Raw genomic sequence first — 143,301 nt, forward strand, 5'->3', positions numbered from 1 at the left:
GACACCTTGGACACATTTTCACTATTCTGTAACATTGTTAGACAAAACAATTAATGAATTAAAAGAGAAAATAATAAGCAGATTAATCGAAAAAAAGAGAATAAAAAGTCCTTACGTGAAGCCCTAGTTGGGGCTTTTGAGAGAAAAAAATTCCATACCGTAGATATGCAATTATCCATGTTCATCAATTTCTATGCCTTTTATATATGTATTGCTGCAACCTTATGATCAACAGTGAAAAAAGTGCATCACAAGTTCTGAAAGCTCAAGCTGACATCATCAAATGTCTCGCTTCATTTTTATATAGAAAGAGGAACAGCAAATCCTGTTTGAGAAGCTTGCACCTTAAATAATTTCTCCTTAATAAAAAACTTAAACGATTATTTGATGATCACAATTGTTGATTATTAGATTGATATTTTTTTCTGCATTAGACTCTTCCAAGAGGATTCATTTTTATTCACAGGTGCTGAAACATGGTCAAGGCTTTCACTATAAATCCACCTGACCTGGACTAACCTGCACATCATCAAGCTGCACTTTCCACACAACAAGTGGCATAAAAACACTCAACATGAAAGAGAGAATACACACCTTTATCTGTGTATGTGTCAATGAGAATAAATCCCCTCAGTATGTGCGAGAGCATAGTTCAGTCGTCATAATCCCAGTGGCTGTGTATTCCTCGATGTGTCTGCTGTGACTGAGTGACAGTAGAGAGAAACAAGCTGATTCCCTCACAAAACCACCCCCCACCCCTCTACAACACACCCACAGCCCCTCCTCCCCTCCTCCCACATCCCTCCCCTGACCCCCCTCACTCCCCTCTCTCTGTGGGATTAAAACAACCTTTTGTCTCTCTACAATAGAGGTTAAACATTTCCTGGTGTCACATGAACAGCTACCAGAATCTACAAAGTTACTGGGTGGGTTTAAAAAAAAAAAAAAAAAAAAAAAAAAAAACACATTTGTATGCATTCAAATATTCAACAAGTTATTTGTTTTTTATCAAACACAACTGTCAGCAGGATGTGGAGATGACAGAGCATAACATCCTGCCATGTGAATTTGGCAGAGCATAAAAGCAACATTGACATTATAATTGCATGTTAAATCAAATGGCAGCCAGTGTACACTAGGATGTCTGTCAGCTGCACTGATTGTGCTCGAGTCACCGCAGCTTTCTGGATGTTCAATAGAGGGTGGAGGTGCAGAAAAACCCGCAAGACTACATGAATAAAAGCAAGAAGCCTAAAGGCACATCCTGAGGACTTCCTTTCCCATACAGTGGGAGAAAGTGCTCACCTCCACTCAACAGATGTCCCATGCAATCTAATCTAGTTGACTCGGTGAGGGGAAGCTTATTTATTGCCGACTCCTCACCGGTATTATTGCAACCCATTTTAAAAGAATAGACGTGAAAGAAGGTCTTTTGACGTCCGTTAGCTATGGTTGCAGAGGGCAACAATGGTGGGAGCTATCCCTTTGAAAGAGTCACTATTCTTTGGGCCCGGCCCTAAATAACGCTCCTCTCATTACAAAAGCACACAAAATGTAACATTATCTGCCTCAAAGCACATTGTCCATCAGAATGAACAATGATTTCGACGCCAGTATCTTAAAAACAGTTTTTCTCTCTCAATACAGTGCTGGGATGTAACAAAGTACATTTACTCAAATACTGTACTGAAGTACAATTCTGAAGTACTTTTCAGGGAAATTATGTACATTTCACTTCACTACATTAGGCATTTTTGGACTGGAGGAACTTTTTTCATAGTTTTAAGTACCCATATTTTTATTCTGTCCACACCACAAGAAATAGGATTGTAGTTCTTAGGGCGCTTTCCCAACCCAAGTTCGTTGGTCAGTCCAAATCAGAGTGAAATTGATACTTTTGGTAATGTTTGTATTTGGTCTGGTTTGCTTCACAGTGCATAAATGTAAGTAGATAAAAAAAACAGGTTTGTGGAGGGGCGTGCAGGGAGGTGGAGAGCTGGAAATATACTCACAGTAATACTTCTTATTGGTTGTAAAGTTGGCAGTGGAAAATGTAAACACAAAAACAAACAACACAATGCAATGGGCCGAATGCACCATGAGATGTTACGGTCAAAGTTTTTTACCTTGACTCTGCACTGATCTAAAGTGCGCACAAATCCTATCTCCTCCAGTTGATCTCAAATGTTTTGATACATTTCATTGTTTCTGTGGACTATATTCAGCATTTCTGCATATGTTCTTCGGCCCAGATGTAAAAAAAAAAAAAAAAGACATGTTTGACATCGGACTTCAGTAGAAGTCCAAGTCAGTCCTCTCCCAGTAATGTTGCATCTGTCGCTCTGTGTACATATCACAAAAAGCCACACAAGGTAGCCTACAATCCACTGCGTTGTGGTTAATTTCCTGTAATTGGGTTGGATTACATTCACACAGCAATCGAACTGCACTAGGGTTCGTTTGGAAGACCCCCTCCTGCAAATGGCCTCAGACCAGTTGTTTTGGTCCGAGTCAGAGTACGATTGGAGCGTTAACAAGCATCCAAACAGACAGTAACAAGGATTTAACCGCACCAGAGTTCCATTGAAATGGATGAAACTTTGGGTTGTGAAAGCACCCTTAGAACTTCATTTTGTGATAAAAGGCAAACCACTCCCCGAAACTAGGTAGATGTTATTGCCCAAAGTACTGTCATTGTTTAGAATTAAAGGTGCTACACAATTTCCGCCGATGGTTTGACATATTTCCCACTGATCTACAGATGCTGGTAACAAGCCAAGATACGCAGAAATGCATAGGCAGCTGCAAAGGCAGGAAAGAAGACGAGTGCAAGCAAGTATCAGGAATGTGCTGGATTTTACAAATGTTTTATGAGAAAGGAAATGCTCTCATGCAACTGTTCCAGCTCAAGGATACAACCATTGCAGTTTGTTGCTTCACACTGAATGTAAAATATAATTTTTATTTGTTTACAAGAAAAGCCCACAGGGTACATCTTCAGCCACTCATCTATTGTTTCCATTGGTGTAATGGAGGTTTGGGAATAGCCACTTAATAATCCTACAAAGGCATATGAATTCTGTCTGCACCAGTGGGACGTGCTCAATGGCTTCACAACATGGGCATTGTTGCATGCTACTGTGAGTATATAATTTCCACCCACTTACCATGATGAACCATCAGCCTACAGACCGTCAGAGCTTCATTGGTGGTCGGAGACCTGAAACCTCTGCTCTGAAATTCCACCTTAATTCACTAATGAACAGCCGCTTTTCTACATAAACATAACTCATCACGTTCAGCTTTCTCAGCATCTAACGTCACTGCATGAGAAGCCATTCATTTTTAAATATGTATCATAAATAAAAGCATTCACAGTGGCAGGCATCTTTCAGAGGGATGATGGATAGCGGCGAGGTGTATGCATTATGGTATGAAATGAGTGAAAGGGCCATATTTCATTGAGGCGAGGGGCGTGATTGACCAAGTCTAATGGGCATTATTTCTGCACACTGACTCTGTTGAGCTGAGACACTGGGCAAACCCCGCCGACCCATTCCTCCTTCAGACTCACACTGAGACAGGAGCGGCGCCCTCCCTGCTCTTTGTCACGACACCAATAGAATAACAATATTTCAATGGCAACTGCATATTTCAATGGCAACTTTTAGCAGAACAAAGTTCACGCTGCGGTCTAGACCGAGCCCTCCTAACTAGAGCTGCACGCTGTCTGCATGTGTGTGTGTGTGTGTGTGTGTGTGTGTGTGTCAGTGGGTGTTCGTGGCAAGGACTTCTTTCGAATTTCCTATTCAGAAGAGTGAATGGGAGTGAAATATGATTGGCTCAGGGAGAGAATGAGGGGCTGGGTTCACAAGGCTATCAAGGAGGGGTGGGGGGGCACTTGTGAAATACTTCAGACAAGTATAGATGATTTAGCCCTTTTAAGTTTGCTCCTAATGGATTCCTGCTCCTTCAAGTGATTTTCAACGCTTGTTTGTTTGAGTAATCCAAACACGTTTTTTTTGGGACCAAATCAAATCAGTAATTGTTTAAACGTGATTCTCTATCAAGTCATAAAGCGTGACAATAACCCTGATAACACAGAGCAGGACTGTCCTCTGGCAATCACTTCGTTTTGTCCTCGTCCATGTCTGTATCAATTTGAGCCTTGTTAACTCTGGCTGAACTCATTACAGCACAATAAGGCTGAGGAGTCTGGTATCAGAGGTATCACATACATAGCAATACTATCAGGATAACTTCAGGTATCTGGTTAACAAGGAGCAAGATGAAGGAGTTTCACACTAAAGATGAGACGCTACAGACAAAAACATTGGGGTTTTTTCATATTTGATCTATTTAGGCCTGTAGATTCCTCCTAAATTCACTAAAAGTAAGCATTCTATTGCAACCTGTAGTATCGCGAATATAGTCAAAACCTAGTCATCACAGGTATCAGTAGAAATCTCCCACTCTCCTGCACAATACTATGTGTTTTAGATGTTTTTTATCGTTGTTGCTGAGAATGACATTTAATATTTTAGTAATTTCCATTAAGAATGAATGAAATCTTTAATGGCTGTTTTCTTAAAATGAGTTTTTCCTCATGCTCTGAGCCATAAATCTCAACTTCAGCTCCACTTACATTCACCAATCTTACCAGTTTTATTCCTAGGTATATTCTGAAGGTTTTTACAGAGCGGTTTGTCTATGAATCATTCATACCCTGATTTATATTACATATTTATATAACATTTTGGTCCTAAAAACATGATAAAAAAATGTTTAGGCTCCTGACAGTATTTTCTGATTTATAAAACGAAAAAGGAGATAACCTTTTTGCCATTTGTAAAAAATGTTGAATTTTATATATCAACAAAATAAAATAATACCTTTGAAATTTGCTTCATCTAATGTACTGGAAATGTAATGCAAATTAGCACATGTTTAATGTGTTCACGCCTCATTTTCATATCTAAACATAGAATTTCAGATAACTTGCAAAATGCATTCTTGTAAATAACCAACTGGGGAAGTTTCATGGTGATACCTATAAGTTAAAGAAATTACTCTATTCACCTGTAGTGTCTCCCCTTAAGACCGAAAACAAGAATTTGCGTCAATCATTCATTGATGACACAGGCATCTGATCTGACAGTGAGGAAAACAAAGTGGCCGGGGTCTTAAGGGAATTTACATGAATTACAGCAAGAGGACCATAGGAACGGCCACGACCTCTCCTCAGCTTTTTGAAACTCAACAAGACCCTGATCCCACCCATCAACACACACACACACACACACACACACACACGCTGGTAGAGAATGGTGCGACTGGTTTCCATGGAGCTATGAGGCTCACTGGAAGGGCTGGAGTGTTAACATGCTCACAGACAACAGAGAGGATGATGGAGAGAAAAAGAAAAGGACAGAGGGAGAGAGAGAAGCAGAGAGAGCGCAGTAAAAAAAACAAAGAAAGTGTAGAATAGGAGAGATTTACCACACACAGGCAGCAGGCCGTCCCTGAGGTTAAGGACCTGTTGTGTCGTGTATCGTATTTCTTTTTAACTGAAAGACCCTCACTGACACAAACACACAATAGTTCAACTTAACAGATAAGGAGTGCCACTGGTCTCTTTTTTTCTTTCTCCTAACTGTTTAAAGCATCAATTCTCTTTCTGGTTTGAAACATTGGTTCATAGCTGATCATCAGACTAAACTGCCATTTTCAATGGAGCTGACTTGAATGGAGCAGTGGTTGAAGAAGTAGTTCCATCCCTTATTTAAGTCAAAGTACTAATACCACACTGTTAAATCACTCCACAACAAGTAAAAGTCCTGCATTCAAAACTTTACTTAAGTAAAAATACAAAAATATCATCATCAAAATGTTTTTAAAGTATCAAAAATAAAGTACTTGTTATACAGAATTTCCAAAATGTACAATAACTGCCTCTTAAATGTAGTAAAGTTGAACTATAAAGTCACTCAAGTAAATATACTTAGTTACATTCCACCACTGGTTGGGAGGAAAGTTATTTCACCAACCAGTAGCAATAGACGACCCCGGTGATGTCCCTTTTAAGTTAATGCCTTTGTTGCTGCAGTAATCATTAACTTAAGGTTTTTCAACAAAATGGCAATTCAAGAGTTTTTATCTGTCATTTTTCTGTTGTTTTTTTCTGAATGGATACAGATAGGGAGAGAGCTGGCTATGAAGGAAGATTACGTCAACAATTTTATCCAATACCATCTGTTGAGTTCTGATTGGCCGGTCATTTCTCCAGCACCAAATCTTGTCAAATTGCTCAGCAAATCTGAGATATCTGAAACCATTTAGAGGTCTGATAATCCCTCATTGCACCAGTGCCATGGATGGATAATATGAACTGGACCCAAAACATGGGGCCTACAACGGGTCCCCAAGTTCCTGTTCAGCTCATAGCTTTTACATTGTGTTGGTATCACAGATTTGAAATCACTATTATTGGCTTGCGGAATGATTTACAAACATATATTAAATATACATTAATATATATATACATATATCAACGATTAGTAATAGAAAGATTTATAATTGACAATTTGAGTTGTCCTGGGAACAGTTGTACAGACATCTTCTTTTATAATAGCGGTCTATGGGTCGTGAGAGGATTTTTAGTGTTGCAATACCATAAGTGGCCACTAGGAGGGAAAAAAACTAGTTACAAGGCCAAGTGGCATCAAGTTCTATCCAGTATATCCAGTTCTATAATAGATCCATGACCAGGATGCACACACAGCTCAGTAAGTAGAGAAGCTCAATGTTAAACCAGGAAAATAATTGAGATGGATATTTACAATAAACAGTTTGGGATATATCTCTACTGTTCCCCTTAGTTATTTCTTTCAAAGGACTTACTGGGGATTTGTTTTATGAACGCTCGTGTTTGTTTTCCCATGTTTGTCTTCCTTCTTTCCTGAATCTCAGTAATGACTTTTGTGAGTACAACGGTACCATAGCCGATAAAAACTAATGACCAGAGTTACAAGTTAAAATAAACCATAGTTTTCCTTCAACGCTTGGTAATCCCACTCAACAGACATCATAAGCTTTGTTTCTCAGAAGAACTAAAAAGAAAATGCACTTGTTATCTACACTGTTTTGTTTGACTGTGCTTTTCCCGGAGGTCTTTTTAGGTTTGTTTGTATCCACTATTGCCCTCTTGTTTGTTATGGTGTAACACAGAAACATCACTGATATTTCCAGTGCCCGTTTTAGGTGATTAAGATTGGCTTGATTACAACCTGTCTGATCATCAATGCCATTGTTTTCCAAAATTTTAACAATTAACTTGATAAGACAATCATCTCATGCCTATATTATAAAAACTAATGCCAAATCAAATCAGATTTGGCATTATTTTAATTTAGCTTTAAATATAGAGCATCTTTACTGCTTTGAAGCCAAAAGAGGAACCCCTCCTTCTCTGGCTATTGTTAGCTGACCATGTTTGAGCCAACGACTTTGAGTGACTTGCCCACAATAGCCATACAGTATATGGCAATATGGCAACCATTCATGTGGTAATGAAGCAGGAGAGGAAGCTCTACAGCCCGGTTTGTTACAGTGTGTGTGTGGGGCTTGCCTCCAACTGCACAGAGCACCAGCTGAGAACGTGAGGGGCGGTGGAAGAGATCCAGAGCTTTCTGCAGCAAACAGAGAGAAAGGCCCACTGAGCAGGTCTCCTCCTCTATATGCTCCATACTGTCACCAATAAGAAGATCATCCTCGGTCCAGTGAGCACCCGTCAATAAACACACACTACCCCCCCACACACACACTCTCTCTCTCAGTGTGTGCATGTGTGCTGATCCCTGCATCCATATGTGTCTACAGAAGGTGCAGGCATGTGTGCGCCGCCTTTGCCTCCCCACCAGGACCAATTTCCATCCACCGTCTGTGTGAGGGAGCGCGATCGATGCTGCACGGGGCGCGTCATCCAGGCTGTTCATTACTGTTGGCAACACTGCAGCCATAAGCACAAACAACCTGCCCCACAGACGCATTACACACCAGCCACGGCCGGATGAATGGACGTCAGTTTCATTTAATGTTGTGTTAAAGCCTTAACCCATTACTGCAGAAAAAACAGAAATAGGGCTGGGCAATATTACCATATATAGCACCAAAACATAAAAAAAATGTCTATCGTATATACATATTCCTATATTGTTTCTTCAGCAAATTGTGTTACAGCAATATTTCATCATTTGGACATTTTGCATTCTTATCTTTACACATGGGAGTTAAGCTGGAGTGATTTGCCAACATGAAGTATGAGGTATACAAAAATAGGCATCACCATGTGATTATTTCATTAAAAAACATGCTATATCATGATATATCTCATTATTGAGATATGAAATGACCTATCATTGAATAGAAGATTTTGTCAATGTTGCCCAACCCTAAATACAACTTGAGCTTTCATTACTTTCATTAGTGAACCACAACAACAGCTGAGGAGGCCTGGTGTCATCTTTGAAGTGCATGTCTGTGGCAGCAGGAGGGGAATGAGATTCTACTTCATCTGTTCTTCTTCTCCTTCTTCTTCATCCCCACCCACGCTGTGTTCAGCTCTCACACCACCTGTCTCCTCAGCACAACCTGAGACTCCCATGACCATACGAACACATATAGTATTCACATAAACACAAACACAGCCTTCACAGAAGTGACACAGTAGTGCTGTCAGATATTCGGTGCAAAACAAGACTGTAAAGAGTCTGAAGTTGTACAAGAACTTCTGCGTCTGAAAAATGAAGCCAACACAAAAGTGCCAAAACTGCCACTACCCCGAAAAAACACTGTGTGGGGCCCTTTTGAGCAACTATATGATATGGTTAGTTAGTTAGGACTGTCCGCAGCTACCTGTAAGTGTCATACATACAACTGTCTTCTTTTCCTTGGCCCCCCACAGTCTAAGATTGCCACTGTCACAACTTCATAAGATTAATTCTTTGGAAAGAATGAATGTCTTCAAAAACAACCTGGAAACTAAGCATCTCAGCAAGAGTACCTACTACAAGACAATAAATCCTTGTGTAGACAAATGTGTATGTACAGTACATCTATCATGTTAATAAATGTGCATCCGTATACTAACCTGCAGTGCACTGAATGAGCAGAAAAAGGTGATAAAGACTTTATTTTCTTCAAGCTTCACCTCAGACACACAGCTACAAGAGATAGAACTACTGAGATAAAACAGATGGCAAAGCAAAAGCAAGGACAAACACCTTGAAGCACTTGCATCACAGCAAATGCTTCATGTTTTGCACTTTTTGCTTTTTTTATACAAGCACAGAGACAAACTGATTTGCTTTTTAGTTCGTCCAAAAACTGACAATCTGATCTTTTGCCTCCTACTCCTGCTCTGATGTGAAATCCATATTGCGCTCAATGAGTCAACAGCACAAAAAAAGACACTGAGTAAAAATATCAACTTCTGCTCACTCCTTCGTTACACATAGAGTTGACAAATATTCCTATAAAAATGAAGAACTTAGATCGACGTGGAACAAACCGCAGACGGCTGGCGGGGTGGAGGTGTCAGTGACGTGGCATTATGTTGAGGTGTGCTGAGCCACTGGAGAAGGAGACAGCGCTGAAGGGTTTAATCAGCCTGTCTATGGCAGACTGATGCTCACACACACACACAGACACACACATTATGTTGCTGCAGGTGCTGAGATAAAAATGCAGAGGCAGGAAGACAGAGAAATATAGGAGAGAAAGGAAGGTATGCCAAAGGCAGGAACAAATGAGAGGAGCAGAAGTGAAGGCCAGTGGATATGTCGGCTAGTTAGCTGCTGTGTGTGCATGGACTGAACTATACAGTATATAAAAAAAAAATATATATTAATATATATGAGAGTGTTGGTGTAGAACAGGGAGAAGGGTGTGTACATTCCTGCAACATGAATCCACAAATGATTGTGTTTGTATGTCCGCAAGTGTGAGGTTGTGTGTCTGTTTGGCATACAAGTACATCACTGAAACATGAATCCCCTGTGTGTGTGTGTGTGTGTGTGTGTGTGTGTGTGTGTGTGTGTGTGTGTACTGTAAATTCTCAAATAACAGCCGGATGAACGGGCCGGGACAAACAAATAAAGGCTTGGTACAAAACATTGACCCAACCTGTTTAATTAGAAATACAGGCCTGTCTTTATGTGTTTCAGATTAAAGTAAACACAGGCCCTGACCCTGGTGTAACGGCAGTGATTACTGCTTGGCCTCTACAGTTGTTTGCCCCAAAAGGCCATGTCTTTGCAGCTTCTATCTGGCCCAGTGGAGGAGCACCACATAGTCCTCCATCCCTCCCAAGACTCCTCATCCCCTGCCTCTTTTCTCCCCTTCTCCTTCCACCTCTCTTTTCCTCCCCTCTTCTTCCCAGACTGCATGCTCTCTGGTGCAGGTGACAGCACAGGGACAATTGGATGATATCACTGGTCGGCTTCTAGCAGCTTGTCTGCATGCTGCACAAAAACAGACTGCTGCAGCTCAAGTGTGGCACATTGTGAAGTTTGTGAGAGCGAGGAAAGAGTACAAAGAGTGGGAGAGAGAGAGAGAGACAGAGGGTGAGAGAGGGAGGAGTGACAAACTGTAATGCACAACAGAGGCTAAAGGGAGTGAAGAACGAGGAGGAGAGATAGTTTTCTTTGTGTATTTGTGCAGTGGTCATGTGTGTATGCTAACTGCACTGAGCCTATAGCCTGGGTGCCTATAGCTGAATCTGTGTGGGCAGGACTGCAGACTGTGCTGCCTTTTAATTACAGCACTGCTCCTTCCTCCTCTTTGACACACACACACACACACACACACACACACACAAGCAGCAAACAACACACGGCGCACCTGCCATGAGGCAGATTGGATTTACACTGCATCAATAATTCACCCCCACATATATCCCCAAACACACACTCACACACAAAAACACACACTTGACGCAGGTTGTCTTTGAGTAACTGATAGCATTTAGAGGAGGCAGTGGTCATAAACACAAGATGATGCCGAGAGAAGCGGAGACTAACCGTTGTTAGAGGCTAAGCACGTGTCCCACTGACTGATCCTGCATCATTACGGCACAAATTACCTCAGATATTAAGCCAATTATGAGCCGTGTAAACACAGACAGTGAGGGGACTTTTTTGGACTCAAGCTGTCCTATTCTTAGAATCACCTGAATAAAAACAACATCCCTGGGCTTCCTATTCTCCAGATCCGTCATTACATTTCATCTGAGACAGGCTGAGTACCAGACACGCTGCTGGAGACGAGCTTTCATCTCCTCCACCGTGTTGTGCATTAGGCAGAGTTTCAGCTGCCCTTGTTTTTAGCAGCTGAGTACAGGATGCAAATGGGCTTCTGCTACTGTTGTTTTGGTCTGTTGTTGTTTTTTGGCCCAATACCTTGTTATATCTCAACTGTGCGGTTAGCTGTGGACAGGTGTCCTTACTGAAGCATCTGTTCTGCATTTGGATGATTTTGATATTTTCTCTTTGGATACTAAAATAACTATTTAAACAATCAATTAAAAAAAATCTGTCAAGTATCTGGCATTTCAAAATCATAATTTCTCAGTAAAGGCAGTAGCTCATGTTTTAAAATTGCTTCTTGCCAGTCCATAAAACATATAAAAGCAGGACAGTCTACCATTTGAGGAGCCCGTACCTGCCGATATTTCACATTTTTGCTTGATTAATAACTTGAACCAAAATAATTGGCAATTAACTTTCAGCTGATCAAATAATTGACTACTCAACTAAAAGTTTCAGGAATTCAGTTTATAAAGGACAAATAAGTTGGGATACATAGGATGGGAAGTTCAGGAGAAGACATGTGTTGCTCAGTTACTGAATCAACTATATGGTGAAGAAAACATGCTAACTAATTTAATCAGGGAAAAAAAACATTTGTCAGTGATTGTGGTGTAAATACAACAACAACAACAACAACAACAACAACAACAGTGCTTGAACAAGAGTGAAGATTGTCTTTTTGGGATTTGAATCCAAATTATCTTTAACAGTTAGAGTGAGCTGTTCCAGCAAATGACTATGATGAATCATCACAAGATCTCCTCTTGGAAAACACCTATAATAGCACCATCACAGCTGTCAGTATGTCATTATTTACCTCCAGGACCCTAAAGTGTGCAGGTAGGATTGTAGCTGACCCCTCCCAACCTGCACACAGACTTTCTGAGTCAGTCCCCTCCTCATCAACAAGGCCAGCGACCCACGCTGACTCTCCCCCTCCACCCTCTACCCGTTATATTAACGTAATGCACAACCACCTGTCTTTATCTTGCACATTGCAAATATTAAAACGACTTGCACACTCCTGTTTGCACAGCTCCTTCCCTCATTTAAGTAATTCCATATTTTTCTTACTTCTTCTACTCTATACCTTCTATTTAAACTACGGTCTTTTGACTGAAGTACTTGCCTAAATCTATATGTATGCTTTAGTAATTTGTTGGTTGTTTTTTTTATGCACAAATACACCACAGCAAATCCCTTCTATGTGGAAACCTACTTGGCAATAAACAAATTATTCTGATTTATTCTTGTACAGTGATAGTCTGAAGTGTGAAGTGAGAATTTTAATTTTTTTCTGTTATTTGGCACACTGTTTCTTTTGACACTTTACTTGAAATTAGATAGATGTAAGTAGATGTTTTTATTTTGGTTTTATGTACAGTATGTGTTACTGGAAAATCTAATTTTTGATGTTTTACATACAGCAATGCCATTTATTTCCATGCAGGATGGGCCAAACTATCTATAAGGCTATATGGAATTTTAACTGAATGATATTTCTTGTTGAGAACATGATACAAGCTCAAAATACACCATCCATAAACATCATATTGCAGCTCAAATGGATCAAATGGACTCCTGGATTCAAGTGAACACTTAATGGATTCTAATGCTCTCCTTTAAATGTGTTCACCAACTTTGGTATTTACAGTGGAAAAAGCTTGTGTATTGATCTAACGAACCATTAGCACTTTGAACCAGGTCTTTATTGGAAACACTTTAGAGTGGATTCCTTTAAAATGTTTTGAGAAAATGGATCCCCTGCACTACAGGCGATGGGATAATGCACTCATTGTGGATACATGGATTCCATTAGGCTGAGGACTATGTGCAAATGATCGGCAATGCAAACATAAACAACAATAGCTGACCTTGGACGGCGCAATCTAAATATTCTTACACAAAAAATGCAATGCACTGGTTCAAAGTGGATTCTTAAGAGGGGAGTTTGAACATTTTCTTGAGTCTGGTAATTTATTCGCTTGGATGTTAAGCACAGGAGGGGGCAGGAATTTTGAGGAGTGTGTAACAATTGGGCTTTTCTTTCCCCAAATCTGCATAATTATTGAGGTTAATTCAACGCAGAGCTTGTGCACCATTGTCTTTGAATGTGGCTGCCACTGCTTAAATGAATAAATTAGTAACAAAACGAAGCTGACAGACAAGCTTTGCCTGAATGCACCATGTCAGAGAAACTGGCTCCAAAGATAAGAAGGAGCAGCAAAAAAATTCCCTCACTTGATTTGCTGGAGACAACAGCCTTGTCATTTACAGGCCGAGTTTTCTCAGTGATATGATTTCTCTGGTATCTGTGCTGCATGCTCAGTTATTCACAACTACAACGAATTTCACACAGCTTCCACTGTATGTGTGTGAGTCTCTGTGGCCCGTGTTCCCTCTGCTTCATTCTTGATAAGCAAAACTAACATTGCTGTTGTGACAAGACACCTTGTACTCTTCAGGGAAATGATACAATAAAATGGGACAGATGCTCTCAGCTGAAATAACTAAGATGACAGCATAGACAGCTGCATAATAAGAAAAGTAATGGGATGTTTTTTTGGGTGAACAGATCAACAATTTTTTAATTCAAAATTGGCTGGCGGGGATTCGTTGTGAGCTGAATGTATTGACAGCGTACTTTAAAAGTGTTTTTTTCCACTTATTTATCAACACCAGATGTCCTTTATGGAAAGATTTGGCAGCAAAAATCGCAATTGGGTATGCAGGAAACTGCTCTCAAAGATGTTGTGCAGCATATAGAAGGGAATAGGATGCACTGCAACCAAGTGCTTGACTCAAATTGCCCTCTTACAGCTTTGAAAACTGAATACATAAAAGGCATGAATAACAAGTTATCAACTTAGTTAGATTCCTCTTGTCAGAAAGTCAATTGAAAATTGAAAAACTGAGAAGGAGTATACTGACATGCTAATGTTTCTGTGAGGCTGTGCATAGCAATACTAAATACTAACATCCAGTGTTGGACTGAGAGCTGTCTGAGGGGCAGTTGTAAAAAAAAAGGGCAAAAAAATTTCTTGATCTAGGGCAGTGCATCACGTTTTCTCAAGTCATGGCACTTCTTCACGTTTTCTCCATTTAAAAAGGCACAAATTAGAACATTGCATCTTATTTTCTTTACTGTAAGCACCCTAGAGGCACCTGATCAGGTTTTATCTACCATAGGGGCATCCAAGGGGGAACTTTTACTGTTTCGAACTTGGGGACAACAAGGGGCATGTGCTCACAATGATAATGCTAACATGGTAATGTTTAGCAGGTATAATGTTGGCTATGTACATCATCTTAACTGTTGGTGTTAGTATGCTGATATTTGCTACTACTGAAGCAAAAACACAACGTAAAGCTGAGATAATGGGATGGAAATGTCATTAGTTTTACAGGTATTTTGTCTTAAAAATAAAGAATGGCTCTCGGTCAAGAAAAAAAATCTAAAATTGCATCCCTGCCTGGTGTCAATCCAGCGAATAGTTGTTAAGATATTACAGTCTGGGCCAAAATGGCCAACAAACCAATCAACAAGTAGACATTGCCATTCTGAAAAAAGTGTGATAGATAATTACTGAAATAAACCGATACAAAGCTCTGCTCAAGCATTTTGAACTATACAGCCTGCAACACTTTCTCAGTGAGTTGAGCTGCACATTCATCCAGCTGCTGTGCTATCAACCCGCCTCACAGGAAGAAATCTAATAACACAATTGGTTTATACACCCAGAGTTACTTCCTTATTTCCCACAGTGACATCCTTCCTGAAGTAGGGAGAGGGTTGGGTTAATGTACTTAAAGGTGTCCCCGCCTGGGCTTTTATGTGTGCGGTGCTGCTTTTATTTCTCCAAGCTCTCGACATGATAGATGTGTGTCCTTGACATGACTGATGGCCGGTTGAGGGCCGGAGACCTCGGAGAGCTCTTGTCGAGGAGGATAAGCCCTCTGAGATGTGCTGGGGGGGGGGGACTGAGCTTCAGGAGGAGGCCTGAGTGCTGCCTGTCTCCAGTGGATCCTTTGAGGGCCTGAAATCATGTCTGGGGTGGGGAGCAGTCTGACTGACCGACCAGGTACCTTGATCAGGCCTTTCAAGGTCCCTCTCTGCTTGAGTGCTCAATTAGTGACTAAGAGCCTTACTGGTAGCTGACAGGCTACCAGTAAGGGCTGGTTTAACACTGTTTTTTTTACAAGAGGGACTACGTCCTACAACAAGGCCTGAAGGCAGACAACTTGGAACAAGGGGAGTCTCTTCCACTCACAGACAACAAACAGCCAGACAAGAGTAGACAGGTACTAGTCACACAAAGGAAGCTAATCATTTAACTGCAGGGCTTTTCTGTTCCGCTGGTTAAGCCTCTGTAGTCAAGCTGATTTCACTTCACTTCTTAGTTCTTGATTTGTTGACTTTCGGTGAAAGAGGTCTTAAAAGATCAGTGTCCTCATCCAGAGGCCACCTGCTGCAGCTGCATCCAGCTCCAGGAAGAGAAATCCTCTAAAATTATCTTTTTAGCACTAAATAATTTGGAGGATAATCTTTTCTTTTTTTTTTTTTTCGGTGGACAAGCACTTAAACTGCAAGTTTCCTGCCTATTTATCTGTTGGGTGGGTGTAACTGCTGACAAGCTCATTTGATGTCACAGTAATCTCTGTATTCTAGTAAGTATAAAAAGTCCCGGCCTTGGAAGAATAGCCTGGATCAGCACTTTATACTGCATTTCCTCTCTCTATGCAGTGATCACAATGCCAGCTAAAGCTGCCTTCTCCTTTTTCCCTTCCAGTGTGTACTCATTATAGAGTGGCAAGTCAAAAAGCCCCACACAGTGGTAGGCATCCTGATCCCGGTGTGCCTTTCACATGGTAAACAGTTTCAGATGGGGCCAGTATTGTGCTGCTTTAATACAGCATCTGCTTTATGGCATGGAAAAAATGCATTGTCACCGAGCGGCAGTGAAAGAGCCATTGAAGGACAGCCAGGGCTTCTGCCCATCGCCTAGGCAGTGACCGTGACACAGGCTTGTGGGTGGTGGTCAAGTGACCTGCACACTACCCAGACATTGAGGTTGTGAAGGAAACGAAATGTAGGTGCACAAGAGTCAAGTGTCAGAAGAACTTTATAGTCTTGCCAAGTTGGACAACAGAAGCCTGTGCTGCAAACTCTCGTCAATATACCGCGTAACTTCAGTGGAGCTAAAAAGTCTCCTATGAGGCTTTGTATCCGGTCTCAATGCAGCAGCATAGTGGGTCAGAATGCTGCAGTGAGCACTGGAGCCTGGCCAGGTGGGAATGAGACACTATGCAGACGGAGACTGAGAGACAGAAGATGCCCCTTATTCCTTAACTCTCCATTAAACATTTAGAGCTGCGCTCGGCGCAGCTGAGAGCTGCGACTGTGTGAGTCTATGTGTGAAAACATCTCAGTGTCACACAAGTGTTCATTTATGCCACATCTTCCAACACTATCATAAATCATCCAGCACAATGCGCTATTCTGTGGGATGTTTTGCTGCATTTTTCTGTTTGTTTTTCTCTAATAAAAGCTTAGTTCTGAGTAGGAGACGAGGTGCAGGAAGCAGAGGAGAAACTGCATGACAGAAGCTGTTTAAATTAGCCCATGGGGATGGATAAGATGCTATCTCGTGTTATATTTAATCCTCATACTGCCACATGTGTGGTTAGAATGGCTGGGATGATCCATGTTTAAGGCTGAGCAAATGTCCCACTTTAAATGATCTGATCAGCTCAGTGAGACCAGAGCCAAGACAAAGATGGAACAAAGCGACTCGACAATCGGCCAAAATTAAACTTGACTGTTGATGGAATTTGTGTGCTCTCTGAGAGCCAAAGACTATTTGCCTCCACTGTAAAAACACCTTACAACTGCAAGTGTTTCCTCAGTTACAACAAATCCAACAGAGTGACGGGTATAAAACCTCTCCTGGCACAACCCCAATCCCCTCCCCTCCCTTATAACACAACTATAAATGAGATCTGCTCTTTATATAGGATTTACATCCCTCAATACATATTATAATCTTTAATCCTATGTATTTTGTATAGTACACTCTTCTCTACTATTTTCCTACCCCTTTTTTCATATCCATTTCATAAAGAGAATATTTATGTACTTTGTATCTTGTTTATGGCATGTTATGTAAATGCATGCATTCTGGATCTACTTACATTAATCGTATCTCATTATCTCATGGAAACAGATATGTATTTTTAAATCTAATATTGCGTAGAATTATGGTTGATTGCTTAATGTTGTTGACTCTTTGAGGCGTATTGTGGATTGATTATCCGCTGAGCAGTACCTGAATATTTAAAGATGCACCTGATGGCAGTGAAGCACAATCTGATGAGGCAATGTGTGAAGCCCCCATTCATTTTAAATGTTATTTATTAATAAAATAGTGTCTATTCGAGAATCCTGGAGTGCACTTTGATTATTTGATGTACAGCGATACGTCTTCTCCCAAGCGGATTGTGTCACGTCAGTTTCAGGAGTCGCATTCTTCTTCTCCTTTTCATTCTAGTCATTCTCTGTAAAACTTTTATTCATATCATGAAAAAGAAGCTGCGGTATTTGGATCAAGTAGCTCATGAAAAACGACAGATTACCAAGGCTCCAGTACAGAAACATATTTCTTCAACATTCAGGTAAATAATAGTATCAGATAGGACTCTGTATCATGGGATAAAAAATATTTTAGGCCAAATTAACTTGATCGGGACTTTCCTGATTTTTGCATCAAAGTGATTCATTTTTCTGGTTGGTTACATCATTGTCCCTGTATGATTATATTTATAGTGATCCAAATGAGATAAAAAGCTAATGTTTTTATGTACTGTCCTTTTGCCAAATCTTAAATTAGACATTAGAAATTACAAATGAAGCAAGTGACATTTAAAATCACAACAGTGGAAAGTAGAAGAAACATGAAGCAGATAAACAGAGTAAAAAGCTGTATGCTGTACAGGACATGCAAAATGCAAGAAATTAATACAAAATAACATTTTAAGATGAAAATCAACATATGATCACATAACATTACAAAGGACATATGTAAACAATTGAGGACAGAAGTATGTAAAGGACAAGAGACACAATCTGACAAACAGACACCAAGAAAAAGAGAACTGAAAAAGAAAGCATGGTACAAAATGGTATAGTGGTATAGTCTTAAAGCAAGCTAAACTTAAGATGAGAGTAAGAGGTGAGAGTTAGATTATATGCAAAAGAACAATTATATCGTCTGATTTTCCAGAAAAATAAAATGTACTGATATAAAACTACACTTATATCCATATCTCCCATTCACATATCCCATATTAAATTTCCAACCAGAAAACCACAACACCACCAACACAAACAGATTTGTAGTCTAATTAAAGAAGCCAATTCTGGCGAAATATCCATGGTAAAATGGAAAACCAACACTCAAACACAACACAGTTTTCCGGCCCTATTACCATATCAAGCACATGCCTCAGATTCTGCTAATTTTAGCATTACAAAACACAGATATGTTGAGGTTGCTCCAGTTTGTATTCACAGAGGCCCAGTGGTGAATGAAGGAGGTTAGGCATGCAATTGTCCAATGTTATGTAAAAGAGCCACTTTTATACCGTTTTACCATGTCTGATGTGAAAAGAGAAGTGCTGTGTCAATCAAACTGGAGTGCTATGACGAGCTGTCCCGGGTGCTTTCTCCGTGTACACCTACTCCATTATGCTTCAACTCCACACAATATGAGTCACAGGGATAAAAAGGGATAGTTTCACAAGACATTATGGGTAAAAATGGACCTCCATCATAGCGGTGCATTAGATCAGTAGTAGGTTTTATTCAAACCGCCTCTTTTCATTCTTTAAAGCAGCCATTTGGAAGGAATTAATTCAACAGGGCTGTCAAGGACATGGCCCTGCCACTGCTGCCAACGCTCCGCTTCTACTCGTAATTCATATCCAAAATCCCATTTCAGTTGAATCACAGCTTGGATAAACAGAGCGACTGAAACAAATTCCGGGAGTTTTGTTTTGAGGACGAAATGGCATATTCAGCTCTCGCTTTGGCTGCATTTTGATGCTAGACGGTGAAAAACAACTCGCAAACAATCGAATCCCACGAGAGGGCAAGGAGAGGTGACAAGCTTTTCAACTTTTGTGGTGTTTTTGTCCAAGTAAAGTCATTGATACAGAGATAATAGAAAAGTAAAAACCTTTATTCACATGGGTCCAGGTCCAGTGGTACCTTGGAGACATGAGAAAGGACACACGGGGAGAGGACATATCCTCAGGCCTCCAGCAGGTGCATTGTTTCCAGGATCAAAAGGAAAGAGCCATATTTCAGACTTGGCTACATCCTGGTGTGAGGGAGAGCACATCCTGGTCACTGGCTCTTCCCTGTCTCTCACCCCGTCCTGACCTACTCACCCTCCTCACCTCTTCCTCCCTTCATCCCTCTTTCCTTTAGGCGAACACTTAATCAATAGTGGCCTCCTGTTGTGAGTCATTTCGCCTCACAAACTGACTTTTCAAGGCCTCTTAAAAAGCAATGACCACAGTAAACATGTACTTTCACTCAACGGACACTAAAACTAAAGAGTGAGTGAAAGCAAACCCTAAAATTCAAAGCGTACATCCAACCCACATCCTAAAGTTGGGACAAAAGGAAAGATACTTTGCTGGGTTTTATTTTGTCTCAAAAGCCAGATTTGAGGGGGTGGATGAGAGGGGGGGGGTTAAATGTTCTTTCAAAGCTTGTTTTCTGTTCTCTAATCTGTCTGTCGTTTCCACCCATACAGACACACTTCTAATTTGACTTCAAAGCATGGGGGATTGTGAGCTATACGGATAAAACTCTGCATGAAATCAGTTTTTCTATCATTATCTCCCCCAAACACACTGATGTTACTGTAGCTATATACACTACTTCCTGCTGTGGTGCTGAACATTAACACAGACTTCACTTTCTCAAACTGTGATGTTTGATTTGAACTAAATTCACCTGATATGTTTCACTGCTTCTAGGATGACGTGACCGACATATTACTGAATCTAAGGTGGTGATGACAGCCATTGGTAGGTTTGCAACGATTTCATCATTAACCCCCACCACTCTACTCAGCTCTCGCTTCAGATTATGGGAGTCTAGTTATCACTCTCTCCCAGGGTTGGGTTTTGGGTGCAGGGCCAGGGTAATCCTGAGGAGTTTGACTCAGGACGCCGAAGGCTTAATTAGATTTTTTTCACCGCGTATGACCGTGGAGAATCCAATCAGTCCGACCTCCATGTAGTTCTTCTACTCTGGTCTGATTAGGCACTATATCAGTGAACAACGCCTACATTTAAAGGCAATGTTGGAAACGGGGAAACCTATAAATTCATAAAATATGCATGGATGTAATGCATGCTACCAGTTTGCCTCAGGCTTTAACCCAGAATGAGACAGTGTAAACAACCCAGATCCCAGAATAATAATAAAATAAAGTCAACCCTGATGATTGTATTTAATATGGAAATCTTTGAGATAACAACATGAAATCAGAATGTGTTTTTGGGTAATTGACAGTGAATTATATGGTTAAATGTCTCTTTAACCCCTTGAAGGCGGGCTGTCAGATTTTTCAATCTATTTCTATTTTTTGCGGATTCAGTTTTGAGTCAGACAGAAAGAGAGCTTGCAAATAAGAACTTAAAAAGCAAGCATGGTGCAACTAGATATGGTGGTGAGTTTGGTTGCTTTTAGCTAAAATTAAGATAAGAGTAAGATTTGAGAGTAGGATCATTTGCAAAAGAATGATAACAATGTGAAGTGCATTGATTTGATTGATTGATCACTGAAATGACCAAAATCAGTATATTAACAATGGATTTCTTTTATCGATCATGTACCTTTAAGCTCAATTATATAATTACATTTTTCAGAAATGACCATGTACTGATGTAAAACTACACGTATAGCAATATCTCCTATTCACATATCATATTAAAATGTCCAACCAGACCAACACCAACACCAACAGATTTGTAGTCTAATTTATAATTCCGGCAAAATATCCATGGGAAAATGGAAAACCAACAATCAAACACAACAGTTTTCCACCCCTATTACCATATCAAGCACATGCCTCAGATTTGGCTAATTTTAGCATTACAAAACACAGATATGTTGAGGTTGCTCCAGTTTGTATTTCAAAGTGGCCTTGTGACCTCTGACCTCAAGATATCTGAATGAAAATGGGCTCTATGGGTACCCACAAGTCTCCTCTTCACAAACCTGCCTGCTTTATGCTGATAACAAGTAGTTTAAGACACTTAATCAAAACAGGTTGTACCACACATACAGTACTACACTGTAAAAAAAAAAACCTGTTGTTTTTACGGAAAAAAAACGGCAGCTGTGGTTGCCAGAACTTTACCGTAATAAATACGGTACAACTTTTTCTAATATTATGGTAAAAAGATATTGGCCCCGTTGATTTCCCGTTTAAGATTGCCATTTTATTCCATATTTTACTGTATAAAATAAAAGTTTTTCCTTCAAAAGAAACACTGTTCTGCCATATAATTGACAAGAAAATACTTTATAAATGCCGCATGAATTAATGATTTTACCATTAAATATTACAGTATATTCTGTTAGATGGTGGTTATATGGTGTTTAGTACATTTAACAGTTAAAAAAAGTATTTTTACAAAAAATAAATGCAAAAATTATGGCTTGTATATATATTACAGTATATTTTTGCTACAAACACAGTGCCAGTGTATTTTACAGTGGAGTAATGTTTTTAAAATTTCAAAAAACGATTGTTTTGGCTGATATATACATTTACGGTGTTTCATTGTAACTGAAACTGAATTAATCCATTTATCATTTTACGGTCTTGTACTGTCATAGTTCAGCAGTTTTTCACTGTAAAATCTATAGACATTTTTTACAGTGTAGTTCTAACGACATAAACAATTCAAATAGCCACCGTACAATGTCTATGGAAAGCTGCGGTGGCTACTCAGAGCCAATTGATTTTGCAGAGTCCAAACCGAAAGCGGTGGTTGATTTAAATTTTGGTGGCAAACTATGGACAAGGAATACCTGCAGCCAATCAGTAAACAGACCTGTAAAGTGACGTCCAACTCATTCTGAAGTGCATGAATACTGTTTCTCCACACATAGATATATAAATAAACTCTGTCATACTTAAATTTAAAAGGAACTGACAGTTATATTTAATCATTTTTTGCTCTCCTTAAACTGCAGTTTCTGGAAGACAAGCTACTACTTTTGATGCTTCACTGTAGAGCTGCAATGATACACAATTAGTCGATCGACAGAAAAATAATTGCCGGCTGAGAACAGATTAATCCTCAAAGAAATATGTCATGCCTCTCAAATATCCAGATTTGACTGAATGTCTTTGGGTTTAGAACTGACAAAACAAGACATTTAAAAACATCATCTTGGACTTTAAAGAACTGGGATGGACATTTTTCAGTATTTCCTGACACTTTATTGACCAAACAATAATCGTTTAATCAAGAACAACCATTAGTTGTTGCCCTACTATGCTGATTACTCTTTTTCTTTCAGATGGGCGAAACCTATTTACTATGGCTTTATAGCTAGTACAGTAAGAACTTAAGAAAGACTTTATAAGTAGTGGTTAGTGTAACAAATATAGATATGAAATGTGGTCTGAGAGTTATACATAGACAGGAGAGGAAATACTCAGGAACAGAGAGAGCTGGAGACCGACAGTGGTAGAAATCACTGCATAATCTGCTCTCAGGGCAGCCACTGCTCCTTTATTTAAATCGCATGGCTACAAGCTGAGATTATAAAACAGGTTTTAATAATTCTATAAGCACCATCCGTATCAGAAGCTCAAAGGCTGGCTTCTGCAATGAAACTACAATTTTAATCATTATCATTCAATCAAGGGGAACTGAGATTTTTACCGAGATAGCGTTTTTAACAATTATGTAAAAGCCTCAGATGTGCACTTAGGTTGAGCTCAGATAGCTGACGAAACCCATATACCCCGAGAGCGGCTACAGCAGCACACTGCAGCCCCTCAGTGCATTAACAATTTCATCTATTATTCCACACCAATCACATTTCATGAAAGCAGCACTGAACATCTAAAGAGTGGCCCTTGACTGGAAGCCGGGCCTTTTGCATACCCCGAAATGTCAACTACAATCAAGATACTGACTTCAGAACCAGGAGCTATATGAATTCCACCTCAGTGACACATCACAAATGACCAGTGAGTGAAAGTGTCCTATTTTTCTCTCACAGGATCTGTGGAGGCGTGCTCTCTGTCACGCAGTAGCCCCTTTGAGTAACATGTCCACCATGGCTCCACTCATACAGAGATGTGGTCATTGTGACTTGAGCCCTGAGAGGCCCAGAACCAGTCAACCTTGAAGACCCAGGCATTAGGTCTGCTTCAGACCAGAGTCTTTTCAACCTCTACCAGAACAAAACCAACTAAAACCAATATAAGGAATGCTATTCATCCAAATACACAATGATGTGATTGTGTGATAAAATATACAGGAAATGGAGCACATGGAAAAGACGATTTCTGCTTCTGAAACTTCAAGATTTCGAGTGTCATTTCTGCTTTGAGAGACTTTAGGCTCTTAACACCGTGGGGCTTTGGCTATAGACCATGGCTCGCTGACAAAGACTCATTGATATTTCCACATAGACAGAGAGACAAACACAGAGCTGAAAAAGCCCAGTGTTGGCCCAGACAGCTCTCAGCCACACTAGACGTTTGATTGGGTTATCAGGCCAGCCAGCCTCAGAGGAGATCCTGATAAATGAAGTTGCCATTTGTCCATCCTCCCCTTCCTCACAGCCGGGCGCAGCTAGCCCACAGCAAGGAATTATCTTACTGACAATTACATTCTTCCAGCTCCTAAAGACGCCCAGCACTGAGAAACCGGCAAAGGACTGACCGCAAGGAGATTATACTGATTGCTATTCCATTGCTCGCAATTGATCCTAAATTGCTTTGGCACGGGGCCTGAGCACAGCCAACGCCACGCTGGATGTCCTTGGGTTTTGGTTAATAAATCAAATTTACAGGCAATTTACTTCTAAAAATTATGTTCTTGATATACAGGGAATCCTGAAAAATGCTGAAATCTGTTTGGTGATCTGTGTTGTTACAGGAAAAAAGAAGGCAAACTCAATATGGCACACATACAGTATCAATCCACATCAGTTCAAGCTATTTTTGTCTGTTAAAATCGATTCAAATCAAAACTACATTATCTCCTAGCTCAAGATTTCTAGGGCTACTTATAATGATTTTTTACATAAATGATTCTTTTACCAATTTGTTTTGTCTATAGATGGTCAGAAATGAGAAAAACCAATAACAAGAGTCCAAGATGATTAATGAAGTCTGACTTAGAGTCAAAAAGCCAAATACATTTGGAGCTCGGAACCAACAAATGTTTGACATTTTCACTCAATTAATGAATGCCTGTAAAACTAGCTGTGTTTCAATTCACATATTTTTTGCACATTTTGAAATAGGCCTAGTGCATTAAAAAAAGCTGAATCTAAACTGCAAAATTGAAAAAAACTTCCTTAATTGTGCAAAAATGTTGTTGTGCTTGCTTGAGATGTTTTCCTTTGGCAAAGAATAGTTGATGTGCCAAAAGGGAAATGGAAACACCTTTAACTCACATGGCTGAGACTGAGCTGTTTTTTTCTGTTGGCATCTTACTGGATAATATATTTGTAATTTTAATAATTTATAATATATTTGTCAGCATGTTATGTCCCCTGTATTGGCTGACCTGAACAAACAATTGATGCCCAATTGAACCAAATTCCTGAAGACCTCTCTCCATTTTTATGGCATGTGGGTTAAATGGCCAAGATGATTTTTTTTTGTTTCCTGTTTGTAACCTCTACTTCTTCTTCTGTTTGGATTAGAGCCATGAATCACCTGTAGCGCCATCTACTGATGAACCTACTCAGCCTGAATTATTCACCAGATGATAAAAACACTTTAAATTGCATTTTTTCTCTTTTGCTTAATATTGCTTCCCAATTGAATGGAAACACAGCTAATGACCATCAATCTACTGAGCAGATCAACTGACAGAATTCAGAACTAAAGATTATGAATACTGTTAAGTGTGAAGGAAATTTGGTGTTTCCTGCATGGTGGGGCATGAAGTAGGCGGCGACCTATTTGATATTCAAGACGCAAGGCATTGTGGGAACTCACTCTGTGAACTTAACTCTGATAACACCATGATTGAGGGGGACATGTAGACCAGTGGGCTCTGTCCTAATGTGATGTATTGGGCAGGAAGATAGGACCACATTGAGACTTGAAGAATCAATGCTAGGAAATACAACAGATATAAGTCGAGCGGTGTATGGGGCTTTGTTGTACTGTAAAAGAGCTATTCTGAATTGTGCAGTGTATGGAATACGAATGTGCTAATAAAACTTGCTGAACAGAGTATTGAGTGCTTTGTGTTTGGCCAGCTCACCCATTAACTCAGTGCAGTTGTCAAAATTGCCACAACATACACAATGTTACCATTCCCAGAGTTAACTACACATCAGCACGGCATTATGATCCTCCTGGAAAAGGAGATTCTGCTTCCTGGCAGACTCACTCAGACTACTGGCAAACGTGTCTGATGCTCATTGTTGTACCAGTGGCCTCTTTCCACATGTGATCTCTGCACGGCTCATCTGATTGGTGTAAAGGAAAGGGGGATCTGGTGACAGCGGCACCAAATTTTATGATTCTAATGGTTTTCTGACCTCAATCTCCCCCAATCATTTTGAAGCCTGGACAAAGATTATCTGGGTATAGATTATGTTTTTTACACAACACGTGGCACCAAGACAAAAAAAAAAAAAAAAGCAACAACAAAGCAACCAAAGCCAGCATTGTGTTTTGTGCTTTGATATCTGAAAGGACATGCACATTTATCTTCTACTGAATGGAGGAATCTCAGATCTACACTTGGATTTGTTTACCATCCCATTCCTTTGTCTCCCCCGGGAGAATTTTTTTCCCAGGATTCCTGCGGCTGTGTTTGGGGGGTTTAAGAGATGAAAAAAGAGTGAAAGAAAAGCCCATTGGTCTCAGCGCCACAGAAACAGCATCTAGAGCCAAGCTGTCATCCCACTTGGATTAAGGACCCTTCAGTGGTGGCTGCTGAGCTGCTAACATGGTGTCTTACCCTTGGCCAGGGTGTGGGAGGGGGTAGAGGGTGGAGCAGAGGGTAAGGGCATTAGAAACCCTGGCCTAAATAAGACCTCGAGGTCAGCGAGCCTCCTGAACCATGGAGAAGCCACTTTGTGTCTCCATGTCAACTTTATTCATGAGCTGACAGCTAAGTGTCTCTGTCTTTCCTGTTGATTCAATCACTGTTGCATCATGTGCTGGGAGATAATCTGCGCCTGCGCTCCGCTTATCTCTGCAGACCGCCCCACTTCTACAACTTTATAGGCCGTAACGTTCAACAACAGGCTGGTGAGAGTGTGGAGGCTTGTTGTGCATTTGTTGGCAGGGCACACTCTTTAAATCTCCAATGTTTTAAGCAGAATAAGAGCTGTGGCGATGTATTTGCCGAGCCATTAGACAACACAAGTGGGCTGCATCACTGTGCCAACAGAGAGTGGGATGTGCGGCCGAGTTACTCTTAAGCTCTATGCAAATAGGAGGAAGATGGAGGCTTGAGAACAGACTAGAAAGCATTCAAGTGCACACTCTTCCTGAATTCTGTGTAATTTTGGCGAGCCTACACCCTGCCGGTGGAGCAATGCCCACCTCCTGTTGTTTTCAGGACGGGAAAGGGAAGCAGTGGTCCTTGTTATGTGATGCCACCGGGCCCCCAACTACCTCTCCAACATCTGCTGCCCATCCAAAGTTGGCCAGAGCTTCAACAGGCCCGAGGCGGCCGGTAGCAAGTACTGCCTCTCCAGTCCTCTTCAGCAGGAACAACTGTGTGTTCAAACAGACGCTCCAACACCAGAGTTTCTATTGTGGATCTCCTCAGCTATAACCCTGCATCACCCCCCCAATACTGCAAGAAAGAGGCGAGGACAGCCACCCCGCCAGTACAGACAGAGAAAACAGACCCCCTTTGTTCCCCCTGCCCCTTCTCAGCGTCGACTGAAGTACATGATCCACCCCCTTCTCCCCCCTGCAACACTGAAAGCTTCAAAAACACTCCCACTTTTCCTTTCCCTCCCTCCACTTGTTCCAGTGGGTGGCAAGCCAGCACATCATCTTCAGAGCATTCAGAAAACATAGAATCTCATCTTCATTTGCTCATATCAAGGCCTGAAGTCAAGGTTGACTGGGAGTCAGATGTTGTGGTACGTGCAGCCATTTAACCTGTCAGTGGCTCTGCTGGGGGCGGAGAGGGAACATAAAACCCACAACATTACGTTCCATTACCCCAACCTCCCACTTGAAAAGGGGGCTCTATTGCAGTCACTCCCTTGCAGTTGGTTTGGACAGAAAAGAGCATCTCACCAAGCTTTGTTCTCACTAAGGGGTGTAATAACCTGACACAGCTGATAATAGCGTTCCCTGGGCAACCTTGAGCGATCGGGCTTGATGACTGTCATGGTGTAAAGCTCTGGTGTAATGATTCCGTCACAGTGGGCCGTTCAGGGACATCCGCACTGACCGCTACTCACCCGCCATCTGTCCACATTACCTGCTGCCCAAAAAATACAGCCTAATGTATTAGTGCAGCTCCCTTATTCATACAAGACAGTTTCTGTGATTAATACAGCTTAACATTAGGGCTGCTCCTCGCAACATTTTTCATTATTGATGATGCTGCTGACTATTTACTTGATTTCTCTGAGCCCCTTAACATATTAAAGTTGCATGTTTTGTCCGACCACAAGCCCAAAACCCAGTGTACTATCATGGAAGACTAAAAAACAGAAAATATACACATTTTAGAAGCTAGAATCACAGAATTTGGAGCATTTTTACTTAGAAAAAAACTTAAATAAATAATCAGCCAGCATAATCAATTATTTTTCAATTGCTTAACCATTAATCAACTTATTGTTTCAGCTCTACTTGGGATATAATGCACAAGATACCAAATTATTTCAACATAAGACTGCAATTTAGGATAATTAGTTATTTTTTAATGAATCAGTCTATAACAATCATTCCCAACCAGGGGCACTTATACCCTGAGGGCTCAATCTGCAGTTGCCTGGGGTGCATGGAAATGTTGTTTTGTAGCTCAACTAATTAGAAAAAGAATGAATCAGAATTTGATAAGAAAGTAAAAGAATATGGTGTTGCAATTAGGAGTTTGTGAAAAGTAGTTACCAAGCAAGTTAAGAAGTCAAAACAGTTTGCTAAAATTAATGTGTAAATGTTGAAAAAGTAGCTAAATTTAATTAAAAACAAGAGTTTAAATACAACCATGATTCTAAAAAGACTGTGTTGCTGTGAAAAAAAACAAATAAAAACATAATACAATGGTTTGCTAATCCCTTGTGTCCTACATGTAATTGAATACGGTGCAAAGACAAAACATCTAATGCTCAAACTTGAAAACTCATTCTGAATTTAATGCACACTTTTTATTTACATACTTCATACAACTTCACAACTATTTTGGAAGTGTGGTTGTAGTTCGCTAAATAAAAGTAATGAATACGTATCTGAAAGAGTTAACTAAAAGTTTTTAAAAATTCAGTTGAAACATATAAAAGTAATATAATGTCTAGGTTGTGCCACTAATAGTACAAATGCAAACATTATCAAAGTGGCTAAATTAAACAATAGTGCAACAATATTGTTAAATACTGAGGGTAGAACAGGATAGTATCTGATAGGAGTGCAGGGGTGCTTCGTAAAGAAAAAGCTGGGAACCGTTGGACAATAAAATACCAGAAATAGTGAAAAACAGCAATCACAAGTTCCCGGGCATCTTCACACTGCTTGATTTGTTTTTGACCAACAGCCACAAACTGCAAGATTGTCAATTTACGATGACATACAACAGGAAAAAGCAGCAATCCTCACAGTTGAGAAACTGGAACTTGGCAATGTTTTCTTAATAAATGACTTCAATGATGCTGATAAATACACTAATAATTTCAGCCATTACTCAGTATGAATATCTGAAGCTGTGTTGTTGCAGGGGACTCAAACAGGAAAAAGTATCTCCAAATCTTTTTTTATCTAATTACTCCAAAAACGAGTCTGAGTCTCGCTGTGAGCAACGCATAAATCATCTAATATCCATTTTCCTTCGTCATCTGTCACCATCCACTGCTGATAATATAATACAGGTCTGGTATGTAAACACCAACAGTTGCAGCCGGGTGGAGTGGATCCGCAGGAACGTGTCAATCCCCATTAGAGACTGCTGCCTAACTGAGTGTGAAACTCTAATTGCACCCACCAGCTTGCAACCATACCGGCCCCACACACACACACAAAGAGGGAGAGGGAAAGTGTGTGTGTGTAATGAACATGTATGTCCTTCTTTGCATGTACTCATCTGCTCACGTATACGTTTGTCCAAATTACAACGAAGGCAAGTGTTCAGGCAGCCGTGAAGCGGAGGGGGACAGCGTTCCCTCTGAGGTTTCTAATGAGGCGCTCATCAGTCCCAAAATGAGACGAACATGCTTGTGACAAGGAAGTCCAAGCGATGTCAGTGTGCTGTGCTGCTGTGTGTGACTGGCCCACTGGGACGAAACACCCACACCGCAGTGACACTAATGGATAGGCATGGGCCTCCATCAGTCCCCGGAGATTTGGCCTGATCACAGCTGAGAAGCACAGCTCTTCTATTCACAACGGCTGCTGGATCGTCTCCGCTCAGGGCGAGTACACGTGTCCCCCCAGAACACAGTCAATCATTCAGTCAATCAGACACAGTGACCCATGATGGGGCCCTATTTGCACTGCTGTCAATGAAAAAGAAATTGCCGCAGCACTTTTTAAACTTGGGCGAAAGTTTTGCAGCTCTAATAAAGATCTAAGAACATGACAACAGTGCCAAAAAGAAGCTAGACACGGCAGAAAAGGCAAGAAGTCAGATTACCATACAGGTTATAGACCAATCACAAGGTTGGACAAATGTATTGGAAAGAGAAAACTGAGCAACACAATGCTTCAACTTATTGTAGAAGAGTTCTTCTGTGCAATGAAGGATTTTGACCAATATGTCGGGTGTGTTAAGTTTTTTTCCTCTCAATAAATTAGTTTAGTTTATCTCACTTATTGGTTTGTTTACAAACTGTCTGATTGTCTGCAGGGCTCAAACAAATGCTGATGTTTTTATTATTGACTAATCTGTTGACTATTTTGACACTTTGTCTATTAATTGTCAGAAAATAGCCTCATAACTTTGTTCATGTCGTCAAATTGCTTAATTTATTCAACCACCAGTCCCAAAACCTATATACTGTATATTCAGTTGACAATTGATAATTTATGACAAAGAAAGTAATCAAACTGTCACATTTGAGAAGCTACAACTGGAGTATTGTTGGCACTTTCAGCACACACAATGACTTGATTAATAAAATAGCTGCCAATTGAATTGATTGATTGAAGAACAAATCACTTCCGCTCTCGTCTGATTGCTCATTTCTTACCCTGTTAGACTTTAATGTTTGCACCTTGGCAACATTGCTACACCGGTATTGGCCAAAACTAGCATACTGGCACAAAAAGATGGCAGTGGCAGATATGTATTTGTTTTGTCACATCAATTCTGTCCTGACTAAAGGTTGCGTTGCCTATTTGCAGTTGGACTTGACAAAACAGTCCTTTAATGGCAGCTAGTTGTTTTTTCTTAATGATCATTTCTTTGTTTTCCTGGTGCAAAAGGGGAAATATACATATAATAACAAAATGATATGACATCATAATGGCCCAGAATTCCTCAAACAGTGCATTCTAGTATAAAACGATGATCAAAACAAAAGTAGCGCCCAAAATGTACTTAACCAAAAGTATCTTAAAAAAGGTTGTATCAGACGCTTATTTCAGACCTAAGATCTATTTTGCAAAGGCACCCTCACTGCATCTTGGGCTTAGTGCCACCAAAAGAACTGTGATTAGTTTAAAGAAATGCAAAGAAACAAGAGCGTTTTCCTCATTAGTGTGGGATAATAAAAGGTTCAGCTATATAAGTCTACTCAAAGCCTTACAGTAGAGAGGACCTTGAGTTTCTTCTTCTTAAACTTCTACAATACGTCTGTCTACTGACTCTGACGTCTCCTCCTCTGTCCTCTGCTGCAGTTTGTTGGGGGTCATCTTAATCTTCCAGATATTTCTGTGAGGTAAATGGAGTGTGTCCTTGGTTAAATGAATCACCAAGTGAAAGTCTCAGTTCAGATCAGTTCCTCTAAGCAATGATGTCATCATCATCACCACAAGTGACACAGAGTGAGTCTTTCCATCTATGAGACACTTTGTCTTGTCTTGTCCTGCAGTTGGCGGAGTTCATAATGCCACAGACGGCCGCTTACAGAAGGAGCGTTGATCACTTCTCGCAGAATGGTCTGCGTGTTTGTGCAGCCCACACACTGAAATTAGTGGCATTTTCCCTCCAACACCCAAGCTTTTCCCATAGCCCCCTCAGCAGAGCTGCCCGCCACTGGTTTTAGGTCAGCAGTGTGACTGACTGGTGCTCTCACAATAACTCCGGCCAACGTGTGTCATGATAATCCCTTAGTTATGCAAATCTCCCCTGCCTAGTGCCGTTTGTGCTGAGGGTGAAAGTAAAGATGGCAGCACAATGTAGGTCAATATCTTGTCCCGATTTCTCCACATTGGCCAAATGAGCCTGAAATGTCCTGTCAGTAGAGCTCGATTAGCGGCAGAGTGGTGGCTCTCTCGGCTAAAGCAACATCCCGACTGGAGATAAGACCGAAGTGACCACCAAAAGGCAAACAGGGATATGCATACATAAAGTGGAATCGCACATTTTGCCGCCTGTTTGTGAATTAATGCCGACATAAGGCAGGGTAAGAGGGACATTGTTATCTTCTTAGACAGATTAACAATAGTCTGCCTGCAGTGAATAAACATTACTAGAAAGTGTGTCAGCTCTTTCAGACATAAAGTATGAACACAATAAAAGAAGGGGTCATTAGCATTGTATTAATATGGCTATCTGAGCAGGCAGCGAAAGTGTGCAGCTGAGGCATGTGTGTTTGTCTGAGTGTGTGAGTGAGAGTGTCTGGGGATGAGCGGAGGAAGAGGGGTGGGGGGGTGTTGTTGCATGATGGTGAGTCCCCCCTTGACTGAAGCTTTGACCGAGGGGTGGCAGCGGGAGGGATGGAGGGATGGAGGGAAGAGGAGGAGGAGGACGAGGAGGAGGAGGAGGGGGAGTAAGCAGAGGATTTGGGTGGGAATGTGTTTTTTTTATTTATTCCAGTAAAGCAATTGTTTGGCTTGTATAATAAATGCCATGGGTTGTAATTGGTGAATCTCGGGGGGCTGCGGCTATCGTAATCAGATTGAGTGTGATGAAGGGGAAATTAGACTAAACAAACTGAGCGGTCAGTCAAAACAAGACTTGTGATATGAATATGAAGGGAATTAAACATGTGGGGAGCAAATCAGCTTATGGCATGAGGGATTTTGTGAAAGAGGACAGCTATTTCATTAACACAGGACTAAAAAACAACTGTCAGATACAGCACATCTATCCATCTATCTATCTATCTATCTATCTATCTTTACTTACAGTGTGTGTTTTGACCACCATGAAGCAAAAGACAGATCATATCAGTGGTTCAGACTGGATGACAAGTGACAAAGATTTTTCTCAGCATCTTTAACACATCTGACAGTCGCGCTCCGTAACACACACACACACACACACACACAAACCTGCACCTGCTGTCTCTGACGACCACAAGCTAAGACGTAAATATTTCCGGAAAATATTTTTTTTTTCTTTAAAAACAACCCTTTGCCTTCATGGGAGGACACTGGCAGCCTTAGCATCCAACTCAGTGTGCTGCTTCTCCCCTCATAAACTCCTGACAGTGAACTGGAAGCTACACGACACGTGTTTATTATGAATGGTGATAATTCAGCTCACCGTATCTCTTCCCTCGGCGGTGCGAAACGCGAAGCCCGTCCTGTACCTTCAGTCCCCTGCGTCACAGCGATGCCGTCTGCTGTGTTTATTTACGTGGAGTCCCGTTCAGCGCCGAGCCTCTTTGCACTTGTCTCCTCTGCCTCTCAGTCACTGGTCCTCTCCTCTCTCCCACCAGTTCACCGACACACATACACACACTAGCAGCGGGGGCGCGCAGCAGCACTCTGGGGCGTGCGCACGCCCATTGCGCGCACTGCAGCGCCGCTGCCGAGGTATGGTGGCCTCAAGGCACTGAACCATTCTAGCAAATTGTTATCCAAATAGACACGTTAATAGTAGTTTAGCCCCCCTACTGGCTCAGAATCCCAGATGGACAACAGCTGGACGAGTTTTAGGATAAAACAAGCCAAAAGTTGTCTCTTAATGCTCAGCCATGCCATTTTCTGTTATTTAACAGCAGGGAAGCCGCTTTTTTATTTAGCTCTTTTCATTGTTGTTAAATTTATGCATCATTAAAGTGCTACGAGCAGGAATAAAATAATTCCCAGTCTTTAAGGCTTAATAATCCTGTACATTTTCATTAATCAGGCCTGCAAAGTGAGAAAGGAAACTGAAATAAAAAACATCAAATCCACAGACTATTACTCCAACATGAGTGCTTTCACCTTTTTGCAGTGAACTTCATTCCAGCTGTTCTGAACCTTAATTGCTTCGAGCCATTTGCATGTCCTGACACACTCCACCGGTTTGCCCTGAGAGAAGGATTGCACTAATAATCATACAGTAGCCTGTGGGATCAACCAAGACTCTGCTGGATGAGCTTATGTGACTTTAAAAAGCGACATTTCCTCTTAGTTCAATCTGCTGCCAGCCATGCTTTCTCTTCCCTCAGTGCATGTTACACACATGCATTATCTCTGGCTTAGCAATGGTAGCCATCTGCAGCCGGAGAATCAAACACAGAGAGCAAGTGACGCAGTTATTACAGTGATAAGCTCGGTTTGGCAAGAAGACAAGGTTTCTGGTTTGAGTTGCCATCCAGAGGCTGGTTGACTGAGATTAGCTGAAATGAGGTTGTTGCATGGATTTGAAGCAAGATGAAAATGGGGTTATAGATATAGAATCATTTGGATATAAGCCAAAGTGCAGTTCATCATGAGGAGCCTAAAGAAATTACCTATTTATGGGATAAAATCAATGATCCTGAACACTGATTCATGCCTCTTCACATCTGTTTCTGAAGGATTTTCCAAAACATTTCTACTTTGCATTTTAAAATGTGACTGAAAACTAAAAACAAAAGAAAAAGGCTGACATGCAGGCAAGGTCGTTTGTTGGACGTAATTCCCCAGAGTCGATGGAACCAGTTTCCCTCATCATCAGCTGAAGGGGTCCAGGGGATTCTTACACACATCTGCCGATAGTGCCACACTGGGAAGTATTGTAATTGTTCTCGCCTCTCATTTCAGACCGCCTCCAGATATGTCTGCATACCTCTTGAATCTCATTAAAATATTCTCTTAATTTCCCTCATGCATATTATCCGTAAAATACTCGGAGGGATTTTCACAAGTTCAAGGATACAGCACCATGGAGACGGCACATGCATAGTTGCAAAGTGAATCCTATCAGGTCTTTGTGGAAATGCAAAAAAAAAAAACACCAGAGGAGATGTCGTCTCTGCCTCACTGGTAACTCCAATTATCGTGCCTATTACTGCAGTGGATCCTTGAAGTCCTCTGCTCACTGAGATGCAAAACTTCACACATGGCATAGCTATTGTGCAGAGACAGTCATCGCTCGGCCTGTTTTCTTCACTGAGTCAGTGTTATTTCATTTCTTCTCAGAGAAAACTTCAGAACAGATAAAGCAACAGCAAGCCGTCCATTAAATGACCTGCTTCCCATCAGAGGTGACAATTAATTTACACAGATTCAACACAGATCAGCAGGCCCATAGTCACGACTTACATCAAAACACAGCAGTCGAAAACAACAATACAGACAATATCAAGAACTCTTCTTTACAACGTTATGTATCTTTTTTGTGAAACTTTATGACTTTGTAAAAGACAGTAAGTCACAGTATTTATTACCCATTCAGTCTGTCAGGGTTTGTTTTTCTATCTCGTTTTTCTGTCATTTTTTTTTCAAAAGTGGCAATCAAATTTTGCAATTAAACTCTTCACATCTTATCTCAATATCTGCTGCTCGCTCCAAAACTAATTAAGTGCTAATGAGCTGGGTTTATTTGCTGCAGCTAAATGTGAGGTGTAATTGAGTAGCAGCCACCCCGAGGATAAACAGTTATATAACAATAGAGATAGAAGCAACCAGTACCTGTCAAACCTCCCTGTCTGAGATATGTTCCCGACATGGACTGGAGAGACGTATTTATGCTCGGAGTCTGGAGGTTTAGCCAAAGGTGCAAAAGAAATCGAATTACTGATGTGATTACTGCCGGGGGACAAGTTCATGAGTCAGAGCTGTTTACATCAGGGAAGGATGCTTTTCGTCTCTCAGCCTGCTGTGTAATTACATTATGACTTTTCTATATTGAGTGGGAGCAGCCTTTACTGGCTTCCTAACCATGTTAGCACACAGGGCAAAAACATGACATGAATCCGCAAAATATAGCAGATATGGTGAACATGCTTTTCAGTAGGTAACATGTTGTTGTATAAGCAATTTACATGTGAATCATGGCAAGTTGTTGCATTTGCAACAACACTTTTAATTTTCAGCATCGCAATATTTATGAGCAATTTTTGATCAATTAGTCAGGTTTTTGCATCGACTCATCTCATCAGTGAAGATTATGGATCATGGTCATAATGGTTGACATTACGTTTTTCTTTCCTGTTCACAAGTAAAAATTTGGCCACTGTTACCATGACTGTGTTTGTACGACATCGTTCACTCAAAGTTCTTTATTAAAGCCTGAATGTGTTTTCAATTACCACAATTCAGGGTTAAAAAACCCCATTCCTGTGTTAGAATATTTGTTCTAAAAGATACTATTGGGTCAAGCGATCAAGGAGGAAAACATGCAAAGGCCAACACCAAAAGTAATCTGTTTCAGTGGCTGAGTGAAGAGAAGAAAAGAATGAAGCTGGATAGTGGTCTTAGTGTTTAGGGTCTGTTTACAGTATTAACTCTCAACCACAGAGGATGTGAGAGGGACTGCTTTGTGATTCAGAGTCAATAAACTGTCTCCCAAACCTCAAAAATGAAATCCATGCTCTTTGCACTTTCTCAAAAGCTTAGATGCACTGCATCCTTGATAATGTCTGAAAGGGTTTACATAGGAGCAGGGCTTCTTGTTATTAGGTGAAGCAATAGATTTTTGCTTTCGGTGGAAGCTGCATAAGTCCAAGGACATCACAAAGTAAGCAGGTGGTTTGGGTGCAATAAGCAGTGCAAAGACATTTGAAAACTGACCTACAAGAAATCATGAAACAACACACCCTTTACTTCTTCACCTTCTTTGGCCATCACTCATTCCAATTCGTCTCCCTTATTTATTTAAAAGATATAATAACAAATTACAAGCAATAGTTTGTGATCACTGCATCTGCTTATGAATAAGCTTCTCTGGAGCACAGTTCATAGATCTCTGCTCTTGTATATCTCTTGCCTCCTGTTGCTGCCTCTTGGCATGGTAGTCATGGTGAATGAGAACTGGTTCTTGCTGAATTCAAAATAAAATATTATTAAATTAAAAATGTACTCACGTAGATTCCCGTGGAACAGCCTTGCTCCCAACACAACAGGTTTAAACAAGATTTATAAACATTTTCTTGGGGGCAGACCCCTCAAAGTCAGAACCAAATATGTGCACTCCCACAAACACTGCTTAGATGCACTGAGTTGCAGCACTCATGACTGATAACCAATTGAGAAAATCCTCCAAACATCTCTCTGGTGTGAGACTTATTTAGATAAAAAGAATAATTTCACTGAGCAACAGAAGCGCGTCTTGGTGGCTGCATGTTGATTAGAAGACAAATAAGCACCAAAACAGCTTTCTCTTCTTCTGAGTGTCTCTGTGCTTTTATGGACTTTCTGCAGAACAGACTCTTGATAAAGGCTCCGAAAAAAGGGCCCTTCATCAAGCAATAATAGTGTTATTTTCAATTATGTGGTACTTTAAATCCAAATAGCTGAATGGACCACATCAGGAACTATTGAACATTTGATTTTTACTGAATAAAGAATCAGGCATCTTCAGATAACAGAGTTCAGTTGATGGTATTCATGTGACACACTATATTTTTCTTTAACAATTCAGTAAATCTACAAATTTGTCGATTTTTTTAATCTGCAAAACAAGTCATATCTTATCATGCATTTTGATCTCAATCATCCTACTAGTTCTGTTTGTTCTTAAAATGTGTATGATGCCCTTTTAATTTGATTTAAAATCAAAGTCCACCTCATTCATGTGTTTCTCTTATCATTTGCCCTGCAATACCTTTAAATTCCTGGTAAAACAACATGTGAATGACCTCCATGCTGTTTTATTCCCCGCCTCAGACCACAGCTGATGCTGTTTGTTGTGTCCTCTGCCTTCTGTGGCCATCGCTGTGTTTTCATGCGTGTAAGCAGTTGGTGGAGAGCTGTGTCAGTGCATGGTGTTTATGCTGGAGGGAAATGCGATCTATCACAGCCAGGGTTGTTACCCAGGTGCCTGAGCACAGCCTTGCACAGTCATCTCATCTCACCTTCCTCTCTTTTATGACAGGCAGCTCAGGGAAGGGTCTTCAAATTACCTTCCCTGGAAAAATACACCCGTACCTTAACAGCCTGAGATACAGAGAAAAGACATACTCGCAGGAAACCACTGCTATGCCTGGATACAGTATGAGCCTGCAGTAGCCATTTTAAGAACCAGAATTTGCTGCTAATCACGCCAATCACCTTGGAAATTGAGCAGCGAAGGTGAGTGTGCATATCTGTCCAGATCTGTGTTGGAATAATGAAACAGTTGTGGGTACAAGTTACTGACTTAATATCCGCACGTCTCCTCTTCCTGAGATGATCCACAAGCTGTGAGCGAAAACAGCAGGTTTCCTCAGATCACAATCAGCTAATCTGCACATAATTAGGAAGCAAGATGCGGCGAGGTTCAGTGATGGGTTTTAATTACACAGACTCTCAAACAGTCTTTACACGGGATCAACAGAGGAACAGTGGAATTATATTAATCTGGGTGAAATCTGGGTGCACTTTACCTCAGGTCCTCTGGGAGTGACCGACACATTGCTGTATCGGTTATACAGTACTTGACCCGGTTAGGCATGAATGTCTGCAGTGTACTATTAAGCTGTACATGTCATTAAGATCATTTTAAAAAGGTACAGTGTATCTCCAAATCATAAATAAATGTTGTGTCTCTTACCTGCAGTGCCATTTATAAATCCAGATAGTTTTGGCTGTCTAGTGTTGGAGATATTTGCCTCAAAGATGTCTGCTTTCTCTCGAAAATGATGAGACTATATGGCACTTTGCACCAAAAAATACATTTGAAAAACTCAAAAGCAATGTTTTTTTACCAGTAATTATGACTAATTTTACTCACAGCAGTTTCACGTAGGAACTTTACTAGAAGAAAATAGTTCCTACATGAAACTGCTCACAACAAGGTCTGTGGGTGATCTTGAGTAACTGGATCATGATTTTTGGAAAGAGGCATTGCCTTTGAGTCTTTCAAAAGTATTCTTTTGGCACTTTGAGTACCACAAGCTGAGTACCATCTAGTTCCATTATATTCAAGAGAAGGCAGACATCTCTACAGGCAATATCTCAGACACTCGACAACTCACATCAAAACAGTCTAGACTGATAGATAGCACGACAGGTAAGAGAAAAAGATTTTTTTTTTTTTTTGGGGTGAACTGTCCCTTTGAGCCATGACAAATCAATAGACAGCAATCTGTTTTAAACCAGTCCCTCAGCTCTGACCTGCATGATTTTAACAAACGTTACAGAAAAGCAGAGTGGGGGCTAACACAGAGCACTTCAAGGTAGAAAGGGTGAAAGAGGCATCAAAGGGAAAGAGGGCACACTGAAGACAGAGCAGAAAATGTGTATAGCCTGTGGGGAATCCATAAAACCAAACAATCAAGCACACGATGATAAAAGCGTTTGAAACAAGTGAACTTAAAATACTCTGAGGCTAAAATAACACATAAAAGTTACATCCTTATGACAGTGTGCCTCCATTTGAATGCTTTAATATCTTCTGTTCAAATTTAATCATCATATTAATCATCATAGGTATTTTAGTTTCAAAATCTTTGCAATATAGAGTTATTTTACTCAATATGTACTTATATTTGTGCGTAAAATCTTAAATATAACATGCATTTACATACAACTTTGCAATACTGTAATGCTTATTCGTCCTCACCTACCACTGTTACTATTAGAAGTAATCATTACACTGTTGACCAATAGCTGCATCGTTAAAGGTGCAAATTTTAGTTGTCACATCCGAGGCCTTGGATCAAGTCCTCAAAATGACCTTGATTAGACTCTTTACAAAAATAATAATTTTTTCCTGATTGGCAGCTTAACAAATACTGCATTTCAATAACACTTAACCCATCTATACATTTTTTTGTTAAAGTGTGAACACAGGTTTGAGAGGATATAGTGGTTAAAAGTTGCTCACTTTGTGAAACAGTCTGATCCCGGCTACAGTAGAATTTTACAATATTCTGCTTTTTAAAGGAATAGTTTTACCATTTTCACAAAATCTGTTGTTTTTTGCTCCCTTGATGAAAGTTAGATCGATACAACGCTAGTATCTGTGCAGTTAAAATGGAGCTTAAGCCAGCAGCCAGTTAGCTTAGCACAAAGTCTGGAGACGGCGGTTTGTTTGTTTTTTGGCGGCCATTATCAGTGTAAATATTCCTGATTTCCAACCATAGAACAACGGGACATTTGTCTTGAATAGGGATATAATAGCCTCATCAGGTGCCAAAGGGTGTGTAAAAGCGTTGATATTTGACAACCTGCTGCACACCCTGCAATGTGTCTGTAGGATACAAATCAGCAGTATTTGAGAAGGAACACGATGGAGCTTATGTTCATACAAAATCAGGCAATGCAAAGATTATTTCTGCTTTACAATGTAACTGTTATGAAACAGTTATGAAAATCAGAAATTAACGTATTAATCCTTTGATTCACTACTTTGTTCTCCCTAATGTTGCTCACTCACTTCGTTAATTGCCTGTCTCGCTCGACCACGCTGATCTCATGCTGAATTTTGTATGTCTACAACCATCAACTAACAATTGCCACATTTAAAAGATGTATTTATTTATTTGCCATATTTCCTGACGGACATTTTGGCAAATTGATAATTTTATCTGCTGGACAGCTACACGGCAAATGCTGGCCAACATAAACGCTACGACTGCTAGCCATCTTTATATTTGCTGTACAGAGTTAAGCAGTATCGATCTTCTCATCTGTCATTTGTCAAGAAATCGTTTAAAAAATGTTGAACTATTCCTTTAATTATACAAGATACATTTGCTAGCAATGTGAAGTTAAATCCTATTTAGGCAGTTTCCAAACCCACATGTCGTTTGACACATTTTTAATGCAACAGAGTTGAGTGCCGACAACCACAATGATAACCAGATGCATTTTCATGCAAATTTTAACTCAAACTCACAAAGTGTGAAGTGTGAGTGAGAAGGAAGTTAGTGTTTGGCATGTTGGACACATTACCTACTTGTGTTTTTACACGTTTTTTCAAAGCTACAGGTCAAAGAGTCAACAACTATGACACACCAGTAATGGTAACATGACATACTCTAGGCAGTTTAGAATACGGGGAGAGTTTCCGTGTGAGGTAAAGGTGGCTTGAGTTGGATCTAGAGCTTAAAGGACGAACCGTTATACATGTCCGCCCTGAGCCTGGCCCACTCTGCCATCCTCTGGACGGAGTTTTTCTCTCGGGTGAGGATGTGAGCGGCCTTCTTCAGCTTCTCCTCATTCCTCTCCAGATAACGGATTCCCTCAGCCTGCAGCAAGTTGAGCTTCTCTTGCCGGTTCTCGTCCATGGAGATATCTTCGCTCATGTAGGGGTTGAAGCGGAAATAAGTGCCGGGAGGAAGGAAGGCGTCGAGCATGGCGTGAACCTCTGGAGGGAGAGAGGTGAGAGTGAGGCAGCACAAAAAAACAAACACCATAATCAACTTCCTAATAGTCTCAATATGTGCAAACATTCAAACATTGTGTTAACAGTGAGAACAGGATGCAAAGTCAAAACTGTCCTCACTGTGACAGCTTTACATGTGTTAAAGAGTGTGAGAGTTTGAAGTAATACCAAGTGAAAATGTCTGGCTTGTCCATCATGGTTGTTTTCAAACGCTACGTCTGAGAGGTTTAAAATCAACAACATGCAAATGCAAACAAACAGGCAGCGAGAGGCAGTAACAGGATAAATATGCCTGAAGGATCCAAAAAGGTGACGGAGGTTGTTTCTGTCTGTTCCCACAGTAGTTGCAGCAGAACTTGCTGCCTTTAAGGCTGTGGAGCAAAACTCTAAAAGGAGTATTTTATGTAAAGGTTATATGGATAGAATTATTGACTTTTATTTCTTGTATTTTGATATCCAGTCAATGTACTGTACTACATTATCACTCTTTGAAAAGTTATACACTGAGGAGTAAAAGTAAGATAAGCGGATTTACAAAATTCCTGATATGAACCAAGCTTGCTCTTTGAATAGATAATACTGTATGTAGTTAATTCCAGAGATGTTTTTCCATCCTATTATAATTCACTCTTATTCCGATTTACAGTCAATGGCAGACAGTTTGTTCCTGCTACTATCAGCTTCCAACATGCAGACTTATCAGCAATTGGTATTAACTGTAACTAACTGTAACTAAGATTGTCGCCAGAAAGATTACCATGTGGGCATTTTGTTATTAAAATATGGTCTTTTATTCTTTGTCTGCATCTGTATAATATCATGACATCACAGATTTGTGTCTAGGCCTGTCACAATAATTAATAATAAGATAATTTTGGCTGGCCTCGCCTTTGTCTGTTGTGTTTACATGCCTGTTTGTTTACTTAGTAATGTCACCAACACTTTAGCTAATATGATGGATACTTCCTCAAACTCAATAGCAATAAAACTGAAGTTCTCCTTGTTGGCTCCAAATCTACTCTGGCCAAGTCTGACCACCTCACAATAACAATTGACAAATCCAAATCACAGCTCAAAGGTCAATTGTTTAGATTAGCCTTTTCTGTTTGACCTGCCATCCTCACTTCTGCTCTGTTTATGCAGTTGTTTGTTTTTATGTATCTGATTGCATTCTTGTTTTTATCTAATGTTTTTTGCTGTGTTTGTAAGGTGACCTTGAGTGATGTGAAAGGCGCCCATAAATAAAATGTATAATTATTATTATAATATTATGATGTTTGACAAACAGCAGGTATTATAATACCTGGGTGCAGCACCTAAGCCAAATGGACAAAAGTAAAAACTACTGAGAGACATTTTACAATAATTTCTGGTCTGTTGTTCCATTTATCTTTATTGCGGATACATTTTCATGTGTGAATATCCTTAAGACTTAAAAGTTCATTGCTCTTTGAAAAGGTGCACTGGCATTATTATCCTATTAAATTGTCATTATATCAGTGGGATAAATTGGTCTTAAAATTTCAATAATATCGCTTATTGCAATCACTTCTGGATCAGTAAACAGTTTTCTTGACAGGCCTATTTGTGTCTTGGATCTTTACTTGCTAGCTTCTAGGGAAATAAAGGAGTTAAAATAGTGACCATGTAGTGCTAGCTTCTTTTACCTTAATACAAGCTATATAAATAACAGTGTTGCTCTGTCCTGAAAACAAAATGCCAACAAGAAACTTTACTGATCCCAAAAATAAGTCTGAATGTATGAAAGGCTGATGTATTACCTCAGTAAACATTTTCCTAATAAGTTTATGGTCTTCATCTCTAGTTTCAAGTCTTCTTTATTACAACAGGATGTTCATTTTGGTCCCATTTAGCGTAAAATAGTCAACAAATCAATAGTCGATGTCACAGTGACTAGGTCCAAATCTTTTGTAGAGTCTGGTCTAAACTGCAGCCCCACCTAATCAAGAACCTAATTTGTTTTCTGCTAAACATGGCTGAGCGAGTTTGTGAGTGAGTGCAAGCCAGGCCCATCAGGGGCTTTGTTTATATCTAAAACCCCATTAGATTAGCCTTATCTGTGTACAACAACAAACCGAGCGCTACTGATACACTTAAACAAAGCAGGAGGCTTGTGAACACTGAGACAAGAGGGGAAGCTTTTGAAAAAAAGAAGAAAATATGTGATAAACACTTTTGCTAATCTGCTGTTTCTAAATAACAAAGCCTGTTGGAGAGCTGGGGAGAGCTTAATCCCAAATACAGGAGGAACAAGTGGAGAGAAGCATCTAGGTCAGCCACTGCACCACAGCAGCAGCAACAGGGAGGGGACCGAGCCAAATTTAGGCACAGCAGAGGTGCCTATGTCCAGAGGTGATAAGGAGACAGAAGAGGATGCCACTACAGAGGGTCACAATGGGATGTATCCAGAACAAAGTCAACCTGCACTGCAGTATTTTTTTTTCAATGGTGACATCAAAGCCCAATTCCTTCTCTCAGAAATGACACAGAAAAAAAGAGCATAATTCATTCAAGTCTTTGTGCATTTTGATTGTAGTGTGGAATAATTTAGACAAAATACCACGACTAACTAAATAACTAAATCAGCATTGCAAACAATACCAAAACAGATGATATGCAACATTAGGTTGGCTTATTTCTGTTGGTGAGTTTCACGTTTTGACCTTTATTGATGCAGCTTGCCTCTGTTTGGCACGTGATGTCATGATTTTTTGGACATATTAAGTAGTGTTTTCAGCATTTTTTTTGACACTGTGCCAGTGGTCAGACAGCCTGTTAATACCAAACAAAAAGCAAAGCTACTAGATGACAGAAGGGTAATTTACAACAACAGCTTCAGTTTTTGTGAATCTATTTGTTTATGATGCCTGCAAATATGTCCTGCCATGTTTGTCATGTTGTCTGTTTTGGCGTTCGGTAACCACACGTAGCATAGCCTTCAAACTGTAGAATTTCTGCCAACAGCACATTTGTTGTTGACCTAACTTACAGGGAAGGCAAAGCGGTGACACAGTATTATTTTGCCGTCATGTCAGACTTGGCAGTAGCCATGGTGTCCCAATAAGTGCAGATTCAGGCTAAGTAAGTTACGCTCTGTCGTCTTTGAAGTGTTGCACACATTATGTTATATGAGACGGAGAACAATAAAAAACAATCAAGATGCAATTAGGTTAAATATAGGAGCACATTTATGGTCTGACAAATCTGTGAAATTTAATTTTATATTAAATAAAGCATCCTAATGTTCTGCAATGACGGTGACCTACCCTCAGTGTCCGTGGCGCTGCTGATGACATTGGTAAGTTTTGTTTTAAGGCTCGTGCAGGTGGTGCTGTTCTTGCCGGGAGTTTCATATCGGCCCGTACCGAGCGAGACCACACACTCCAGGGGCGTGTTAGGCCACAAACACTTACACTCATGGATAGCCAGTGCTGTGGGGTTGTTAATCAGCAGACCTCCATCCTGTGCATAAAACAGAAGAAGTGTCATGTTAGAGAACTAATTTACACACCGTGAATAGTTTTTGTACCAAGACCACAGTCGGCGAAACCAATTAATTGGCATTTAGAAACCTCAAAACCTTTCATGGATTTTAACAGTCAATAGATAAAATTTCTGAAGAACATCTGATGGGACAAAAAGAACAAATCAATGTGCAGATCCAGAGCTGCTTGTAAGTCTACAAAGCACAGAGCTAAATTGTGTTTTTTTTCTCTCTTCTTTTCCCTCACAGTTTCAGTCAGACTGGCTTTGATATCGAACAACCGCCCAGGAGTGCTTTTGCTTTGGATCCATAGACTACCCAAGGCAATTGGTGGAGGGGGTGGGGGGGGTTACTGGAGAGGCTGTGGGGATTGTTGAATAGGCATGAGGCTGAGGGGCCGCGGGCTGGCAGCAGGATCAAACACACAGGGGCCAGTCCTCATTAAAGAGGCCAGGCTGGGGGGTGGGAGCCGCAGGGCCCCAAGTGTCTAGGGACACACTAGGGGTAAGAGTGCTTGTTTATGTGACTGTGTGTATGTGCATGTTTGATCGAAAGCTCATGCCTGCTTAGAGTCAATGCATATAATAATGTGGGTACGTGTTTCTGACAGCATATGTCACATGAATTCACAAGCATTGGGCCTTGGGGACGAGAGGGGAGGGGACGTCTCATCTTTTCAGCACACTAAAGTAGTGTCTCAGCCTAACAACGGTTCTGTACAAATCTGCAGGAGAACACGATGTGATGGGAAATATGCGGCCTGCCTACCAAGGCAAAGGTCTGCTAATCATCCAGGGAGCGGGACTGAGAAATTGTATCATCAATCCAAAGACCAGGAAAATGGAATTGCAAAAGGAGTTTCCTATTGTAGTTAGACTGGGGGCATTGCATCAAGTAATGGCTCCCATGACAGCAAGTGCCTTGTGTATCACTTGTTGTGGCTTTTAATATAGTAGTTCTCTATGAACACTTTAGTTGCAATGAAAAATTACAAGAAATTCAGCAAAGCAGGCCACTAAAGACAAATAATACCTTGAATATCTGTACAAAATATTTGATACTTTAGTCTGGACACTGCCATCCACTGTGCTAAGGTGGCTAGAAAAGGGAAATACAGAAAAATTAGAAAGGCAAATGTCTCCAGCCCCTCTGAGTCAAACTGATAGAGGGACGTTCTATGATTTAAAGGAAGTAATCTGTTATGATAATTAGCTATATGAATCATTTAAAACCTTATAGTTAGTTATGAGGAGAGCCAAAGACTCAGAGGGCACCCGTCCCTGTGGCTTGAAATGGAAGTCACACAGAAAGGTTTCACTATGCCACAAAGCATGGAGGAACTGCTGAGGCAGCCGTTTGTCCAAAGCACGTCATTATGCACCAGTAGGGTGTCTGGCAGACCAAGAAATGAATCGCAGAAAAGGGAGAAAAATGCCTGGATTGGAGTTGTTCCTAATGGAGACTTAGAGGGACTTGCACTGTGGAGAGCACCAGACGAAACCCAGCTGGAAACAAAACAACTAAGCAGTTTTCTTATCACTCACACCACTGTGAGAGGCTCCATTTTCTGAACTCAGTGGCAATTATGGCAACAGTCTGGGTCCAGTCACGGGTTCTTTGTGTCGATAGCTGGGGGGGCACAGTGGCCGGCCTTGCATACAGAGCAAAGGCATGTAACACGAGAAGCCAACTGCACAATGCTCCTGTGAGCTGGGAGTTGAATGTTATAACTTGTCTCCATTTCAGTGCACCTGCTCAGGCAATTCAGAGCATAGCTGAGGCCTTTAAGAAAATTCAGATTTTTTGGCAGTGAAGAAGCTTTGGTGCCACTGGAAGACAGTAGGTAGGTTTTATTTGTGTGTTGCGCTCACGGGTTTCTCGAAGAATCAATAATTTAGAAGATAATTTGCATCCATCATCTTCTTCCACAGCTGTCACAAAGAAAAAACGAACTTCCTTGAGGAAGGTGGTGGCAGACTCAACCTGCGCTGAGAACAGTTTGGCAGGTGCTCAAGCTGCAGCAGTAGAGCCGGGGCTTTTTAAAGCTACTTTTCAGTGAGATATCCAAACTTGGCCGCCCGCCACATTCTCACACAAGGGATTTGAGAGGTTAGGGCATATTTGGACGAAGAGTTAAGTTAGAAACAATGATCTACTTAGGACAAACTGCAAATGAGCTTTGCATACAAATGGGCAAACTTGAGCTGTCTGTCAAACATGCAGCATGACGCCAGGCAAAGGTCACTTCCATTTATGTGGATTTAGAGCTGTAATGCTGCTCATGCTTACAATGACTCAATCTCACTGAGAAAAAAAACGAGCCATGTGTCGACGAATAAATGTTCTCGGAGGGCACAACCCCGTCAGTCGAGAACATGTGACCCAAGTTTAACCTCAAGAGTCTGAACGGCATCAGAATTTTGAAACGGCGAATTCAAATTTTGCCTTCCTGAAAGGCGTAATGATTTCCTTTGACGGCTTTCCTTGATTCCGGCAGAGCCTGTTTGTAGATACTCCAGAGGATCACAGCTCCTCCGGCCTTGCCTTTGCCCCTCAGGGTCTGATGGTTGATTCACAAATCAGCTCCTCATTTTCCTGTAGCTTGTATAAAGAAACTTTTCAACTAATTAGGGCTCCTAAACCTTTGGGAACATGTTTCACTTCTTCCGATGGCCAATTAAACTGAAATATGGCTGTAAAAAGAGACTCTTCTTGCAACATATTCTGAAATAAAACTACTGAGATGATATGAGCTGTGATAAATAAACAAAATTAAGACATGCACGATTTATAGGTCCCTCGCACTGCTGTTTGAATTTTCTCCGCTGTCATTAACTTTTGGGAGCTTATCTTCATTGTGCCAGTTTAAGCTGTCTTGGAGAGGGAGTGCTGATTTGAATAGGAAAGAGGTTCTATCGTCAGGATCAGTAAAAGTCATTTCACGCCCCAGTGTATGTCAGCTCCCATTAGCTGGGACAGCAAACTTCCTCCTCTTCATTCAGCCTGTGTGCCTCTGCATCTCTCCCTGCCTCTCTAACCCGTCTGTAAGCTTCAGTGCTGCCTTGTGCAAGGGTCATTATGAGCGGCCACAACACAGAGAAGAACAGAGGGCTTGCTTAAATCTAAATGAGGTGAGCCTCCGACATGCATCTGGTGAAACATTCACATCACAGTCCCAGTGAGCAGCTGTAGTCATTAAGATTTCTTCTTTGGTTTCTTTGACAGGACTGGACTGAGGGGCACTGAGCTCTGTCATGATTTATTATGAGGCTCTGCCAATGAGGCTCCCTTCTCTCAAATGATTAATTAGGGAAGCGTTACATAAGTCGTGGACATCTGATTATGCCTGTGACAATACCCAGACTGTTTTCCAGAAAAGCTCATTCAATCGATAAAGTAGATAATAAGGCTGCTGTAAAAATAAATGCTTGTGTACTTTGAATACTTCGCACAAATCTTCTAAATTAATCAACGCTGTGTGCACACAAAAGCAAGCTTTTTCAGTCACACTATGCAATCAGAAAAATAAATTTGCTCAGTGAGTAAAATTAATTGCCTAAATGGCATCCAATCCACATAAAAGCCACCATTGTCACAAGTGAAGATGAGAATGACAACATAGTCACTGTGGTGAGTGCCACTCTTAAGGTCAAGTCAGAGGTCTTCATGCCATATTATGCGATTACGCCGACCACTTCTCCTCTGTGCCTCTTTGCTTTATAGGCCCCAAAGGGTCACACTGAGGTTCAAGTCATCTTCCCAAGCTGTCAACAGAGGAGGGACCCATCTGTGTGAGTGCCAACTTTGCCCCAGGCAGGCAAAGAAATTAAGATCTACTGTTCACTGTTACCTTTTCCCACACATTCAGTGAATAGTGACCACACATGTACACTGGGTATTAAAACAATGCATCATCCCTGCTGGCTGTAGCCATTCAGATTAAACTGTGACAATTCCTGCAGTGATATAAATGGGCACAGAACACCCTTGCTCATATTTGCGTAGTCTCCATTCCCTTAAGGCTTTATGTACATATTTGACAACTTCATATTAGAAAGCATAATTTTTCTGTCCATCACCTACTGAGCAATTTGAAGCTAATTTCCCTGCTGCACACAGGAGAGGTGAGCGAACACACACACTTGCATATCAATACATTGTGATGCAGGGTTCAAAGCTGTGATTTATTCTAAAGAATCTCATCTGGAGCTGCTGCAGTGAGAAGCCTGTTAAGTGTGGTGCACTGTGAGAAGACAAGGGGGTTAGAGACAAGAGGAAGATTCAGTACAAGGCTTTCACACAGCAGTCAGTCAGCATAATCACTGGACTGGACTAATCCCTAAATAAGTGTGGCCGTGCAATCAAGTGTTTATGCATGAGTGAAAACATATAAATACAAGAGAACAAAAAGAGCAGTCAGTGGAGGAAACAGAGGTAAAGTGACAATGAGAGAATCCATGTGTGCGAGTTTATACTCGAGGGACAAAGATGCTGAGTCTGTCTGGGAGGAGGAAGCTGTCTGCAGCACGGCTCAAACGTCTGAGCTCCATCCTCCAACAGCCTCTAGGCCTCGCTCTCAGGGCTTAGCACAGGAGGAGAAGCCTGAGATGAGGAAGTGGCAAAAAGCTCTGGTTTATACTCTCTGTCGCCTCCCTGAATCCACCACCTCTACTCCTCTCTGACTCCTCTCTGACTCATCTCCGAGGAGCACTGCAGTGCTGCTGAGCATGTCATTTATGACCAATAACTTCACCTCAAGTGGCCTTTACGAGGGGAAAATAGAAAAGGGAGAAAAAGGTCCAAAAGGTTATGATTTCTTCAACTGCACTATTCGAATGGCAATTTTGTGAGACCCTATGCCTCTTTCTCATCTTTTCTCACACAGAATCAAAACAGCCTGACTTCTTTAGCCAAAGCTGCAGCATTTTATGACTTCTTAGGGGGCTTTCACACCTGAGCTGTTTGGTGTGCTAGAAATGAACTCCGGTGTGATTTGTTGGATAGTACGTTTGGTTTTTGCTGGTGTGAATGCTCAAACGAACTCTGGTGCAGACCAAAGAACTGAACTCTGGCCCACTAAAAATCGGGGGTCTCAGCAGCAGGTGAGAACACAGCCAGAACCAAAAGGAAGGACGTGAACCAAAACGCGGTGCATTCTGGGTTCAATTTGGGCGGACAAGGTAGTAGCAGGCTTGATAAATGTCTTGTCATGGACATGAGCGGTCTAATTATGAAGTAAAGGTTCTTATATGGATGATTACATTGTTTTTGTGTGTGGCCACAAGCAACTAAGAAGTCTGAATATTATTTAGCAACAGAATGGTGGCACAGCGGGTCAACGCTGCATAAAAGTGAAAAACTCTGCCAACCATACTTAAAATACCGCAACTTTCCCTCACAAATTCTGTCCAATAGATGTGAACGCAAGCTTAGACTCATTAATGTCTCATTGCCTCTGTCATTCATTAGCAACACAAATTATGGGGGTGCTGATGTGACGCACTCCATTTCAGGCTGTGTGGAGTCTTTCTGTGGACCGTTGTGCCATGTTGGGGCTCTCAAGAGCTCGCACTGAGCGTGGTGGCCCACTGATCCCATGCCTCCCATCAAATGCTGGCAGAGGTGGGCACAAAACATGCTCCCATTCCTCCCCTTCGCCTCAGGAGACGCCATGGCAACTAGGCGGAAAAAATTGGGCCCTCCTCGCCATTCCACGCATGCCCTGGCATCCATTGTGAAGCGTCTGAAGTCTCCTACTTCTGTGTTCTTTAGAGCAGAGATAACTGAGAGAGCTTTAATGTGGAACCACCCTCCCTTCATCTCCTCCATTTTTTCCCTCTTTTCCCCTTGTTCCTCCTCACTAAGGCATCCTCTCCATGGCCGTGGTAGCAAGTGTGAGGCTTTGATAACAAGGCTGCTCTGCTTCAAAGGTCTTGCTCCAAGTTACAATTTCCCCCTTCCGTTACCAGTGTGAATCTAAAGTTCTTGCTTTGTCAGATTTTTTTCAATTCCAGCCTGCAGAATCGCACAAACATCAACGAACAATCACAACTTTCTTGAAACGCAGCTTGAGAATTCCGGCATTCGTTCAGCACATGGCACGGCGACTCTCCTGCGCTCACCGCACAAAAGAGTGATTGTTTCAGGATTGAATTAAGTGGAAAACTCTGTGGGCGTTTGTGAAAAAAGAGCGAGATGCCTCTCTCTCTAGGGAATCCTGACATCACACAGACAGCATGTTATGCTCATGACTGGTTTCAGTGGCTCAAGTAGCCAATAAATAAAGCCATCAGGCTGGGTGGCATTTCGAAGCTGGCAGGTTCGCATGGAAAGTCAAGTGGCTCAGTCTGAAAATGTATATTAGAAGAAACTTATAATGAATGCTGTTCTTTGACTTTATCTGAGATTACACTGTCCATTCATGTTTAACAACTCATTAAAAAAATTCATTCTGGTTTAAATTAGTTTTGAAAAATTTGCATTTGCCTTATCACTGAAAACAAGTCAAGCTTATTATTTTTGATATCAGCATCTCTTTAAAAATTAAATTTCTCACAAACTGCTAATACGGACACAATCGATGGTTACAGCATGTACCACTGTTACTTCAATTCCAGCAAAAAAAAGTGGTTACTTCAATTCTCCTAACTCCTTTTCACCTTGTTGTAGTTTAAACCTATGCATCAATATGAAACAGAAAACTGAACCTTTTTATATATGTAGAGGTATTATAGCGCAATATTAATGTCCAAATATAATTTGATAAAGCACAGCAAAACAAATGCTACTAGAATATTTTCAGCCATGGTGAACACGGGTAAAACAAAATCAAAAAGGGATAGAAAGTGGAACAAACGAGCAAAAGCACAAATCACACAGGAATTGCCAGTCAAGGCAAAACATCTCCTTAAAATATTCTCTAAAGATTTGTTAGCTTGAGAAAAACATACTCGCATATGTGTTACTAAATCAGGACAGACGCTCTCTTTTTCTAACTCCATAAAATTGTAATTTGGAAGTTTCGTTTGACAGAATTTAAATGATAATAAAAAACATATAACAATTAACAATATATAAAACTCCTGGTGGTGATTTGTCTTTTCACAGTATGAAGTTTCCTGCAGCTAACAGAGTTTGGAATAACAGTCGCGTCATTACATTGTCTGTGTTTTTTGGTTCTAACGAGGCAGATATGGCAGTCTAACAGTTGTGTGCAATGAAGGAAGCTCTGCATTGGGCTAATTTATGCATCTCAGAGTAGTGTGAGACCTGCTAGACGGCAGGCTGGGGGAAATCTCCCACCACAGGTGGGTTTTCATCAGCCAGTCTCTTTCATTCTCTCTCCCTGAACTTCCCCATTCACCTACATAACGAACACAGCTTCCAATTAAAAGTGTGGGAGCGTGGCGACACGGGATGTTGCCTTTGATGCAAACACATGCTCATTCACGTGTGCTGTGTTTACGTTGAGCTTGTCAATCTTTACACCCCATCTGTGTTTTGAATGTCAATTTAAGTAAATCTTGAAATCTGGATGTGACAGGTCAAACACAGGCTACACGACTGAATACCCAAACAGGAGTGGAGCATAATGGCTTGCATCTACGTTTTCCCTTGTGCTTTTTATCTGTTTTTCTAAAGCACTTAGTAGCACAAAAATTAACATTTACTTGTGTTCTTAGATTCTATGCTTCTACTCGTGCGGTTTCTTAAATCTTCTGCTCTTTCTACTGACTCAGCCGCTACTGAAAAGGTAAAGGCAAACGGAGTAGCATACATATTGATCAGTAAAACAGTAGAGTGGACTGGCGGTTTGTTATGTCACTGACGGCTAATGCATACCTGTTTAGTGGAGATGGATTTAAGTGTGTCTCACAGCGACTCACTCTCCTGTCAAGATGTAACTGACTGGAAATAAACACTGACAGGACGGGAATGAGGTTCCTCCCTCTCACTTGCGGTGCGGGGGATTTTTCTCATTAGGCTCCTCAAAATCCTTCAGACGCTTCTTCGCAAACACTGACTGTACAGGGCTTTTAAATCCAGCACCCCAACAATAAGCCCTGGATTACTGTAGCAGAGGACTGCAGTTAAATTATCACTAGGTGTGTAAATATACAGAGCGAATATTAACCAGGGTGTTAAGAAAGTATGAGTACAAAATATGCCTTCAGAAGGTACCATTAAATGTCAAAATATTTCACTGACCAAGCAGAGGCCTTCAAGCAGTGTACACTGTGGTAAACTGAGGAATTGTTTGTGTATTATTTTCATGTATCATACCAAAACAGTTCGGAGTGTAAAATATTCATAGTCTGACAGCAGCTTTGTAAGAGAAAAATATGTGTTTTTTCTATCCTCAAGATTGCCACTAAATTGATTTTGTGACACTGACCAAGTTAAAGTGGCTGTGCACAAAATTCAGAGCATATCGGCTGCCTGCATACGGCTCGCGGCACAGCTGTGGCTGAGCTGTCGGCTACGCTAACGGTGCTAACGCCACAGCGACCAGTCCTTAAAGTCATAAATGTGGGGACAGAGCTAACAGTGTAACAGTGTAACAGTGTAAGGGTCGGGAAGGCGTTATCAGCAATAACCAGCGTATGAGAGCAGTGCAGAGCAGCAGTAAGTGGGACCGAGGACTCAAATGTACAAAAACAAAAGTAATACAGATAAGACTGCATAGATGGAACAACTAGGAAAACAATATTCTGGTCCTCTACCTGTGGCTATTACAGTTTTCTGTTCAGTAACCAACCCACCACATGACTGAAGGTCAAGGCACAAAGAAGGCAGCACTATGGGGAAAAATATTATCCTATTTTGTCAGGACTTTTCTGTTTGCCACTGTATTGAAAGAGATTTCGTTTTTACATACGAGTATTGCATCAAAGTTTAAAATTCTGGCTTTGTTACAACCTTAGATCGAGTTATATCAGTGGGACAGGTAAAAATGGCTCGACTTAGTCAAGAGATATGCATGCATTCGTCCTTTAGTGACTTACTGATTCATCTTGAATTAATAACAGAAATTTTGACAATGGTCATTTACATTCTACATTTAGACTCCCCCTGGCCCAAGAAACTAAAAATAAAATAGGAAAATGACATTCGGTGATACATAAAATGGTTAACTGATGTTAAAAGGAAAAACTAGCGACTAGCACAGATGTTACATTGACCGTAAAAATGTGTGAATGCAATATTTGTATGCATGCTTTGGACTGACCTCTCGTAACAAACCACAGCTTCTACTGTTCAGTAACTCGGACACATGTACTCTTGTAATTTAAGCTTATGCAACAGTGGTGCTCATGACAATCCTCCTCAATGAAAGCATTCACGAAAGGCTTAAAATGCTTAAATGCAGAGTTTAAATCCATTGCTATGAGTCCCATCACTCCTCCTCTCCTGCAACCAGTGCTAGCACTTCCATCTGCCTGTTTCTGTTGAGAGTGGGACTGACCTGGTGGAGATCATTCCCCAAGCTGAACTCTTGGAAGTACCCCGGGGCTGCTGACGTGGCGCGGATGGCCTGCCACAGCTGGTGCTGGCAGCCCCCGAGGTAATGAGAGCGCACCCCGGGCAGCAGGTTGTAGTTTCTGAACACATAGGCCTTCAGAGGAGTGCCCCGGTTCACAATGGTGCTCACTGCTGCCACCTACAGGGAAAGAAAAGTACATACAACTTGACTTTCTTAGCATGAGCCAGCATTTTACCAAACAAAAATATATAAAATGCAGCCCTAATATCTATACGGATCTATTTTATATCCTCCCTGTCATGTGACCCTCAGAGGAGCCGAACATATGATATCCCATATACTTTTCTATCCACACGGTTATATATCCCAGTAAACAAGATGAAGCAATGGCTTAGTGGTCAGTGCCAGAGCAGAACAAGAGGGAAGAATGAGTCAGAGCAGCTTCTAAAGATCACCTTGGGGCATTCTGGGTTTCTTGAAGTTTCCACCAGGAGGTGAGAGCCCATTTTCTCTCTGCAGAAGGGAAGATGGGATGATGTTACTTTCTGGCTTAGTGAATTTTAGACAGTAGTATGACTTGTTAAAGATTTCTTTCTGCGAGCTCCATAAATCCTCCTGCATATCAGCTAATGGAACTACACATCATTTTGTGATCTGTGTAATTATTTTCATAGGACTATTGTCTACTACTGACCATATTAAAGCATGCAGTGGTGGTATTCTTTATGATATTTTTTTACAATTTTTCCAACCAGCCACTGTTTTATACTTGTTTCCACATCTGAAAAAATATTTTCCATCCAAAAGGGGCTACAGGCCATTAAATACCTGCAGTTCCTGGCTCAAAAACAGCTTCTATCCCAAAGAAAATCATTAAACTGAACTCCAGCATCCAATAACTACATATAATGTGCAAAAATATCTGTAGTATTTGCCACAATGTACAAATATTAGCTTCTGTAACGAAAATCAAATATTAGATCATTTTTATTAGTCTTATTTTTATTTTATTTATCTGTATGGCAGATGAGTGTATGCATGTTTGTGTGGTTTGTCAGCGATTCATGAGTGAAATGTTAAATGTACCGTTTCGAGAGCTGCACAGCAAATTTAATTTCTTCAATTTCAATGTGCAATAACAGTAAAGGCATTCTATTATATTCTATATGGTTACCTAAGATCCATTATTGTTGCATGGCAGTGCAGTACAGTCATTGCAAATAAAGCTGCAGATTACAGTCATTATCACACAGTGTTAACATAACTTAGAGCAGGCATGATGTTGGACTTCCTAGTTATTGTTAGGTACTTCCAAATCACAGTGTTTATTTTTTCTTACCATTGTAGGGCTGCAGCTTACGGTTATTTTTATTATTGAATAATCTGCCCATTATTTTCTTCTGTGTAATTTCCCATACATCTTCAAGGTTTTAACCGACCGACAGTCAAAAAATTCAAATCGATTCAGTTCATTATCATGCATGACAGAGAAAAAAGCACCAAATTCTCACATTTAAGAAGCATCAAACCAGCAAATGTTTGGCTTTTTTCAGAAAAAATGACTAAATGATTATTCAACTTTCAAAAGTTATTAAAATTAATTTTCCCATAATCAACTAATCCATTAATCAACTATTCGTTGCAGCTCTGCTTTCCTGACATTTCAAAATAACTCCAAATTAACAGCGCACAAGCGCTGCTCTGCTGTAAATGCCACAGGGAACTGACCTGAGGATGTTCTCCCAGGCTTCGCTGTCATAGAAAGCATGGCTCCAGCCCATCTTTACAGTGCCGACAATGACGTTCTGCTTAAAGACATCTGAACCCAACTTGCGGTACAAATCATCACACTCGTTCAGCGGGATTTGGAACACACCGAGCATGAACCCTAAGATAGCACCTGAGGAAAACAAACATACACAAACATTCAAAGAGGGGGAGGATTGGTAAACATACAACAGCATATTCTTGTAAACAGGAAGTATGAGAGTTTCAGTCACGCCTTTGGGAATGCAACAAGGTAATGAACAGCTCATTGTCGTTATTCTCAAGGCCGGGAGTTAATGCAATGCTAATTTCCTCAAGGATTATCTGTTAAGAGTTACATTTCTCCTGGATGAATCATTCATAAGAAGTGCATGGGTTGCAGGAAAATACTTCTCCACTACATGATTAAGGACCCTTGACAGGATTAACACTGCTATGAGGGCAGAGATGGGGTATACCTGAATAATGTTGGTGATCAAACTCGCCAGATGTGGCCCAGATGGGTTTTAAATGTGTGAACATCATTCGATCGAGCAGGGGGATTACATTATGCTTTGACAACATTGACTAAATGTGAAAATTAAGTAGAACCAACTGGTGGAGATTAAGACTGAAAAAGGTGATAGGAACTGGGGACAAACAGAAACTTCTCATAGTGATTAAAGGACGAAATACTCTGCAAATATTTTTTCAATCTGCTGTTGAATAAGCAAGTGACAGATGGAGAAGCACAATTTGAGGGTGGGCAGCAGCACCCCCTTGTGGTGAATTTACATACAGGGAAAAAATATTAATCTACCTTCTGACAACTCTTGAAACCAAATGAAGCAATGATTTTAGGACTTATACTAGGACACACACACACATCAAAGAATGTGGATTTGAAACAGCTTTGCTGTGGCATGACTTGAGTACAAAACACAGTGGTGTTGGTGGTGAAATTGAGGTCAAAACAAGAGTAAGGCAGCAAATGGGTCAGGTCAGTGTGTGATCAGTGCTGCCAGTCCTGCCTGCAATGTTGCACTCTACTCACATAATCCAGACACATACATGCACACGCAGAAGTAGGGCAGGAGGACAACGCACCTGTGCTGACGCCACAGATATAATCAAACAGTTTGTAAATGGGTTTCCCGGTCATGGCTTCCAGCTTGTGTAACGTCTGGAGTGCAACAAGTCCCCTGAAAGTCCAAAATGAGACAAACACAGACACAAACACACACAAAGAGTGATACATTTATTAGATGACAACCACAGCACACACACTGGCAACAAAGAGTGACAGCTGATTGATTTCACTCAAGCATAACAAGTAGTGACAAGTAGGAAATAAATCCTTATCCATTTAACTGGATGTTTCTCAACAATATGTTGACTTGACAGATTGAAACTGATAAAAGAAGCAGTGAATTGCTTCTCAGAACGTGGCCTTGAATGCAGTAAACGCTATTAGTTCCTATTCGAATAGATTTGACATCAGTGACTCATATCTTCCAAGAAAGAGAGGCAAAAAGATTAGGGCTGAACTTTTACCTTAACCCTCCTCCATCTATGGACAGGATCCGTATGCCCCGGCCTTTCACTGGTTTATGGTAGCCCACCAGAGCAAGTGCTTCTCGTATTGCTGCCCTCAGGCCTGGGTCATTGGCCTGTTTCAGACGCAGGAGGCAAGGGATAACCTTCTCCTGAGGAACACATAAACATACTGTGCCAGTTAGAAGTGGAAATAAAAAAACACAATTGGTCCACTATGAGACAAACAGGAGAATGACTCAAAAAAGGACGGAATCTGCTGCCAGAGCTACTGTACTACTCAACTAGTTGAAAAAATATACCCGCTGTATTGATTTTCATTAAGGGCTGCTCGATTGTGGAAAAATTATTTTGGTCAATACTGAGATCATAAATATTTAGCATGATTACTCACTGAATTTGGAAACATTGTGTATTTATTGAACTTTGAATTTTATCGAAATTTAAATGTAATCAATTTAAAAAAACAAATAAAAAGTGCATGTAAAAAAACAAGGTACATAAAATAAACAAATATGTATAAATAAGGGTTGACCTCGACTGAAGAAAGTCTTAGTCGACGAACAATTTTGTTAACTAATGATTTAATTGAAAGATCTGTAAACTGAGTTTCTCTGCAAATACTCATGCAAAAGCACCGCTTTATATCTTGCTCATAATTTTGTTGGAAATAAGTCATTCAACATTAAAAAAAAAGCACAGAAATGACTAATTGACTATAGAAATCTCAGTTGACCAAGGCCTAATTTAGCAAGAGGGGGCAGTCCTAATAAAAACATATATACATTTAAATAAATACAAAATTTAAAAAAATATGTAATATGTGAAATATGTAACAACCTACTGAAAACTACTAAACCTATATTCAATATGTAATATTGTTACATTGCTATATTCTATCTTATTGGAAGCCAAAATCATAATCGAAAATAAAATGTGATTAATCACCCAGCCCAACCTTCAATGCGGATATTTGTTCTCATTACAAGTCATATTGCAATGCTCCTATTCTGCTACTTGTTTTCCTTCAGCATTTCAGTAACTCAAAGAAGAGCACACACAATCAATGCTTCCTAAACGAGAGGTCGATCCCACTGTCTCCCTCAAATTTGCTCGACATTAACAAGTTTTGCAAGGCAGTTTGCAAGTCATAGTTTTAAAGTTTAAAGTTAGGATTATTTGCAATGGATAATGGTCGCATATCTAACCCTCACTGAATAGACAGCAGAGCAAAATGTCAGCGACTGCAGCATTACAGTATTTAAAGGATGAGCACGGCTGTGAAAGTTGTAGATAAAACATGAAAATGTCGTGTAAATGTGAATGATAGAATTGGGACAAATGTTTATGAAAGCATGACTGCTATGACACCAAATTCAGGTCAGCTAAACACAGCAATGTCACCACAGTGGACTGTTTTACTGTGTTTATAATAAAAATAAAAATGTAGTGCTCTATTGAGATGCTGGGATAAACGCAGTTCTTCTTTGTTAAAAGAGGATTAACCCTCTTCAAAATAGTAAAAGTGGCCTCAGTTTGAAATAGGTAAGTACTGAATAAGTTCCTGACGCCATCACAGATAAGACGGAGACATAAATAAAGGCGGCAGTATGTAGTCTGCATGTACAGAAGTTGCTGGGCTCTGACATTAAACAGAGAGCAGCACGTAACCTGTTGCCACAGCTGACAAAGTGACATTTGGCTGGCATGGGAAAATTCCCAAACACAAGCCGAAGGCCCTTATCTGCGTTATTTACGTGCTATGGCTGATTAACAATTCATGCCAAATATATCGTGTTCATGTATATGGAAATACATGCTGCACTTAACACTATGTTGACACTATGAGCTTGTGTTAAACATACAAGTTGATGCCTCAGGATGTGAAAAAGGAGAAAAAGAATCCTAGCCTGTTCAGATTTCTCACCTTGATTGCAACACCACACGTTTCTGGAAACTCCAGGAGATGGTAGCTGAGGTCCTCCACCCTGTTGATGTAGACCCTCACATCTGATGCCCTGTGGAGAGCCTGAACCAGACCTCGAGTTCGGTTGTCCACACTCACCCTGGCAATGATCTAGGAAACAGAAAAATGTGCAACCAGTTAGGTCCAGCTATTAAGCAGTAGCTGGGATCTGAGCCTAGTTCTCCTAAAATGGAAAAACCTACTGGCAGACCATCAGTCATAGTCATCACATCAATGTATCTTTTCATATTGAATTCTAAAGCATCTCAAACTTTGTTGTTTGCATTGAACACTTCTGTAAAACTGGAAGAAAAAACAACAACCTACCCCTGTATGGCTGTATGAAAGATTTAATTACGGTTTTATTTATTTATTTTCTTTTTTTCTAGGTCAAAGAAGCAATCAGTGAGAAACTTTAATACATGTCCAATACACAGTATATCACTTTCTACAGGTCCCAATATGACTGACAAGAAAAACAAAGAAAGCTTGTTTCATATCAATGGGCCCAATCCAATTAAATATTTCAAAATGCTGTTTGCTGTATATAACATTTTAGTACAACAGCTGGATTAGCATATTATTATATTGCAATCAACACATTAATACATCAATAATCTAAATCCCATTAAAGCAACTTGTTAATGAATAAAAGGGCTGGAAAATTGAGCCTAGAAGGTGAACAAGCCCAAAATCTAATTGACTGTGGAGAGTGGATAAATCATAAACAGACTAACAACAAAGCCACCACCAAGTAAATGTTGTCATTCTAAAACATTTTCAAAAGACATTAAACTGCTCAGTAACTTTTGTCTTGACCTATGTTTTTTGTGTGTTTTTTTGTTGTTGTGATGCATACTTATCCCAAAATAGGTCCCACAATTTTTAATTTTTAAACCCTGAAAAATCCTTCCTTTATATCAAGGTAACGATCCATTTCATGTGGTTGCTGGTCAATGGCATGATATACTACATGCTACAGTGGTTGTTTTTAACTGTATATTTTAACCGGATGAAGGATTTTAGTCATCAGATGTCTGGATCTTAAGTTATCATAGAAACAAGAAAACAACAAACAATTGCAAATTGTATAATTTGCTAAATTGTGTTAACTTGACAACAGAAATTTGGAGTCTGCCCCAAGAAATGAATGTAACAACATAAACTGGATCATAATCCACCTTTGCATCACATTAATCATCTGTTTATCATCAACCAAAGGAAATTATTTAAAAAAACTAAACATATTATTAGTTGCTATTTTGAATTTCTCAAGCCAGCCTTGACATTAACTGAATGTCAGTTGTGTTTTTAACTCTACAACATAAAAGCATCCAGCTTGGCCTATAAAGTACACACGTCCTGTGGCCCTCCAAATCTACATGGGGGTTATTTTTGAAAATAGATTCCCAGAACTCAGGCAGCACGTCAGCACACGACACTAGACGTATAGAGTAACAGGAGCTCTGGTCAATGTCTGAACAGTAATCAGTCAAGATGCCTTAACATACCGGATACTCAGAACTCGGATGGGGGGAGTTATATTTCACACAAACATAAACACAGCTTTTTCTTGACCCACCTTCTCTCTTTGAAGCAGTAGTTTCTTGGCTTTCTCCTCCGCAGCCTTCTGCTCCGTACTGATTGTTGCCTCAACACGTTTGACTGGTGCATCCTCAGACTTCTTTACCTCCACTGTAGCACTTTTGGACTCTGCTGTCCTAAACCTTGGGACCAGAGGAGCAATGTAGCTTCCTACAAAGGCTTGTACAGTGGGAGCTGAGTAGGACAGGTAGTGTCCTAAACCCTTCTTAGTGGGAGGTGGGGTAACTGGAGCAGCAGCAATAGTTTTATCGGACACTGGCATGAGGTCACTAGTTTGCGGACCCTGAGATGAAGTGGATGAAATGTCAACATTGTCCACTTTGTTGTCCTGAGTCTTTTTATTGCTGTCAAAGTATGAGTTGATGTGATTCGCCAGGTAGTTGTAGGTCTCATCCAGGCTGACTGAAAAGGTGCTGGGATGGAAAAGTGCTGTGGTTTGTTTGGAGGTTGTGTTCTTGCTCTCAGTGTCACTCGGTGGTGGAGGTTGGAGCTCCTCTTGCTTCTTGGCAGAACTGGCTTTGACAGCAGGAACAACACGTCTCAGCCTTTTGTCCTTAAGTTCACGCACAGTCACAACTGTGGCAATGACAGTCGCTTGGGAAGGACTGTGTGGATGAGTGGAGGTAGTGGCACTCGCATCAAATGTAGCAGCAGATGGAGGAATAGGAGGACTGACAGAAGATGGATTACATATGGGTTTGGGTGTAGTTGAAGGGAGAGCAGCATCAGTGGGAGCAGGAGTATTTGCGACTACACTTTCCTCTGCTTTTGGAACAGCCTCAACACTTGCCTCAGCCTTTTTCCCACCTTTTAAAGCATTAGGCTTGAGTCTGATGATTTTGGAGAGAAGTTCTGTGTGCGTCCCGCTCACAGCTTTGGAAACTGTGTCCAGTGTATTCCTGACCCGCGACATGTGTTGGCTCAGACCAGCTGACCACCGTGAGGCTGAAGTGTTCAAATACGGGCTGCTGGTGTGGAGTCCAAGCCTCTGTCTGGCCTGGGTAGCTTTACAGACCCATCCTTTACGCCCAGTGTTCCTCAGATGGTGAAGGTGCCTCCAGCTGAGATAGCCAACCTTGTAGCAATAAGATTGTTGTGCATGAACCCTGCAGTGAGAGGTACCAGACAAGGGAAGTGATGCTGCTGACTTGCCAGCAAGTGTTCGGCACAAGTGAAATGATCTGCTCACTTTCGCCCAGGTATTTGGAGCCAATTTATGACTCATTCTTTCAGGTCACATCCACAGAAATATAAGGTCTATGCTCTCCCTTTTCATTAACCTGGTGATGAACAACAAAAAAGGGATGTATGAATGAGAGACACAAAACAGTAAAGAAATAGTGACAATGTCATGACGTGGAATAAACGGCTGACACTGCTCCTAAACCTGGTTTCTGTAAATTGTTCCCCCCCTTTCTTTATAAGTTAAATCTCTTTGGTAAAGGATTCTAACAGAGAGGACAAGAAAATAACTCATTTCTACCCATTAAGATATACGTCAACATCAGCAACTAACATTAGCTCTTAGCTCGGCTAGCGCAGCTAGCTAACTCGCCAGAATTAATGAAAGCCACAAACACCTAACAAACCATACCTTTTTATGTCGTTGTATCATAAAAGCCAGAAAACCTTTATTCTTCTCACTAAGTCGCCACCATTCGTTTACGTTCACACCAAAGTATAACAACAGTGTAACACACAGGGTCAGACGACCTGACACTCGATTTCCAGAGTGACGTGCGACGTCAGTGGACAGAAAAACAATGATCACGTGATACTCCATGGGCTCTGCAATTGGCTGTCTACCACTTGGCCCCTTAAATGGAGTCTGTTGATTGGTTGAGGAAATTCTCCCCACAGTTTACTGCAGCAGAAGACAAACTTTGTGTTACCGGTGTTACGCCGAGTTGTACTTTCCTATCAAAATATATTTGCACCTCGCGGGAGCGCGCACAGCGTACAGCGTACTGACATTGTAATGGACAGTACGGTTTAAAAACGATACAATATTCTTAATACAGTCTATGGGTTTATCACTGGTGATTAGTTATCTGAAGACTGTAGTTTATTACCGTTTGAAGGCATCAATGTTTAATCAGTGGTTCATGGTTAAAAATTGAAATTTGTAAGTTGCTTTGAATAAAATTTCAATATATTTCAGAAGGGGGGATCTTTGGTGTTCTTTACGCTGTGCTTTTCAGAGTTATACTAAACTGTTGTTCTAAAATGTGTGTTTAAAAAAAAATAAAAATAAACCCCCTGTAATTCTACTTTCTACTTCAATGGTCCAAATAACCTTTCAGTCACAAGGTATGACCTGCAATCACTTTCATGGTAAGTAAAAACATGTGCCGTGTAACTGGTTATTGCCTCCTTAGCTATTTAAACAGCTAAAAGGGGAAGTGTTGGCTAACTTTTGTGAAATACAACCCTCATAAATGAAGATTAGTCATTTCAAGATAAAAAAAAAAACAACCTTTCAGTGACAATGCCAATGCTGCCATCACATAGTTTCCAAGTGCTAAAGTGTTTTTTTTAATGTATATACTGCTTCTTTAAGGGAGTTGTTTTAATATCATCACACTGTTGAAATAATCGCCTATGTCATTTTTTTTTTTAATTGTTTTTTTTTTTTTGCCTAAATCATCTCCTCATGACGCCGGCCACCTATGGTAAAAATCGCCTACATCCTCAGTTGATCAGATCATGTGATTTCACCCTTTTAACATCATCACTTCTTTGACAATTTGCCACATTCATAGGCATCAGATAAGAACCCAGCAAAGAAGAGCTAGAGGGAGATTGTTTAATTATCAGTTTAGTTTATCAGTGTTTTATTGTTGACACTAATATTGTTAACACTTTACTCTAAGGTGTCTACATAAGAGTGACATGAGCGTGTCATAAACATGACATGGGATGTGTCATGAACATTAATGACACTTTGAAGTAACATTAATGCTCATGATACTTGTCATGTCATGTTTCTGACAGGCTTGTGTGACTCTTATGTAGACACCTTCAAAATAAAGTGTTACCATACCTTGCTTAAGTCACAAAGGCATGTTCAAAAAATTGCCTAAGTCATTTATTTCTCTTAAGTTACATAATTATACACACAGTGTTATTACTATGCCAATAGCCATCCTTTGTTACATCCTTTTTGAGTGAAATGATCAATAAATGTCATATGTTACACTTTTGGTGAAGTTTTGTGTGTTTCCTGCAAAACTTTTAAAAATGAGTTAGGCGATTATTTTAACAGGGTGGCAATATGGGACGAAGAACAACTGTTGTGATTATACGGAAAACAAGAAACTAGAAAGATGTCAGAGACATTCCCTTGGTATTACCACAGACATGTGTGTAGTAAGTGCATGTAATGCCCGGTAGATCCAGATAAAAGTAGTTGCAGGCGCAAATAAACAGTCAGTGGGGTTTGTACCCTGGACTTCTTAGCAGTGAGCATCAACTATTTAAAAAGCTATTATCACACAATTTCAAACAGTTTAATTTTGCCTCAATCCATAACAAGATCACAGTGTATTGTTTAATAATACTTTGACGAGGTGCTATTACGTGCATAGACCGACAGGGGGCAGAAGTGCACTAACTCATAGCGTGTAGTTACGCTGATGCATTGAAAGACTCGAAGAAGAAAAGAAAATGATGCTGCTTCTGACCACTGCTGTTCGATAACACTCATATAGAGTAAAAACGCTGTCATGTTTAGCGTTGGATAAATAGTTTAATAGGCGGAACTGCAAAACACCAGTTGAACATCAGCCGAGTCCCCTTAAAGGTAAGTGTCCGTCCAAAAGAAAGGAGAGTCTGGGCAGTGTCTTGTGTTAGCAACGTCAGCTAACGTTAGGATGACGGCTGACGTGACAACATGATAACGTGGCCTTGAAATACTCCAATATAACGTTTAAACTCAGATGAAAATACATTTGATCTAATGTGGCGTTAGACTATCTTTTTTTTAGGAGCAAAACTTCTGCTGCTGAATATAGTTTGGGCAAATGTTACTGTGGTTTACAGAGTTATTTCATCAGCCCATGCTTATGTAAAGGAATAACATAAATCGGTCTCAACCTCATATTAGTTAACAGAGGGTAGTTCATATCAGTAATGCATTTACTCAAGTAATGTACTTAACGTTAAGTATACGGTTACGGTACTTGTAATTTACTTGAGTATTCCCACATATGTAGCTTTATATTTCTACTCCACTACATTTTGGAGGCAAATATTTTACTTTTTACTCAACTACATTTAAGTTACAACTTAAGTTACATTTCAGATCGAGATTTACCATTCAATTCAATTTTCAACACGTGTTGATAAATCAAACCACGTAGCGGTGTATTAAGTAGTTAAAATGAGTGGGACCATTCTGCATAAAGTACATTTGAATTGATGCGGATACTTTTTGTAATTTTACAGAAGTTTTGAATGCAGGACTTTTACTTGCAGTGGAGTAATATCACACTGTGGTATTGGTACTTTTTCCTAAGTAAAGGATCTGAATGCTTCTTTCACCACTGGTCAATATTTCAATGTCTTAACATGTTCAGATAATTACTATAATATTGTATCTACCAGATAGCTATTATCTAAGATGTGTTAACAGTAATTAACACTTAGTTGCTTCAGTGCATGCAACACATTAAACTTCACTAACTGTTTTTCTTTTCTCTTTTAATCGCAGGGGACATCAGAGCCATGGCTACTGCACAGTCTGCTGTAACGTTTGCAGTGTGCATCCTCATGATAACAGAGCTGATTCTTGCCAAGAAGGACTATTATGATATACTGGGAGTGCCCAAAGATGCTACTGAGCGACAGATAAAAAAAGCTTTCCACAAGCTTGCAATGAAACATCACCCAGATAAGAACAAGAGCCCAGACGCCGAAGTGAGATTCAGAGAAATAGCTGAAGGTACAGTTGATTGTTTCTTTCTTATCTGGGTGTAAAAAAAAATAAATTAAAAAGTATTTCTGGTCATACATTTTTGTTTGAGTGAATCTTGTCTTTCTTCGTGCAGCTTATGAAACTTTATCAGATGAAACCAGAAGAAGGGAATATGACCAGATTGGGGACCCTTCTGCGTACTTCACTGGGGAGACGCAAGGCAGACACAGACAGGGTGCCCACCAACCTTTCAGCTTCAACTTTAATGACATTTTCAAGGACTTTGACATCTACAGCCAGAACAGGCATGCCCGTTTCCGAAGACACTTTGATGAACACTCCAGGTCCCACAAGGAGTCCCACAACAGACATAAGAGACACTTTCAGGGAGGTTTTGGAGCAGGTATTTTTGATGAAATGTATGAGGACATTGAGAGAATGTTTACCTTTGACAGACAAACCAAACAGACTGACAACCGGTTTCAAGGTGCATCAAAACAACACTGTAGAACAGTGACACAGCGCAGAGGAAATATGGTAACCACTTACACAGACTGCACTGCATCCTAAAATGCAATGTAATACTACTTCTGACTCAAAATTGCCTTAACAGGATACAATACTGTTGTATTGATTAGGTAATGGAAAGCCGTTTGGTTCAAATGCTGTGAAATTTAAGCAGTGATATTGATTTCTGACATTCAGGCACAGAATGAGAAACAGTGAACACTCAGTTTAGTTAGCTTAGGTCCAAATATGATAAGCTATGTTTTGTTCAAGCTATTTTCTGTGTGTGCTCATGGACTTGTAAATGATTGTAGTAGTTCTTCACTTATTGTTGAAATAAGCTGACTGGGATTGTTTTGTCAGTATTTTCAAGCACCTTTTTGATAGTTTGTTGTTTAGAAATATTAAACAATCTTACTAAATTCAGGACAGGATTACTGATGTGTTAGTTAACCACTAGTTCACTATTTCCACCTTGTTCTTTTGTGCAGTTTTTAGTTTCTTTTGTATAGGTTTTGCTGTTGTGGGTCTCAAACACACAACTGAATGTAGAAACAAAAGCAGCCAGTGGAGTTTTCCTCGTGTCAGCAATGTCAACAGGAATTTGTGACTCCACATGTTGACTTGTTTAACTGATGTTTGCACTACATTTTGTTGAATTATTCATGTACTCCACGTTGCCAGTCACATTCTTGAACATTGTTTATTTCTGTATTTTTGGTTAAATTTCCATCAGTGCAATTGTTAATATCTGTGAACTAGACAATATAAGTAGAAAAAAGTAAAACATTAAAGCATTAGTGTTATTATTGCATTATAATGTTTTTGTTTTCTTGTTGATTAGTCTCTACTGAATAAGTTGCAACCATTCTGATTTCTGAGGCACACCTTTACTAATATTTTTCCAGATGTAGAGAATTTAATCAGACTTTGCAATTACAATGCTGGAAATTTAACCAGAAATCCTAGAATATAAATAAATATGTTTGACTGGCATGGCAGACAAGGTACAAGGAATGTTATGTGTAAACTAACTTGCAGAGGACCATTTGAACTATAAACTGGCTGTAGGTTTCATGACCTCTTATTCTACTGGTCAAGTTTTTTTGTTTGTTTGTTCTTTTAAAATTAACATTCAATGAAAGAATACTGCAGTACCACAAAGCTGAAGAAATACTATTGATGAAATCCAGTACATGCTGTTACCCTAACATATCATCTGTTACATTTAAACTAGTTACCGTGACATGCTCCTTTTACATTGTAGTGTGCAATATTTATTTCCTATATGGATGGTGTTGTACATATTCCATGGCACTTTCATTTTTGTATAAAAATGTGTTTTGAGAAATAAAACGTAGAGACCAAACTGAGCGTCCTTCCGATTATTAGTTTTTATGTTGTGAGAGGGATTTCTCCTCAATTCTCTAAAAATTGCAGTGTATTGCAATGTGTAGTACTGGGAACGTAGTCTAAACCTTGTTCTTACAGGCATTGTTGGCTCCCACTCTCCTGCACAGTATTATGTGTTTTAGGTGTCCTTTATTGTTTTTGCTGTGAATTAGATTCAATATTTTTTCTTCAAATAGTAATTTCCATTAAGAATGAATGAAATCTTTAAAGGCTGTTTTCTCAAAATTAGTTTGATCTCATGTTCTGAGCCACAGATCTCAACTTCAGCTACACCTAAATACTATATGCTGAATGTTTTTTTTACATTGGGGTTTCTATACTGTATATCATTCATACCCTGTTTTTTTTATTTGTTCCTAAAACATGACTGAATTCATTTATTTATTAATTATTTTTGATAGTATTTTCATATTTATAAAATTATTAAAGACTACAAAAAAAACTTTAAATCTAAAATATCAACACAATAAAATAATTGTAATAATTAAATAAATAAAATAATAATAAAATAAATAATTAACTGTAAAATTTGCTTTGTCCAATGTTCAGATTGGATAAAGCACTGCCCTGGAAATATATGCAAATTAGCGAATTTTCACCGAGTTTACACCTTCATTTATATGTAAACATAACAATTCAGAAAATCTGTAATGCTAAAATATATTGTCTTAATGTAAATAACAAATTCTGGAAGTGTTATGGTGATATATATGCATTAAAGAAATTACCCTATTCACCTGTAGTGTCTCACCTTAATTGTAAAATAAGTTTAACCGCTTTCACCATATATGTCTGCCTTCATTCATCGGGTTTTACGTAAATATTTTGGTACTCGCCATAGTTACGGTTGCGTAGAGAAAAAATAATTATCTTCCATTTCATTGGTTGAATACGAGTATGACATCACGGGTAGAAAATGTAGTTCAGCAAGAGTCGAATGCCCGGCAGAGCAATGATCAGCGGGACTCCAGTAAACATCAACTCCCATGATTCAACTCTGAGCAACTGTGGTACGCAGTTGTTGTTAGAGCCAAAGAGAGGCCAGTAGCTTTAGCCGAGGGACATTGAATGACTTTGCGCCTGTGTGCGGCAGTGTAAAAGAAGTTGCCTATTTGACAGGTCGGGATTTGTATTGGAGCTGATGGAGGCCCTCATACCTGTCATAAACAAACTGCAGGATGTGTTTAACACGGTCGGCGCAGACATCATCCAACTGCCGCAGATAGTTGTTGTGGGAACTCAGGTGAGAAACGTCACTTTCTTTTTTAAGGCTAGCAAGTTAGTTAGCTTGTGCCAACTTATTCTTTTGGGCTATCTCTGATATGTAAACCTCAGTTTCCTTTCAGTTTCGTGTAGCTGCAGTAGACATGGCAGTGTAGGCTAACCTTAAATGACCGTGGCCTTTTTCAACTCTATCTCGATTAGCAGCTAAATTAGCATTAGCTACATGTGATCTCCCTTATAAACTCAAAGTAGCTAGCAGTGTTTTTGGCTGACGGGAGAGAGCAGTTAAATGTATAGCCTTCAGATAGCCATCCCTTCAAAATAAGACGTAATTATTATTGTTATAATTAGTATTCTTAAACATTAACACAATATTCTGCTCCTGCCATAAAACCTAATTATTATAATTGTTATTATTAAACATTTACACATTCATGTACAATTTGTTAGGTACAAATGTTGCTTAATATAATGTTTAATCCCTTTAATAAGTCCTACCTTAATAAAGGTTAAAATGCAAAAAAATTTGTCGAAGTTTTTAATATATGTTTAATGATTCGGAGGCTATCCTCATTAATACAAATTGGGTGAACAAAATATTACAACCCCCCTCTAACACAGTACGACAAATGACCATACACTTCTCTCAAACACATTCACCCTCTCCAACTAACTACCTTCTGTACACATTAGAGCCTAATTGGTTTAAAGTGGCAAGTTTTGTCCAACACATTTACTTTCACTGGTCGGCTAATAGGATGTGACTGTCTCAGACCTTTTGGCAGGCATCTGACGGTGTTACAGTGAGAAAAAGCAAGCCAGAGGATGTTTTAAATACCAGATTTGTTATGTTTGTTCTTGCCAGGGCTCCACAAAAGCAGAGATCTGCAAAGACCTTCAGTTAAGGACGATTGTAACTGAGACTTAACGTCATGTATCGGTTATCCCGGTCAGGTCTAATTATAGGGCTACCTATATCTTTTAAAACTACATTAGTTTTACACAACAAAGAGATCCTCACCTCTGACTGAAGAAATCAGTACTAGTCCAATGAAGACAAACCTGCTAGTCAAGTGAGCTAAGTGAGATATTTCAGTTAACTAAATCTCATTAGGAGTTACTCATGCCAACACATCAGAAACGCCTTCCTCGTTGCGCCCATTGCTTTTGTGAATGTCAACTGTGCATGTGAAGATGGCAAGGTTCATGTTCGATCAGCGAGTCACCTTCAGCACTGCCAATCATTCCTGGGCCTTCTAAAAGTACCACCTGCTGGGCAGAAGCCTTTTTGGAGCCCAGAACGGTCTTCCTGAAATGGTTCCTGAGCCCCTGGAAAAGTCCCAGCAGTGATAATGGATTAATTGTATTGAAGTAACACAGAGAGGAGTAGTGTTAAATTCAGCCCACCTCAGTGCAGTGTGTTTTGTTTGTATCTGCTTGATTCTCCCCACTAACGGCTCTGTTTATGATGATGATGTTGTCTACAGAGCAGCGGGAAGAGTTCAGTTTTAGAGAGCCTTGTTGGCCGGGACATCCTGCCACGGGGCACTGGCATCGTCACACGCCGGCCACTCATCCTACAGCTTGTGCACATCGATTCAGACGACCGCAGGAAGACCAGTGAAGAGAATGGTAACGTCACTGCCACCTCTATTTTTTCTATATGTGTGGAGTTGTTGCATTTTTAATCTTCTCCTGCAAACAAAACGACTCGATATTCAGTATTTATACATTTACACAATAAACCGTACATGCATTATAGCCAGCCTGGTCCTGTATTTTGTGGCAAATACTGGTTTTGATGCTGGTAACAATACATCGGTCTATAGTAATTTTTTAAAACAAAGAAATACCATCCCCGATATGGATCTATTTTATTGTACTGAGCTGAACATTTTGCTTAAACACTTTTCAGTGTTGTCTGGAAGCCAAACTATGCACACAGATGACACTGTTTCTAAATGTCTCAAAACTAGTTTGACATTTCTGTACTGCATTTTCTTGTCATTATCAGGCTACATAAACACTGATATGCTATATCTGCAATAAGCTAATATTGGCCGATATATTTGGCTAGCCAAATATGTTGAAACAATATCAAGAAATGTAGCAGTAAAGGGAAACTTTGCCTATTTTCAACCGGCTCTGTGTTACTGCAGCATAGGCAGTACATACAGATGAACAGCACTCAATCTCCACCAGCACCTTTGTTGACTGATCAATTAGTCGATTGACAAATATATTTTTGATTATTGAGTTATCATTAAAGTAATTTTCCATGCAAAAATGGCAGGAAATATTTTCAGCATTTCAAATATGGAGATATCCTGCTTTTCTTTGTTTTATATCATATAAAACTAAACATGCAAATCACTTTGCATTACAGTCTGCATAATGTAAATCTAATGGAGATTTCCACATTCATGAGACTTCTCTGCCGCGGTGCTATAATAATTCTTTATTAAACCATAGAATGTTTTTATATTGTGAAAGGAACAGCCAATTGATTCAGCACTGATACCCTCCACCTCTCCGTGAAAAGAAAAGGGGGGAAATGTGCCACGATCCTGCATTTATTCAGTGCAGTCCTCAGGGAACGGCCTCAGAATGACTCTGCATTGCTGCAGTGTGTCGTGCAGGGGCTGTAGATAGGCAGGCTAACCCTTTTGTCTCCTGTCGTCTCTCTTTAACCACAGAATCCAAGAAAAATGGACGCCTTTACAGAGGTTTTTATTACTGTATTTAAATAGCATAACCACCCGTCTCTTTTACCCATCTGCCCCATCCTGCCTTGTATTTTTGTAGCTGCCAAACCATGTGGCTTCACTTTATTCAGCTCAAGCCCTCCCCCAATTAAGACTGGTCTCTGTCAGTTTAAGTTAGACAAAGAAAAATGAGCAAATTCCTGTCGAAAATAATCATTATGTGCTTATTTTAAAAGTCCTCCTGTGACACCTATGGTGTCCTCAAATACCAGCTTCCTCTAACATGACTAACAGACTCCACTGTTGTAATTATGTTTCCCCTTTTTGTTGCAGTGTTGAATACTGCAGTCGAGATAATTTGCTTTGTTTTTCAACACACTGTATGCCCTCGCTTCCCCATATGCACATGCCTTTTTTTTTTTTGCTTGAGGCTTTTATTTGCTTCCATGATTGTTGTGTGAAAACAACACTGGTTCCACTGTGTCCTTTTTTTCTTCAGCTGTGGATTTTTTCCTCTGAGGAGTTTTTCCATCCCATTTTTGCCAACAGAGAAATCCTCCCATGAGACATAGCACCAGTAATAATAGAAACACTGATCTCAAGGCCACATCTGTCAGATCAGTAACTGAAACATCTGTCCTCTACTTTGTATTTCTGTAGGCATCGACGGAGAGGAATGGGGCAAATTTCTACACACCAAAAACAAGGTAGCATTTTCACCCACAGTCAGAAAACAACACTCTCAATAGAGCCTCCTTCCACTGCTGTACTGTATATAGAAACATCTGAATATTTGATAAACTGCATCTCATCATGGAAAACCCATGTTCTGTGTCCTGTATTGATTCACTGATGTTGATGGGTATTCATTCTGTGGTTTTGTGGTATGTTTACAATAGCAACATCTTTAATCTGTAATGAGATCAGGCTCTCACCCTTTCAGCAGCCAATAGAATCTGTATGGCTGTTGGGTGTCACCCAAGGTTGAATGTCTCTTTAGCTCCACATAGTTACTTAGGTTTGACAAAGAGGCCCTTTGATGACACTAAACAGGAATTTTCTTTTAAAACAAACCTCGTCATATCCTATTTTTGTTACTCTGTTGTTGTTGTTGTTGTTGTTGTTTAAAAAAGGTCTTTCTAACATATTGGAGGATTTTCCTTTCATGTTTACATTGTTCTTCTAGATCTACACAGATTTTGAGGAGATCAGGCAAGAAATTGAAGCAGAAACCGAAAGGATTTCTGGCAATAACAAGGTAATTGTAAGGGAACGTCAAAAGTTGCCAAACAAGAAATGATATCCATCGAGAAACTGGATGATCTCCAAATATCAGCATCAACCTGAGTCAACCTCTGAAGCAAGAAAGCCTGGAAGAGTATTCAAAGTTGTTGTTTTCTTCCAGGGTATTAGTGATGACCCCATTCACCTGAAAATCTTCTCACCACATGTTGTGAATCTCACATTGGTGGACCTTCCTGGCATTACAAAAGTGAGTTAACTTTCGCTTTTGCTTCCCTGTGTGAAAAGCTGAACGATGTGTGAACATAAAACGATCCTTCAGATGAATATCATGGTTTGAAGTTGACTTGTGTTTGTTTAAAAGGTCCCAGTGGGAGACCAGCCCAAAGACATCGAGCTCCAGATCAGAGATTTGATCTTCAAGTACATCTCCAACCCAAACTCCATCATCCTGGCTGTGACTGCTGCCAACACAGACATGGCAACCTCAGAGGCCCTTAAAGTGGCCCGAGAGGTTGACATTGATGGTAAATAACCTTCTTGTTCATTTTTATTCACATATATTGTACACTTAACATATATTATAGTTTTTCCTAATCCAAATGAAGGCTCTAAGGATAGTGGGTGGGTAAAGTTGTGATATTGGGCTTCATAAAGAACATTGACATAACATGATTAGTGTTTTGAGTATACATCTATCATGTACACTTTGCATTTCCTGCTCCAGTGTTGTTTTTTGTAGACTGGTTTGTATGATGTCTTTGTCTTCAGGCAGGAGGACGCTAGCAGTGGTGACCAAGCTGGATCTGATGGACGCTGGCACAGATGCCATGGATGTATTGATGGGCCGGGTCATTCCTGTTAAACTGGGCATTATTGGAGTCGTTAACAGGTAACGCTGCACTTTTGTCCCATGCTTGACAGAAAGGTAGAAAGGAAGGAAAGAACATTTATTGTATATGTTGTGGAAAGATTTTTGACTTTGGAGTTATTGACCACAAATTCATTAAAAAACAAAACTACAAAGTTGAGGACAAATGGCAGGGACACAGTACGATCTAACACCATGATTTGAAATTAATAAATTAAGTACAGAGCTTCTCTGAAGGTCAAAGAGGGTGGAATATAAAGAAGAAGAATATAAAGCACTCATTTCCTACTTGGTAACATACATGACCATGTTAAAATGTTATACTTCCACCAGGTTCTTATACACTATTTCTTCTAACATGACCTTGATCTTAGAGTTCATGTCAAAGATGATAAACTCACCAGCATGTTCGTATTTAATTTTGTGTGTCTGTGTTTTCTTAGGAGTCAGTTGGATATTAATCAAAAGAAGTTGGTGGCTGATGCCATTCGTGACGAATACGCCTTCCTACAAAAGAAGTACCCCTCCCTTGCAAACAGAAATGGAACCAAATATTTGGCCAGAACATTGAACAGGTATGGAGTTGGATTTTTAAATATACATTTTGTTACTGTTTTTTGATTTAACAAATAAAATGTTTGAGACCCTTGTATATTTGAGGTTTATTCCCTCTCTGACAAAGTTAATCACAAGACGGTGACCTCTAAATCTTCTATGTTGATGTACTGTATTAGTCCATAACAGATCCCTCTGTGTTTCCCAATCAGAGTGTTAACTGGTGTCTTTAATCTCATTACAGGTTACTCATGCACCACATCAGAGACTGTCTGCCTGAGCTGAAGACCAGGATCAACGTGCTGGCAGCGCAGTACCAGTCGTTACTCAACAGTTACGGTGAACCCGTTGATGACAAGAGCGCCACGTTGCTGCAGCTCATCACTAAGTTTGCTGCAGAGTACTGCCACACCATCGAGGGCACGGCCAAATATATTGAGACAGCCGAACTGTGAGTTACACAACTCTGATGACTGCATTTACCTTCACACACCACTTAGGGGTGCTCAAGTCAATTCTGCCTGTATGTTTGATGCAGTTTACTCTCCTTTCTTTCAGATGTGGTGGAGCAAGAATCTGTTATATATTTCATGAAACATTTGGTCGCACACTGGAGTCAGTAGATCCTCTGGGAGGTCTGACAACTATCGACGTGCTCACAGCAATCAGAAATGCAACTGTGGGTTTCTCCTGACTTTCTCCCTTACTTCTTATCTGTGTTTTCAAATGCATCAACTTTTGGAGACTTAAAGTTTTATTGTCTTTGATAGGGCCCGAGGCCTGCTTTATTCGTGCCTGAGGTTTCGTTTGAGTTGCTGGTGAAGCGGCAGGTCAAACGCCTGGAGGAGCCCAGTCTGCGTTGCGTGGAGCTGGTTCACGAGGAGATGCAGAGGATCATCCAGCACTGCAGCAACTACAGCACACAGGTGAGAAACACACAGAGGCATGCTGTGAGTTCACAGAACTGCTGTCACTTGTGGACTAACCCACACCACTGTTCTCTGTGTTTTAAATTAAACACTATTTATGACTTTATCTCTGCAGGAGTTACTGAGGTTTCCAAAGCTCCACGATGCCATAGTAGAAGTGGTCACCTCGTTACTCAGAAAGAGACTCCCAGTAACCAACGAAATGGTCAGGACCTCCTCACACTAAATAACACTTTAAGGAAAGTTAATGAGCGTTCTTGTGATTAATCGATATTTTTGTTCAGGTCCACAACCTGGTTGCCATTGAGCTGGCCTATATCAACACCAAGCACCCTGACTTTGCAGATGCCTGTGGCCTTATGAACAACAACATAGAGGTAACACTGCATTCACATTCACTCACTTCATAATCCTTAAATCGGATCTACTCGATTTGTTCATTATGATTCAAATGAAAATTTAAAAATAGAGCGGTTATAGAGGTAAAAGTTTTCTTTAAAAAAGTATATATGAAATTATATATTTTTTGAGTTGAAAAACAGTTTCTACATTTCCCCTTTTAGTGCTGTGACAGTTTCTTCTTTTATTATTGTCTTTGTATTAAATCATACTAGGGTCCATACAAACAATGTAATCTCTTTCATAGGGCTTAATAGTGAGCCAGTTGTAGTTTAATAGAAAATATATATACATTTCCCTGCTAAGGATTTATAAACTGTCTTTCCTAAAGTTGCATTTTTCAATTAAAATTTTTCATAGGAGCAGAGACGCAACAGAATGAGAGACCTGCCTGCAGCTGTCCCCAGAGACAAGGTACAATCAGCCACTATGATTGAAATGTTTTCTATTATTTGAAGCCGGTTTTAGCAGATTTTCTTCCAATCTTACATTAATATTCAGTGCATATTCATCGGAAAAATGAACCAACTATTAAATCAAACACAGATATTCTCTTCACCATCACGTACAGTTCATCAACACTTCAGCCTGCAGCTCCTGCCAGTTTTCTATCCACTCTTTTCTTCTTCATGTTGTCTTTCTGTAGTCCCTTAAAGGCCCAGGTGGGCAGTCTCTCTCTCCCACTGAGCCCGTCACTCTCGAGGGCGAGGCCACCAAGGTGTGTCCCGTTCACTGACTGCCTGCCCACATTTAACCTCTGCCCAACCCCAAAGCCCTAACTGTCTAATTTCCCCAAGTTTCCACCGTACTCGGATTGCATTTGAAAGTCCCACACTCCTCTTAATTCAAACAAACCCCTGTTGAAGCAGGTGGCCGGGCCTTTAGTGTCCTGAGTCCTGCAGTGGGATATGAGGAGCAGTTTTTAACAAGATCTGAATGATCTTTGACTTTCACTCTGTAACTAACTGTATCCAACTCTTTTTGCTGCATGCTAATTGTTAAGGAATATCAACACACGACTAATAGAAAAAATCATACGCATTTGGCATGTGCTGTTTGGAAGGAGTGGGTGATATGGAAAATCGTTATTTATCACTCTATATGAGTCAGCAATATATATGATATAATAAAGTTTCTAAAAATTCCATTAAATAAAACTGCATTTTCGGATAATATAACCAGATTGAAAAGTCTTACTCTGAAATATTTGAGAAATAAAACTACTTCATCAAATTGATAACAAAAATCCTGTAAATCAAATATTCCTTTACTTTATTACTTGATTTGCATAATTCCCTGCAAAGACCCAATACAGATAACAGAAAAGTGAGTTGTAAATCAGCTATCGGTCTGACAACGTTTAGCCTCATGGGGCAACAGCCAGCAGTTCTAGTTTTATATCTGTTTATAGAGATTATATGTTTTCATATCATCCAATCCCAAACCTGGGTAATGTCAGTTATGCACTATACCGTCAGTGTTTTCCAACAATCCTCTTATTTGTTCAGTTCAATGCTAGAAGAATGAACAATACTTTAGATGAACTTCTTTGTAGTGAAATTAAAGAAGGCGTGTGGCATGCTACTGTATGGAATTGTTTTGAAAGTTGAGATTCATTTTCTTGACTTTTTACATTATTTGTATGTATATTTATGCAGTTTATTTACTTTACGCACTTCCAACCCATGTAAGTGCCTGAGCATGTGCAGGATGCCTCACCCACCATCTCTCTCCTCCCTGCAGGCTGCAGCCGGCAGCTCTCAGGGCATCCCTGTCAGCGAGCAGACAGACGGCGGGACGGGGAACTGGAGGGGCATGTTGAATAAGGGAGAGGAGCGACCAGCTGCTGACAGAGCCATGCTCCAGCAGCCACTTCCTGCCAGCCCACATAAGGGCTATGCTGTGAACCTGCTAGATGTGGTGCGTACTCAGCATTTGTAGACATAAATATACTCAGGAGGTCATCCTAATTGTAGTCCGGTGATTTTGCTTTGTGATTTTGGCATGCGTCAAAATAATTTCAATTATTTAAAGTATGTGCACTTTCTGTATTGTATTAAAAAAAATTTAAAAAATGATTGTGGCTCTACAGCAATATTTCAAATGGAGAACAACAAGGCATAATAAAAGGCTTGAGGCAAAGTTGCTGGGGCTCCCCTCACATTTTCTATTGTAGTAAAAAGGGGAAAAAAGCCTTTTCACCGATGGTCTCAATATACTGCAAGTATCCCATTGCACTGTATGGTTTAATTCTTAGTTTTTACAGCTGTTTGTGTTTGCTTTTTCCCAATCACATCTCAGTTAAAATGTTAAAGTCCAACTCAGTCATCCTCTTTGTAGTAAAAACAAAGTCAGCTTGTTTTTTAAAATGTTTTTTTGATATTTTTTTTATTGCCAGCCTGTTCCAGTGTCCAGGAAGTTGTCTGCTCGGGAGCAAAGGGACTGTGAAGTCATCGAGAGACTCATCAAGTCATATTTCCTTATTGTGCGGAAAAACATCCAGGACAGGTAAATGTGTTATCAGCCTCACTCTGTTTTTTCACCCACCAACACTATTTTTGAAATATTGGCTTTTTTGGTCTCTTCTCATGCGTTGTACTGTCTCCTCCCCCTCTGTTGTTGTTCGGCTGCAGTGTACCGAAGGCCGTGATGCACTTCCTGGTGAACCACGTGAAGGACTGCCTGCAGAGTGAGCTGGTGGGTCAGTTATACAAGACGGGCCTGCTGGACGACCTGCTGACAGAGTCCGAGGACATGGCTCAGAGACGCCACGAGGCTGCTGATATGCTCAAGGTAACAGATTCATTAAGTTTCACGATGGATCGCCAAAACATACATATCTGCTCTCCGGACAAGCCTTTGGCAAGAGACTTTTTAAATCTTATTGATGCCTTTAACCTTGTGCAGGCCATGTCTGCCCCCACACATGTACATGGTCACACTCTGGATCTTGTCCTTGCAGGTTTAAACCATCCACTCCCACTCAGTTCTCCACCGCCTTTATTAATGTTGCAGTGCCTGACCTAGAGCCATCCAATCTAAACACAGAAGAGTTACTCACTCTTTTTCTCTCTACGTGTCAAAATGCCATTTAGACTGTTTCTCTACTTAGACTCGTTTACTCTACTCTGAACCGTGTCCGAGTGAGACCACTCAGGCCGCTAGACAAGAGTGCAGGAGAGCTGAACAAAGATGGAAGAAAGACAAGCTACAGGTGTCATATGACATTTTAAAGAAATGTTGGTCCAGTTAACAAAAAGTTGTCAAAGTTAAAAAAAAGAAAAATACTTCTGACATCATTTCAAGAAATTGTCACAAGTCCTTGTGTTCTCACCGTCAAAAACATCCTTAATGTCCCACAATCTAATAACCTTGAGGCCTCCTGTCATACTTGTGCAGCCTTTCTCCACTTCTTTGTGGACAAGGTGGAGTCTATTCTGGCAGGTGTCTCCACACCAGCCTGTGACCCATCCGTCCCCGCTCTGTGCTCTTCTGTTTTAAGACATTTTGAGCCTGTGTCACTTCCTGCTCTGAAGAAAATTGTGTCTAAAATGAAACCTTCAGTTTCTCCCAATCATGTTGTCCCCCCTCGGCTTTTTAAAGACATCTGGGACACTCTTGCACTTGACATCTTAAATATCATAAATAGCAGTCTCTCCAGCGGTATCGTGCCAATGTGTTTTAAACAGGCAATGGTCCAGCCCCTGATCAAAAAGCCAAACCTGGATACCTCAGTTTTAAATAATTTTAGGCCTATTTCCAGACTCCCTTTTATTTCCAAAATACTTGAAAAAGCAGTACTAGTGCAATTAGTCTTTTTCAACACCCACAGCATTCTTGAAAAATTTCAATCTGGTTTTAAACCCATTCACAGCACAGAATCAGCGCATTTAAGAGTTTTTAATGATTTGTTCTTAGCCACTGACACCGGGGACCATGCCATCCTTGTCTTACTTGATCTTACAGCTGCGTTTGATGCTGTTGACCATAGCATTTTAATTTCCTGCCTGGAGCATTGGGTAGGTATCTGTGGAACTGTTTTTAACTGTACCGCTCTTACCTCTCTGAGAGAAGTTTCTCGGTCAGCCTTGTTGGTCACCAATCAACCTCTGCACCCCTTCCACACGGAGTGCCCCAAGGGCCCATTCTCGGGCCCATCCACTTTTCTTTTGATTTACTCCCCTTAGGAGCTATTATCAAGAAATTTAACATCTTGTTTCACTTCTACGCTGATGATAGCCAAATCTACATGCCCCTGAAAGAAAATGACCCAAATTGCTTAGACTCTTTGTTAAAATGTCTTATTGGCATCAAAGCATGGATGGCCCTTAATTTTCTTAATTTTAATGAAAGCAAGACTGAGATTATAATGTTCGCATCCACCAGCACATCTAAAGCCCCTCTTGAGTTGGGTTCTTTTGCTCCATACCTCAAAACTATTTTTTTTTTCAGTTAAGGATTTTATCGACGGTCAAGTCATTCCTTTCTTTTAATGATTTTGAGAGGGTTTTCCATGCATTTGTATCCACTAGATTGGATTAGTGTAATGCTCTTCTTCTTGGTGTCTCTGTCTTCCATATCACGACTCCAATTAGTCCAAAATGCAGCTGCTCAATTACTAACTGGAGCACGTAGATGAGAGCACATTTCCCCGATCTTAAAGTCCCTACACTGGCTCCCTGTATCATTTTAGGATTCATTTTAAGATTTCTTTATTCACTTTTAAGGCTCTTTCTGTATTGGCCCCCTCTTACCTGTCTAGTCTTCTGCACCCCTGTGTTTCCTGCGGACAGATTGCTCCTGACTGTCCTGAAAACGAGACTAAAGCAGAGAGGCAACAGAGCCTTTGCTGTTGTGGCCCCAAAACTCTGGAATGAGCTCCCCCTACAGATCAGATTGGCTCCTACACTGCCTGTTTCTAAATCTTCTAAAACTGGCCTTCAAAGTCTCTGTCTGTTAGAGGGTTGCTTTTGTGGTCCGAATTCTTGTCTTTAAATCTGTGTTCACTGTCTGTATTCTGTATTTTGTATTTTTTTTTTTCAATGCTTATTGTTGTGCAGTGCTTTAGTCAACACTGTTGTTTTTAAATGTGCTTTATAAATACATTTGTATTGTATTAAGACCGGGAGAGACGTATGCATGTTTTGGATGATCTGGTCATTTTTAAGACATGTAACAGTGACCTGAGTGAGGAGAGCCACATGGAGGCAGACTATAGTATTATTGACATAAATCAGACGATGACTCAGACTATAATCTGCCTACAAACCCGCTAGTCGACATCTGTAGTTAGAGTAGGAAGATGATGTACATTAACAGCACACAATGTGAACAAATTGTCATATAGTTATTGCACTACTAATGAAGGCTTGTTTTGTTGAAAACATGGCTGTCACTTTTTCACAGTATAATACATTTTTCATTTTTTTTCTGTTGTTTATTGATGTTTTAAAAAATGTTAATGCACTTGAGGGCAAAGGCAGTGATTTACAGTTTAAAGTCATGGGTTTAAGCTTTCAAGTGTTTTTTATTTCATGTTTATTTGTGCTAGAGGCTGAGAAATAAATTATTTAGGAAACAACATTCAGTGCAGTTTTTCAGAAAACCTTCAGGTTTTCTGTGGTGGTTTTAAAACAACGCTGAGCTTTTATAGGGTGTTTGTCTGGGCAGACTTGGGTTTTAATGGTATAAAATTCTAAGAAGTTGAGTAAGTTAATCATTGAACAATATTTTATATTTCTGTGTCCAGGCATTGCAGAAAGCCAGCCAGGTGATCGCAGAGATCAGAGAGACCCACATGTGGTGAGGGCGGCCTCTCTTCATCACCATCCTGCTGCGTCTCCTCAGACTGCCGAGACACGAACAACCTGACAAAGCTCTGCTGTGGATATGTGGATATCGAAACATAGTTTTAGTGTACAGTAAGGACTTGGATATAATGATTGGTGGTGCATATCTACTCCTCGCCGCCAGCCATCACACACACATGCTTCTGTCCTAGATTATTCTATTTTTCTTATGTAATGAAACAATGAATAATTAGATAATGGTATGCATCACCACTATGTGGAGCCTTGCTGAGGAATGTCTGCTCTTAATGTAGATTTGAATTAAAGCTAGAAATGAGAAACCCATGCCGCAACAAGACGTTCTCTTTATCATGCTGATTCTTTTATTACTGATTAATCATTTTACTGCTAATTTTCCCGAAGAAATCCACTTAATACAGGTAATTTGTAGAGAAAATATCCCACTATCTTTACACTTTCTCGTATTTCCTGTTAATAGCAGTATTATTTTTACAAAGCCATGAAACTATTCAACATTAGACACTTATCCTTTTGTTTACACGTTTCAGCAAGATCTTTCTCTCATTTTCAGGACATTTAATAAGCTGTTTCTCAAAGAGTATATTATGGCACTGTATGCTGGACTAAAATACACACAAAGAGTTTGCAGAAATGCAGCAGAGTGGATGTAATGATTTATTTATTGTTTTGATATGATGATAATTGACATGTAACCCAACACAACAGAACAATGAGTACACACATAACACACACATGAGCCAATCACTGGTGTCGTGGTCTGCGTCGTCCCCGTCAGGCTGCTGCTTTACCTCAGCCGGCCGCCCAGCTTTCCCTTTCCGCGCCCTTTGGCACTGAGGGGATGCAGAGAAAGATTAGTGTCACACACTGCGATCAGCAAATCAATGCAAAAAAAACAGGGAACAGGGTGTTTTGGTTGTTTTTTTTTCAGTTCTGATGGTAAACACAGGCATGTTATCTGTCTCAGACTTGGAATACGTTGAATATACAGCAAAATATGTCAATGAAGTTTGATTGTTTGTCACAGTAATGACATTGCAAATAAAGTTAAAGTTCATTTTGTTTGTATTCCTGTCCATGCTTGGATATGTATCAAAGGATGCAGTCATGAATAATTATCCAGCATCTGTTGGAAAGTTTTTTGCCAATGCTGAAATTTAAAATTGAATTAGATTATCATGCAGAACCTGCAAGATGCAACATAAAACATTTGATAGCCATTTGGACAAAGTGAGCAGGATGTTTGAAAAGCAGTGCCAGTGTTTGTGACTGATGGATTCAGGGGGAGTTATGGATGATCTATTATAGTCTGAATGTCTTCGTTTATTTCACAGTATTTATAAAGCACCTAGACCTGCTTCATAGTAAAAAATAAAAATACATGGAAGTCTCATTTGTACAATATGGGTCCTTTAACATTGAAAGGGTTTACTCAAGTTATTGCCCTCTGATCTGTGATGCTTTTATGTCTGTAACAATGGGGAAATAAGATGTGGTATGCAGTATATGTGGGCATAATGGAAAGAAGTTGTACATTTTGGAGACAGGGTTTGTGTACTTACCTCTGGTGATCCTGGACTCGAGCAAGAAGCTGGTTAATCTGCAAGAACACACAAAATTTGGTACATTTTTTAAAAGAACACATTGGATGCCAGACGGTTGACTCAGAATATCAGAATATCATTTTTCACCTGTAACTTGACACTTTCATGTACCTGCAGAGATATGGTATTTTGTATGGTGGCAAACTAAAGAGGAGGACTATTTATAGCAGACTGATTCTTTATCCAATTCTTTAGACTGGCAAGTATATAATTTGTATAATGTCATTAAAACATGGTTGTGATCTTCCTCATCACCTAATCAATTTATTTCCATTCATTTTCTGTCCTGTTGGATGACTTACATCGTACTTCTGTCTTTTGAGTTTTTCACCGAGATCGAACTTCTCAGCCTCCAGACCCATCAGCCACTGCCACAGCTCGTTGGCCTTCTCCCTAAACACAAACAACCAGAGCTCATTTAGGAGAATATACATATTATATGTATATGTATGTTTGTATCCAGATGTAGATATGTATGTCCAGAGTTACGATTCATCATTTAGTTTGCATGAAACTCTGCACAGCTTTGACTTACTTGAGTTTATCCTCATTCAGATGATCAACGTTTAGCTGCTTCTTGCGGTCAGCCAGGATCTTCTTCTTCTTCTCCCTCTCAGTTTGTTTCTTGGCTCCTCTTCTGTTGTCACTCTGTCAGTCAGAAAGCAGAAATACACATACATCAATCTGAAAGCAACAACAAAATATTATTTAAATAAAGTTACATATATACTGAGTATTTTTGTATTACGTGTTGTATTTGCGATCTAAATATCTAAAAATATAGATAAAAAAAAAGTGAAAATACTCTATTATAAGTAAAAGTCTTACATTCAAAACATTATTAAACATGATAAAGTGATTGTTGTTTTATTATTATACACTATATCATACTTGCTTTTTAGTGTATTATCTTAACTGATGTATTTACAGTGTACAAATATATTGTTGTAGTTGGTTAAAATGATGGAACTTTTTCATATGTTGTTGGATTATTATATCTGCGAAGTAACAAGTCACTAAAACTATCAAGTAAAAATGTAGTAAAAAGCCCCATAAAACGCTGCTTCTTACAGAACTTGAGTAAATTGACTTTGTCATTGTTCCATGACTGTATTGCAACAACTTCTCCTTATATGTTAAGCCAGTTTTTTCAACTACATTCTTACACCACTGATTCAATCAGTTTTGTACTCAAATTATTTTTGCAAGAAGAGAGAACATAGCTTTCCGCAATGAGAGGAAGGGTAGTGCAGTTTAGTTTTCTACTCTTTTTAAGGCAATAGTCAACACTTAGGGTCGTCACTGAATAACAGAAGAGTTGTTTAGCAATGTGCATTTAATCTCAGTAAAGACCTACTTTTTATTTGATGCTATCTTATAGTTCTTTTCTTCACCACATTACAGAGGAGAAATATTATACATTATATATATATAGAATATAATATATATTTATTATTGCTATATTTATTTGACAGCTAAATACTTTTTGCTTTAAAAAAATGTATACATGAAATTTTGTCTGTTGAAAAATATTTTGTGTTATAACAGTATATCTATATCTACACACTACCGCTCAAAAGATAGTGGTCACATAGATATGTCTTTATTTTTGAAAAAAAAAATTTTTTTTAATTAAAATAACAGACATACAGTTTAGACATTGTTAATGTTGTAAATGACTATTAAAGCTGGAAAAGGCTGATTTTCTTTTGAAATAGGCTATCTATTATATATTGTCAGCAACCATTACTCCTGTGTTCCAGTGGCACATTGTGTTAATCCACGTTTAAAGTGTTGAAAGGCTCATTGATCATTAAACACCTGAGCATTATGTTGTATTATGCACAGCTAGAAACTGTTTGTGCTGATTTGAGAAGCAATAAAATGATTCTTCCTCAGGGTGGTTGAGTATCTAGAGGTAAAGTTGAAGATTTGTACACAGTGGCGGTTCTACACAGGGGCCTCCAGGGGCCACTGCCCCTGTGAAGAAGCCCTTGGCCCCTGCTGTGGCCCCTGGGTCAAATTAATAATAAAATGATCAATTTATAAAGATGAACAATGGAACAATTCTTACCTATTTTCTGTTCAAACAATATCTTATTGTACACAAAATGAACCCAGAATGTGTACATTGTATAATAGTTTATTGAGCAATAAAAGCTTTCAAAATAAAAGAAAGTGATTGTGCACAAAAATGACAAATGTCATTGTCGTACAAAAATAATTGTTATTGTTCGTAAGTCTCATTGTTTCAATCAATGTATTTGTATCTTTCCAAATATATTTAAATGACATTTTTAAATAAGCTAAAATAAAGGTTTTGAATGCTTAAATATAATCTTTGCCATTTTTTAATGTGCCCCTCTGATTAAACACTGGCCCCTCCTTGGCCCCCACAGTAAAACTCTAGAACCGCCACTGTTTGTACAGGTTAAAATTATTATTTCTGTCCTTGTCAATGTCTTTACTATATTCTCGATTCATTTTGTAACTAATTTCATGAATAAAACAGTTTGTTTTCATGTAAAACAAATGTTTAATGACCTTCTGTCCAGCGCTGTACTGTGCGCTCATTGACAGGGCCTTCTTCTTCTTGGCGTCATCATCGTACTTCTTACGCTGCTCCTCCTGCTCCTTACGCTCTTTCTCCTCCTGTATGAGGAAGGTCAGTCAATTAGAGGAGAAACTGATGAATTTTTATCTTGTATGATGTGAATGATAATGTTCACTGAGACCATACCGCAAGTCTGGCCTGCCTCTCCTTCTCCCTCTCTGTACGGACTCTCTGCTGCTCTGCTCTCTCAGCACGACGTTTCTCCTACAAAATAAAACACGCGCTGTGATGGTGATTTTAAACAAAACAGAAACACAACGATTCCTCTTTGTCTGACACACTCACAATTCTGTTAACGAGGGCAATGAGCTCCTCCTCCTCTTTCTTCCTCTGGATGAAGTGAGCCTCGATCAGAGACTGCAGCTCAGACAGATCTTTCTCCTGACGCTTCCTGTGGATGTCCTGCCGTCACAGAAACAAATCAGAAAAATCAGAATTTGTCTGTCGTCTGACAAATGTGATGCAAATGGATGTTTCCGTCAGGAAGGTCGACTCACGTCAAAATCCACTTTCTCACCATCAGGGATCTTTGGGGCAGTGATATTTGTCATGAACCTGTGGAGGAAAACAGTTTATTATTGTGGGCTCACTATGAGACAATACCTCTCCTACACAGGAGCAAAACACACAGACTTTGTGGTGGTTTTGCATGTTTTGCTTTTTTTGCTGTCTCTTTTTAGTTGTTAGCCATCTTTTAAAAGTTTTGTTTCTTCCAGTGATTGTTTTGTGTCTATTTGTAGTAATTTTGTACCTATTTGAGGTCATGTTGTGTCTGTTTATGGTTATTTTGCATCTATTTGTAGTAATTGTGTGTCTTTTTGAGGTTGTTTTATGTCTTTTTTGGTCTTTTGTGTCTCTTTGGAGTCATTTTGTCTCTTTGGGGTCATTTTATGTCCCGTTAAGGTAATTTTGGATCGTTTTGTGTCTCGTTATGGTCAATTTGTGTCTATTTCTAGTAATTTTATATCTATTTGTAGTCATTTGGTGTATTTTTGAGGTTGTTATATATATATATTTGGCCTTTTGTGTCTTTTTGCGTTTTTTAGGGGTCATGTTGTGTCTCTTCAGTGTAATTTTATGGTCATTTTGTTTGTGTTTTTTGGTAATTGTGTGTCTATTTGTAGACATTTGCAGCCTGTCTGTCTCTGTGGTTATTTTGAGTCTCTTCCTGGTTGGTACGTGTTAATTTGAGTGACATTGTGCAAATGAAGGCCATGGGGGCCTTTGACACTAGCTCTCTGGGCTTGTGCCCAGTAGGCCCATTCATTAGTCCGTCCATGGTTATTATTGTATAATCTGTTAAAGTGGTGTTTAGAAGAGCTGAAACACTTACTTGGGCTTAGGCTTTGACTCATCTAGGACAAAAAATAAATAGAAACCATTATAAATAAATTGACAAGCGAGTAAGAAGTGTATATTTAACAGGTCATTAAGAAACTTGCATGAAAAGAAAAAAGCAAAAACAGAGTTTTCTCACCTGCCGCCTCCACTGATGACCGGAAAAATAAATGATTAGTGTAATGTTTATAGAATTAAATCAAGTAAATATATAATAACAGAGGAATATGCAATGTTCTTACCTTCTTCCTCCCTTCAGAAGTAAAGACAAAAATAATAATAATAAAACATTAAATTAATACATTTGAAAATCCAAAACAATATAAATGTTCATATGATGATAATGCAAAAATACAAAATGTTTACATACTGAACTTCCTCTTCGACGACTTCTTCTGTGTCAGACATTTTGCTATGGATGAGCTCTGCAAAATGGATCCCTATTAATCTATTTTAAGCCTGGCAAATATTTCCAATCATTAAACAACATTGCAAAGCACGAGATGGCAACAGTTCACAGCACTGATCCAAATATCTGTGGTCACTGAAGCAAAACAATGTTCAGATCTTTTAATAGAGCAACAGTAGAGATGTCACAATAAAACACTGCATTTAAAACAGTCCAATAAAGGAACTTACTCTAATTATTAGCAGTAAAATTGACTTAAGAATCAAACCATGCTGCAAGCCCGAAAGTTATATTATTGCTGTAGTTAAGACGTGCTGTAGCTCTGGTTATACAAACTCAATTTGCACTCAAGTTCAGTATTAAAGTATAAAAGTACTCTGTTTATGCCAGCAGCCAGTCCTGTCTGAGCTGGAAGAAACACAGTTAAACAACCACCAGGGGGGGTCACATGATCAGTGTGACTTTCTGTGTTGCTCACTCCTCACACTCTCCACAGTGTTATTAATGACTGAGGCAGCATCGTGCTCACTGGTACATTCTTTTTTTCTTTAAAAAAGGTACACATTCATATACTTAATACTTAAATACTTTCAGAACAGAATTTGAAAAGATAAATACAAAAAAATAAAATAAAAATTGTTTCGGGAGGAGTGTTGCGCCTTGGTTAGTTCCACCTTGGCTATATGCTAACTGGTTGCTATTTATTTGTCTATATATATATATATATATATATATATATATATATATATATATTTGGTTTTCATTGGTTATGGTCTTTACTTACAGATGTACAAGTTTGAGGATTTAATAGTTTAAATATGTTGACTTTATAATTTCTTATTATTTTTTTCTCCTTTGCATTTGTTGATTGTTTCTTAGCTTAATTTGTCATCTTTCACTTATGAGCATAAAACACAACACGAGTGTGTGTGTTTGTGTGGTTTGGTGGGTGTGCTGGGAGTATTTTGGGGCGGCAAATAAAAATCTTATTTAGGGCCACAAAAATTCTCAGAGCAGCCATGACCTCTGGTTATTATGCTACAAATATTTAATCTATTTCGTTTCACAGGAGATCATGTTAAGTGTCTTAACAGTAACGGAAGCGGCCAAATAATTGTGGTGAAAAACAAAGGACATTTTTTTGATAAAACAGCAAACTACAGAAATACACAACCTCAAACTTACTCACAGTACAATGTTGAGTGAATGAGCTTTCCATCCAAGGTTTAATTTATTTTGTGTCAGGTATAAATAAATACCAATGTTTGCATTAAAAAACAACAATACAACTACTGATAACCAAGTAATCTCAACCTTTGTGTGAGTGGTTATGGATGCAGTTCATTGAGAACAACTGTAACTCTTAGCAGGCAGTGAACATCATTAAAAACAGAATAAGCAGCGCTGACATTAGAGTCCTTACCTGTGACCCAGACAGAGACGAGCGACAGACTTCAGCTCCTTGAGGTTCACAAACAGGTTGAGCATCAAGGATACATAGTCCGGCCCTTCTCACGCATGTGACTGCAGCACCCTATGGCTGCTCAGTCTATTGTTAGACAGCTGGACATCAGGACACTGTCTCACTCTCACACACATACACACACACACACACACACACACAGAAACACACACACGTAAAGACCCACATTCTACAGGTATACATTTCGACTTGGTAAAATGTCATTCATCCATTCAAGCTTTCACCAGCCACACACCTTTCAACACTCCATATTTCACAAGTGGTTAGGAGGGAAATGAAGCAGCATTTCCTCACACTGACGAAAAGCAAACAACTGAACTATATCATTTTTTTTTATTGCTGAAGCAAGTACAAACAATAATAACAAACATTCAAACAAAGCAATCCACCTCTTAAAGACTCACAATACATTTTTGGCAGGATTCAACTCATGTGCACAGCTGACAGCAGGGTACACTTTAAAGTAAATTACAGGCATTATTAAAACAGAGTGCATATTTCCATTGTCTTAAAACCTTTATTGCAGCAGCTGCAATGCAAATAAACTGTAAAGTAAGTGGCATGTAATCTGATGATAGAAAAGCAAGACTACTTCCTGCCGGTTAAATAAGAATTGCAATGCTTACACACATATTCATAGACACGGTTTGTGCTTATATTACATAATTATGTGTTTTAACAGCTACAAGTTAAAAAATAGGTAATAAACCCATGTGTTGTTGACAGAAACTGCGTGCACACTGTGTCTTTGGCTGCAGTCCTGAACAGAATATGTCACTGTTCATTTTCTTCAGGTCTAAGATGGAGGATTTATGGGCAACACTTTATTATAAGGCACCATTTATAAGGGTCTTAGTAACTAATGGTTCTCATTTTCTAGGGTGTGTGCAGTTATAAATGCCTATGAATCTATTATTTATTTTAAATTTTAACTATCTGAATAGTGTGCCTATAACCACAGTAAAATACTGTGCCATTGACTCTGTCAATAACCCCTTTCTGTTTTTTCATAGCGATCATAGCGACCCTTTCTATAGTTGGTAAGGCATGTCACTCAAAAACAAACCAACACGAGAAAAAGTCACAGAATTCCCCAATAGAGTTTCATCCTTTGGGGGATTGTGACGATCCATTGAGTAGATTTTGAGATATTTCACTGAATAATTAAAAAGTTAGACCTGCTGGTAGCTCATCAAAGTCATGTCTATACCAAACTTTATGGCAATGCATCCAATCATTGTTGAGATATTTCAGTCTAAACCAAAGAGACGGATCAACAGACTGACATTTCCATTCTTGCATTAGAGAGGGATTTTTCACAACCTGGTATCTCCAACAATTGCTTGCTCGGACAAACCAAGAAAGTATAGAGACCATTATTACAAGAAGGCGGTGGAGATGGATTGGACACATCATGCGAAAAGAACAGGATTACATTACAAGAACCGCTCTACACTGGACACCTGAAGGCACTCGAAAGAGAGGACGACCCAAAGAGACCTGGCGTCGAACAGTGGAGAAAGAACTGAAAGCCATGAAGCAGACCTGGAGTTCTATCCAAAAGCTCGCCCAAAACAGACAGGAGTGGAGATCCTTTGTTGCTGCCCTAAATGCCACTAGGCATAAAGGGCAGTAAGTAAGTAAGTAAGGTATCTCAAACACCTGCTCTTATTATCATTACTGAAGTCATTAGTTACTATTTATATACCCTTCATAAAGGATGCCTTATTATAAGTGGTGCTGACTTATGAAATTACTCTATTATATACAGGCTAATCACCAAACATCCAGCTCAGTGGCAGTATACTCTAACAATTCAAATGCAAGCAGTGAGATGGACATTAAACAGCCTTGGCTATCATATGGAGTCAAAATACTGGAGTGACTATCATCCCAAAAGGCAGTGAGTGTGTATGACAATAAAACACATGCTTATTAATGGGTTTAAGCTTTATGACAATGCATGACAAGAAGAGCGGACACGTCAGTGTGGCTTGAAAGCAATATAACATTTCAGCATCCTGATAGTCAACTGAAACGTGTAACCTTGACTAAACAGATGGATACTACGCAATTAATCACAGATAAAGCATTAAACATGTGGTACTTTGTCCTGAAAACATTGATGACATCTTCCTTGAATTTCTTTGTCATAAAAATCAAGTCAGTTCTGATGAAAACAATAAATATTTTAAGACTTTTGAGGAAAGATTTCTGTAGACTTTGATGCTGGTCCCTCGTTTTTTCCTCATTCTGGTGTTAACTTGATGCAAAGTACAGGTACGTTGGAGGGAAATGGATGCACATAGTAGCAGAGCCTTGTGTTTGGTCAGGTGATGCTTGATTTGAATGGTGATGTCATGGGTTAGGATCTCATGTATTCTAATAGAGAGAGAGACAGACATTGAAAATCAGTCAATGAATCCATCAATTTTGCATTTAAAACTGCATAACTTTTATTAGGTGTTAGATTATATTCCGGGCTTTATCAATCCTTTTACATGCACATGTGCATTAATGTATATGTTGTATGTGCATGTGTTTGTATCAGTCAGTTCTACTAATGTGGACACAAACCCTGCAGAGAAAGCCATTGACGTGTGTGTGTGTGTGTGCGTGTGTGTGTGTGTGTGTGAGATTGAAAGCTGTAACTTTGTCATTTGCCCTTTACTTCATTCCTCTGCAGTCTATTTCTGATGAAGAAGCGGGGAGGTTACAAGCGAGGAACGCTATTTAGGGTCGGAGTCAACACTCGACAAACACTTTTCCACTACTATTGTTCACGCTCTGACTCAAGCTTCGGAGGCTTGGTGTGAGAAGAAATGTGACTTTTGAACATGAAGAAGAAAGGCAGCTTTACTAGACTAACATCAGCTGATGCTTTAATGTATTTTTTAAATAATTATTGCACATTTAAACTTTCCCTGCAGGCTGTACGGATACATGGGAAGTCTTTATCAGTAGTAATGAGTGAATAAGCCCAGCGATCGAGCCCGATTTGCTGCCTAAACCGTTAGTAATCCTCCCCAGCAGTCAGTTGTAATGTGAAAATCAAGCAGCTGCACTCTGGTATGCCTAACAACTCGCCAACACTGCGGCATTGGACAGCCCAGGTGGCACCGGGTGAACAGTGCACTGCAAAGACACGACAGCCATCCCAGGAGTCTGGAGGGTTCTTTATACTGGGAAACAAGGTCAGGGTGACGGGGTTTTTTTTAAACACAAAGCTGAGCCCGTGCCCAAACATCTCCAGCAGCAGATTTGATTTACAGTGAGCAGCTTCTCTGGCACAAAGGGAAGGGTAGTGGGTTGTAGCAGTTATGAGTCCACAAGGGGCTATAAATCAGTCATGGCCTGCCAACCCCCCCACGTTGCCCAGAAAATGTTTTGAAGGACAGAGACACTGACATCTAAACTCTGCTTCCTCCAGGACTGATCGAGATAAAGCCTGGTTTAACACAGACTGTATGAAAGAAGTGGACGTAGCCTCCAGGTATAAACAGTGAAGCCAATGTGGAAGTACCTTAATCCTGTATTGTTTCTAATGGCCAGCAGGGGTCTCCACTGGCTGCACAAAGAATTGACTGATTGTATAGAAGTCAATGAGAAAGTGACCCTACTTTTCACTTGATTTATTAACTCAGTAAATATTTTCCTCATGCATTTATGATTTGAATCACTAGTTTCAAGTCTTTTTTAATACAGCATGAAGTTCATTTTGTAAATTATAGTCCTATTTAGAGTAAAATAGACAATAAAGCAGGGTATGCCTTAGGGTGGGGCTACCTTGTGATTGACAAGTCTATACCATGGCAACGACATAATACACATGCTTGGCACTGTGTCTATTTAAAAAACTGTGAAGTTGTTTTTGTCTCATCATTTTTACCTTTTCAAAGTGTGTTTTCAGTTTGTCAAAGATAATTGTAATATTTTGGTCGCCTTAAATGTCCTGTTCTGCGTTTAGTTGAATTAGAAGACACTCTAAACTGGCCACCTCCAGTCATTTCATTGAGGAGAATGTTATAGAGGGGAAGCAGTTTGGGTCACAGCTGTAAATGTGGTGCAGTAAAATGTACAATAAATTCTGCTGAAATGTAGTGAAGTAGAAGGATAAAAATATAATAAAATAAGTTCTAATGTACAGTTCCTGAAATAATGCACTAAGGAACATCCAACTACTATCTAGAGGAACTTAAAAGCCTTACCATTAGCGAAACTTGCTCCTGACTCCAACTGCCACCTGTAAACAAAAGGGGACAGAGGAACAAGTTAGAAATAAAGAAAAGGAGGAAGCAAATGTCAAAAAATGGTGGGATGATGGGGTCTCATTGGTGGGAGTGATGTGAAAAATATTTAACAACATGCTCTATTTATAATATGTCAGGTCTCTTCGACGTGAAACAACAGAGTTAAATCCCACATCATCTTTTTTAAGCACTCCTGGCTTTAAAAAAAAATCTTACAGCATTCAAACATAACCACATGCACTCAACCATAATGTCCTTCTAAAGCTTTGCACAGTGCATCCAAAATGTCCTTTAACAGCATGTAGATCACATTCATGTATGACAGCAATCGTTGTTCCAAATAGAAAACCACATCAGAGCCAAGGAAAACTATTTATGTCCTCAAACCCAGTGTGGAAGCTATTGATAGCAAATACATAATATTCTGCTTATTACAACACGTGCATTACATGGAGGAGGAAGAAAAATACAGAAATCAACATCAATAACAGCCATGTCCGTCATCACATCAACATCAGTAATTCCACTTCAGTTCAGAAAACTCAAAGAGAGTTATTTTCTACTTTTTTATGTTTAATGTTTTCTATGTAAAACTGGGAATGTTAAAATGTTACTGGACCCTCCTCTGCTCTCCCCCAAAATTACCAAGATTACCCTCCCTTCAGTAAAAAGAACATAATATATCTCCTTCTCTTTATCACACTCCATCCCCCCAATATGTTTAAAACAGTCCCATACTTAAAACTCATGCATAAAAATTTTAATTAAATTACATGTTCACCTTTTGAATTGACTGAACTGAAAAAACAAACAAAATCAACAGTGTTTCCAGATTGGAGCCCAATCAGAACCTAAACCCTGCCCAATCGTAAAAATAAAAGGAAGCCAAATCTTGAATTATAAGGAATTTATTTTAGTTACACTGATGAATAACAGGAGCCATAAAGAAAAAAAAGCCTATTAGACACTACTAGAATAAATGTTTTTTTATAAGGTTTTTGCTGCAAGTTTTTTTCTACAGGGCTATGACAGAATAATAATTGGAAAAATAATTAAAGTTTCAATTTAGTTATAATAAACTGAAATTGTTTTTTGGTTATTGCTGAGCTAACAAAACTCAACTTGTACCAAAAGTAGCCCAAATTATCCCAACCTACTAAAACTATTCTAACCTGCAAAGTTAAGGAAAACTGTCCGAAATGGGTGGGAAATGGCTAATCTGGCAACACTGATCACTATCACATGTGTGTAGAAACAGCATGAAAACACCACAAAGATCAATCACTCTGTGTGGGTGGAACATGCATTGAGTGTTGTCACACAGATCAGCAAGTTACCTCTTTCACCTTTCTATTAGGTAGACTGAATGAAACAAACAAACAGGATGTCACTATAAAGCTTTTGAAACATGAACGTATCCCCTTCTTCCTGGTACAGGTGTGTTTGTGCGTGCATGTGTGTTACCTTGGCAGGTGCAGAGCTCTTCTTGGTTTCCCACATGCCACGCTTGTTACCGATGTCACTTGGCTTCACATCCTGTCACGAACAACCATAACTCTATTAGTCTGCTGCAGTGGTGGAATTCGTATTCTCATCTTTTACTGAAGCAAAAGTACCAACACAACAGTGTAGAAATACTCTCATACAAGAAAAAGTCATGCATGCGGAAATATAGACATTTATATAATTGGATTGCAATTATTAATAATTATTAGTGTGTAAGCATCACTTTAACGCTGCAGCTGTTAATGGTTGGGGTTAATTTTCCCTACGATACACTGCTAGGAAGCTTAATCTTTTAACATACGTCAGAATTTGAAACCCAGATCAAAAAAGTTTGGATGCTAAGAAAATCTACAACCTAGAAGACCGAAGAAAAACTGAATGCATTGATTGTCAAATAGTTTGTGACCTACAGTCAATTGAATACAGTACAAAGACAAGATATGTAACGCTCAAACTATTTTCTTTTCATAATAGGAAACAGGGTCTTGTCAATGCAAGTGATTAACGAGTTATGGACAAATAATCTATTAAGAATTGAGATTGATCTTTTTTTTTAAAAACCTAGCTTATCTAATGTATCATGTTGGTAGAGTCAGCCAATCAGGCAACCTTCTGTACAACTGATCTTGAATCAGCTGCCAGGAACAACTTGGAACAAAAAGCAGAGCCCGAGATCAAAACAATTCCAGCTCCAACGAGGCATGAGCCGGAAACAAGTGCAAGACATTAAAAAAGCCGCTTTAGACCAGAATTTAGTGCTACAGCACTGGCTTTTAATGAGCCAAAACTGTTGGCTCAAGTTAAGTACCTGAAAAGTATACTACTACAGTATTGGAATACATGAGCTTAATTACTCCCAGGCAAGTATTTAGTACGCATGATGCTTCTTTATATTAGTGGAAGTTAAGGTAAAATGTATGCAAAATGGTACCTTCACCAGGAGGAAGAGCAGGCAAAGAACAGCAGGAACAGTGAGGAAAGCTGAGAAAAGGAGTGCAATTGCAAACAGGAAAGAAAGTCAGAAGAGATTTAAAGAACACAGTAAACATACAAAAGAGAATATAGACAATTAACACTTGTCTGCTGTACAGCTTTATCCCATCAGGGGGAGGTGTTGCAGCAAAAGTGAGGGCAAGGTTACAACCAACCACTCCTCTGCTGCCCAAGACGTTTGACACTAAAGATATCGCACTCATAAATTTCACGTTAGAACAATGTCACACGTCACTGGGCAATGCTTCTGCATGTGGACATGGTGTAATGTCTCCAGAAGACCTGGTGAGATTAGCAGCTGGTGTCCTACTTTAAGAAAAGGACACAGTGTCCATCAAACAGTGGTGGAAGAAGCACTCAGATCTTTTACTGAAATTAAAGTGGTAATACTAAAATGTAAGAAGACACTGCTGCAAGTGAAAGTCCTGCATTAAGAATGTTACTAATTAAAAGTACAAAAGTATGAGCATCGAAATAGACCTAAAGTTCCAAAAGTAAAACTACTCATTATTCAGAATGGCCTATTTTAGGATGATATATTATAACCCTTCATAGTAATCAGTGATATGTTGTTATATGTTGCAGCTGGTAATGATGGAGGTAAATTACTTTATATAGCGCTGCACATCATCATTTAACAGTTTAATATATTCAGCGTGAATAAATATTACAACATTTTCCTCTGAGATGTAGTGGAGTAGAACTATAAAGTAATACAACATAAATATACTCAAAAAACAAGCACCTCAAAATTGGACTTTAGTATAATATTTAGTTGCGCTCCACCAAGCCATTAAGTACAGGAACTTTAAAAAAACCCTGCTCCATATGATACTAAATAAAACAAATGAATCATTCAACTTCTATCTCCTCGTTTGCTTGTTTTGTCAGTGTTGTGAAACAGGATAATAATGTCTGTGTGACAAATGTGAAGGGACATGACCTTTTCCCCTTGTCTGAAGGAGACTATAAACATGGAGTCACAGTGAGATTTAAAGGATAGATTTTGGCTTCAATTGAGTCAAATACAGAAAATAACGACTTGAAAAGAATGGTATGGTTTATGGGTTTTATGGGCTGTAATATAATCTTGAAATACCTCCAGAGGCCAAAGTGATTGATGTATGGAGGGGTGTAGAAACAGCAAAGAGGCACGTTGGCATTCAGCCACCTGACACAAACACAACTGCTGCTCGGAGCTTTGTGGTTGGACTGTTGCTGGCAACGTGAGCGTAATATTTTTCTGCCATCCAATGACTTTCCACAGGTATTGGCTTAAATACATTATTTTAAAAACTTTCACATTTGTGTAAAGAGTAAAACACTGGGTGTTATTGTGGCTTTGGGAGCAGATGTTGTGAAGTAAACTGTCCATGTGGTGTCACTAGACTCAAGACAGCAACAGTGTCCAGCTCTGGAGCTCAGATAAATAACGGCCGCAGCCAACAAAGGACTGGCATGTTGATGTGGAAATGAGGACATTAGCGTGTGCAGAATATCAAGGGATTACTCTCTTGCTGTAACACTGGTGTCTAATTTTCAACAGTGTGTATGTGTGTGATCAAGACAAGGGTTTATCAGGCCTTACTGCTGGCTTGGCTGCTGCTGCCGGTGATGCTGCGGCTGCTGGTGCTGCTGCTGGTGCGGGTGCAGGTGCTGCGGTCTTCTCTGCCTCTGGAGGCTTTGCCATCCAGCTGTTGACACGTCCGGACACGCCTCCTTTGATACCAGCCAATTCCTAGAAGAAAGACCCCTCTCAAATACTCAGATCTCATATGAGTAAATCTCTCAACCCTCCCCTCGTGACTCTTTTTCTCTCACCTTGCTGACAGGAGATGGACTTTCAGCGGCACCGCCAACGTTTCCTTTCTCCCACATGCTCTTGATGCTCCGTGCGCCTCCTGTAGGAATATCTGCCATCGGAGACCTTGCGGATTTGCCGTCTTTGTTTCCCTGTGGATGTAGAGGATGGATTTAACTACTTTTACATGAAAATGTGGATCAGTGATGGAAAGTAACCTTTAATGAAGTATTGCCTTTAGTACAATTTTGTAAAATCTTTCAGTTTGTATTTACATTAGATGTTACTTTATACTTCTACTATCTGTCAGAATAAAACATGTCACTTTTTTCCCCACAACTTTTATTTGACAGCTATGATTACTAAGTACCTCACAGATTAAGATGTATCATTCAAAACATATAACAAGCGTATAAAATAAGAAATACATTGTTAAAGATTAAAGACAAAAAGTGTCTAATTTGGACCTCTTGTTATGTTTAGGATGTCTATTGGTTGTTATCAGCTTCACCAGAGACAGATTTCCTTTCTTAACTTCTTAGATGATGTCATTTAAACAAGCATGGCGAGGCACAAAGAGATGAAATGAATCAATGTCGAACAAAACAAGAAAAGACTCATTCCAGTGTCCAAAGACTGATTAGAAATGTTTGTTTTTTGTTCTCTCAACCTCATTCATCACGTCTTGACTTCCTCACATTAATCTTAATCTAATGTTGCTTACGCATTGATGCATCAACAATCTGATGATGTCATTAAAGGAATATTTTTGCTCTTTTTTTTTTTGCACTTTAACTTTTGTTAAAACTTCTGTACTTTGACTTAAAGGTGCAAGGTAAGATTGGTGCAATGTGTAAGATTTGAACAGATTTTTAACTTAAAACATTCACGACTTCTCTGATTGTGATTCAGACATATCTATTAAAATTAGCAGACTAACCAGGTAGCCCCGGCTCATCCTGTCTTGTAATATGACTTGTGCCCCAATAGGCAGGAGCGAGACACTGTAGTGTCCAGTCTGCCCTCACAGTATGCCCTCAACTGTTAGCAGCTTTCAACCTTAAACTAAAACTAAAATTAAGACCTACAATTGAACTGAGATTCTTTGTTCAAAAGACTGTTGCAATGGACGGGTCCCTGAAGAGTCTCAGCTCTACCTCTGCAGAGCTCGGCTGCAGTCTTAATTCTGCCCCCTAATTTTTGGAGCATAGCCAGGAACTACACATTGCCCCTTTAAGTAGGATTTTGAATGTAGGTACATGTAATGGAGTAGTTTCTCATAGTTGTAATAGTACTTTTGCTTAAGGATTGAGTACTTCACTGCTGAGGTTAGAGCATAATGAGCCTCACCTGGACAGCAGAGGCGTACTGTTCCATTCTGTTGCCTATCTTGGAGACAATTGGAGTGTGAGACACTCTCCCTGCAGTGCTGTGTGGACAAAACAACACGAGACAAAAAATTAACAGTGTCTGGTTTATTAGTCTATTTTTTTATTTTTTTTTTACTGTAAAATACCTTTTATGGCTCACCTTTTCTGGGCTGATTTGCTCAGGAATTCTGCCTTCTCGCCAATCTGTATAAAAAAGCAAGCATAATTTAAGGTTTTAAACCAGTTTGTGGCTGACATTTACAAATAACTACTGTCAGCCAGGTCAGGCTGTCCTGGCTTCCTTCCTGTCTCCAAGACGACCTCACTGAGAGGCAGACCAGTCCGTCCCTGGGAAGGTCTCTCTGTACTCAGAGCCTGAGTAATTGAACTGGAGAGTTTGGCTGTCAGGGAGCCAGGATACACACACACAGACACACAGACACACAGACACACACACACACACACACACACACACACACACACACACATAGACACACACACACACACACACACACACACATAGACACACACACACACACACACACACACAGACACACACACACAGACACACAGACACACACACACAGACACACACACAGACACACACAGTGCCGCTGGTCAAAATGAATTATATCTCCTGTGTACGCGCAGAGTTACACACACAATTCCTCTGAACATTCCTCCAAAAATACTCAGGCAAGAAAATTACCCCGTCATGGTCAAAAGCAGCCATATTTGAGTAGAGAGCAGACGCCAGCTCACATCTTTTTTTATTCTTGTCAACTAACAACATGTGGGTAATATCAGAGGAATTAAAATGGGAACAAAACAAATAACCACATTAGACCACAAAACATGATTCACAACTGGAGGCAACAAGATCTGTCGTTACATTGGAGCAAAGACAACCTCTGTAATGTTGTAAAGTAGCGATGGTGACTGGAACAGTATGATATTGGAGAATGAGATTTTGTTTGTGGTGCTCACAACATTTAAACTGACAAATGTTGTGGTTTTTACATGTTAGTTGTTGTGCTGTAAAGCAACTCCAAGATGTCTGAATCTCTGCTCCAAAGCTCACCTTTGAGGAGCCTTTGGGACTGATAGCAAAGACAGGTTTTGTAGACTCTTCCTCCTTCTGTTTCTTCTTCTCTGCAGCCTCCGCCCTCCTCTTCTCTATCTCCTCCTTCATCCTCTTCTTCTCCTCCTGTTACCAAAACCACAAATCAAACCAAAGCAAATTGATGTTTTACATCTTCCATTTCCTATGAGAAAAATATCACATTGTGAAATACTTCACTGGTATCTCTGAACGTAAACTCCATTCTCACCTGTTCTTTGGCTTTCTTTTCCTCCTGCTCCTGTTTCTTCTGCTTCTCCTCCTCCTCCATGATCTTCCTCCTCTCCTCTCTCTTCTTCTTCAGCTCCTCCAGCTCGACCTCTGCGTCCTGCTGCTTCAGCTTCATCTTCTCGAAGTCCTCGCTTTCTGCATCGTTTCGCCGGCGCTTCAGCTCCTGCAGCTTACGGTCGGCCTCCTGGCGCTCCGCGTCACTGGCCTTGCTGGAGGGAACATTATCCCTGTACACAGACACACACAATCAATTTCATAATCAGTACACAAAAACCTATACAAACTCAAGTCTTTCTTTATAATATACAAATTGAAAATTCTAACTTTACCTTGTTGTCTTCTCTGTTTTCTTAAGTTTATTCTCAAAGAGCCCTGAGTTCAGTTTGGCTGGTTCATTCTAGCAAAAAGGAAAAAAGGTTCAACAATCAAGTACTCTTCTGTATTTAAACTAAAAATATATTTACATAAAGGAAATAGAATTAGCATGATAAAATACCAACTTGCTGTAGGAGCTTTTAGCATGAAGCATCACTTAAAAATGTAGCAAAACATGGTTTTATCATGCTCTTTTTTCATATAAAACAAACATGATATCGAAATAACAAAATTGATCAATAAAATGTAATAAAAAAACAAGCTTATATAAAAAAAATAAGATAAATAAAACAATAAAAAAATACTAATAAATTACTTCAAATAAAGAATATTTAACATGACAAATTTACTTTACCTTGTCCTTAAATCCAAATTTCTTTGGCTTCTCCTCCTATACACAGTTGAAGACATAAATGAAAGAAGAAATTATTTAAATAATAAAAAAACAGCAAACTCAGTCAAAACTCATAATGTAAAAAATCCACAACAGAGCCATCAAACACTGGTGTAATCAAAGGCCGGGCAGTGAATGCAACACAGATGTAAACACATCACACTGTGACATCCACCTCTTTCATCCATGTGGCAAACAAAACACTGTGACTGCTCAGCAGCCTGTGACCAACACAAAACCATATCACACAGTAAATATCTGTGAAGCGAGAACTAAGCCTGGATAAATCAAACGTGCTCCCTCAGTGTCACTTTATCTGATGTATTTGTGTTACGTTATAAATGTCTGTATTCTGTTATTTTACAAACGGGATCATAAATCCGACATTTGACATTTTTAAGCAGCTGTTGTATAATAAATGACATAAATACCTCCTCTTTCTTCTTCTTCTCCTCCATCTCTCTCTTTTTACGCTTGTCGTCCTCCTCCTTTTTCTTCTTCTCCTCAGCCTCCTTTTTCCGCTTTTCCTCCTCTTCTTTCTTCTTCTTGTCCTCCAGCTCTTTCTTCTTCTGCTTTTCCTCCTCCTCCTTTTTCTTCTTCTCTTCCAGCTCTTTCTTTTGTTTTTCCTCTTCTTCTTTCTTCTTCTTTTGCTCCATCTCCTTTTTTCGCTTGTCCTCCTCCTCTTTCTTCTGTCTCTCCTCCATCTCCCTCTTTTGTTTTTCCTCCTTCTCCTTTTTCAGTTTTTCTTCCTCCTCTTTCCTCAGCCTCTCTTCCATTTCCTTTCGTTGTTTTTCCTCTTCCCTCTTCTTCATTTCCCCCTCCTCCTCCTCCTTGGCCTTCTCCTCCATTTCTCTTTTTTGCCTTTCTTCTTCTTCTATCCGCAGCTTTTCTTCCATTTCTTTTTGCTGCCTTTCTTCCTCCTCTTTCTTGAGCTTTTCCTCCTCTCTTTTTTGCCTTTCCTCCTCTTCTATCCTCAGCTTTTCCTCTATCTCTTTTTGCCGTCTTTCCTCATCTTCTTTCTCCTTCCTCTCTTCTTCCTCCTTGTCAACATCAGGAACAGCTTCCTCTTCAGCATCTTTCTTTCCTGAATCGGGCTGATCAACCTCTTCTTCTGTTGCTGCAGATTTCTCCTCAGTCTCCTCCTACAAAGTAAAGTTTTGTGTCAATTTATACACTAATATCAACAAAATTAAGTTCAAAGAAAACTAAAATAAGAGACCTACCTCATTCCTTGTGCTCGCTATTCTTGATTCTTCAACAGATTCCTGTCAAGGAACACAAAAACATGTGACAACAGAATCATTTCACTCCAACTGTTAAAATCTTCAGCCATCGATCACATTACCTTCTCATCTTCCTGCTTGTCCTCTTCCTCTTTCCTCCAGGAGTTGGTGTCAGTTTCTGCCACCTCCTCTTGGGCTGGTTTCTCCTCCTCATCTTCCTCTGTGTGTCGCTGTCTGCTGCTGTCGATGGAGGACTGCTCTTCCAGTGTGCTATCGGTGCCGTTGGTGGTGCCAATGGTGGGGTCAAGCTCCTTCTGTCTCTCCATGGCCTCCTTCATCCTCTTCTGCCGGCGCTCCTCCCTCTTCGCCAGGCGCTCCAGCAGAACCTGGTCATCATCTGCACCTTCAGTATCGGCTGTGATGGAAGACTCCGTCACACTGTGAGCACAGGAAATACACTTGTTCATTAGAGCAGTGGAGCCTGCAATTCAAGTCTGATCACAGTTAAATCTCTAAAACCTAATTTTATGTCTCATTATGTGTGATGGTACAACATCTAGCTCCCTGATTGTATCTTTCTGCTGGGCATGTGATTATCAATACACAAAAACTGCAAAATATTCTACTACTGTTGTGAAAAATATTTGTACCAAGGTGTCTCACTTGGAATTAAGGAGAATAAAATGCATTAAAATCAATTAAAAAACAGCTGTTGCATACCTGTCTTCATTTGTGCAGAACATTTTTCATAAACTAAAAATGAATATATTTTAAAAAAAAATACAATATTTCCCTCTGAGAACTAGTTTAGTAGAAAGTAGCATTAAATAGATTTTTGAACACAGAACAAAACACCAAATTCACAATAAACAGACCAAAATCAAACCGCTTCATCCTGATAAACACAAACACAACAGATCACATCAACAGATCTAAGAAACAAAATAAATAACAAAACATTAAAAATGTGGGGGGAAAAAAGGTAAGTGGATGAACAAAATTTGATCGTAGTTCAAATAATATACATTTTCGATCATAATACATAAAACCATGGATGTTTTTAAGTCCTTAAAATTGTATGTTAGTTCACTACTTGAGTAAATGTACTTACTTTCCACCACTGCCGATAAGCAGCAAAAAATATTTATGGATTGATAGGTGCTAACCAACTAGCAGTACTGTTGCTAATGTGACTGGAGCAGGTCTGTTTAAGTTTTAAACTATCAATCACATGTTATAACTACATGGTATGGTTTATATCAACACCCACAGCAGCCACACTGAACTTTTTCTGTCCTGTAAGTCCTGCAGACGACAGGCTCTTCATCCTGAACATACCTGAGGATAATCAAGTACTGAGAGCAGAAAACTGTAAATCCACCCAGCTCAGTGGCAGAAATCTCCAAAAGGACTCAATCACAGGTGGGAAGCTTTTTGTTTCACTGTTCACCGTCTTGTGAATCTCTTGCTCTCCTTGTTTCCAACCACAAAGTTTTATAAACCGTTCATAGACTTCATACCTGTTAGTGTCAATCACATCAGTGTCTCCAGACTCTCTCATCTTCTTCCTCTCCTCCCTCGCACGTCTCCTTTGCTCCCGAGCTTCCTCTTCGTTATCATCGTTGGTGCAACCAGTCCTGAAATATCACACTCTCAGATTTACTCCAAAATGACACAGAACATGGAAATACAAAAATCAAACAAACAAAAAACTTAAACTGAAATTTCACTTTGGGGTTTGAAGTTAAGCCGTCACTTTTGGATTTTTTATAGTTAAATATTTATTGTATAGTTGTGTTTTTTAAAGGGAATAATAAAGTAAATTTCAAAGATTCACCAAAATGAAAGTCAAAAAGATTAAATTTCAAATGTGACTCTTAAGAATTTGCATTCATGATTACACATTTCATTAGAAATTTCACTAAAATAATCAGCCATAGCTTAGCATGGAAATGTCAGCTATTAACTTCTTTAAGGTGCAGCTCAGCACAGCCCAAGTTGATCTAGTCATAAAACTGTAATACAATTAGTTAATTAATAATGTCATTTGTGAATTAATTTACATTGTGAATTGTATATGGGCTTAAAACATCACGACATGAATATATGAAGTCAAAGCAATGTGTTGATTCCATTTGTTGGACACATTTGATGTTACATTTGAGAAAGCAAGAAGAAAATCAAAGATTTACACAAAAAATATATACATTATTTGGTGTAAAGCATCTGATGTTTATATATAAGACAAGATGGAAATGGGAGATGTCATAACAGAAGGAAAACATATTCTACATCTGTCTAAGATCAAAATGTCACAGAGAAAACTGAATATAACTCCAAAAGGGGTGACCCCTTTGGCATTTAACTATGTAAGAAACATAAAATCAGAGACAGACACGATGCTGGCAAGAAGATAAAGAGATACAGATTAGGGCAAAATTACCAACATCCTGACCTTCATTTCACTGTGAGTACTGTACACCCACAGTGAGACATCTGAGCATGCCAGGCGTGTCTCTTTCCAAGCATTACCAGGCTTTATGAGGCATGGAGAGAGCTTGAAATGGCCCACTGATAGTATTATTTCCCTCTGCTCTTCCTGAGTCCACAACACAATGATTTGCAGATGTTGTGAGAGGAAGAGGTGATGGGAACCACAAGAGTCATTTCTCGACTTTAAAACAGAAACAAAGAAAATCCAACAAATCCTCAGGCAAAGGTTTTTCTGCCATAGCATGGGTCACACCGAGAAATCATTGAAGCCATTTAAGTGGATATTACTCCAAGGGAGAGGGCTGTCAATATGTTGCAGTCATATTTCCGTGATGTGAAACATAATAAATAGAGGGAAATATGATGAAATAAACTAAACTCAAACTGTCAGAGTCTGAGGAGCAGGCTATCTCTTGCTAAAATAAAAATGGTAGACAAACATTCCAGCGTCTGCAGCGTTTCAACAGGCCACAGAGAAAAGCTAAGTGCAGGCTGTGTTGGCACTGCTGGCAGAGCTGGCTGCAGGACTGTGAGAAAAATTGTAAGGAACGCCTTTTTTTCCACTGGAGCTCTGATAGGACATCTGATAAGACAGAAACTGGAAGAAATTATGGTGGCAAACCAATTTGTTAGAGGGTGTGGCTGCAGGTTTTGGTTCCAAGCAGGCAAGATACAACAAATCAGCTGAGGGGAGACAGTTCAGTTGATTGATTGAATGAGTCGAGTCAGGAGTGATCCAGCTTGTTTGAAACCTAAATCTGCAGCCTCACACCCCTGCACTAAATTTAACCAAAGATCTATTTTCATCATGTCGTTTTAGATCCAAACTACTCAGCAAACATTTTGTTTGTTTGAGACATGGAAACCATTTCAATATATACAGTTGGAGCTTGATTATAGTATAGTGTTGTCTGTGTAACCAAAGCCTGATTTGTGTTATTCCTCTGTGTCATGGACCCTTTTTGTTATAAACCCACTTAATGAACCACATTATATCACTGAGTGACAATTTCCTTCACTAAAAAACAAGATGGATAGATAAAACAATAAATTTAGCTTTTTAGGCTTGTGGCTGATATCACAAAGTAATGAGAGATGGACTGACAGATTGGTCTATTCATAGGCTTTGTTAAAAATATATATTCAGTTTCATCCTTTCAGCGTCTTTTAGGTTCTGATAATCAAGGTTTTAATGTTTTTAATGTTGATTTTAAGTTGGTCTGTAATCAAGCAGCTGCTGATGGCTACAGGTGTCAGCAATTGTGTTGATTACTCAGTTTGTTTCCACATCTGGAGTCATTAACTCTCATTAGGTCTCAAGTATATCTGTCACATGCAAAAATATAATTTTTCCCCATCATTTTTAATATTGTTTTACTTTGAAACGGTACATTCACCCATTTACCTCCATTCCTTTAGTTTCACATCACAATTAATCATTTTCTCTTTCTTCTAATGGTGTTTTGAGATACCAGAGGTGTGTACTGAACAAATGTAGAAACAAAAACAAAAGAAGTCTTGCAGGTCAACATGGATTTCAACACAGATGCCTCGTGATTCCACTTGACAAGTCATATGTTATGAAATTGCAATGCAAAATAAAATATTTTTATTATTAAGTTCTGTTGCATTGGATTTAACAAAAAAAAAGTTATGTTATAAAGCCTTCATGATTTTTTTGTACAATAAATATATAATTACTGTTCATAAAATGTCATTACATTCTGTGAAGAGTAATGAGTTATATAATGATAATGATTATATCGGGATTTGAAACTCAAAGTTTAGGACTTGCCTGTCTTCACTTTGGACTTGAGACATATTTGAGACTTGGTCCCACCTCTTTGACATACTGTTCATTCACAGAGTCAGACTTGCAACTTTGCACCACCAGAGTGGATGTCAGCAATAACTCGTTTTGTAGTATTTCTCTGAGCACAAAGAGAGAGCGAGGGAGACAACAGAGAGCAGCAGCCTTATCCAAACAGCAGCACAGCTGACTGACTCCCTAGTGAGAGAAAAAGGCAGCAGAGATCACAAAGGCGTCATCGCCTCAGCACCGTCCAAGTCCATGTGGAGACACACAGGCTCTCACAACTCACTCATACAGAAATGCAAAAAACCCAAACCTTATACAAACAATAAGGAAGGAGAAATCTCGAGTCTTTCGAAATTGTTCAACACCATGGTTTGTTGCGCTATGGTGAATTTAGTCTTATAGCCAAGAAAAATTGGCTTTTCCACTATGAAACCCCACAGCACAGTTAAATTGGGACTTCCCTGTGAGCAGCTGGTGTCTAATAACTTTGGCAACAACTGCAAATATGGTTTATAAAAGCTGGGGGAAGGTTAGCGCCTGCTGATCAAATATAGTGTACTCTATCAGGTTTGTTTTGTGAGGCATTAGTCACACAGTCAAACACTGATAAGACTAATGAGGCTTATACTTAAGAGGTTGTGTCCTTTTATAGCATTTGTCCAATTGCATTTACTTTTTTTCCCTACTAAATTTAACTTGTGTTGTGAGTGTTCATGCCTATTAATGTGTGTTTGTTTTCTTTTGCTCAGCTGTTTTTTAGATGGTTCACTCACTCAGTCTCGAGGCGCATCTGCTCTCTCCTCTGCCTCCTCAGCTCCATGCGGCGGTCAAAGTCATCGTCCATGATGCCCAAAAGATTCTCCTCACTTTCTCACTGAAAGACACAATTGTGATATCACGTCACGATATCAAGCCACTCAATCACTTACTCATTGGTTTATCCTGGGCTGCATACTTGAGCAACAATGTTTCATAAGGGCACACACACATGCTTGGAAAATCTTCTGATGGCTGCAGTATTTTTCAGAGTTCATTGGAATCTTGCAACCATGAGATGAACAAATTTCATCATCCCTGTATTTCCACAGTATTGTGAGATTTAATACCAAGTAATAAACCATCTTCACGCCAAAGAAAACATACTAAAAACAATTCATAAAGAGCTCAAATTTATCAACACATCAAAGTTTAGGGGCCCACCCATGACAGCTTCAGGAAAAACATAAAAAGTGCAGTGGCTGTTTGGTTTACAGTACCTGAGCAGCAGCTGAAGTTTAGTCCATAGACAGCGGTGTCTCCCTCTCTTCATACATCAACCTCTAAAGTCTGGTTTATATCTCAGCCCTTCTGCAGCACAAAGAATTCCTGCTTGTTCTTTCAGCGACTTTAACTACCAGAAAAGGCAAAGCCTGCCTCTCTGCTCCCCTCTCTTTCTCTCTCAGCCTCCCTCCTCCTCCTCAACCTGACTCCTGCTCTCTCACTCCGTCTCACTTTCCCCTCCCTGACCTCTGACTTCAGACTCCCTCAACAAACTGTTTCCCCCTGGTCTTGTTTGATGATGTTTTCTCTCTTTCTTTTTGTTGTACTGGAGCTTTGTTTGCCACTAAATGTGACATCCACACAAACTGATCTTAAATCAACCGATAAACCATTTAAGCAACATCCAGTCTTTGCTTGAAACTACTGGGCAGTAAGTAAATCAATAGAGAAATAAATACATTTTATTTGGCTTTTCTAAAAAGACATATACACCCATGGGCAGATTCTGAGACATTGGGCCGCTGGGCACAGACATGCAAAAGGCCCCACTACTCCTATTTAGAAGACAAAACAGAAACTTTGTGGTGGTTTTGCTAATATTTTTTGCTTTTCCTTCTGCATTTCTTTGTAGTTGCAATGCATATTTTTGTCGTTTTGTGTCTCCTTGACGTTATTTTGTGCCTGTTGTGTCAATTTGTTTGCCTCTTTGAAGTAATTTTGTGTCTATCTTTGGTCATTTTGTGTCTCTTTGTGGTTTATAGGTGTCACTTATAGTGACAGTTTGCAGGTAAAGCCCAGAGTGGCCCCTGTGTCTGGCCTGGGTCTGTTCAGTAATCCATTCATGAGTGCACCAGACTTTAAGGCTGCAACTTAGCTTTAAGCAGTTTTATTCTAAAAATGGCTCACACTCATTGGCCAGATTCCCATGAACATTCTACCAAGACCTTTTCTTTTTTTCTTTTTTCAAAGTGTTTTAGTAAGCAGATGATTTCTGTCATACTGACCTTGAGCAAATGTATAACCTGATCTCACTTTCTAATCAGTGTTATTCTATTTTTACTGGAACACAAACATACTTCATACAAAACATATAATAAAAAACTGATGCCATCTGTGTTTTGCACCAAACATTTATAAACCCTCAATGGTCTACAATATGATAAATGACTATCTACAAATAGTTTGGTTTACTGGCAGAGGAATCTAAGTATTATGAGAAATTTAAAAATAGGTTTGTTATTTGTTCTCTTGTAAACACTCATGACAATCGCTCTGACTTTTTAGAAAAGTCATCAAATCCTTGAATATTATCTCATTGCATCTTGCTCTTTCTTGAATTTTTGACTTAATTATTGGTTGTGTGTGAATATTTGTGTATTCAAATTGTGTACTATCTGGTCAAACAAATAATAATAAAACTACCTAACCTCCTTTGTAAAATAGACATGTAGGCCATATTTCCCTTGGACAGCTTCTTCTGAATTGCAGAGACTGGACGGACATAGTGGTACACCTCATTCATTCATAATAATAATAATAATAATAATAATCAGGTAACCCTGAACTCCCTCTACTCCTATTTAGGAGGTCTTCTGAAGCTCCATGTCATCAGACATAATGAAGTGATCATGTGAAATTCATAAAAAAGATGAAGTCTAATAAAGGTCTGCCAAAGTATATAATCTACAATCCAGTGTGTCTACACCAATCAATCTACAACACAAAGCCTTAATTAGGGTAAAGTACGAGCACCAAGCATTTCCCAAATCTTAATAATGTAAAACTGTAATAACATAACCTCCTGTCACCTTCTACAAAACGTCTTCTGATTATGGAGCAAGAAAATAGATGAATAATCTTGAGTGTTCATCTTTGTATAACTTGAGTGGGGCACATGGAAGGCACTTACCAGCTGCAAAATAAGCAGCTGCCATCAACCATATTTTGACTACCTTGTTTGAGTCTGTAAGAAAGCCTTTCAGAAACTCCAGCCAAGGGATTCAGAGGAACTCTCAAGTGTGGTTATAAGAAAGTTCAGCAACTCTGTCCCACTCAGAGGAGGAAGGCAAATGAAACCAACAAAGATCTCCAGACATGTTGGCTCAGTATTCATGTTTTACACATATAATTCCCTGTGTAAATAAATGATTACAGTTTAGGAGAAGATATCAGTTTGGGTTTGTTTAAAACAAAATACCAATACCCGCTGTACATACACCTCTAACAGTGTCAGTGAGCACAAAACAGTCCTGATGAGTGCTCAAAAGTCATTTGAGAACATGCTGCACAGGGAAAATGTCTGGCTTGCGTCATGAACAAATCATACATCCATCTTCTTTTTCTATAACAACATATTAAACAATGTTGGGAACTGAGATGACTTTATTTTCTTCATATCATTTTTGTGTTTTTTTCTCCCCTTATTTTGATATAACATACTTGCAATATATTTATTTCCCCGTCTTGATCCTATGAGGTATGTTTTGTTATGCAGAGTGATAAAGAGGGCCACTTCAGTATCATCCCTTTGTTTAGTTATCTGTATCTTCAGATCTGGAGAGGAGCCCACCAACAGTGAGCAGTTGGTCATTGGTTTAGTTTTTACAATTGCTGACACCATATACAGTCAGACACAAAATGGACCAAAAGAGGCTACTTCTAAAACATCCACTATGAGCGTAACAAGACAGCTTAGAGGTTTCCTGGAAAAGAAGGACTCTTTTACACATCACTTACTCGTTAACAGGAAAGTGATTTATTGAAACTCATATCTTTTGGACAAAACACTTGTAGAGGTTTGGAGAGGTTGTTGCTGATGTATAAAATATAATGATGTGCAGAGTGCAGGAAAAAAACACGGTTCACCACTGAAGTCCAGACTGATTTTACAACTATTAGCTGGATTTCCGTGAAATTTGGTACAGACATTCATGTTGCCTCGAAGATTGATTTATTGATTTTATTTGAAGATTTAAAAAACAAACAAATATAACACTACACTGCTTAACACAGGTTAAAAACACTGAGAATAAAAACACAATAAAGCCATATTTCTGTTGTGTTCCTCTGGTATACCACCATAAGAACGTGAAGGTTCATACAGACTATACTGTACAAACAACACAAGTTTTGCAGGTGGCGGCGTAACTATGTAAACTTGCTCTTATTTTCCAATCTAACCACAGCATTTACAACTAAAATGCAGCTGTAGTAAAAAAAAAAATCTGACAGTGCTGCTCTGATCAGTGCCAAGTTAATTTAGTTAATAAGTAAAGTTAATAAGTCACTTTATTAGAAATAAAACATTTCAAAGAAAGATGAGTAATGGTCCACAGGTAAAGCAAGCTGAGCCTCACTGCTCAAGGTGCAAAATGTAGATTCAGCTTTAACATTTTTTGGAGGATTGCCACCAGATGCAGGTGTCTAAAAAGTCACTCGCCCTTCCTCCTGTTTCCTTCACATCATCGTCATCATCACACAAAGTGACCCAAAGGTATTCCAGCTATATTATCTTAGGTCTCCTGTACAGTCTGTGCAGCACTGAGCCAATGATCATGTCAAGGGCATTTTGTGTCCTCTCTGCAGTCACATAAAGACATACATCTCACACTGATCGTTCTGCTTTCCATCTCTAATCTATGGAACATTATTCCTCTCACAGTCAAACATGAGACAAACTGTGATCCATCACTCTCTCACAACTGTTATGAGACCAATTAAGGTCTGGGGATGACAAAGGCCGGTCTGTTTCGGAGCATTATGGACTCTATGGAGCAGCAGACGAGGACTGGCTGACCTGTAGGCTAACAGCTCACAGACTTGTCAGAGTCCTGATTCGGGCCTGTTTGGATTGGCTCTGGTCCAGCGGGGCTGGTGAAGTCCTGCATTTCTAAAGTCAAAAAAACTCACCACCCTGGCAGCGAGAGACAAATGCCTCTCTACCCCCCACTTTGTTCATAAATGTGGATGCACACACAGAGAGACACACACTGAGTTCATATTCTCACTCCACATAAACAGCTGCCACATCAGTCACCAGACAGCTACTCTGTATGGATTAGAGGTGTAGGCGAGGAATTATTCATGCACTGAAATTGTAAAAACCTAGTCCCCTTGCATTTTAATTTAGACAGAAATGTCTGGCTGTACTCATCCTTGAAACAGAAACAGCCCCCCAAAGCTCGTCAAACTGCTGGAGACTCTTGTCATCTCTTCATTTACATGTGGACAGCATGTTATAAGTTAATATAGTCTTCCTGCCATAAGGTGTAATCACGTTCATAAATCATTCCAACATGACGGGTGCCCAGGAAAGTTTCTAATTCACACATGTGTAAGTGATTTGTCTCATCTGGGTAAGCTCTCTCTTCTGATGGGATCAAAAGCTGCTACAACATCTTTCTCTCTCTACTGTACCTCTGCAGGGTCACTCTGCTCTCATGCAACAAGAAACTTATCTTTAGCACACCGATGGCACAACAAGCCTCTGCTCATGAATATTCAAATAGATTTTTGCACCAACTCAACTGTCACAAGAGGTGAAAGGCCATGACAAGGATAAAAGTCTGGCTTTAATCTGGCTGCATTTAGTCACCTGGCACAGATCTGAAATGTAGACTGTCAAATATCTAAATACAACATATTATATTATATTTCATGTCTTCTACAACTAGCTGTGTAGATCAAGTTTAGTTTTTTGGGAAATGCACTTTTTTTGTTGCCCACAGTTAGATTAGAGGATATTACTCTCCTGTCTGTGAGTTAGCGGCAAACAGAGCTGGACTACCTGTTTCCCCTACTCCCAATATTTATGCAAACTCACAATATAGTATGTGATTTCAATCAAGATTCATTGGACATGCTGGCATTAAACTGTTATGCTACATGACTCTCTCTGGTCTCTCTGACCACTTTCAGGCCATGTTGCTATCTTAATAGTTCATATATATATACACAGAAGGTAGATAGTACATATTATATGACAACTTCATAAAGTCAGAGCATGTAGACAGGGAGCATGCAAAAAGAGTGAGAGCACACTATTTTACATTCAAACATCAGCTGCAGCTGGTTAAAAAAATGACAGTCTGCTAGGTCTTTGTGTGTTTTATCTGCAAAGTCTTGTTATTTAAGTCATTTTAGATGGAGATTAGATTGGGAGCCTACATTCAGCAGTAATAATAAGGTGCAGCTGCAAAGTAGAATCAAAAGCATGTTTAAAGGAGTCTAGTTAAAGCAAGCAGGTTTCTGGCATATTACTAAAAAAAACATGAATACATTATATGTTATAAGATGAAATGTCTATAATTTGAAAAAAGAAGTACTTGGCAGTGACCAATATTGGAGGCATGGATTTATTAACTATACTTTTTAATATACTGACTGAAATGAACCAGGTGAGCTATCAAATGTGATGAATGAATAGGGCTCTAAAAAAGAATCAGTTTGCTTTTGGAAGTATCCAATGCCCATCATAAGTATTTAAATCACAGTAAACCCACATTTGAGTCCTTTGTTTCTGAAGCCAACTAGGATTTAGCCTGAGAATTCCTCAAGTGGTCCACTGAAGGTTATAATAAGTCTTATAAGACATTAGTGCTCAGTATGCAATACAAAAGTTAAAAGCCTTCCACTAAAAGCCCCATAATTACATCAATTGCACAGCACTTCTTGTGCCTTTATTCATCCCACCACTGTGTATACACTATGTGCTATTTGTATATTGTCTGGCTTTGTAATTACTGGCTCAATGGTGGCGTCTTTACAGAGTGTTTGCCATTTTATTAATCAGACATCAAAAGAAAGCAGAGGAAAGCATTATGTTCTGTTAAAGACTGTTTCTAATGCAGGATTTTGCATCTGGTTTGGCAATTTACATTGGGCTTCACATCTTCAGTCAGGAAATGTTCAGGATAGACATGCAGGCAGCTGGATAATAGTAACTGTACAGCTTTCTTGCTCTCTGCTAAAATCCTTCCAATACAATCCGTGGGTGTGACAGAAAGACACCGTCACGGTTTAACTGACAATGTTAATTCCACCTATTGGTGGCATCTTTTATCTACTGTACTTCTATCCATGTTGTAGCCATATCTTAGACTAGAGCAGTGCTTGTTGGGGGCCAATATAGAATGGGACATTTCTTTAGCTTTCATTACTGAAAAAGGTTTCCCCCCCCCCAACAGCAGAATATTAATGGGTGCAGCCAGACAATTTTCCATTGCTGACACAGCACTGTGAAGATAGGTCTGTCTATGTGAGACTAGAAGCCTAACTTAGCTTAGCATAAAGTCTGGAAACAAGGGGAAACTGCTAGCCTGGTTCTGTCAAACTGTCCAAAAGCAGCACCTCTAAAACTCACTGACACATATTGTTTGTTAAATCTGTAGAAAAAACTAACTGTACATAATAAAACTATTTCCATTTCACAGGGGATTATAAGACTATTTCTTGGTCAGCTCCAGTGACTTCCTGGAGCCTTGCTTGTTGTTGCAGGCAAACAGATCTGTTCAAGAAATAGTCTGGCACAAAAACCCGCTGTAAAATCATAGGTCGTTTTGACACTTTGTTTTGAACTTGAGGGGTTAGTTTGTACTTTTGTGTATCCATCATTATTAATTACTATCACTGTATTTTTTCTCCAATGCCATTTTCACAGTTTTATAATTGATTCAATAAAGACTTCAACACTAACAGCTGTCTCTGACCTTTATTGTGAGTGTTGCATAGCTGTTCACCTACAGGTAGCCTGCATACTGTAATGAGAGACACACATAAACTTAACATATATAACATTTGTTAGATATAATACTGTGCATCTTTTGTCATTTAAAGTTATTATATTGGTTTGTTGCAAGGCCAATATTATGGGAAATTTAAAAAAACATCCACTTGTGGGTCTCATTTTAATTTGCACAGAATGTAAAAATATACAAAATATACATGTATGGCTCCAGAATATTTACAGCCTGAAATCAGACAAGGTTCTCACTAAAAGATAAAAAAAAGTGCTTCAACACGCTTATAGATAAACAGTTGCCTGAGAGGCGTTTGCAATCAATCAAGAAGCTGCAGCTGCTTACTCCACATGACCAAACATGGTCACGTATGAAAAAGTCCCTGACCAGGATACAAATTCCTCACAGTTTACAAGCCACAACATACTGTAGTGGTGACCTTCTCTGCGGCTCATTAAAATGTTTGTGTACAGTTTGGTTGAAAAGAAGTGAAAGCTGTGTTTGGTCGATAAACATCAACTGGTAAAGTGGAGATCTGGAAGCATCTTATCAATTCTATGCAGAGTCAACAGGACATTCACTTAGGCTCTTCAGCTCTCCACTCAGTGCTCTGCAGCTCAGCTTTGTTTTAAAAGCACAGGGACACAAAGAGTACATCATCAGCTGACAGGTGTACCTTAAAAAGTGGAAACTGTTGCTTGCTTGCTATGTTTTGTCAATAATAACAACTTAAGAATGTGAGTAATTGCTGAAACTGGAATAAATATGTCTGGTGACACAAGTGTCTAAATTAATCAAAATTCAAAGTTTTAGTTTCCTCCTCGACCAGGGGACTCAATGGAATTAGATGCAGCTATGTGCACTCCCTGTTCTGCATCCCATCAGCTGAGATGGTGTACTCGGCCTCCTTTTAAGGAAGTACACAGGCAGTGTTAGTTGTAGTGTCCCAGCTTGGCAAGGTAAAAGCGCCATGGACAGTGAGCATGGTTTACTCTAGGAAATACCTGCTACTATACAAAGTGGCAATCCAAGAATAACTTATTTCCATTGTGATTACAAATAATTACATTTCCATAAGGCTGCTGGGAGACAGAAAGCACAACTGGAAAGCTGAAAGGAAACTGCCTATGGCTGTTGAAAGATGATTTTATGATATTAGAAGTTTAACACAGTGGAACAGGAACAGCTGGACTTTTAAACAAATAAATCTTACTTCTAAATGGTTCTAGTACTGATGTAAGAATGTTATTCTGGCTTATATCTACTGTACGTAGACTTGAGGGCAGACTGATTGCTGATGAATGACTCCATTAATGTCAGAGCCACTAACGCTCACCTCTACCCCTTCTGTAATTTGCTCATGTGGAAAACCATTTCCTCTCCTATTCAGAGTGTCCCACCTGGAGTAGAGCAGACAGCTTTCCTCTCTGTTAAATCACAACACTTTTAGGCCACAAAGACTCATTTGTGCTCAGACGAAAACACTAGCAGCTGAAACTCCTCTGTATTAGTTTCTGGTTTGGCAAATTTGATTTACAACTCTTTTTTTAACAACGTATTTTGAGCTGTTTAAAAAGTCCTCTGTGATCAACAACTCATATCCTCTCTCTTGTCACAGGCATCATATAGACAGCTGTGTTTGGATCAAGCTAATTTGAAGCAGCTTTTACAAAGGGAACATGAGTCATCCACTGTCAACCTATCCTCATAAACAGGTTTGTATTTATAATCCATTACAAAACATATGCAGAAAGGTACTTAAGATATCTAATACGACTGTTTTGAAGAACCTGGTCTCACAGGAATCCGTGAAATAGCCACGGATTCGCTTAACTCAAAATCCGTGAAATAGCCACGGATGAACTCAAATTTCCGTGAAACTGACACGGATTTCACTACAATGCAAGTTAATGACAGTCATATCCCGTGGCTATTGGTTTTCCAAGTCACGTGACTTTCAAGGTCCCGGCGGTCAGAAAAAAAAACATGGCGGACAGTTTAGGACAATATTTTGACTTAGTTTCTGCATAAAAATGGATTTTGATCACATTTCTAGCGAGAAATATATGTTTTATTTTCTAAATATTCACTCAGTGAATGTACATAATCACTTTGTATGTTGGAATAGCCACGGGATATGACTGTCATTAACTTGCATTGTAGCGAAATCCGTGTCAGTTTCACGGAAATTTGAGTGATTCCGTTGCTATTCCACAGATTTTGAGTTAAGCAAATCCGTGGCTATTTCACGGATTCCTGTGAGATCATGTTGGTTTTGAACATGTTGTTAATGTTGAGTTACAGAACTACGCGTCAGGTTTATTCAACAAAGCTCCTTGGTTATGGTGAGCAAAAGGATCAGGGTTTGTGTTAAAATAACTACTTGGACTATATTGGACGCAGATACAACAATATTAACTTTTAGCTTCAAACGAGACACGAACATTGGTCCATTGAGTCAAAGTTCAGGTTTGACCCACTCACTTCCGGCTTTATTTACATCCCCTCACTTCCTTCTTTCCTCCGATCCCGTCAAAATTACTACAGCCACTAGAGGCCTAACAACAATGTCAATATGGGCTGTAATTTGCTGCTAGTCGCAGTTGTGGGGGATTACCTATGAAATACAGTGCATTACTTTTCATTGGTATAACTACGAAGAGTGAATGGGAACATCCTGCCAAAGCTAAACATGTCATTAAATACAAATCTATGTACTCACTTACTTTGTACAGTTTTTTGCAAGGATGTGTGGATAAATGTAAGTCATAGCTCTCATAAATTACTTTTACACTTCATCACTGCAAAATACACAGCTATTTTCTCTTTCATGGTGCAGAAATTATACTGATTTCAAGTAACCAAGAGGCAGAGAGGATGCTCTTGAAACCCAAACACATTTCCAGTCCCCAAAGAGTCCGTGGTCATAAACTCACACACTCCAACCCCATGAGGTTGTAGCCTTTATCTTCAATACCATCTAAGGAATAGGAGTCTGACTTGGCATGTCCACCACAGCAAACAGCTTTTCCACAACCAGATGTCTGCTTAATGTACGAGTAACAGAAACCTAACTCAAATTATAGTATTCAGTGTTGTGTTGGACAGAGCAGATGCAAAGGCCGTTCCTTAAGGACACTGATGTACAGAGGCAGTCACCAACAAAATGCATGTTTCTTACTATTACTTCATGCACGTCCTGCCTTATTACCATCTCATGTATGCAACTTGATGCAGAAATACTCCTCTGCAGAAATATATTAACTGAAATTACCTTTATATTTTACAATTTCCAAGAATCTCTTGATAAGTTAACTAGATGACCCTCCAACGAAAGGATTTGACTCTCATTGCTATAAATCAGGTTCAGTTATATGTTATTACAGTAGAATATTTGGATAAGAGAGTTATATCCAAAGTACAATCAAATGTCCCTCATGGGGCAGTATTACATAGGTAAAATACACAACAACTACTACAGTAAATGAGTTAGTTTACTGTAGAATTTATAGCTTTTGTTCAGAGAATGAATATGTCTTGTCCAGCTGTTATGCCTGAGGAAGACCTCAGTGCACACGTTTATAGTGGAGACATTTCAACATTTCTTTCGTCTTTTAAAAATGTTTATTTTTTTCCAATTAATTTATTAAAGTGAGATTTGTGACATGCAAGTTAATAATTAATTTGCAGCTTCTTAAGAGCATTGGTCTAATCAATACCAAATTAAATTGGATGTAAAATAATTTTCCTAGCAGGAGCAGAGGAGTGAGGTACCAGTATAACATATAACCGAAGCTCTGTAAACAAGTCAATTATAGTCTGTTGAATTCAGAGCATCTGTTCCTAATCTAATCTAATCTAAATTCAAAACTCGTTAATGAGACATACACCTGCATCATCATGATATAAATGATGTATGGAGACAAGTACAACTTATGCAGTAGTTAGTGCCAGTAATCATCTGCTCAACTCTGATTTTCACTCTTTCATTTAAGTCACACTACATACAAAATAGCATCCCTATTTAGCTACATGTACTAAGTTATAAGATAGCATCATACATTTTGATAGTTAAACTTACCAGGCCGACAGACCAAAGTGACTGTTCTTGCTGGAAATCAGCAGAGAGAGAGCAACCAGAGGTTTATAAGCACAGCATGCAGCCCCGCCTGCTCCAACTGAGACTCAGATTCAGTGATGTTCACACAGGGCTGATTGTGTGTGTGTGCAGTTTAACTTAAGGGATGCATCTAGATTGCTCCATGCTACTGTACTGTACATACTACTTCTGATATTACTCGTGGTTATATCAATCTGATGTAGGCTTTATTAAGTCATTAAGTTATCTTACAGTATCTCTACAAGTAAAAGTCCTGCATTCAAAACCTTAGGGAAGAGTATGTTCTGTAAGTAATATAAGTAAAATGTACTCTGTTCTTTAACATGTTATTGTCAATATAGATATGAGCATCACTGTATATACATATCCACCTTCCTCAAGTGTATGTATAAACATTATTTAGCTAGGAAGACACATTAAGTTTTAAAACCTCTCACATCATCATTATTCCATTATATTAGCAACCTGCACTCTGCACCATTGCACTACTGTATGACACATTTTAGTGATGTTGTCTTTTACAAGAACACTGTAGATAGTTTTCTATGTTTATATCTGCACACAACAGTCAAATGTTTACAATCAAAGTTCATGTTTACCTCCTTTTATTAACTGTTTGTTTATTTCTGAAACCTGTAGTTAAATTTCTTGTTGTGTGAACACTTTCTTGGCCATTTAAGCTGATTCTGGCTCTGCTTGACAGCTGCGGGGATAAGGAGGAGTTGTGCTGGGTTTGGTTTAGATTTGTTCCTGGTGGTGGTTGGCACATCATGTTCATTAACATGTCAGATGTTAACGCAATTTCCTCTTCGGTGGTAGACCAATGGCGACATACCGTCCTCATACACAACTCTTTTGCTATTGCTGTTGTAGATGACAGGGAACCTGCAGTCTGTCTTCCAGTTCCACTGTTTCATTTCGGTCATTGTAGTGAGTCAGTCAGTCCACTGCAATTATCTTCAGGTGCTTACCTCCATACATGTTAGCAGCGGTGTAGCTTTTATGTATTAGCTGGAGTAAAATCGTATACACGTCCTGTCACGTGAGTGGATGTGGTCGCCTCTCCCGCCACTCGTTTGGAAGTATTGTGAATGTCAAGAATAATTTAGTTATATCATCTTTTGCTAATATTAGTTCGCAATTTCCCAAACTAAGCATCACAATTTGCATTACGAAAATCAGTTAGCTAGTTAATTCGTAATTAGTTTTAAATAGCCAAATCTCGCGAGAGTTGTTGAGCAGTTCAGTGGTGTCTATATAAAAAATGTAAACCTTACTTATTTTGGATTCAAAACGGCGTTTTTTTCCGAAAAGTTACAAGTTTGCATCCCTATTATATACTTCTGGGTGGTGTTATCTACAACGATGCATCATTATGTATTAGTTGTTTTACAGTTTGTATTAATAGCTGAATATGCAAAGTATATGTAAAATATATGTCAGCTGTAGTGGAGAAGAAGCAACGTAAAGTAACATAAAATTGAAATACTCAGTGGTGGAATGTGACTACAATTTTTAGGTATTTGAGTATTTCCATTTTATGTTCAAATTGTACTTTTACTTTACTTTAAGATTTTGAATACAGGACTTTTACATACAGTACAGGCCAAAAGTTTGGACACACACCTTCTCATTCAATGCGTTTTTCTTAATTTTCATGACTATTTACATTGTAGATTCTCACTGAAGGCATCAAAACTATGAATGAACATATATGGAATTATGTACTTAACAAAAAAAGTGTGAAATAACTGAAAACATGTGTTGTATTTTAGATTCCTCAAAGTAACCACCCTTTGCTTACTAGAATATAAGACATGTTTTCAGTTATTTCACACTTTTCTGTGAAGTACATAATTCCACGTGTTCATTAATAGTTTTGATGAATCTAAATGTCAATAGTCATGAAAATAAAGGAAACGCATTGAATAAGAAGGTGTGTCCAAACTTTTGGCCTGTACTGTATAGTGGAGTTATTTCTCATTGTGGTATCACTACTTTTACTTAAGTAAGGTATCTGAATACTTCTTCCCCACTGAAAATACCGTAAGAAAAACAGTATCATTGTGGCCACATAGATGGGAATAAGAATCCTGTTGATCATCATGTCCATTTAAGAGTGTTTCCATCCAATTAGATGGTTTCTCCCTGGCTCAGCCCCACTGGTTTGGCCAAATTACAGAATGGTTGAGAAATGAGGAGCCACTCCTCTGGATCCATCTGTGGTAGCCAAACAGACTTGGTTGTTTATTGTTTCCAGTGGGCTTGAGGCAACCAGCATCCAAATTGCAGGCATATCTGCACATCCAAAACAGCATTGTTGTTTGTCTTCTAATTTGTTCCTGTTGCTCCATCATATAATTTATAACTAACTGTATGTTAGTGTGACATTTGACACGCCTGTCTGTTACAAAATCACCAATTTTGTGATAAAATGGAACATAAAATTGACACATAAAATAAAAAATAATCTTTTAGGAAAAGTTTTATTCCCTTTTATTTTATCATGCCGATGCTCATGTGGTAAGGTGTGAACAGCAGGGAAGACATTAAATAATCTTACATGAAATTACAAATATAGCAGTGTTTTCTACTCTTTAGTATCTACAAATGTATATTCTCAAGTTACAGTCTCTCTTTTCACCTGTTGACCTAAAAGACTAGTGTACAAAATAACAACAGCAGAGTCAGACAACAAACAAACATGGGACAGAACAACATACAGTACAATGAAGTAGCCTGTGCCACACAGTAGTAACATAAGATGACAAGTCAGATAGTGCTGGTAAAAGACATAATGTGCAGTCTCAAGTGGTTTGTAATGTTTTCACACATCAAATTGCACCTGTATGATAATAATTTATAATTTAAAATGGATACCAACAGTGCTTGTGTTTAACAATTAAACATTTGTTTTTTTTAATCCAAAATAATAATATTTCCAATCACATGTGTTATTTCATTAGAAAGGGGCTTAATTTAAAAAGAAAAAAAAAAAGAATCCTCATAAAATAGCCCCAAAAAGTGCAATGCATAAACCAGTTATCATACCAAATAGCCATGGTTGTTAGCCACAGTTTCAACCTCACCCTATTTTGTGTCAGAGTTATGGACTGTGTAAACCTCATAGAAAAACAACTTCAGCTTTCTGACTTACTCTCACTGAGTAGGCATTTTAAAAATATGAGTAAGTCATATGTGTGGGACACAGTAGAGGGTTTCAGTGGTTTTGCATATTGACAGCATTTCTGTGGCTCACAATTACCCCATTCTTGGAATGAACAGCCAGGCTATCAATTTCTGTGAGGTAAGATTTGTTAACGGAGTGCTTTTATTATTAAATAAATTCACCACAAGATCTGTCGAGCTCAACTTAAAAGACACTTTTTAGAAAGTATCTAAAATACTGAAGGCACATATTTAAATGCAAGAGAATATTCCTAAAGCTTATCAATGTAACAGAAATTCATCCTTTAGAAAGAAGTAACTCTTTTCTTTCTGGATAAAACGCAATTCAAGATTAATCTGCAAGGTAGAATCAATGAGTAAATGAATAAACAGCCACTCCAGGGTTTACCATAAAGGCATAAGTAGCAACAGTTAGCTTAAAAGTCAGTGCTTACACATAATACAACTCAACACAGCCCAAAACATTTACAGTACAGTACAGCACTTCCTCCTGCTCCTGACGGGCCAGTCTGACCTGTGACGCACACTTTCTGTATCCAGGTCAGGCCACTATTACACAGACAGCAACTTCACACCTCTTCTTGAAAAATGTATTAACAATTTGTTGTTATCATCTGATATTATATATTATAATTATTATTATTATTATTTGAGTCTTTTCAAGAGTTTTCACTGTACCTAATAAAACTGCTCACAGGCAACCAGTACAGAGCTATGATAAGTCTTACAGCCAGTTAAGTGCATTCAAGTGGACGGTTTGGCTTTTCCCTGGTCCTCAACCTTTTTAATTGCTGCCTGAATTTTCGCCTGGTCTCCCAGAAGCTGTCGAGGTTTCACAGGCTTGAGGTTGTCATCCAGCTCAAGCAGCACAGGTATTCCTGTTGGTAAAGTTACGCTGGCAATGTCCGCATCTGATATACCTGTTAAAATAAGGACAGTTATATGAAGATCAAATTAGACAAATTAGCAAAAAAGGAAAGATAACAGTTTGCAAGCTTTCATTTTGCATACAATGAAATGAAATCCTGTTAGTTTATAACTAAATGTATGATAATAAAACTATTCCATTCTGTATGTATATATCTTATGCTACATGTTATTATGTAACAGTCAATATGTAGTCAGGAGTGTCCTGTGTCACAGGGAGCCTCCAAAAGCTTACGAGTGTGATGAAAGGTCAACGTGGACTTAATAGCCACAGTCAAATGTAACATAAACTCACTGGCCTTTTTGCACAAGTTCAACTTTCCATTTGTGGAACTGAAATATGTCCTTCCTAATTCAATGACTCTGTGACAACTAGAAACAGCAGCCTGTAGAGTCCAGAAGCTGTTGCTGAATTCAAATGAATGCATTCACTGCACAAACACAAAAGCTGAGAGAGCATAGTTCATAATGGTTTTCAGTGGCTTACCTTCCAGGTATTTCAGCAGAGCCCTGCAGCTGTTTCCGTGGGCAGAAATGAGCACAGTCCTGCCTTTCCTTATCTCTGGCACCACAGTGCTGTCCCAGTATGGCAGCAGCCTGTCCAACACCTCCTTCAGGCTCTCTGCACGGGGAAGGTTCTCCTTTGGCACGTCACAAGTGGTGTATCTGCGGTCATTGTAGATTTCCAGGAAGTAAGGATGGGATTCATCAATCAGAGGTGGAGTGACGTCATAACTCCTTCTCCACAACTTCACCTTTTCCTCTCCATGTTCTAGAGCCATTTCCGCCCGGTTCAGGCCAATCAGGGAACCATAGTGGCGCTCATTCAGTCTCCAGGATTTGACCACGGGGACCCACTCCTGGCCCATAGCTTCCAGCACCAGCCATGCTGTCTGGATGGAGCGGCTGAGTATGGAGGTGAATACTAAGTCGAACTTGAAGCCCTGCTCCTTCAGGAGCCTACCACAGTCCTGGGCCTCCTTCACCCCATCCTCACTCAGCTTCTGGTCGACCCAGCTGCAGAAACGGTTCTCTTTGTTCCAGGCCCCCTCCCCATGCCTCAGCAGAAACAGTTTGTACTTGGACATCCGAAGTGCCAGCAGCTGAAACCTGCACACATTCAGCAGAAATGAACAAAAAGTTAAGCAGCTGGTGATAGCACAAGTACAAATATATCAGTATATAACCAATAGTCTCCATCTTACTGTGTACAGTGTATAATCTGATTTAGTCGCAGTCTGTGTGTCTGATCTGAGATCAGCAGCAGGTGCCAGTAAAAGGTTAGAGGTTGTCTTTAAAAAGTGGCAGGCTGAAGGCTGATAGCCACAGCAGTTATTATCAATAACTTGCTAAATGTATAGGTTAGACACACGACAGTGATACATAACGTTAGCACACTGCTATATACAAATATTTTATTGGATGCTGCTGCAAGCCTAATAGCTACCCTGAAAGGATGGATGGACGTGTTGCTATCCGTTAGTACAGTGTATATATTATGGCCGATCAGACCAAGGTAAAAACATGACAAACATACACAAAAATAGAACAACGTTACAGGCAAAGTCACCCAAAAAATGATCAGAATATTGTAAAAATGTCGTCTTACCCTGTGTGGGTTTTAAATCCGGCCTAAATGAAGCTAGTACAGTCGTGAGTGTTGACAGTTTTGGGCCGGCCATGTACAGCAGTAGTTCCCGTGAGCGTTGATGATTGACATTCCGTTCCTCCAATCAGAGCTGCGGATATCACAAGTGGGTGGTGCCGTGGGAAAATGTTATGCCCATATTTGGGAGTGGTAGTAACGGCCAGGCACGTTCGCCATGGAGGGAGCAGGAGGGGGAGGAAGGGGCGTTTCCGACCGTTGGCTGGCTCTGAAACATGGATGTATTGAAGAGGGACAGTCCGCTAATTGTTACGGTTTGGATGTACGGACTTGTGTTTTACAGTTTTAGGGATTTATTGTGTTTGTTAGAGAAGGGCTGCAGTTTAAGACAACTTTGTCAGCAGACAGAGGGAAGCGACAGTTTCAATAAGCTTTTATAGCCACCTAAAATGATGCAGGTGTGTGGGAGAACAGTGGTGAAGATGAAATCCAACATTTATTTTTTTTACTGTAAGTCCTAAAGAGCTGAACAATGCGGAAGAGGAAAAAATATTTGAGTTCAGACTTTATTCTCAAATTCTGACTTTAAACTCAGAAGTCAAATATTTTTTTCTGGTATGGCCCTAATCCTCTTCCGTAGAACAAAAACATAACAACAAAAAAATCGTATAGCCACTTTTAAATGTTTCATTTAAGTTAGGTTTAATTTACTTCTACACATTAAACTGCTATATTTTTCACACACATACTTATTGATTTATTTTGTCAGGAGATTTAAACCATATGTAACCCTTATATCTAAACTCAAAAATGCAATGGTTCACATTGATAGGGGATAGTTTTTTGACTCCAGATGACAAGTGAGATCATATCATGTGACTTTAAACAATTTCCCATAATATTGGATTGGGATGAAATCCTATATCACAGTAACTATATGTCACTTTATCTGTATACGCTATAGAGTATCTTATCATAAAGGCTAATACTGTGTAACAATGTTAAACAGATCTGTAAGAATAGGAACAGCATTCCAGTTAAAAGACACAAAGGACCATTCTTCTCTGAGCAATATCATTATATTTTTATTAATTTAATACACAATTCATACCATTGCTTTTTCTCATTATAATGCCTAAGTTTAATGCCACATATATTTTCAAGGATGCTCATGCTGTCTAACTACATGAACAGATGACTGCCAACATTAGCTGCCCCTAGAATACACATTTTTTCTCCATGTTTTACAGTATGCTGTCATGTTATGCAATGATTCAAAAGAAAAAATCAGATTCATAATTATAGACAAATCTGCATTTTCTTGCCTTTTATTGCAAATAGCTGAAGTCAAAGAGCAAGCCAGTGACATCACGACAGGTGACCTGAACAGCCAAATGTAGTGCTGTGTTCATGAGCACTACATTTGGCTCATGACTACATTTAGCATCATATGGATGCTAAAAACTACACATTACTCTAATATATACATATGTTTTTCATGATATATTATGTAAAAAAAACTATATGTATTATATTAATTATCACCAAGTCAAACACCTTCACTTGTCATTTACACAAACACTTGAAACATGACCCGTGTCAAAACCTACTTGTTAACCTGGTCTTCATGTCATTCACTGTCATTTAAAGTGAACAACAGTCAAACGATTCGCTGGTTCCACCTGTTTCAGAGCAGCATCTTCAAAAAGAAATTTACCACAAAATCTACTGCCCAGCATCAAACAGCTTCTTTCTGCCCTCCATGCCAGACATGGATTCCACGTTCTTACGCCAGTCAGTCACTTCCTCTTTCTGTCGTGTGAAAAGATGATGATTTTGAATTAGATCAGTTTGATGTTGCCATTTTGTATAACACAAATATTAATTTAGTATTGGGGAATATACATGCTGGTTTATATTAATATTAGAATGGAATTCTTGTACTAAACATTGTACCCTCAGACACTGAGGAACTGCATTCTGACTTCCCAAATGAAACATAAATCAGGTTGTGTCAGTCTACTTTCTAGTTCCCTTTGGCATTTTAGTAGTTCAGGTTTCACATCAAGGTTTCAAATTTCCATCTTGAGCTTTAGCATTCACATTAATATGATGTATTCAGGTTGCTAATGAGTCAGTAATTAGATTTTATTTTTTTTTAAATGAGTGGTCTCCGAAGTTAAATAATCCCTGCACCCTTGATTGCAACCAATGTGCAATGATGATGAAGATGTATTGTGATCAATCAAAACTTCCAAAGCTTCCTTACCAAAAATGTTTGCAGACTGTTTAAATGTTTAAGCAGCACTATGAATGGACTATCCTCAGTGAAAAGGTGAATTGAAGTGACACCACATTATATTATGTATTACTTAAAGCCATTAGCTCTTACCTTCTCCTCCTCTTTCTTCACAGTCTTGAGGTTGGCCTTGAAGTCCACAGACTCTTTGACCTTAGCGCCCAGCAGAGCTCCCAACATGGCGTCAGCGGACACCCTCACCCTCTTCAGGGCCGGTCTCTTCATCTTGCCCTTCAACTCAAAGATCTTCTGAGACAGGTCCTGTATCTTTTTCCAACACAAATGACAAACCCACCCTCAACTTCATCAAGATATTCTAGATCCCACTGAACTAAAGCAGTTATTCACAAATGTTACTTACCTCCCTAGTATTTTTCTGCACTTTAGAATCAATGTCATACCGCGCTTCATCAACCACATCGATTTTCTGGTGTAGCTCTTTGCAAAGATTCTGTGGACAGAAACGTTTCGTAATTGGGTGTAACTGGTTTCAATAACTTCATGTAAATACTGACATAGTAAGGAGCAATGCACAGCACAACATGTGTATGATAAGTATATTGAAATTAAAACATATCAAAACCCTTCTCCACCACTCCATGCTTTATTCAACAAATGTTTTCAGGGTACAATCCTGGCTAAGGCAAGCTAGCCAAAACATTTGATGAATAAAGCATGCTATACTGGAGAAGACTTGTGTGATGTATTGTAATCAAGCGGCAACCTCCAGGCTGACTAACCGAGACATTGTTCTTGGCAGGAGGGTTTCAAATATAACTTTTCAAAGCTTTGAGTAACACAAACTAAATTACATTCACCTTGATTGTGTTGGTTGGCAACAGAAGTGATGCAAAACCAAAAATAATTGCATGTGGCGAGATACAATCAAGTGACGGTTGGGAAAGTGTTGCATGAATCGTTCAGACAGTTTTGTGTAGATATTCTTTAGAGCCAAACCCCCCAAAAATATACCTTATGTGGAATAAAATGCTTCCCTGATAAATGTACCTGTAGATCCTGCAAAGACAGGCCTGACATTTGGAGTTCTGGGACTCTCTCAGCCAGGATCCTCTCTCTGTCATCTTTTCTGACTTGCTTTTCAGTGTCCAGCATATTCATGGCCTTCTTTAGCAGTTTGGTCTGGCACACATACATGTACAGGATTACACATCAGTCAAACAGACAATGTACTGTATGGTTTACAGCACTTAAAGTATATATATCTTTTTCAAACAAGATTATGTAGATATATAGATAGAACATTACTATCCAAGACTAATACAAAGTAACACATAAAATACCTTTAAGAACAGTCTGCGTGATGCAGAGATTTTTGGCTTTGGCTTCTGGAAAAGAAGACAATGTATATGTCAGATTTCTGGCAAAACAGTACACAGTGAATTTTCAGTGTTAATTCTCATGCATTGTGCACATTAGTCATGGTGTGATGCAACAAATACAAAAAATGATAACATGTGCAGTACTGACTACAGTGAGTAGAATATTTACTTATTTTTTTCGTATTTATTTATGTTTTTTCTTTGGATCATATGCAAGTGTTAATTAATTTCACATTTCAAAACATCTTGTATATTTGTGCACAATATGTAAAATAATATGAATATTCGAAGAAAAGTGCAGTTTTTAGTCCCAGGCCTCAAATTATTTACGTTTAATCTATCTTTGACAGTAAAATCACTCACCGTAGCCCTTTCCATTTAAGAAGGTGGCGTCCATATTTCAAGTAGAGAAAGAGAAAAGGTATAATTTGTTACATTTGTTCACATTTCTATTACAAAAATCTGAGTTATGGTGCAGTGAAAGTACTTACCCTTCGGACATGATTGCAGTTTTATGTGTCTTCCCCTGTTAATTCTATGTCAGAAAAAGAAAGAAAGGAAGGAGTCAAGTTATCTCTAAAAAAAAAAAAGAAAAGAAAATGAAAACACATACATCTCAGATCATTTATTGTGGACGGAAATAAGCAAAAATCATCACATCTGATTGAGAAATCCTACAGTATATACCTTAAGTTGCTCTTCCATAGTCGAGGACACAAACAATGTTTGACATTGTCTAAAGGTCAAACCTACAGCTACTCTCTAAAACTTTGCCAAAAATAGTTCAAGAAGCCAAAATTCTTCAGTTCCAGATCATTAAATTAAAAGGACATTATACAATTGTCAGCAATGCAAATGGGTTTCAAGACATAAATAAGATCCACACTGTGATTTGTTATTTATATATAACTTGAGCAGACTCTACTCTACTGCCTAAAACTCTCCTCCCTGACTCACATGTGAAGAGACTCCTTTTTAAAATAATGGCTAATAAATATGTCAATAATTTGATATTTTAAAATGACATTCACTTATAAGAACGTTTAACTAAGTTGATATACACGCATAGCTTTTTATAATTTGTTATGAATTTGGAGTAGCATCAGCAAGTAGAATCTCAAGTTTTGTCATAAAAAAGCCTTCATTTGCTGTTTATCCCTTCATGCCTTTTAATATTTCAAAATAAAAGTCCTTACCTTATACAGTAGGTGACAAATACCCGCAGACGTCTTTTGTGAGACGAGAAGGACAGAAAGAGGGTAGATATATAGATTCTAGCGCTCATGTGAGTGGCTCACTAAAATAGACTCTCTGTCCTCACCATTCTTGCACTGCGTCTCTCACATCCCTCATGTATGAGGTGTGAAATCTTACTGGGACTGTCCACTTGTGATGCTTTCTTAGTATCTCCGTCTCCTCGCTATGGAGGCAAAGATCGAAGGAGCTTTAGCCCAATATTATGTGTGTATTGTTCAAGTTGATCCTGCATGCAATCCGATGTGATTATTAAATCAAACAAAGGAGGACAGACAATTGCAGGATTGTGATAATTTTATTGAGCTCCATTGTTAGTTTCATGTAAATCAAGTACACAAACAAAATTTCACTTCAGTAACCTTAACAAAGACTCCAGTCATACTATTTTAGCTTTATAGCTTTAAGAGGAAGTAAATAGTAAATGTCTGACAGGCTTGATGGCAGTTTATCACAGCAGATAACACACAAGCAGTTGTTAATTTACGAGGGACAAACAATGTTTCTCCACAGTCAACATATTATAGTGCAGGTCTGAGTGTCCTGCAATGGTTTGAAAGAGTTATGCTGCCATCAGGAGGCTGCAGAGGAGGACTACCGCAAACAGTCTGCATCACAAATACAATGCAGTTAATGACAAAAACTGATGTATATATAAAGCAGCCTTGGTATACTTAAAGTTCTCTTTTTTTTCTAAAGAGCACTCTTTAAAAAAAAAGGTTTCAAGGGTGGTTTCAAGAGTGTTTGTCCTACTGGAAAATCAATATTATATAGGTAAGATGGTATGTAATGTTAATATTTTTTATAAGAAGATCTCCTAAACAGAAGTAAGTATTTTTTTAGTTGCCGGAGGCGTCAAACAGCTTCTTCCTGCCCTCCATACCAGACATGGCCTCCACATTCTTGCGCCAATCAGTAACCTCCTCTTTCTGTTGGAAACGCAACATATCAGAGACATACAGACAAAATGAGACGGGTCAGTTGAACCAAAAAGAGCAAAACGCCAGGCTTACCTTTTCCTCTTCCTTCTTGACTGTTTTCAGGTTGGCCTTGAAGTCGATGGACTCCTTATGTCTGGAGCCCAGCAGAACACTCAGCATGGCTTCAGCTGAGATCTTCACTCTCTTCAGGGTCGGTTTCTTGAATTTACTCTGAATCTCAACGATCTTCAGATTCATGTTTTGAATCTGCCCTCGAGATCAATTGATAAAAAGAATTGTGCTGTTGCCAGTCAACCATTCTGAGTCAAGTACACCATATTACCCTCAAAACAATATTGACCAAAGGTTAATTTTCTGGAGCTTTTAACCAAATTATACAGTATTGTTCCTTAGATATTTGTGAAGTAAAGTGAAGCAAGGTGTTGTTCAGATACTCCAGAAAAAGCTAATAAGTGAACATTTTGGTCAAACAAATCCTAAAGTTTTTAGATTTTATCATGGATACCTGTATACAGTATTCTGTACTTTTTGTAACTGTTTGTAGGTAACAACTGTACATGTGTGTTCAAATAATCAAATTCCATCACTACAAAGTCAGAGAAACTATACTACTTTACAAAACAAATACGATTAAGAAAATGCATATTTTAACTATAACTTGAGGAAAAATATGCAAAGAAAAATAATTTTAACTTGCTACTATTGCCAAATTGTAATTATGATGTTGCGGGTAGGAATTACTAAGGAATTAATATCTGATTGTTTCATACCCCATATTTGATGTACCGGTATATAGATATCTTCCAATTCCCACTACTATTTATTACTGATAGAACCGTAATAGAGAATATAAATTTAGCTGTCTGCAATTTATGTTGACGTTGTAAAACACAAATGTTTGTTTGCTGCTATAAAAAAATAACACAGTATATCAGACCTCAAGTACATACATTCTGTTATGTCTTTGTGCCACCACTTGGAGGCAGTGTTTGTTTTCTTTTTAGCATTTTAATGTTGTGACCCTGCCTTCATAGTAAAGACATGGATGGTGTGAAAACATTTCAACATACATCACTTTTTTCCTCATAATCATTTTTTCAGCAGCTCACCTCTTTGTCATTTTTGGACACCTTGAGGCCAATATCATACCACTCCTCATCCACAACTTCAATCTTGTGGTGCAAGTCTTTGCAAATATCCTGTAAAATGGTAAAATACACCCTCTAATAGTATCAGAGCATAACAATAAACTTAAATAGAATATAATTATATCAGTGTGAGAGACTGAACCAGATGATTTGAATACATAAATACCTGAAGCTGTTGCAAAGATAGTCCAGACAGATTTAGAGGAGGGACTCGTTCTGCCAGAGCAGCTTCTCTCTCCTTCTTCTTCTGCTCTATCTCGTCCTGCAGCATCTGAGCAGCAACTGCCAAGAGTCTAATCTAAGGAAAAAATAGAAGGTTTTTATTTTTCACAACCATTTTTCTAAAGTTTATACAAACACTAAGTAAGTTATAATATATATAAGTTATGCTATCTAAGGACTTTAGTCAAATTCTTCATTATACGTAGATTTAAAATAAGAAGAAGAAGAACAACAACAAAAATCTCAAATAAAGAAAAAATACCTTTAACCCAAGCTTTCGAGAAGAGGAGATCTTTGATTTTCTCTATAATGCACACAAAAAAAAACACATTTAACACCCTCCATTTATCGTATATATAGATAGATAGTACATTTGCATACATGATTTTTAAATTGCTTTGACAGACAAATGTAAAACTTAAAAAAGGGGCTTATTAAAGATGATTTTTGATAGATACTCACAGGTCTGTTGGAGTGTTAACAATAGAGAAAAAAAACATGTCAGTATATTTACATAGTGAATATGAATACATGGTTTTATGTTGAAGCGGTCTGTGAAAGCATTAAAATAAACCAGAAGCTTTATACTCACGGCTCAGCCATGATTTTTTTTAGATACTCAAACTAGAAAAGGAAAAGAAGAGGAGAATGAAAACTGATTATCCATCATGCATTTAGCTGCAAAGAGAGTAAATCCACCTTTAACACCTGTTCAACTGAGCTGTGTGCTTGAAATGGATTATCTTTTTAACCTCCTGGGTCAAAGTATCTCACCCACTCCAAACATTCACTGGCCCATTAGAGCTGCACAAAGTTATTTATTGTACAAACATGCAATTTGTACTGTAGCAAACAAGTAGTTCTCTAGTAATTTACATTTGCTTTTATCACATTATATTTTGTTCATTTTATGTTGATCATCCTTTGACGGTAATTGTACATCCAATTAATTATATAGACTTTTATTTAATTTCTTTTTTCTAATTCATGTGGAATTCATGAGCTATAAATTAAATTAAATTAAATTATACATATACATTTAATTTACAGCTTAATTAAATATTGCAATAGGTTAGGTATTAATTTTATTGTATGCTTCATTAATACAGGATAAACAGATTTTTTTTTTAAAAATAACATGTAACTGCAAAAGCACATGCAAAGTTTCCGAGTGCTGAGTCAGTGGTCGTGTTAACATAACTCACAAGAGTCTTTGCATAGGTGACAGAAAGGTGAATGGGCAGATAATGTGCAGGCATGTAAACTGACAATGTTCAACTTCAACTGTTAATCTCAGTCACAACTACTGTATATCCAAATAAGACAGCAAAGTAAAGACAAGACACTATTCATTAGACTTATTAGTTAGTGTGTGTTTTAAACTGGCAGCATGCTGAGAAGTTACTCCTTATACAGGACGCATCAGAATAAAATCAACTCTGTACCTTATTGAAGAAGAGCAGCTCCTTTAGCCTCCAAGCTGAAGAAAGGTGTGTGAGGGAGGTGGCAATCGACTTTCTAAGAGGGGAAAAAAATCAGATTTATAGCTGAGTGTGAATGGCCCACTGAAATAGACTCCAGTGACATTTACTGTTGCACATAGCATCCCAGCACATATCAGACAGGAAAGGAGGCAATAAAACTTCATTTATGGGCTCAAACATTTGAGTTTCATGCCTAGTTTTGACACCACCTGTTGATGGAAATGACAGTAAGAACTTTAAAGAGGCTCTGGCCCACATTAGCGCTGGGTCAGTGTCACACAATCACATTTGGCCAGGGTCAGCTTGTGGAAGTTTGGATCACGATGGGAAGGCGTCTAACAGAAGGAAGAAAGCAACCTTGCGTGTCGGTATTCACTTGTTTTTTTCCTTTATTTATAGAACAAACAGCACAGTCCAAGTGTGTGTCTGGATCATCTCAAGATGTCCATCTTTAGGCATCTAATAGTGTCACTGAAGAGGTTTTTAACACCCATATCACATATCTGCATTTCTAGATGCCACATCAACTGTGTGTCATTACTTTGTTCATGCCAATGTGCAAATTCGTCAACAAAATAAAGATTAAAACATAACAAATAAATGAAATTATGATTTTTCTGAGACCTTAGGAGCTTTAAAAATGATTAGTTTTATCTTCTTGCATCAATTCAAATTGAGCTCTTTTCTTCTTTTGTCACATCAACGCAAAAAGTAAGAAGCATTTTCATGTTCAGCCCTATCCACCTTGGTGTATATACATCATCTCTTCATTGCATGTGTATGATGACAGACAATAATAGCCTGATAACAGATTACAGGGCCACCTTGGAGGTAAGAACAAAGCCAAAAGTTAGTCAGATTGTATTTAGGGGAGCAGAGGAACAAGGACAGGTGCTTGTTGAGACTTGATGGTTTGAAAGCTGAGCCATCCAGTCTTCCTTCTGCGTCATTGTTGTAAAGGGGAGTCAAATTGCTCAAAGGCCTGCGACTCAAGCCCTCATGTAAGGACAGGTAGGCAGCGAACGATTAAACTAGAATGGTAGAGTACAAACCTCGGGTTAAAACTATTCTTAGATCACTTCTTACAGGACTTGCTAAATGAGTATTCAAGCGACTTAGTATTGCACTTCCACACAAGAGACAGGATTAGAAAAAGACTGGATAAAAGTGATGTAGAGCCCCTGTAATAAATAAACCTACAAGAACACTGGAGCCTACATTTCCCATAATGCACCCAACAACATCTGCTTTTTGCACTTTTAACCCCATATCGATGTGCATGCTTGATTACTTGCTGCTAGCTTTGAAATCACATCATTAAAATAAATCAGCTACATTTTGTTGTCTCTCCACCAGAACCCCAGAGAGTTTATGTAACTGTTTAATTAAGCCAATTAGTTATCACATTGACGAGTTAAATTACTTTAATATATAAATCATTTTATTTCCCTTCTAACAACAAAGTGTTTTGAGAGGGCAACAGGTAAAATAATTTACTAAATTGCATCCTTTTTCATTGGATTGAGTTTATTGTTATGACTACAAATGCAAGTATTTTACCGAATAATCTGCTGATTATTTTCTTGTTGAATTCATTAATCGTGTGGGTTATAATACCAGAAGATAGTGAAAGGTTTCGGAAGACTCAGTGTCTTCAAATTGCATGTTTTGGATTACTCCTAAATCCAAAGATTAAGCATGAGGTTAGTTTTCAAAATTGTCGCTGATCAATTATTCAGCTAAGTGTTTGAAGATCTAATCATTGTTCTTAGCAGTAGTTTTAGTGTTTATTGGCACTGTGCCCTTCTGCTACTCCCTTGTTGCTACACTGAGGAGTTTACTGCGGCCCTGAACCTGCGACCTTTCTTATTTTTGGACGTTCACAGATTCATAATGTGCCCGTCTGCATTGATTTACAAAGATGACTTAACAACTTTGTTCTCAGCTGCTGCTGCTGCTGCTGCTGCTGCTGTTGACAACCTGGAACTGTTAAACCCATCTGGTTGCTGTTGTGTCCCGACCTAGTGGGTAGTAAAGTAGATATTTAAAAAGAAAAGTGCAGCATCGGTTTTCTGTGTTGATCAGAAGTATTTATTATCAGGACATAAACAGGTCTTATCCAGGCATTTCAAGATCAAGACACACAGCAAAGTGCCAACACCACAAAATGTCAACAGAATACAACTCACTTTCATGCAAAATATACACAGCTCTTTTGAATCTCATTGTTTTTGCTTATTGCAAATGTGACGTCGGTTCACATTCTCAAATCACTTACGCGAACAATGTCGACTTACTATTGTGAACAGAGAGAGTAACCTTAATGTCCTCTCTTGTAAAACAGCATTCATATTTGAAGTCTACTGGTTGGCATCAAACAGCTTCTTCCTGCCCTCCATACCAGACATGGCCTCCACGTTCTTACGCCAGTCAGTCACCTCCTCTTTCTGTTCATAAGAAGACAATCATTCTTAGTGATACTGTACTTTAACAACCCAAAATGACATGAGTATCCTGCCATGATTCAAACCCAATCCAAGTTTAAAACAAAGGAGCCAACCGAGCCTGACACAATCTTGAAAACTTAACAGCTATATCTGCCTCACTTACCTTCTCCTCCTCTTTCTTCACAGTCTTCAGGTTGGCCTTGAAGTCCACAGACTCTTTGACCTTAGCTCCCAGAAGAGCTCCCAACATGGCGTCAGCTGAGATCTTCACCCTCTTCAGAGCAGGTCGCTTCATCTTACCCTTCAGCTCAAAGATCTTCTGAGACAGATTTTCAATCTATGTCAAAACATTAAAATGTTAGTAAAAAGTATGCAACATAACCCCCTTAAAAATTCCAATAGATCAAAACAAAGCATAATTTAAAAATGCTTAAGGCCACACTCATTAAAGCTATTAACCCTAATTATAGGGTTATAATGAAACTGAATGTCAACAATCATTAATTTTATCTATTTAAAACCTTGGAAAACACATTGAGGGGATTCCCTTATTTACAATGGTGCTGAGGTGCATACAAGAAATAGATACACAACTAAAATCAAATGAATAAGCTCAACCTGAAGTTCAGTTGAAGCCCTTTCCAGGTATGTGGGGCAAGATAAAGCAAATGTCAACACACAATGTTTACAAATTGTTAGGATTTATCATCATTAAAAAACAAACACATCCATAAAGTAAAAATTATCCGCATGTTAACTAAAAACTAAAATAAAAAAGTACCTCCTTGCTATTTTTGACCACTTTGGCGTCAATGTCGTAGCGCTCTTCATCTACCACATCGATCTTATGATGCAGGTCTTTGCACAGAGCCTGCAGACAGAATCATTTAATATTTATTAACATTTTTTGAGAACCCTACAATCCTCTGGTGTGTTGCATAGTTGCACACCCCAAACAATAAAGTTTTATGTGTGTTGATGCAGCACTCAGTTATTAATGAAACATTACTACTGGAAACATTTTATTACTACTGCGATGATTGTTACAATCGTTATAAGTGGCTACAAGCTTCCTATGTATTTAATGTGTGAAATAATAATTCAAAGAGGTATGAAAGGCTGTCAGCTAAATGCCCGAAATATAAAATGTAGACGTGAAGACACCTTTCCTCTAATGCGCCTACTGTGTTGGTACATGCTGTATGCATATCACCTACATACATCAGAGGGATGCTTGTGTATGGAGCATTTCAGCGATGTTGTTTCATTGTAGTAAGTTGGCAGCTCATGCAGTGACCTGCACATACCTGAAGGTCCTGTATGGACAAACCAGACAGCTGAAGTGAAGGGAGTCTCTCGCTCAAAGTGGATTCTCTCTCCAGCTTCTTTTCCTCCTTTTCCTTCTCCAACATCACAGCTGCGTTTTTCAGCATCTTGGTCTAAAATGAATGAAAAAGTGAGAATTATTAACTTTTTAGCACAGGTTAACCTTATTTTGTGATTTTGTGGATAGTGGAAGTCTTATTTATGGTTTGCAGTCTTTGGTAACAAGTAAAATGCACAAAACAACATTCCTCATCTTAAAATGAGAAGAGATGCAAAACCATTACATAGTCTCTATCAAAATTATAATTATACAAATAAATATGAAACACGAAAGCTAAGATTGAAGCATGTTCCAATGTTTGATGGTTGTAAATGAGAAAGCAGATTGTGCAAATGCAGCCTGTCGCAGTGGGATGTTGAGTCTGAGTTTAGAGCAGATTAAGATGGCCTGCTCATTTTCTCAGAGTGGAGATGAAAAAATCTCTTCAGTGGTGACAAAGTAAATTATAATAACTTGCAGTAAAGACAAAGAAGACAATACCTTGAGAGCCAGTCTGCGAGATGCAGAGATCTTTGACTTTTTCTACAAAAGAAAACAGTAGAAGATTTGTTTAGCAATAGTTATACAAAAATACAAATGGTGTCTATGTGTAAATTTTATGATCTTATCTACACCAAGTATATAAATAACTTACCCCTCTGTGGTGAACAGCATGTATGTAAGAAAAGCAAAATAAATAAGATAAGCATTATTATTAACATGAGAAAGATCTGAAGAATTAATCTGATTTTACAAATACTTATTTACTCATGAATATATTTTTTTAAAATCCAAACTTACCCCTCAGACATGATTGACTTTTATCTGTAAGATGAAATGATTTATACTAGAGTCAGAAAAATGCATAATTCAGAAACAGTGTTAGTTGCAGAAGCAGCAGTATGTACCTGCAGTACTATAGCAGTTTCCATGTTTAGCATTAATGTACAAGATGTTTTATGAACTAGAGCTGCAATGATCATTTAGATGATTGACAGAAAAATAATGATCAACTTTTTTGGATGAATGATTATTTTATGCAAATATTACATAAAATGCTGTTTTCAGCCTCTCAAATATGGGCCGAAAATTGTAATAGAAAATAAGACAGATCTATTATGAAACAGTCTAAATAATCATCAGTTGCAGCCCTTTTAAAAACGCTGTAATATTTAATTTGTTTCTGAGTCATTTACTTTTTCCCCGACTACACAAACTGTTTATTCCCGTCTTCTTCACTGAGACAAATCAGTCATCCAGACGTCAGTATGGTCACATACCATCCTCAAGCCTTCAAATTAGCAACGCTGCATGTGTGAGTGCTGCAGATTGTTTGAATGATATTCCCTTTTTAAATCCCATTTGGATTGGCTCCATTTTTTTTTACTGCAGCCATAATAGGAACCAAGCTTTTGCCAAAAAAAAACAGATATATACAACAAAATAAAAGTGGATCATCTATGTGATAAAAACTTCCCAGTAGCATTTGTAAAAAAATATATATAATTTTTAAAAGTGCACAATTTAAATACTTAATGAGTGCATTTAAACAAGAATGTACACACTTAATGTGCCTTTACATTAAATGCATACACAGTATTTAAAAGGAAGTAGATATAATTGTCTTGTTTTGGTCTCTTAAAGATCAAACTATTAATTTGTTTGCTGTAAATTTAACCGCTTGTGTTTTTCATCAGCCTAATAATGTCCCTGCTGCTTTAAATGCAACAGGTGAAATTGTCTTATAAATTCTTATGTCACACTATCATCATCGTCATCATCATAAAAACCAACATACCTCTTTTTTTATCTCTTCAGAAAGCTTGTCGAGATGAGCAGTGGCTGTCTTTAAATGACAAGAGGAAAACTCAAGTCAAATTTAATGGCTCCTATAGCCTTCTGTGAGTGGCCAACTAAAATAGCCTCCTGTGTCCTAAAGGCTAGTATACTGTATATCACTACACTTCTACATGGCATCCCCCAACACCAGGTTAACCACCACTGTACGTCCACTGCTCAACACCAAGAGGAGAAGATGTTCAGACACACAGTGATTTACATCAGTGAAAACATCATTGTGATTATCTCTGTTATGGAACAAACTGAAAATACAATCTGGAAATTTAAACAAATCAAAGGAATCAAGCATTAAAATCACTATGATCGTTTAATCAGCATCACATGTATCACAGACTAGTGAGACAGCGCCATCATCTGTCTAATACAAATACTGCACTTTAACAGACAAACTTTTTTTTTTTCTTTAGCACAATTTCAATATGCAAAGGGTCTGTATGCTATACAATTGTTTTATTACATACATGCCATACAGTGATATTTTAACATACATGTTTACATTAAATAAAGATGAAACTATTTTAATATTGTATAATCTAAATAGTGCCTCTTGTTACATGTTTTAAGTGCCTATTGTTGATATCATTCTTTACAAAACCAGTTTTTATTTCATCCAGCAATAGAAACTTCTTCTTGAATTTGGACAATGATTCTGAAATAAAGACAAACAAACAGATTTAATACATATATATACATGTGAAAGAAAAATTTCAACATTGCAAACTTAAAGGGGTAGTTCAGATTTTTTTGTAGCGGGGTTGTATAAGGTACTTATTCTTAATCAGTGTCTTATTTATAGTAGATGGTGGTTGGCACACCTCCAGTTTGGAGAAGCAGACAGGAGTGCTGACATGGAAACTAAACAATGTACTGATGTGGATGGGAGCAGCAGCAAAACTGATTCAAGCCATCTAAAAAGGGACAATCTAAAAGAAGTCAAGATCAGTTTAGGTGTCAATATATTTAGAATATTTTCACTGCTTTACCTTGCTGTCAGACAGGCATAACTGAACTTATTAAAGGCACCTGACTCCTTTGACAATATCAGTAATTTTACCTTGCAGAACATGGGAGTTGCTGGTCTACTGCTACCTTGATCGGTTAGTTTGTTTGTGTTATTGTGTGACTTTGGTGAATCTGAACTAACCCAAAGTCACACAATAACACAAACAAGCTAACTCATTGAGGCAGTGGTAGACCACCAACTCCCATGTTTTGTGAGATAAAATGCTGATTTTGTCAAGGGAGTCTGGCAGCTTTGAAAACATAAAAAGACCTCTATTCTCTCAACGTAAACTTTTAATGCTGCCCCGACCATTGCAGCTATGTATAAGTACCTCATACAACCCCACTTTAAAAATATTACTAACTATCACTGTAAAGTTTACTTGATTATGTTAGATGATGCTACTAACATACCTTCTTATTGTCCTGCGTTAAACAGCTTCTTCCTGCCCTCCATACCGGACATGGCCTCCACGTTCTTACGCCAGTCGGTTACTTCTTCCTTCTACAAAGATAAAAGGTAGCTTGAAATATATATATTTTTTAATGCAGTTTCTTATTTTTATGGACAATTGTCTCAGCCACCAGCTTCACCTTTTCTTCATCCTTCTTCACTGTTTTAAGGTTGGCCTTGAAATCAGATTTCATGAGTTTGGTGGTGTCGGTGCATGCACCCAGCATGTCGTCTGTGGATTTCTTCACCCTCTTCAAGTTGGGCCTCTTTGCCCCCTTAAGCCCAATGACCTTCTGATTCAGTGTCTGGATCTGTGCAACAAACACACACTTCAACATCCTTAAAGGTCAGTAACTATATAAACTATTATTTTTGGCCTCCCGATTCAGTTTTACTGTACCTCTGTGTCATTTTTGGATACTTTAACCTCTAAATCATAACGAGCTTCATCTACAACATCGATCTTACGATGTAGTTCTTTGCAAAGATCCTGAAAAGAAAAAGAGAATAACAGTCAAAATGATGTAGACAAATACTAACCAAAGCAGCACGATTTTGCTGTATCAGTACCTGGAGCTCCTGGACCGACAGACCTGACAGCTTCAGTGGAGGAAAGCACTCGCTCACAACTCTTTCCTTCTCTTGTTTCTTCCTTTCGCTTTCAGCCACCAGCATAGAAGCTGCCTTCTTCAGCAGTTTGGACTGTACGACAGTAAGGCGTTAATGAGCCACAATGAAAACTAAAGTGGTCTTGGATCATGTGTCATATTGTTAAATATCATTCACACGTGGCCTTAAGGTCTACGAAGCCTACCTTCAAATGCAGTCGGCGAGTTGCTGAATATTTTGGCTTCCTCTGTGAGAAACATAAGAATACTTTATGCACATCAAATAGAGTCATTAATAAAGGTTTCTAATTTTCTAATATTTTTAAGCATTAAATGCATGATTTTGAATTAATATTGATGATTAATTAATGTGAAGGTAATCTTTTTGACTTACCGGTCTGCATCAACACATGATAAGAAAAGTAGACACAAGATATAAAGACATGTTATTTACTATAAATAATGTACAGGTACAGAATTGTGGCTCCTTTAAGAGGTCAGTACTCACCCCTCAGACATGTCTGCAGTTTATAGTACCTTTTGGAGCACAAACAAAAGTTTATTGCATGTATTTTTAGCTCCACATTTCCTGTAAATAATAAGGTAGCACTTTCTATGAAGCCCATGTCTAAACTGTATCAAAAACATACTACTGTGTTATAATTGATATATAGCACTGTATTTTATAGTTGTAAGTATCATAAATATCAATAATGCTTTACAAAAATAAAAATAGCACACATTTTAATGGCATATGGTCTCATTTCTGATCAATCACTGTTCAATCATTGTTTTTGCAAGCTCATTTCTATACTTCATTGTAAACATACTTATTATGCACAACAACTAGGATTATTAAAAAAAAATCAAATTCAAGTCATTATAAAATGCTTTTAAATGTCTCATTAAGATGTTCATGAAGCATTATGAATATTTATGCGTGCCTATACCTATAATTACACAGTGCTATAAACACATTATAATGTATTATAGACATTAGCCTCATATAAAGTGTCACTAATAATTAGAATGAGTAATTATTATAGTCTCAATAAGGTTTTCTACAGTTAATGGGATTGATTAATCCAACTACTTTCCACAGTTTAAAAGATTGAATGTGTCTAGTTGTCCTCAGGGGCGTTTTAGATCCATTTTAGTTTTCCACCAGGACCAGATAATCCGTCCTATTGTTACAAGAGCTGACGAGAAGTCTGTTGCACGGATATATTTAGCCACATTGCCACCATGCTTTGCCGTGTTCCAGCAGCTGCTGTGGCCTTGAAGGTGCCAGAGAAAGGTTTGGCAGCAAAGAGACAAACAACATCAAACCTTTGGAGACTGTTGGAGTAATTTAAACAGATCTCGATTCCAATCTTTTAGGATCCACCACACTGCTCATTTTCTATTTTACTAGGTTGTTAATTGCATGTATTTATTGTTCAAGCATTAAGTGAAAACTAGCTGCAAACCAACTCTATCTCCTTCAACGTCTCTCAATTTCTTTGACCTTCTCTTTGTAGCATTAGCTAACAACTACAATACAATACAATGGTGAGTGAAGCAGCCACTTGCATATTTTATAATCATTTGACGGGTGCTAATTTCAGAACCTATTGGACATTATATGTTAACCAATACATGTAGGTGTTATGAAAGCATGTCAGTGCCTCTGACACATACACTAATATATCCAATTTAGATTAAGCCAGTCTGACAGGGTGCGAAAGTCAAGGTAAATAAACAAGCCAAGCCAGCAGCCTTGCCCCTTCACCCACAAGGTTGCCAGTTCATACGAGCAAGCCATCATCACTTATCACCCCAGCTTTTCGGCCACCATGACGGGTCAAGTGTGCTGTTACCAGCCACCAATACTTTGGCAGGCAGTTCAAGCCTC

The 143,301-nt window shown here is 39.0% G+C and overlaps 10 protein-coding genes and 1 long non-coding RNA gene across 15 annotated transcripts in view; 3 read left to right on the forward strand and 8 right to left on the reverse strand.

Annotated features, from left to right (window-relative positions):
- Window positions 1-38,620: 38,620 nt before the first annotated feature.
- Window positions 38,621-63,286, reverse strand: LOC131973780 (calcium-independent phospholipase A2-gamma-like). 2 transcript variants are annotated; one of them, XM_059335861.1, is made up of 10 exons: window positions 63,127-63,286; window positions 61,510-62,638; window positions 59,889-60,038; window positions 57,962-58,113; window positions 57,515-57,609; window positions 56,390-56,561; window positions 55,117-55,174; window positions 54,644-54,838; window positions 44,960-45,155; window positions 38,621-41,654 (listed from the first exon to the last, which is right to left on the reverse strand). In XM_059335861.1, the coding sequence occupies exons 2-10, from the start codon at window positions 62,443-62,445 to the stop codon at window positions 41,386-41,388; spliced, it is 2,223 nt and encodes a 740-aa protein (XP_059191844.1). In that variant the 5' UTR covers window positions 62,446-62,638; window positions 63,127-63,286; the 3' UTR covers window positions 38,621-41,385. The 2 variants fall into 2 exon arrangements, with proteins under 2 accessions (XP_059191844.1, XP_059191843.1); XM_059335860.1 differs by having other exon boundaries at window positions 61,510-62,812.
- Window positions 63,287-65,178: 1,892 nt separating this feature from the next.
- Window positions 65,179-68,323, forward strand: dnajb9a (DnaJ heat shock protein family (Hsp40) member B9a). Its single transcript, XM_059336115.1, has 3 exons — window positions 65,179-65,334; window positions 66,244-66,474; window positions 66,581-68,323. Exons 2-3 carry the CDS (start codon window positions 66,258-66,260, stop codon window positions 67,015-67,017), a joined length of 654 nt encoding a protein of 217 aa, XP_059192098.1. The 5' UTR covers window positions 65,179-65,334; window positions 66,244-66,257; the 3' UTR covers window positions 67,018-68,323.
- A 1,014-nt stretch (window positions 68,324-69,337) lies between these two features.
- dnm1l (dynamin 1-like) lies at window positions 69,338-83,188 on the forward strand. 3 transcript variants are annotated; one of them, XM_059335000.1, is made up of 20 exons: window positions 69,338-69,610; window positions 71,079-71,223; window positions 72,288-72,317; window positions 72,957-73,003; window positions 73,483-73,554; window positions 73,702-73,788; window positions 73,903-74,065; window positions 74,310-74,430; window positions 74,853-74,984; window positions 75,209-75,415; window positions 75,523-75,643; window positions 75,735-75,890; window positions 76,009-76,098; window positions 76,178-76,270; window positions 76,653-76,706; window positions 76,939-77,010; window positions 78,036-78,212; window positions 78,691-78,800; window positions 78,926-79,085; window positions 82,042-83,188. In XM_059335000.1, exons 1-20 carry the CDS (start codon window positions 69,509-69,511, stop codon window positions 82,096-82,098), a joined length of 2,196 nt encoding a protein of 731 aa, XP_059190983.1. In that variant the 5' UTR covers window positions 69,338-69,508; the 3' UTR covers window positions 82,099-83,188. The 3 variants fall into 3 exon arrangements, with proteins under 3 accessions (XP_059190983.1, XP_059190981.1, XP_059190982.1); XM_059334998.1 differs by lacking the exon at window positions 76,939-77,010 and having other exon boundaries at window positions 69,339-69,610; XM_059334999.1 differs by lacking the exons at window positions 72,288-72,317; window positions 76,939-77,010 and having other exon boundaries at window positions 69,339-69,610.
- tnnt2d (troponin T2d, cardiac) lies at window positions 82,908-88,084 on the reverse strand. 2 transcript variants are annotated; one of them, XM_059335003.1, is made up of 11 exons: window positions 88,047-88,084; window positions 87,919-87,929; window positions 87,672-87,693; window positions 86,836-86,893; window positions 86,624-86,740; window positions 86,465-86,542; window positions 86,269-86,376; window positions 84,260-84,372; window positions 84,027-84,117; window positions 83,683-83,720; window positions 82,908-82,953 (listed from the first exon to the last, which is right to left on the reverse strand). In XM_059335003.1, the coding sequence occupies exons 1-11, from the start codon at window positions 88,082-88,084 to the stop codon at window positions 82,908-82,910; spliced, it is 720 nt and encodes a 239-aa protein (XP_059190986.1). The 2 variants fall into 2 exon arrangements, with proteins under 2 accessions (XP_059190986.1, XP_059190985.1); XM_059335002.1 differs by lacking the exon at window positions 87,919-87,929 and having other exon boundaries at window positions 87,672-87,694; window positions 88,043-88,084.
- Window positions 88,085-90,118: 2,034 nt separating this feature from the next.
- On the reverse strand, window positions 90,119-108,575 carry LOC131973854 (caldesmon-like). The gene is made up of 17 exons (XM_059335957.1): window positions 108,400-108,575; window positions 107,917-108,017; window positions 104,352-104,468; window positions 102,954-103,269; window positions 102,832-102,873; window positions 102,040-102,750; window positions 101,570-101,605; window positions 101,169-101,236; window positions 100,820-101,066; window positions 100,570-100,695; window positions 99,649-99,692; window positions 99,469-99,547; window positions 98,139-98,270; window positions 97,906-98,055; window positions 95,283-95,354; window positions 93,777-93,811; window positions 90,119-91,950 (listed from the first exon to the last, which is right to left on the reverse strand). Exons 2-16 carry the CDS (start codon window positions 107,985-107,987, stop codon window positions 93,779-93,781), a joined length of 2,244 nt encoding a protein of 747 aa, XP_059191940.1. The 5' UTR covers window positions 107,988-108,017; window positions 108,400-108,575; the 3' UTR covers window positions 90,119-91,950; window positions 93,777-93,778.
- Window positions 108,576-121,727: 13,152 nt separating this feature from the next.
- bpgm (2,3-bisphosphoglycerate mutase) lies at window positions 121,728-125,088 on the reverse strand. The gene is made up of 3 exons (XM_059334256.1): window positions 124,986-125,088; window positions 123,864-124,486; window positions 121,728-123,369 (listed from the first exon to the last, which is right to left on the reverse strand). Exons 2-3 carry the CDS (start codon window positions 124,462-124,464, stop codon window positions 123,194-123,196), a joined length of 777 nt encoding a protein of 258 aa, XP_059190239.1. The 5' UTR covers window positions 124,465-124,486; window positions 124,986-125,088; the 3' UTR covers window positions 121,728-123,193.
- A 1,386-nt stretch (window positions 125,089-126,474) lies between these two features.
- Window positions 126,475-128,622, reverse strand: LOC131973417 (troponin I, slow skeletal muscle-like). Its single transcript, XM_059335411.1, has 5 exons — window positions 128,583-128,622; window positions 128,290-128,421; window positions 127,643-127,732; window positions 127,375-127,548; window positions 126,475-126,794 (listed from the first exon to the last, which is right to left on the reverse strand). Exons 2-5 carry the CDS (start codon window positions 128,398-128,400, stop codon window positions 126,708-126,710), a joined length of 462 nt encoding a protein of 153 aa, XP_059191394.1. The 5' UTR covers window positions 128,401-128,421; window positions 128,583-128,622; the 3' UTR covers window positions 126,475-126,707.
- A 2,092-nt stretch (window positions 128,623-130,714) lies between these two features.
- Window positions 130,715-135,669, reverse strand: LOC131972995 (troponin I, slow skeletal muscle-like). The gene is made up of 8 exons (XM_059334831.1): window positions 135,605-135,669; window positions 133,632-133,704; window positions 132,886-132,894; window positions 132,449-132,490; window positions 132,131-132,262; window positions 131,926-132,015; window positions 130,889-131,062; window positions 130,715-130,804 (listed from the first exon to the last, which is right to left on the reverse strand). Exons 1-8 carry the CDS (start codon window positions 135,667-135,669, stop codon window positions 130,715-130,717), a joined length of 675 nt encoding a protein of 224 aa, XP_059190814.1.
- Window positions 135,670-136,030: 361 nt separating this feature from the next.
- Window positions 136,031-138,298, reverse strand: LOC131973418 (troponin I, slow skeletal muscle-like). The gene is given in 6 exon segments (XM_059335413.1): window positions 136,031-136,117; window positions 136,281-136,454; window positions 136,899-136,988; window positions 137,425-137,556; window positions 137,985-138,026; window positions 138,281-138,298. Coding segments are annotated over 6 exon segments (540 nt in total). The 5' UTR covers window positions 138,296-138,298.
- Window positions 138,299-139,794: 1,496 nt separating this feature from the next.
- The window catches only part of LOC131973416 (troponin I, cardiac muscle-like), a 5,505-nt gene continuing 1,998 nt past the window's right edge, over window positions 139,795-143,301 (reverse strand). The window contains exons 2-7 of the mRNA XM_059335410.1: window positions 141,614-141,655; window positions 141,370-141,501; window positions 141,200-141,289; window positions 140,940-141,110; window positions 140,760-140,850; window positions 139,795-139,992 (exon numbers count right to left, since the gene is read on the reverse strand). Coding sequence (XP_059191393.1) covers window positions 140,764-140,850; window positions 140,940-141,110; window positions 141,200-141,289; window positions 141,370-141,501; window positions 141,614-141,655 — 522 coding nt within the window. The 3' untranslated portion in view covers window positions 139,795-139,992; window positions 140,760-140,763. The remainder of the gene's footprint in view (window positions 139,993-140,759; window positions 140,851-140,939; window positions 141,111-141,199; window positions 141,290-141,369; window positions 141,502-141,613; window positions 141,656-143,301) is intronic.
- On the forward strand, window positions 140,782-141,757 carry LOC131973419 (uncharacterized). The gene is made up of 3 exons (XR_009394569.1): window positions 140,782-140,865; window positions 140,970-141,145; window positions 141,465-141,757. It is a non-coding gene; the product is annotated as an uncharacterized LOC131973419 (long non-coding RNA).

The sequence above is a fragment of the Centropristis striata genome, chromosome 6 (assembly GCF_030273125.1).
Source record: "Centropristis striata isolate RG_2023a ecotype Rhode Island chromosome 6, C.striata_1.0, whole genome shotgun sequence".
Classification (NCBI taxonomy): Eukaryota; Metazoa; Chordata; class Actinopteri; order Perciformes; family Serranidae; genus Centropristis; species Centropristis striata.

Excerpts from the sequence above, each read along its gene's own strand:
- LOC131972995 (XM_059334831.1), bottom strand. The coding sequence starts at position 135,669 with ATGGGTTTAACAGTTCCAGGTTGTCAACAGCAGCAGCAGCAGCAGCAG. Across the intron at positions 132,016-132,130 it reads TATCTTTGCAACAGCTTCAG|GATATTTGCAAAGACTTGCA; the intron begins GTATTTATGTAT and ends ACCATTTTACAG. Across the intron at positions 130,805-130,888 it reads TCAAGAAGGAAGAGGAAAAG|AAAGAGGAGGTTACTGATTG; the intron begins GTAAGCCTGGCG and ends CGTTTCCAACAG.
- tnnt2d (XM_059335003.1), bottom strand. The coding sequence starts at position 88,084 with ATGTCTGACACAGAAGAAGTCGTCGAAGAGGAAGTTCA. Across the intron at positions 86,377-86,464 it reads AGAGGCAGGCCAGACTTGCG|GAGGAGAAAGAGCGTAAGGA; the intron begins GTATGGTCTCAG and ends TTCCTCATACAG. Across the intron at positions 84,373-86,268 it reads AGTACAGCGCTGGACAGAAG|AGTGACAACAGAAGAGGAGC; the intron begins GTCATTAAACAT and ends TCTGACTGACAG.
- LOC131973780 (XM_059335860.1), bottom strand. The coding sequence starts at position 62,757 with ATGAGTCATAAATTGGCTCCAAATACCTGGGCGAAAGTGAGCAGATCA. Across the intron at positions 54,839-55,116 it reads GAAACCCAGAATGCCCCAAG|GTGGCAGCAGTGAGCACCAT; the intron begins GTGATCTTTAGA and ends CTTTCCCTGTAG. Across the intron at positions 41,655-44,959 it reads CAGCGCCACGGACACTGAGG|AGGTTCACGCCATGCTCGAC; the intron begins GTAGGTCACCGT and ends CTCTCCCTCCAG.
- dnm1l (XM_059335000.1), top strand. The coding sequence starts at position 69,509 with ATGGAGGCCCTCATACCTGTCATAAACAAACTGCAGGATGTGTTTAAC. Across the intron at positions 73,789-73,902 it reads ACCTTCCTGGCATTACAAAA|GTCCCAGTGGGAGACCAGCC; the intron begins GTGAGTTAACTT and ends TTTGTTTAAAAG. Across the intron at positions 78,213-78,690 it reads CTGTGAACCTGCTAGATGTG|CCTGTTCCAGTGTCCAGGAA; the intron begins GTGCGTACTCAG and ends TTTTATTGCCAG.
- LOC131973417 (XM_059335411.1), bottom strand. The coding sequence starts at position 128,400 with ATGAATATGCTGGACACTGAAAAGCAAGTCAGAAAAGATGACAGAGAG. Across the intron at positions 127,549-127,642 it reads TGCAGAAAAATACTAGGGAG|ATACAGGACCTGTCTCAGAA; the intron begins GTAAGTAACATT and ends TGTTGGAAAAAG. Across the intron at positions 126,795-127,374 it reads TGAAGAAAGAGGAGGAGAAG|AAAGAGGAAGTGACTGACTG; the intron begins GTAAGAGCTAAT and ends TTCACACGACAG.
- bpgm (XM_059334256.1), bottom strand. The coding sequence starts at position 124,464 with ATGTCCAAGTACAAACTGTTTCTGCTGAGGCATGGGGAGGGGGCCTGG. Across the intron at positions 123,370-123,863 it reads TCTGCTGAAATACCTGGAAG|GTATATCAGATGCGGACATT; the intron begins GTAAGCCACTGA and ends TTATTTTAACAG.
- dnajb9a (XM_059336115.1), top strand. The coding sequence starts at position 66,258 with ATGGCTACTGCACAGTCTGCTGTAACGTTTGCAGTGTGCATCCTCATG. Across the intron at positions 66,475-66,580 it reads ATTCAGAGAAATAGCTGAAG|CTTATGAAACTTTATCAGAT; the intron begins GTACAGTTGATT and ends TTCTTCGTGCAG.
- LOC131973854 (XM_059335957.1), bottom strand. The coding sequence starts at position 107,987 with ATGGACGATGACTTTGACCGCCGCATGGAGCTGAGGAGGCAGAGGAGA. Across the intron at positions 100,696-100,819 it reads AAAAGAAAGCCAAAGAACAG|GAGGAGAAGAAGAGGATGAA; the intron begins GTGAGAATGGAG and ends TTTTGGTAACAG. Across the intron at positions 99,693-100,569 it reads GTCCCAAAGGCTCCTCAAAG|ATTGGCGAGAAGGCAGAATT; the intron begins GTGAGCTTTGGA and ends TTTTTTATACAG.